Genomic DNA, 144,179 nt, shown 5'->3' with positions numbered 1-144,179 from the left:
ATGCCATTTAGAGAACTCACCATTTTGTACTTCACAGATTTCCTACCCAATGAATTGGAATGGGAAATGTCGATGACACTTATTAAACTACTTATTGAAATTGAGCGGACAGTACTGTGACCAACCAAAGCCTAAATGAGTCGCAGACATAACCAAAATTAACCCACAGACCTTTACAACTTGCTACAAATTTCTCCTTTCTACGTCTCATTCTTGATATTAACTTAGTCTTAGATATTAGATATGTTCTGGCTGAACACATTCAAATATTAAAGTGATCAATTTCCGTTCTTGCCTACATCAAGCATTTTTCCATACATCTCAAACACCACACTTTTGAACAGGACTACACATACCATACACACATTATCCCCAGCTTTAGTATTGAATATTTCATTTAATTTACCAAATGAAAAGTGGGTCATTGCACTTTCAAGCATCATTTTTTTGCTCTGAAATTCATCACGGAAACAAAATGACTAATTGAATAGAGCTGGTAATGCATCTCGTCTCAGGGTATTTTGCACTAAAATATATGTCGCCTTCGCTACCAAATGATGCAGCTATCGAGGGAAAATCAGCCATCTCACTTCTATTCAAGTTAAACCTAATTTTCTAAAAATTATTCAGGTTTTATACAAGTGGGAAATATCTTAGAAGACAATAATTTTTCACTTTTGAAACGTTACAGAGTATGGGTTTAAAGCCTTTTCGTACTTTCAACTAATGAGACTGTCATCAAGCATTGTACTGTATCTATGAAGTAGGGCAATAATGGGAAATCGTCAACGAACCATCGATTTCAAATAACTTCCTTCAAATATGGTGCTGCACTTTTTCCATAATACAATGATGACAATCACTCCCCAGAAAGGCATAGATTTTGAATCTTATCACCCTGGACAAGCACATTATGCACAGTCACACATACCTAGTATAATATGATCCCTATCAGGTTTGTAAAATATTTCCTGTAAAAAACCACAGTAGCGAGCCAATAATAGTGCCACATTTCAACTGACACATGATTGGAATTAGGGAGTCCGGTTCGAGTTTCAACTAAAATGTGGAACCTGCAAAATGTGCAAAAATTATGGCCGATTTTTGAAGCGAGCATATCATGACTTTTTTTTTGTTACATTTAAATCAAAATGACGGGATGCTTTCTCGTAAATTCATTTTCAGGATTACAACAAAAGCACCGACTATAGACACACTCTGCTTTTTTTTTCTTCAAGAAGACGTTAAAAAATGAAGAAAATCTGGTCTATCCTTCATGTAATTATTTTGTGTAAGCCTAATTAATCCTAATCCAAACCCTAATTTTGTGTAAAATTACATGATGGAATAACCGAAAATTACTTTCTTTCTCCGTCTCTCATGAGATTTCAGAATGATTTCCAAAATCTAAACTAAATTTGAAGCATTTACGATAATATTTGCGAGTGGGATTTTAACCCATCTACATAATGCTAAATTTTGAGATGGATTTTAAACGGTCATGCCACTATAATACTCCGTATAAATACTCCGTATAAATACTCTGTATAAATATCAGGATATCCTAAGGTGTTAAAAGGAGCACATTGAAACTCAGCCAAAAGAATTTGCTTATATAAATGATTCAACTTAAGGATTATCGGTTCATCTCCGGGTCAAATTCATAAATGGATTACTTAATATTAACATCTCTCAATAAAAGCAAAATGTTGTTTGTCTGCCCCAACTGTAACTTGCAAAGTGCGCTGAACTGGTGCTTAAGAATATAACATTTTCCAGCAGAATTCGGATTCCTATCCAGCATATTGAGAGCCTGATCAATATCTTGGCTAGGCTGATCATATTTTGCTTATTTTGAGTGTCGTACCTTCATATTTTGACGGATAATATCATGAAGTGTGAAATATTTGCATGCTATTAACTTTCATTTTTACCAGAGGTGGAAACTCAGGGATTCCGATGCAATTTCTCCCATAGTCTTTATATTGTACAGCAATCATCATATTCTCACATTCGATTTACAATGTAGTTTTATTTTTCTAAATGTCATCAAAATATTGTTTTTCTTCATCACATGACGCTTACCAAAATACCTGTAGGGTCTAAATAAAAATATAAAGTCAGAGTATCTAAACGAGGACAGCATTTACATCAATTAAGCTACAAATTCTCTTTAAACATTATGAATAAAACAATTTAACACTAACAGTTATAATTCTACCAATTACAAACTAATTGCGGAGTAAATTGCAAACATGTACAAAAATTCTTCCACATATCCTGTTTCTCTTGCCACCATACTTTATTTCATCAATGTATGCCCTTTGATCTTTCCATTTCAATCAGTTGAATATATTTATTCTTTTAATTACCTTCCATTTTTTTTCATAAAACAAAACAAGGAAAATTACTCATGAGTAGAATTTTTAAGTAATACTACATGTACTCGCATATATTTTGTTTCTTCTGCAATTCAAACTATGTCAACTCCATGCTGAGGACTCCATTTATGTTCACAGAATCAGACCCACATATTTTCTGTTACTTTCAATTAAGTTGTTAACTAATATATGAGTGCTTTTAGCTCTACTTCAATTGGCATTGTTTGTACATCTAATGGAGATAATATTGCCTACATAATGGAGTACAATCAAGACCAATGGTAAGGGAAATGGCCAATACTGCACACTGATCAATCAAACCTAGCTTGCTTACAGTCATTCCATGATATTGTCTGAGAGTCTATGCATCACTGCCTTCACATAAACACTACGCATGTCCACACCGAGGACTTTTTGCTTAAGCAACACGGTTCTCAATTAAAAACTTGGGGAAATCCGCTGTGTGAACAGTCTCGAAGATTCCAATCCCTAAGTTTGCCCCAAATTTATCCCAAGAAATTTAGAGGATATCACAGTTTCCCCAAGTTTCTACTGCCATGTGAACGATACATTATGCAATTCTTGAGTGCTGAGCTTAATAACCTATGACCTTGGTTTAATTTAAAAATTAAAATACGGTTCAATTTGGTGCAATACTAGATAGGTCACTGACAGTAAGCTTCGGGTTGTAATTCCAAAGATGACGACAACAGGCATCGCAAAACTTGAGGATTCCTGGTTTCAATGGAGTACTCGGTGATTGACTTTATAGGAATCACAATATTCGAGCACGCCGATCCTCAAGAATTCTATGACCGTCTGAACACGACTTACTACAACTCTCATAAACTGACAATATTAGAGATTTACCTAATACACCGAATCACAAACCTGGCTCTAGGGGGCTCTGAACGTGGCACTGCAATTCTGCAAATCCTGCCTGCTAGATGACCAGCCCTCGTCACCTAAAATAACTACCATGACTACTCATATGAACTGCCAATAGGTATTTATCCAACACACCAGCCAAAATCATTCAAATTTGAAACACAAATCTGGCTCAAGGGTGCAATGAAAGTGCTCCAGAACTCGGTCACTAAACAAGTTTTCGCCAACGAGAATTGTTAATTGACTATGACTTGGCAATGATATTACACAAATCATTGACTTCACTTCTACCTATAATCTTATTCAAAGTTTCCCTTCCCTTTAAACAGTACTGAATATGATGAATGACTGAATTCAAAAATATTGCACATCAAAATTAAAGGGTGTTTTCTCCGTCCATTTCCAAAAGACAAGCAATACATTATACTGATTTAAAGGGAAGGAAAACTTGAGTTATATTATCCGCAATGGCGCATGTACACACTTGGTGAAGTAAGGCAAGTACATGTGAAAAATGAGTTTCCACATAAACCATATCAGAAACAAGATATAGTTTGACAGTTCTGATACATGCAAGAATTAGCACTGGGGTATTTCATTTGAAACCCCTACACCCCCTAACCTAATCTTTCACACAGGGGTGTAGATTTCAAATAGAGTCAGCCATCCAGGTAACTCCATTTTATATTGTGTGGAAGATTAAGGTCGTGTCTTCCATAGAGGGTGTATGGATTTCAACTGGAATAACCCATATGAACCAAAATGGTCTCATTCAAATAGCACAGTTCAATAACCCCTATCATAGCTCATAATTTAACCTCAAAGTTGTGGGGTATGAGTTTTTGTACCCAACACATTCAAAGTTCATTCAATGAATGCACACACATATTGGGTTTAAAGAACTTTGTCCTAGAAAATGAGGCCGTTTGAAATCCTAGTGTCGTATGCTAACAAGATTGCACAAACTATCGCTATATAACATGTACAGAGCACCCTACTATACTGTTTCAAAACACACACCGAGAAATTGATTGAATGATCTCATATTCCTATGTTAACTAGTGAAAATGTCCATGCCAACCAAGGCAATCAGAGGATCTTGTGTAACATAGATCTATGCTAAGCACTCTGTTTCAATTATCATAGGTGATTTTTGAAATTCAGTTGCCAGTACTTCTGCACATATTGCATAGTTTTTGCACATATTGCATGGTTATATTTTGTCACTCCAATAATCAAATGCATTGTGCTTTAAAAACAAATGTCCTTACGCTGATCTTCATGTCTTCACCTCCTAATAAATGTTAAAGGAGATTCACTGGTAGTGAGTGTTCCTGGATTTACAATGATTTATGGGCAACAACGAGATGCCAACTTAGGACTTGAAACCATTGCCCTAGTTCCAATATTATACTATTTGCATAAGGCATGATGAAAAAAGTGCGGAAAAAAAGAAACTGAAATTTTAAATTGTCTAGGCTTGACTCCCGGGCTTGACTCCCGGGCTTGACTTCCGGGCTTGACTCCCGGGCTTGACTCCCGGCTTGACTTCAGTTGAACTAAATCAATTGGTTGGAGTGGCTTGCATATCATATAATTAATAGCTCATTTTGCCAATCACCTGATTAACAAAATAACAAGGCATTCCAACCAAAAAGTAGGGGCAATTTTTAAGCTTGAATCAACAAAATCTGAATTGAATTTGGCCCAAAAGGGAGCAAATTTAAAATTAACCTGGTTCTTTTAATAGTTGCATATTCTCTCAAACGTGTCAAGGTGAACCCAAGGATGGGTTGTAATTTAAGATATTTCATTCAATTTTCCAACCTGATTAGACTGCTTCCAAAGATGTAACATATGATCAAATTCACTTAATTTAAAAATATAGACAGTCTTCGGGGAATCTAAAACTACCGGTATTTCCACATCCATAAAAAAACCAAGATATATACTAATATACTTGTAACTAAGTGCAAGTGTAAGTAAAATATATAATTGCCAAGTGTGCTTGCAAATAAAATAATCTGTGAAACCTACATGTGTGTGTTGCAACCATGTTGTTTTTGTTGTACTGTCTCGCGGGCTTTCATTTCTAATGTACTAAACCATCTTTCAGTAGAATTTGGTTTCAAACTAAATTGCACGGCCGACAATGATGACTTGAGAGAATATGACGACGATAGATGTCATACCCAGATCTAGTGTCTATCTCCCAATGGGAACCTCTCGAATCATTTTTGTGTGTGTGAAATTACCTGGCGACAGAATCCCGCAAACTGAAATGTGTTGTGGCAATTCATTTTCCATACTCTGCAAGTTGATCAAAATTTGCCATATTTTTTCAAATTAAATTAGGTCCTAGGTAACCCTTATCAAAATAGCATAACAGATTTAATTTTTCTTACACTGCAGATTGGATTTTCGGAAGGAAATGTTTAGCTCATGTTTTGCAAATTGAATGTGCCGGAAACAACTAATCACCAATCAGCTTTCCTATTACTTCACATTGATTCATAACCAGCAAAGGGATATTCCATTTGAAATCCATACACCCCTTATTAAAGACATGACCTTAGTCTTCCTCACAGGGAGTGTGAATTTCAAATGGGGTTACCTGAATGGTGACTCCATTTGAAAACACTACCCCCTGTGTGGAAGATTCAACTTGAATAGCTCAAATAGTGCTTAACTGCTAGTCGGTGACATCATTACTGTACACTTCAAAATTGCTGCAGTGTTTTAAGTCTGAAATCTTGTGGTATGTGAGCATAAAGCTAGTAATAAGTGCTTTTAAATGCTGGCCTGGTAATACAATTCAGATAATTTCTGCTCTCCTCATAGTACATTAAGAATGGTCAATTGAACCATGGGAATGCTCAGTCTTTTAGAGCGTGTGAGCTATTTAGAGCTCATTAGAGCACAACTGTAAATAAGTCAGTGACGTGGAAGTCTGAAAGCCAAGTGCTTGAGCACATAGTCCATTTAGAATGGTCATTATTGAACCATAGGAATGCTCAGTCTTTTGGAGAGGGTGAGCCATCAGATCATGGAGGTAGTAGAGAAGGAGAAAGCTCGCACGCATTCTATTGTACAATCATAATTGCCGCCCTTTGAGGTTTCCAGATCAACGTTTTGATTATGTAACACGATTATCACTTATAATCTTTTGTGTTGTATACATGCATGGTCGCACACTTGTGTGCGCTATAAATATGACGAAACAGCATAAGTCATTCTAACTTGATGAAAATGATCGCATTATGCTTCACATCTCTTTCATTGGCTAGTTTAAAAGAGGGCCCAGGGCGCGGTTTATTTTGAAACCGCGGGGGAGGAACAATTGTTAAAATGTTGGGTAAACAAATAAAATCGGAACAACCCGGGCAGTACCGGGCAACACTGAGATACATCTCATTTGATGGGAGAATTCCTCAACTTAACAATGCGCAATTTATTTAAATAAGATCTGCGTATTTTTAAAACAGTGGTTAAAACAATTTTACCCGTCCTTAAAATGTGTGTGAACTGCACCATTCCATAATAAACTATTTAGAAACATTTTGGAACAACATGTTTCAACATATTAATCGTAAAAGAACATCAAGTATTAAATGAAATATGAATATTCAAGTTCAACAGCTATGTAAATGTATGCGCATCCATAATACATGTTTTGCGCATACGTGATTTACTTGTTACTAAATATGAACCCCCATGAGACAGAGTCATTCCAGAAATTATCGGCGATGATCATTAGATCAAAGGTATATCTGTCTCTATTGTGTATACAATAGGATTTACGTAATGAGCTTAACGCGAGCTCACTCCTTCTCTACTACCTTCATGATCAGATAGAGAGAGTACATAGCTTGTATTCAAGTTTCTGAAAGGGCATCTCAGTAAAAACTCTTGACATAAGAATTTGTTCCAATCACCTACATTTCATCTGATGTGAGAATATCAAATTTGGGACGTTTACAGTAACAAACTAATATCCTGCAAGTGTGAATTCCTCATTAGATTTGGAAGCCAATCAGTCCCAGTCATGACCATGCATTATTTGCATAAACTTATGCCCTGCCAACATAGGACTGCTGGCGATATCTTCACCATATATATTTTGCTTAATTTTTTTATTAACAACTGGCCAACATATATTGGGCATAGCCTCAAGAATTCATCTTACAATACAACTGCATGACCATACTTTCCACAGCCTTCCATCTACCTTTTAATCTAATTAATCCCCCAGTAACGTTTACGAAACATTTATTCATCTTCACAATACAGGCTTTCTTCTATTTATTTAATAAATATTATTGCAAAACCAAGCAAGTAATTGTTTCTAGGGGCACTCGCCAGACGTCAGAATAAACACGAACACCACCTCATGGTGCCATATCATTTTTATGATCCCACAATTCCTTCTCAGTCACGAGCCCCCACGGATGACAAAAGCGTTGATGAATTTTCTGCTGCCAATGGTAATTGGGACGTTACAACCCTTCCAACAAAATTGCAATAAAAAAGATTTACAATATATCAATGCACTTGTACACCCCAGGCCCTGTCTGTTATACAGTGGATAAAATTTATTATCGCCTTCTCTTCATGCCCATGCTTCCTTTCAGAAAAATGGATATTTCATTTTTGTGCGCATTTTAACGTTTGTTTTTTATCCCGCTATCATGCCAGAAGCGGATGCTGACCTTTTAAAAGGTGTCTCCAATAATGCCTTTGAGGTGCAAAAAAATGGTTTCAAAAATTGCCATTAAAAATTCTGCAGAGTGCAGCATTATTATTATCTAAATTAAATCTTTGTAAAGGCAGAGAGGAGAGAGTATCATGATAATAGCCATAGGGTCACGGTTTCACAAATGGTACTCAATTTATTACTGTTACTCACTCGCACGTTTTAATACATACCATCTCGCAAATGTATGTCGGTTAATTTTCTCAATTACTTTTACACAGTAATAGATAAGTATCTGAAGTTAATGCACTTCACACACGACTGAAAGTGCTCTACATACCATCACATACACAGGTTTAACCTTAAGAACCACAACCCAGCCATTGGTCACACTTAGAACAGGATCCTCTAACCCTAACACTACTACATGATCTGATTGTGCAATGCTCCATAACTACATACGCACAAAATCATTGGCCAAGCAATGGTCATGTGTGGCTTGCTATCCCTGGTATGGTGTTTGGAACCAGACGGATTGGTGGTTCAAAACCAGGGTGAGGAAAACCTTCTTTCAGTGTATCCTTCGTGTAAGAGAATATCAAACAAATCCCAACTCTAATCCTAATCCTAACCTTTACCCCAACCCTAACTCTAATCCTATAAGTATTTCGTCCTTTCTTACACTAAGGATTTCCTTGCCCTAAGGCAAAAACCAGAAAGGGAGTTAGGGTTCAAACCAGTTTCTAAACGAGGAATCAGAGCTTTTTCTCCTCTTCTTTTAATTTGTGTTCTATTCCAGTACCTGAATGTTGACCTCATGGTGCATTATGCAAGTTTGGTACACATTCATTAAGATCCATGTTAAAATGTGGAAGACATTTGTGTCCCTTCAACTGCAAACCAGTGTCGACACAAAAATTTAAGACTAGTACTAATATCATACCTATCACAAAGACCATGTGAATCTCTGAGTAAATCCTGATCTGAATGAAAACAAAATAACATTTTGACTAGTATCAGGTACTAGATATTTTAGTCCCTACTTTGAACTAAACTTGACTGAAAGTTGAAAACTCTGCCTTGCAACTTACATACTGAAAAAGCATTGAAACTGAAAACAGCAGCAAACCGCATTTCAAGAGTACGATGAATTAGTCTCGGGAACAACATTCAAACAAAGATTTCCACTCAAATATTGTGTGAACAGCTCGGTATAGAACGAGCAAAAATTCAGTGACCCATATTAACATGATGAGCATTGATGCAGACAGTGAAATAAATGCAACACTGACAATGCCCCACACAAGGGTAAATTAGAGAAAAGCTTGCCTAGGCATGATTGCCTGCTTGCAAGCTGGTTGGTTGGCCGACTATACCTGTATATCATAGTACATGTAAGTTGTTATATTGTAAGAATATCCCCAACCCACTCTCACAAGATATATTTTCAAATTTGGATGGTATTGTACTAGATCGTGACTTCTGGTCATCTTGGGAAGCAGCAGCTTGGGGGTAAACAACTAACTGCACAAATTCACACAAGTGACCAGTAATATTCTCTAACAATCAGTGGTGACACCAGAATATTTGTCACAGGAAGCATAGGGGAAACCTGGGGGTGGAGAAACAAGAGTTCAATTTAGTGCAAATCTGGGGATTTGACCTATATTCTGTCAATGATCCCAATTAATAACGTAATTTTCAATGATTTCTTCCCGGTTTGCAAGCAACTTGGTTGTTTTTTGGTTTTTTGAAGGTTTTCTTGGGGGGGGGGGGAGATTCTTATGGCCCCTTATGCCTACCATGTTGCCTTCCCTCCTTTACATTCCACTTAATATTTCAATTGCTTCTGCAAGGCTTTCTTTCCAGCACCCATTCCCTGAACACAATTTCAAAATGCACCAATCGATTTCCTTTTACTATGTATCTTTACATTACACAATTGACCAGTACCTAAAGTACTATAGCCTCAGGGATAATTGGCTAATGAGTATTTCAAACTTCATGACAGTCCATTAACTACATTAGACAAATATACAACTAATAAGGCAACCATGCATCATTTACATCCATGTTGTTTAGAGGACCAGGTCATTTCGTAAAGTACATTTTTTACCATGGACCCCATTTATAGCCAGCAACCTCAAGCTGAATAACATACTTGCACTGTAAGCATGCAACTCACCCAGATTTCCGCCCTACTGACTAAAATCTTCATTTGTATCTTGGTGTAAATTAGTCATCCAGTAGTTCAAAACATTATTTTGTAAAGTACACCATCATCAATCAGATGTCTGATGGTTTCAAACGCAATGTAGCAAAGTGAGTTGCAAAATTTTAGTTCCAGTATTAGATTTAATTTACAAAATAAAATCTTCAGAAGGTTCAGAAGGTAGTACTCAACTTTGTCCAAAAGCAGTGCTGGAAATAAGGGCACAATCACTACATTGTATGTGCCTACATAAAATGTCATCTGAGGGGCATAGAAAGGCTCTAAAATGTTGACACTCACATCACAAAGACACACATCCTTTAGAAGTGAGTTACAATTTTTGGATTTTATACTCATTGAATCCCATGGCAAAGAAGCCCAAAGGTGTCATTTTGAATGATTATTTTAAGCAACAAAAAAAAATTTATTGTCCATAGATCCCCTCCAAGGTGAGGGGGTCGGTCGGGTTTTTTTTAACAATTTGTTTTAAAGGTCATACCCAAAACATATATTGCCCAAATAGGTGTGAATTGGGACCTCTCTACTGTATCACTTCATTTATTTAGAAGTGTGAAGAAATTGTTTAAAAACTTTTCAGGATGTTCACAAAAAACTTTTCCTGGAATTTCCAAAATTAGAGTCCATATTCTGTTGTATGTAAAAACTTTCAAGATTTGCCCGATTGCTGGTCGTTCGGATGAGGGCATTCAACTCTGGGTGTAAACATTCAAATAATAATGATAATTGAATGGGCTCTCACACTTAATCTGTATACAGCACTACATGCATGATGAAATATTGGGTGTGGTATAATGCAAGTTCTGAAGGCGAAATCATAATCAGCTCATTCAATATTAGGATGCCTCTTCAACTTTAAGAAAGACTTCATTCTGTAACCAACACTGATGTAGTCATGCATATTGCCACACAAAACTAACACTTATTCCAATGGGAAATTACATATAAATAATGATATAAAGGAAGTTTATTGTGAAATATTATTCAACCAATTAGCTATTCATTTTGTGGAGAAGACTGAGTGCAAAAAAAATAGATTTATAGCGTGTGGATGACCAGGGATTGTGTAGCTTGTACTACAGACCATGTACCTATGGGAGAGAAACTACTGCGTACCACACGCTATACTCGCCTTGAATATTGCAGCACTTCACCATCAGCTCCTCCCCGAATCAGGAGTAGTCTTTGACAAAGACTAGGATTGCAGAATCATTGCTCCCCTCCTTTATGACATCGGATTAGGCTGATTGTCTGATTGTGAGTGCTATATTCCATTTGGTTTCACTGAACCAGTATCATCCAAGTGTGATCCGAGTGTGATACAATCAATCAAATCTGTAGCATCTACACTGTACAGATTACACCACCTTTGATAACTTGTGTATCACACTCGGACCCTACTGTCTCAAGGAAGCCAAATGGACTAACAGATGAAAATGTAGGCCTATAATTTCCAATATATTTTGTGTTGTGAACTTTGACAAACAGAGGAATACAATAAATGTTATACCTATTTATATTTAGGGCTGTGCAATAATTATGTGCAGAGGGTGAATTCTCATAATTGTCTACCAAAATCTAGTGCAATTGAAATTAAATCAAGAACTAGAATTATGTGGTTAAGTAATTAAGGCCCCCCCATCAAAAATATTAGAACTTATTTCTTTCCATGACTAATTTAGCTCTGATTCCATTTTATTTACCTCTGCACATGAAAGCTATACCAGAAACTCTCAGGAATGTAACTGCTGCTAATGTTATATCAATTCCAATAGGATTATGAATCTGGTTGAAAAATCAGCCCATCTGAACTCTTTCACCCCATTTCACAAGAGTTACAAAATTCACATAATTTCTCCAACTTCTCTCACACAGTTGAGAATATAAAATAACCAACCACAAAGAATTTTGTGAAGTGCACTCAACATTGAAGATTACACAACAAGGTCCACTGCCTTTTTTCTTTGAATAATCCAAACTATCTTTACTTGCATAAATCTTTGGTAGATTTTCCCATAGCACTGCATGCATGGCTACCTCTCAGTATGGCTGACTGTGTGAAACCTGCCTGCACTCCCTGGGTTGGATGGATGGCGTGTCGGAACTTTGAGCGACCTCATTTCCATGCCATAGTTCATTAACCTCTATTTAACAATCATAGCAAAATTTAAACTTTTAAGCTATGGGGTATCATGAATATTTTTACCCAGGTGCCGTGAATGAATACACATATTGGAGTAAACTGAGTTAAAGAACTGTGTCCTGACAGATGAGGATATTTGAGATCCTAGTGTGTGTAAAGGTCATTCTATTGAGTGTGCAATCATATTGGGGTTAAAGAACTGTGTCCTGAAAGATGAGGATGTTTGAGATCCTAGTGTGTGTAAAGGTCATTCTATGAGTGTGCAATCATATTGGGGTTAAAGAACTGTGTCCTGAAAGATGAGGATCCTAAGGCCAAGAAAAAAAATTGTTTGCTTGCCCTCAATTGAATTTTAACAATTGGGTCGGTCGGTCGGGATTTCTTTTTCTTTCTTTTTTTTTTTTTTTTTTTTTTTGATTACTAGGAAACTCTAATGTTTGTATTAATTACTAGTGCACCTGCGGCTATGAGAGCCCAGATGCTGTGAGAGCACTGGCATGATAGCGATACTGTTTGACCCCAGATGACCTTTGAACTTGGATGACCTTGGTGCAATTTTTTCATGCTCCCCTCAGTCATCTGAAGGATTCCACCTATCAAGTTTAAGCCCAATAGGGCAAAGTTTAAATGTAGCCCCTACATGACCTTTGACCTCGGTTGACCTCAATTTTGTTTTGCGCATATATTTCCCTCGTAGCAAGGATTGCACCCACCAAGTTTGAACCCGATAGGACAAAGTTTGAAATCCATGACCTTTGACCTTTGACCTTGGATGACCTCCATATAATGTTTTTCATGCTCCCCTCATATGAAGGTTTCGACCCACCAAGTTTGAACCCGATCGGACAAAGTTTGCAATTTGACCCCTCTGTAATGACCTTTGACCTCGGTTGACCTCGCTTTTATTTTGGACATATATTTCCCTCCTATCAAGGATCCCACCCACCAAGTTTGGGCCCGATCGGACAAAGTTTGAAATCTGTGACCTTTGACCTTGACCTCCGATGACCTTCAAAACTACCCGGTAAACAGCGCACGCCCGGTACCCATCTTTGTCCGAAATATCGGAATGATGCGTCGAAGCGCGGAGAAACGCATTGCCATCGAACACACAGAGCTCATTATTTTCTTAATGCTAGTGCACCTGTAGCTTTGCAGCAATGCATTCTGGGTAGACCTTACAGTGCATTTCAAATTGGGCAGACAGCCAAAAGCTGAATGAAACTTGTCCATAGTTGCCCATTACACATCTTTGTATCCACTTGCTGCTGCTTTTGCTATCCAGTTGGGGTATTTTCCCCTAGATGACCTTTGACCTCGAGGGGCCCTTCGAAAACCACCGGTTAACTTGCTTTTCCGTCACCTATCCATATCCGAAATTTCGCTCGATCGTCGAAGCGGCGGAACGCATAGCCGGACAGACAGACAGATACACAGATAGAGACCGCTTATTATTTTATTAGTACTAGTGCACCTGTAGCTTTGCAGCAATGCATTCTGGGTAGACATTACAGTGCATTTCAATTTGGGCAAACAGCCAAAAGCTGAATGAAACTTGTCCAGAGTTGCCCATTACACATCTTTGTATCCACTTGCTGCTGCTTTTGCTATCCAGTTGGGGTATTTTCCCCCCTAGATGACCTTTGACCTCGAGGGGGCCCTTAGAAAACCACCCGGTGAACATGCTTTTCCCGTCACCTATCCATATCCGAAATTTCGCCTCGATGCGTCGAGGCGGCGAAAACGCATAGCTGGACAGACAGATAGATAGATAGACAGACAGATAGAGACCGCTTATTATTTTATTAGTACTAGTGCACCTGCAGCTGTAATGGCCCTGTAGCTATTAGGTGACCTTTGACCTCGGTGGACCTCGATTTGATTTTGCGCATTATATTCCCCCCGTATCAAGGATTCCACCCACCAAGTTAGAGCCCCATCGGACAAAGTTTGAAATTTGACCCCTCCGTAATGACCTTTGACCTTGGTTGACCTCGATTTTATTTTGCTCATATATTCCCCTCGTATCAAGGATCCCACCCGCCAAGTTTGGGCCCGATCGGACAAAGTTTGAAAATTTGACCTTTGACCTTGACCTCCGATGACCTTCAAAACCACACGGTCAACATGCTTTTCCCGGCACCTACCCATGTCCCAAATATCGGATCGATGCGTGCAGCGCGGCGGAACGCATAGCCGGACAGACAGAGACCGGCTATTATTTTAGTAGTATAGATAGAAGGCTCAACATATGAAAAATCAGACAATTTTGGTGTCAAAATGAATCAACTAATATTAGAAAACAACTAAAATGTTGAACACAAGCTCTAAAATACATTTTTTTTACATCTTCAGAATGCAAAAATTTGAAAAGAAAAAAAAGACTTTTTCTGTAATTTCCAAAAATAGGGTCGGTATTCTTTTGTACAGTAAATAGAAAAAAAAACTTTTTCTGATTTCCAAAATTAGGGTTCGGTCGGTTGAGGGCAAGCAAACAACTTTTTTTTTTTGGCCTAATTGCAGCTGGGTAGTCTAGGTAGTCCCTACAGGTAATATGTATGGCATTGCACTTGGGACTTTTTGTTTCCACTTGTTTGAGTTCAAGGTGAAGGCCACTACCATGTGGAACTATTTTAAGCTCATACAGAAATAAAAATTCCCTTTAAAAAGGAAAGCCAGCCTCAATGTAGAAGAAGTCTTGTATAAAATTAGTTTGGGTCACCGTTGCATGAAAAGCTTGATCTATACTCCACTTCATGCCTGCAATTTTGCCAGCCCTGAAGAAATTTGAGTTGAACTGTTACCACTTATGCAAAGGAATTTCCTTTGCAGAGCAAGTTTCTTCACTTCGCGTTGGATTTGGTTCAACTTTTTTGGGGGTAGGCCAGCAAAGTTTCTATCAGAAAGCACATACTTTGATGGAAGTATACATCAATGCTCCCAGTTTTATGATTTTGCTGTGCAGACCATCAAAACAACCAAGTTCTCCCAATTAATTCTCCCGTGAGCAGAGCCCTAGACCACTTGCTTTAACATTGCATTACAAAGACATTAATGTCCGTACCTTCCACCTGTGGACACATCTTGTACCATCTTCACAAGGATCAGAAACAATACCTTACAGAATTCAGGATAAAGAATAATCCTCATGAAAACTGACTGTCAGAAAGTGTCTTAGACTTTTGACACCCTAACCCAGTTTTATGCCAACTTCAAGTGGCATCTGATGGCTACTGGGCAACTCCACACCAGAGCATGATCCCTATCAAATCAATGCAGATCAATGCATACGCCTGGAATCCACATCAATAATAATCGGATCCACATTCAGGAAATGAACATGTAGGGGGAGAGAGAGTTTCTTGTGAAAGCGTTACAGTGACAGTGCGACTGTATGCACGGAGGGCACTCATGATATTGTATGTGTAGGCGCTCATGGTGAGATGCCGTCTGTGCGCATTGCTGTGCACAAGATCACTTTGATCTGCATCCCTGGAGTGTGCATAGAATTAGATGCTGATCCCCCTTCCTATGTTGAGTTGCCACTGTTATACTGTATACAAAACTGACAAAACATGAAATGGTTGTGTAAAATTTAGTTTGGATGGCTAATCTACTTAGTTCTTAATCAGATTAGACAGAATAATACTAAGTTGCTTGTGCCAAGTCTAGTAATTTATCAAATTTTTATGATGAAGAGAAAATGCACAAGAAACAAATGAGTAAGTAGATTAGTCCCATAGCGCTGGTCCTAGTGTGCTGACTGACCCTCCCTGATTACACTCCTTGCCCTGACACAATTAGCAGCCATGCACATCTGAGCCAATTCTAGTCCTGTAAAGATATAGAATTAGGTCTCTTGAAAATTAATATTCTTGCATGAATGATAGTTTAAGATTCAAATTTGGTGTGTGGACAAACATAAAGGGTGAAATTTCCTTCAACTCAAAAATATTAAAATGAAAAGCTATTATTAGGAATTCCGATTTGTACAACTTGCTCTTTGGCCTCAAAAATAAACATATGCAAGAGATGAGATCGCAGCCGCAAGATGATGAAATTGGATCCTCGCACTTAGTGTGTGTGACTCTTAGGCAAACACAAACACACTGGAGCTTTAACTCTCATTTCCTGGCTTGTACAGAGAAAATCACCTCCCAGGACTCGCTGCAGTTCAAAAGGAATCATTCCTCCAATAGATATGGCATCAGGTTAATCACTGGTTAGCTCATACAAGCTGCTGATGGGATTACCTAGCAAACACAAAACCTAAGTATACAGTAAAAAGTTAATGTTAGGATTAATGGATTATATTATAAAGGGTAATACAAAAAGGTACAAAATGTTTTTATTAGCATTCAAAACATTTTAGAAAACTTGCTGCAAAACATAAAAGTGTTGACAAAAATGTTTAAAAATTCAACATTTTGAATTGTTGTTAGAGCTTTCTTCATATAAAACATTCTTAAAATGTGTTCATGACTTATAACCTGAATATTGAATGTTATTAAAACTTTTTGACCAAAACCAAAAATGTGTAATACTGTATAATGGTTTTACAACATTATTTGGTTGCTGGATACATATCTTTTAAAAGAAAAAGGTATTTGAAACTTGCACAACTTCCTTTTTTCCTTTTTACAATTCAATCTTAAATAATAAAATTGCAGGTAAAGTATAAAGTCCACGTACGTATTCACAATAAAATTTAAGTCTGCCAATAAAACGTAAAATAAATGCAATGACTCTATAGAATGGCTATCATTTACGCCTATACATTCATGGCTTTTTTCTCATACATACGTATACATACATAAAGATATTTATATAGCGCCTTTAAAATTTATCAAAGCGCTGAACTACAACATCTACTATCTCACATTAACTTTACATGGAGGAATGAATAGTAAATTGGCAAGACATTTTGACATAATTTCAATTCACTGAACACAAATTTAATTTGGTCTTTTCATTACAACCAATTCATCCAGTGTTCAGAGTACTGTAACCTGCATATCACCAGCAAACTTTTTAGCATTTCTATTTTTGTGTATCATTATGTCTGGAGAACACATTAATTTTGGGTCTCTATATATCTGAGCATGATTTTCCAACATACTACAAAGAAAACAGGTTCCACTTGAAGGCACTAATTACTTCACTGTTTGGGCAATGAAATTATCATACAAAAATCCATCAAAAATTAAACTTGGGATTCATCACATGATCATGAGAGCAGGGTGTCTGCATTGCGATTATAAAGCATATTACCATCATTCATGACCTACAACACTCAGGGAAATGGCATGTCAAGAGTTTTGAAGGCATAATTTCTCCTTCAGTAGGCTACATAATTGTGTTAATGGAGTTGGTCCATATTTTTGTTCTCTTTCAATTTTCAGGTATAAATTTCAATATTGAAGCTCCAGACATTGGTTTTATTTTTGCAGTAAGCTTAAATATTTTTTTCCAAAAATGTGTCGTAAATGGATAACTAATTCTGCTAATGCCAATTTCGTTGATTTTGTTTATGAGATCAATCTCATCACTTTTCAAACACCTCTGGACGAGAACCAAAAATTTAATTTTATGTGGACTTACCTTTACTTACAAATGATCCAAGATATAATTTTCATAAGAATTTGAAAAAATAATTATGTTAAAAATACTTCAAACATTTCTAAAACTGCCTTTGTCTCAAATGCTTTATATACACCACAAACTGTAATGTATTGGAACAGGCAAGGTGGGGAGCCTCATGACCACTGACGTACAACATAGGCCCCCAAATATCATTCACAAGGTAGCTGAAGAAGGCCCCTTGCATCCTTCCGACGCAAGGTTGCTCAAGGTGGCCCCTAAATATCATTCACAAGTTAGCTGAAGGAGGCCCCCTGCATCCTTCCAACGCAAGGTTGCTCAAGGAGTAAATCTTACTTGTCACTAAATCTAATAATAATTACAATATCAGTCTGTCTGTTTATGTGAGCATGCACTAGTAAAGGGCATCTCAATAATCAGAGAATATACATTGTAAGACAGGATTCTTATTATTGGAGGATCATGGAACATGGCTCTGTGTAATTCTTGGCAATATGGTATGATGGATGTCAAATTACTCCAAAATCAAATCAACATCAAACAGTAAGATGTCAGGTCAAGGAGTCTAAAAATTTGCCTGCATCACTGATATGCATTTCTTTTTATTTTCTCTTCTGTCATTGATTCCCCATTATATTATGCTGACGGTCAAATGGGGGCAAGGACCCAAATAAGTCCCTGTTAGAATCTTGCATTTGCCCTTCAAATATGCGCATTTCTTTTTTTCCTCTGTTGTTCCCTTTGTGCTGACCAATTTGATCTACATTCAGTGGTGAGGGGGGGGGGGACAAAGGCCCATGAAAGGTGCCCCCTGGAAAATCCTAGCTATTACACTAGATGTATACTTCCAATGCAGATGTTGATGCGCGAGTACTATTAATGTGAGGAATCATGCATCAAGTTTTACATGCACATAGGTGATAAAGACACCAAAACATGAACTAAGACAGTCATGAAATGAAGTGCAAATCTGCATGAATATTGTATTCTGCCTGTGTACTCATAACCCTGCCAATACTGTATAACTAAGGTCTGATGAATCAAAATGAAACATGCAAGTTCCCCCTTCATATGTTGATAATGACCATATTGTAAACAGATGTTGTGTGATGAAGAGTTTTCCTATCAACATTTAATATTGTCCTCAGTGTTTTTAAATTCAATGAAGACATTTGCATGAATTGGGTCTTTTTGCTGAATTGGTACAAGGGCTGGTCTAGTTTACAGAAGAGCAATCACTATGGACCACAATAGCCTCATCCCAATGGCATAGTCTAATAACCTCAATTACATAATCATAGTACAAAATTTGACCTCAAGTTGCAGAGTATGAGGTTTTTGTACCCAAATTTTCAAATGTCATTCAATGAATGTACAAATGTATTGGGATTTAAGAACTGTGCCCCTGATAATAGATGAGCATGTTGTGGATCCTAGTGAATGATCATTGGAATTTCTACTGTGAAACCTTGCAAATCTGAATGTGAATCAAATATTATTTCAGTACTCCACACATACAGGTATACCATAATAATTATCGTACACATACAACTGTAGATATCCCGAATGTCACCTTTTCACTTAGTAATGTCACCCATCCATCAGCCTCCCTACTGTTATCACAGAAGTCTCCAGCAATAACAACCAATCCCCTGGACTGAACTAGCGCTGCTGGAAATTAGTCCGCAACATCAACCCTATCAGTCTCTGCTTCAGATCACTGGATCACTCCATGCCAGGTATTAGCCAGAGACATAGACCCACCCACCAGTAATTTAGATGGGTAATCAAAAAGATTGACAGATAAAACAACATTCAAACATTTCTTTTTTCATAATTGTTTGCCCAATTGCTCCACAAATTTCAAATCAATAAGCATGCAGTGATAACTTTTTATGAATTTATAGGACAAGACAAGTAATTCCTAGTACTAGCTATCACCAAACGACCAAATGTTTTCTCTATAAAAATGACCAGAATTTCAAAGTAAAAGCTCTCACCAAAATCTATTTAATCAATTTACACTACCTTTTTAAAATGTTTTTATTTCAAAATGTGCAACTTTTCTTGCCTTTTTGTGCAATGTTTCGGCCATAAATTGTGCAGGTATCACTGAAATGATCCCCATTTATAAAGGTCTCACTCAATGATGCCCTTTTTGCTCATTCATAAAGATAAAATATTCCAAGAAAATAACATAACATCATCAAAATACCTGTTAAAATGTGAAATTATGTTACCAAATAAAAATCCTTATTGTTGCCTCCCAACCTTTTTGCAGTCAATTGTACATTTCAGTTTCCAGTCCACTTTGCACCTATTTGGTATCGACATCAAGCATTCCATAGCATAAGTATTGAAGTATGGGGTCATTTGCACACCTGGGGATCAATATTGCACTCTACAACTGACTACTAGAATTCACATTATGCAGTAACAGTGAAGCATGGCAAAGGCATATTTTGTTCCAATATGATCATAATTTCAACGATGGAGGTATGATTCAACCAAAGTATACTAACTTTAACTGCTGCTTCACAGTGCAAGCTCATCTATAGTTTCTTTTTATAGAAATCAATACTACCTGGTAGTCCTGTATCATCAGTCTGGTCGACTGATATGCACCATAAACTGTTCCCCCTCGGACAGCCAATCATTATTTTCAGTTGAAACCCCTCTAAATTATTAGCAGCATATTATCCAAAGATTCAGTATCTAGCCAAAATCATTAGACAATGACCTGCAAGAGGAATATATGCCAATTCTACACCTTCGAGGCTCTGTGTGGGGGGAAAACGAGGACACACACATACATAAATGGCATTAAACACAAACCACAACCCAGTTGGAGGGGCAGTCCCTGCTTGGATTGTGAAAAATTTTCAGAATCGACACCACTGCTAAAATAAACATGCAGTGATTTATATTAAAACCCACAAGCCTCAGCACACTTTGCAGAAAGGCCAACTGCGGACAATCCTTTTAAAAAGGATGCTCCTCTTGCCATTTGATTGATGGCCGGCCACAAATAGTGTATCATAAAGTAATATAGAAGAGTCGGGTAGCATTCAATCATATCATGTCTTCCCTGCAGGGCACATAGGACTTTATCATTACATCACTCAGTGAGCATGTAAGCCATTGGGGAATTCTAAATTTTGGATTCATTTGTCCATGATGACACTTATTGTTTTCGGGAAAACTTTACATGGATTTCATTTTCATCACTGGTTAATGACAATTTGTGTGATTTCTGTAAGAGATAGGCAGACCAGCTTCTTGCTATCTTGATGTCACACGTACCTGTCCTAATTAGCACCCATGACACATGAAAAGCATGAGGCATTTTGTAAATACTATGAGTTTTTCGTTCTTTTGTTATACGATTGTATCATGAAAACAAGTCTAGATTGCAATTCCTATATGGTATCCCATATGGTATATATTTGGAACTGTTTGGAACTCGCTTCCAAACAGCCTCCGTAACACACATTCGCTTACGCAGTTCAAAAAGCAACTTAAAACTCATCTTTTTTCTTCGTGCTTTTCCGGATTCACATATGTAACTTGTTTGTCTTTATTGTTTGTGCGCCTTGAGTTCTTTTGAAGATTGTGCGCCTACTAAGAACCCTCCATTATTATTATTATTTATTATATATTGTAGAATACCATTTTGAAACAAATGAGTGGTTTTAGTATAGTATGAAAGAAGTGGACAGACACCCACAAAACATATGGTGGTCTTACAATAATACATTTTTGTACAGCCACCTGCACCTGTATAAGTAATGTAGTTGCTCAAACTTCAAATAATGTTTTTATGGTGGGTGTATTTGGATGTGTGTTTTTTTATCTGCCTTTCTTTTGTCAAAAAAAGCACTCATGCTTGTTGTACATAATTCTACAGAATATTCTTTTGAATGATCATGGCAAAATGACTTGTTTTACTTGATCACATTAGAATGTACCAGGCTTCCCGTTAGTGTGCGTCATTGCGTCCAGACGCGTATTTTACACATTTGGACGCAAGTTCACATGGCTAATCAAGTATTTTGCGTCCATGTCACATGAATGTGGACGCAGACAAAACTTCGAAATTTTATCATTAATTGATGATAAAAATAAGAAATTTTATTCTTTTATATTTTTAAGATAATAAAAGCCCCAAAATTTTGACCCACCTGCTGAGAATTGAAGTAAATTCTGCAATATTTGTAAATGCAACGTCAGGAAATCGTGCACTTTTTGCATGCTTTCCGGACGATCGCTGTTTGTTTGATGGCTGGGGAAGTCCCGATTGATTTGTTTACAAGTAAGCACATGCCGCTAACGTTTATTTAATTATTTATCACAACCTGACAATATTCAATTTTTAATATTTTAAGTTTATTTTCTCATAAATAATCTAGGTTTCCTTTATAGGTATTATTGTTACGATGAATAAAAGCAATTTTAAAGAAAAAATCGAAATGATAACCCTTTTTCGTATTATTTGTGGCAGCGCGTGTTTTAGTTTTTGTAGCATCAACACCACGTTAATTTAAAAAAGAATGCGAAGTGAAAGTCTGAACGAAAATTGCTCAAGATTGACAGACTTTGCTCATGTTTTTGCACCTGTTTTTGACCACGTTTCGGACCAAAACTGACACAGAAATGAGAAAAATTATCATAGCGAATGGAGATGGAATATCACGGCGAAAATGCACTTTTATTTTTTTGATGAGGTGTAGACCCGGGGTACGTGTGTATCGTCATAATCGTGAATTTCAGATGGACACACAAAAATCTGTCTGGACGCAAGTTTTTGCAACCTCGTCAGCAAACTTGCGTCATTACGGACGCACATTTTTAAAACCTTAACGGGAACCCTGGAATGTACAACACTCACCTTTCTCCCCAGGACAATTACAACTTCTCAGACTTCAAGAAATATATATGATATCTCATACTGCAGAATTTTAAAAGCCTTTTAAAGTGAAGGTTGTATTACAAGAATTTATTTATTTATTTATTTATTTATTTTATTTATTTTTTATTTATTTATTTTTATTTTTATTTTATTTTTATTTTATTTTTATTTTATTTTTTATTTTATTTTTATTTTATTTATTTAATGACATCTTTAACGAGGGTAAACCCTGATCAGTGCAAGCACTGCTTTCCACAGGGGCCCTCGATACAATAAACAAATGATTTACAAAGAAATAATACACTTAGAAAGTCATTGCACCAATTGAAAATACAAGATATAAAACAAATAAATATTATAAAATTACAAACTACATAATATATACAGAGTAATACCATAATATATTTAAAATACTAAAACACATGAGACTATAAACAGAATAGACTAGTTAATAGGCTTGTAAAATGTGCTCCTTGAGCGACTTTTTAAAATTGATAATATTGCTAATTTGTTTTAAATTGTCAGGGAGATTATTCCATGCTGTTGTTCCAGAGTACCTGAAGGAACGTTTACCAGTTTCAGTATGAACAGAAGAATGGAAAACATTTTTATTTGTAACAAATCTAGTGTTGTATGAGTGAATGTTTATTTGTGAGTGAATGTTGTCCCTCAGGTACTCAGGAGCCACATTATTAATACATTTATATACATAAGAATAATTCTAAAATAATCAGCCCGCTGATTTACCTTCATCCAATTGAGTTGTTTGTACAAATCCTTCACATGTAAATCCCTACCTTTACACCCAAGAGTCAGTCTGGCTGCTCTGTTCTGTAAGACTTGAATCTGATTAATATATTTATTTGCGGCAGTTGACCAAATTGTACAACAGTAGTCGATGTGAGACAAGATGATAGCATTACATAAAATATTACGAGTGTATTGATCAATATACCAACTTAACCTTTTTAAAACACCAAGTTTTTGTGATATTTTGCTAGCCATTTTTTCAATATGCTTATCCCATTTAAGTTGCGGGTCAAACCATATACCAAGATATTTAAACTCATTCACATTCTCAAGAATTTCATTATTGATTTTTATTTCCAAGTCACCCATTTTTCTTGTTCTTTGGTGTGTTCCAAAAGTCATAACCTTTGTTTTAGAGGCATTAAGTGTTAATTTGTTGGTGTTCATCCATTTAGAAATATGGTCTAGATCCTGGTTTAAAACATGCTCAATTTCAGACTTATTGTTTGAACTAAACAAAACTGCAGTGTCGTCAGCATATAGGACAACCTTACTTTTGTTGATTGCGTTGGGAAGATCGTTTATGAATAAAATAAAAAGAAGGGGCCCCAATATTGAGCCTTGAGGCACACCGACTGTTACTGGTTGCAGATCAGATTGCACACCATCCATTAGAGTTGTTTGCTCACGACCTTTCAAATAATTTGAAAACCATCCCAACTCAGTGTCTTTGATTCCATACCAGGACAGTTTGCGAAGGAGAACAGTATGAGACACCGTATCGAATGCTTTTTTAAATCTAAAAATACAGCCCCAGAATCACTCCATATTTAATACCAATTTAAAGAAAAGTTTTGCCACTATGAGTTATTCAAACTACACAGAAAACCGAGAATGCAGTTTGAAAATATTTCTACCTGTAACAAATCTTTTGTAAACCACTCTGCTCTTTTCACAATTTAAAAACTAATAGATGTGAAACAACTTGTTTTTTTTTTGTTGAATTTCAAAAGTTTTGTAAAAAGTTTTACAGCATAAAAAAATGAATGGATTACAATTAATTACAACTAATTGCTTTCTGCACAATGAAAGTACAGTACAGGGTTATAGTAACAAAAATTCCTTTAAAAAGGAAATGGGCGTACAAAGCAAAAGTGCCCATGATACAAGCTTCAAATTGTTACAATTACTTTCTCTGTATAAAGTTTTGTACCTTGACTGAAGTTGTGCAAAAAATATAACTTCTACTTTGAAGGCTGAATGCTTTAGGAACAGGACAGAGAGCCAGGTGCAACAAGACAGCAAATGATGCAAGCAAATATGCAAGGACAGCAAGTCTTTATTGAATACACTTGACCATGAAGTCCTCATTTAGCCACATAAGTTCCTGGGTATGTATTTCTGCCTTATTAGCAGCCTAGCCAGCCAGTCAGCTAGCATAGCTAGCCAATAATCTTGACAATAACACTGCTAGACAGGATCACCATGCACCTGTTCAATGCCCAGGTATACAAAAACATCAATATGAGGGATATCATCTAGGAAGCTGGACGACTTCCTAGAGATTTTATGCAAGGCAATTTTGCTGGTGATAGTGGCATACCACTTTATCGACTTTGTATGTTTGTTGCTTGCTATGGGGCTGTTAAATATTTACGCCAAGGAAAGGAGTTTTGACAAAATAAATGATAAAAAATTGTGTGTTAACCTTGTGTCCACTCCAACTTTTGGATTCCCCCTTGTTTTCCCTTTTCTCAATTTAAAACTTAGCATTCCCCACCCCATGGTTCAAGTAAACAATTCAGATTCCCCCTCAAGACAAAAAAAAAAAAAAAATTGGATTGCCCAATCCCCCTGCATATATTGAATGGTCCCTATGCAAATTTGTGGTCGGCCTAGTGCCTATGAGTATGACATTTTAGCTGATCAAGTGCATACACCCTATATGTACCCTCCTCCTCCTAGGACCCCACACCAAACACTTTGGAACCCTGTTTTGGCCTAGAGATATCTTAGGCACATGTTACAATACTTTCTATAGTTGCTGATGTTTAGTAAGCAACATTTTTTAAAGTGATGTTTCTAAATTAATTTTTGTGTAATTTGTTACCCACTATTTACCTAAGTAGGGCATAAATCTTCATGGCGTATCCAGACATTTTGGATAGTGAGGTTTCACTTATAAACCAGATCTTCATTTGGGGTTATATAAACCAAGGTTCCTATCAGCTAAGGTTAAAATCTATTAATAGCGAGGCAAACTGGCGGCCTCGCATCTCGCCCTTCGGCCTCATTGTTCGAACATGCTCGGCTTTGCCGAGCCCCCCCCACATAGCCGAGGTCATTCTCGAAGGACTATTCCCATGCGTACAACAGCAGGCAAACAGCGTGTTTATACTGAGCATACGGCTTTTTGACCCGCTATTTTCCGGGCACAAAATACCGATCACAATTCGGCCACCGTTACCAGCTTGTTTCTACTGAGACCAGAAAGCCGTGTCTCGCACGATGCACAGCATTTTTTTCCTGTAAACCGGAAGTACGGAAAACAGATTTGACGGTTGTAGGCCTATCCTAAATTTAAATGTCTACGCATGGCAGCTCATGGCATATGACCTACAATCACAATTTAGTGTTTTCGTAAAATACAAATTGCATTAATTCACCAGTGGATCTAGTAATTGGCTATTATGATAATTAATTTACAGCCAAAATATAACCAATTTATTAACTATAAAGAAGTAGGCCTAGACTAAGTAAAGTCATATCCATTTTACTTCATCAAGTTCATGCGAGTCACACATCATGCCAGTGTATATAATATCAGAAAGAAGGAACCTACTACATTATAGGCCTAGGCTAGACTATACAAGTAGAATATAAATCGCGTTATTTTTGCAACACGAATGACCTCGACCCGGCAACCGATCACACGGCTCGTTTCTACTGCGCGGATTACACGCTTTGACACGGCATGATCCACCTCAAGAGGTGGATCACGAAAGGCGAGCACATGGGCCGGCATGACACGGCAACCGATTACCCAGATCGTTTCTACTGGGCTTGTTACCCGGTATGACCCGGCACGGCACGGCATGGCACGGAATTTGGCCCTCAGTAGAAACACGCAGATACACACACCTTCTCCCTTGCATAATATTGTTGCTGGTGTAGACTGGGATTATTGCAGTATTGGAACAAATAATCCCTTGCCCATGTATCAAACCAATCTATCATCATTATTGCTTTTCAAGTTGAACTATTCACTGCACAATAAGTGTAATTGTGATTACTTCCAAATTCTGAATGGAACCATAACAAATATACTGTCATAAATTATTACCATTCATATCAAGGCTCTGCACACAGGTCAAAGTAACTTTCTTTTGGTACTGTGAAAATTCCTGTTTAATCACTTGTCACCACTCCTTCAAATTTTTAAAGAAGTTTTAAATCAGGAACTTGTCATAGAACTGGCCCGGTTCCCTTCGATCACAATGTATAAATTGCGAGCGCACAGCACAAACAGCAAGCTAGCGCGTAGCGCGAGCAATGAGCGCGTCAGCATGAAACCTACTCTACTTGACTACCCTAACTACTTGCATGAGAATGGCTTTTTTGAAAACTGCCTGCGAGTGAAATTTGGACAACAACACTGCCTAAAATTCAGGTAAAAGCCTGAAAATTCTCATGCCTGACATTGGCTATTGATACCCCATGATTGATACGTGTACCTTCATGGTTTTTACCATGGCTCTAAACAAGAGCTAGGCATGTAGCAAATACCTGGTGCTCTCTGTCAGTCCAAAAACTGCTTTGCTCACAATATTTTGAGGGGCCTAGCAATAAGCAAAAAAAGAGAGAATTGTGTCAACGGGCCACGTGCGTACGTTTTTACATTTTAGCATGAGAGAAATTTGGATTGTGAAGTGGCCCAAAAATGCTATAAAAGAAGATGAGCATTTTACATAGCTAACCGCTTAGCAATTTTCCCCCATTTGCTTCTGACACAAAAAAGATTTTTTTTCTTTTGTATTGGTTTTTTTTTGTCCAAGACTTGCAATGCCTCTCTCTACCAGCAACAATGACAATAACACACAACACTACAACCGTATTGCACTCTACATGTACAGGCAAAATAAGACACCATTGAAGGCCCCCACCATCTTCAACACCTCACACTAATTTAGTCTAGGTTTTTAATCATTATGATGGGACATGCAAGGTTTGCTCTACAGTGCTATCTCTTCTACATACTAGTAATGTACATGTATATAACTGTATCCAATACTGATGGACTTGGATAAATATCCATTTTAAACATCAGTTGCATCCTACCCAATGACCAAATAGTCCACTAATAATTCTCTAAAAATCAAGTCAATATTTGGGTAATATATCACTGTTTCTGCCCCATTAAGTGATTTTCAGGTCATCTCCATGGATGACTTTTTCCATATTTATGACACATGTCACTGGTTTTGCATAATTATTAGCAGTTTTGTTCAACCTGCCTTTTTGACACCGGTCTAATATGTCTAATATGCTATAAAGCCAGGACAATAGGGCAGAAAACCCGGGCAGAAATATAGGAACTAAGGAAATTCATGCACTGGGTACTAAAAGGAATGTACCCTAATTTGAGATATTACTTGTACCATATTATAGCAAGGCACAGGAAGTTAAAGTGGGACTTTATTGCATCAAATTTGTGAAATTGAGCAAAAACTATCAACTGGAGTGAGTATCCAAATGACTCATTCAAGTTTTAATCCTCACTAGGAAACATCGGAGGTCTGACGATTTGTGCATTGACACCATCTTTGTCCGACACCTTGACTACATGTACAGCATTCACAACCCAATTAGTGCCCCTTCCCTCACAACTGTCTAAGCACCCCCCCCCCCTTTTTAATGCCACAATATTCCATTAAAAGGTCTGAATAAAATTACCTTCTACACCTTCCGGCTTATGATTATGGTGATTTTAACTTCAGATAAACTGCATTTTTAATGTTCATATGGGTAAATTTATCAAAGCACCTCCTGAAAGTGACCGACTTACAGGGCATGGGCGCTAACTAGGAACATATTGCAAAGGGTGTGACCATAGTATACAAATCTTGTTTGATATCTGTGTATTCTGCTTTCTTGAATGTGTACTGAAACTGAACAAATTTCACTAAAAATACCAAAATGGGCAGATTTTTCTGAGATAAAAATAGATAATCTGCATAATTTACTCAATGTAATTATGATTCATACTACAATTTCCAGTCAGCTTTTCCCCTGGCATCAGTCCAATGTCCACACATCCATTTACTTACGACCTTGGTAAACTTAATGTTGTCCAATCAGCCATAGCGTAATGATTTCACTATTTTCAAGTATTCCATCTCAACAATGCTCTTGAGTACTAATGGGCAGGCGCTCTCACAGATAGATGCAAGGGGAAAACAATCTCAACTGACTGACCACCCTTGAACTACAAGTTACAGAATCACTTTGATTAAAGGGATGTTGACCATGCCGCTCTATGCTATTTATTATGGGGTTTTTTAATATTTTGGGTGTGTCTTCAAGAAATCAATTCTGTGGGGGGCAAGGTGTCTTCACATTTTTTTGTACGGGTATGTGTGACACAGACTTTTGGATGCCAATTTTTCACACAAAAAAAAACCCTAAATTTGCCCTACTTGCACACTTTCAAGGGCTATTTTGCCCGAATACTTGGTCTCCGCTGATAAGGCCCTTGAAACTCGATTTCCTGTTTCAAGTCACCCGCACATGTTTTTTTCACTGAGAGATTCTGGAACTAGGAAGAAAGAAAAATGTGTTACATTTCAAATGAATTAGGACAAAACAGGGGCAAAGAATGCTACCATGACTAAACCAACTAATATATAAAAACCCACAAGAAACTCAACACAACGCAGTCTAAAATGGAGAAAAAAGTCCCGGTATTATTTCTTTTGAAGACCTCTCTGGATCACATGCCATATATAGACCTAATCAAGATGCAAAACCTCCCACTGGAAATCAAAATCTTGTATGTTGAGTTAAGCCTCTTACAACGCTAAATACCATTAAATGGCACAAATGCATGATTTCATCAAGCAACCACATGATGCAATCAATCACCAAACCATCACATTTTCATTAATACTTTCAATTAACGGTAGAGTACCACTGTGCAATTCTTGTAACTAAGGGACAGTCATTTAATACTTGGATACTTAGATCAGGGACATAGGTAGCTGTTGAAACGGTGCAAGCGAAGTGAGCAAGCCGAACGTTTGATCGGAGCACCATCTTTTTTATGAATCGGGGAATAGGCTATGATGGTATCACCCCCTCTTTTTTTTATGAAATATCATCATCCAAATACTGGAAATCGGTAAACAAAACAGAAAATTTACATCTGTTTTTCCTTTTCTAGTTCTAAATTTTGAGAGGACGCTTTTGCATACTAATACAAGTTTTTGCATCAATAATATGCCCCATTTGCCGAAATGCTTTGTTTTTCCATATTTATTCATTCTGCACTGTTTTTTGTAAATTATCATACAAATTCACACCTTAGGGAAAGCGACTGACCTGACTTAGACTAGTTTCATCTGTTGATGACCTTTGATATTTCTTGAGACAAAATGCCAGAGCTAATCACACAATTTACTTCTTATGTAGTGATATAGAGTAACAGATTCATTTTACTCAAAATCAACCTGGTCTGTCTGACGCTTACAACAGCGATGAAAACAATTGCTGTAATTTTGGCAATATTTATAAAAATTTGCCATTTTCACAAACATCAATGATGTCATTTTATGAGCTGCACTGCTTACGATCTGCCTTATTTGAATTGGAGACAAACTGGCACTAGAAAAAAAATCATTATATGTTTTATTTCGCCGTCAGATCCGCTGTTGTGGCGTGTGGTGGTGAACTCAATGACATGTAATTGTGAGTACACGCTGGTTCAAATCCAAACGGTTCTGATTTTTTTCTCCTTTATTATAGTGCCAGTTTATCTGAGCTCCAATTCTTTATCTATTATATATTTCTTAGGCATGTATCTTCTGGATCCTCGCATTTAATATTGTTAAAATAAAATGTCCCACATTGACTGATGTCCGCAAGGCCACAGCAGATGCAGATAGGCCGCCCCCTGTCTAAATTAATTTCAATGGCTGTGAGACATTTCCGAGAGAAAAAAATAGTAATGTTGAATTCGCCAGCAGATCCACCATGACCTGTTGTGGCGTGTGGTGGTGAACTCAACGACATGTAATCGTGAGTGCGCGCTGGTTCGAATCCGAACGGTTCTGATTTTTTCTCTCCTTTATTTATAGTTAACCAGTTTGTTTGAGCTCCAAATGGCAATTCTTATTTATTATATATTTTCTTAGGCATGTATTCTCGGGATCCTCGAATGTCCTGCTAGGACACAGCAGATAGGCTGCCCTCTTTCTTTATATAATTAATTTCAATGACCGTGAGGCATTTCCGAGAGAAAAAAATCATTTCGTTTAATTCGCTAGCAGATCCGCCATGAGCTGTTGTGGCGTGTGGTGGTGAACTCGGGGGTGAACTCATTCAACTCAACATCATGTAATGTGCTTTTATGGCTATTTTGGAATTACAATGCATTCCGAAGAGTCATTTCCGAATATTTCCGAACTAGGGTGTCATTTTATTCGCATCCCACGTTGATCATTGGGTTGGATCGCTAGATATTAAGTGTTTGAAAAATGACTTTTTGCAGATAAAAAATAGCAAATTTTCACTAAACCCAGTTCCTGCAAGCCGATGTATAGACAAATCCAATTTCACACATTCCTACACCTCAATGGCAGCCATAGCTGGGTCCCCCCTTAGGTCTATTCCACCTAAAATGTGAAATGATATGAAACTGCATTCCATCACCTGTGTTACACATGGACAAAAGAATGATGAAAGTTTACAACACAATACAATTCAACATCGATTTTTAAGCAGATTTAATCCACCCAATTGGGCAGTAACAACACCAGTTTGGTGCAGACGGGACCCAGTAATAGCCGACTGAATTCTGACCATCACTTGGCGAGTTGGATTCGTCTATACCCAAAAGGTGTTTTTTTTCGGGGAATGGGGATTTTTTAAGGAAGATAAAACTTAATTTCTACTAGTGATTTATTATATTCAGGGTCAGAAATTCGGCGAGAATCCATTCTCGCAAAGATTCTCGTCAACAAGATTGCAAGAATCTTAATAGATTCTCTTAAATATTTCAGTTTATCATACAAAGTTATATGGCGAGAATCCATGGATTCTTGCAAAATTCCACTTAAATGGAGAATCCAAAAGGATTCTCGCACTTTGTTGCGAATTTCTGACCCTGATATTATGGACAGCTCATGGGCTCATTGTACTTTTAAGTTTTGATATGTTGCTTGAAAGCTGCAAAACCACTGATGACGGACATTTGACGCACCCAGGTAAAGTGATTGACAATGACGCACCTTTGTCTTTATATGTTGTGACTGACCAGTGGCTTTCTTGACTGTACCCTGCGTCAACAATTTGACGGTAAATGACCCACCCATGGCCATGACACACCTTTCCCGAGGGTCGTATTAGTGCTTCATACAAATGACAGGTGCATTAGTCTAAATGTTGCTATTTAAAATATTAATTTATGCAACAAACAGAGAGATTGTCGGCCGATGTCGGGCTAGTTGCTTCAAATTAAAATAAAATGTTTACTGTCATTTTAAATCATCATAATGTAAGGGGCAGTACTTTTTGTCCTTCCGTACTTTCAAAAGTAACGTTTTGTTGATGCCAGAACATTATGTTAAGGGATCTAAAATGAGCGTTTATTATGTTTATTACAGTATTTTTGTGGGACATGAGAGCACCTCAGACCTGTCGATTGCATTCTGAATACTGAAGCATGTCTTTCTGATATCAAATAATTTTCATTTTTGAAAATCACAATATAATACAAATTTTATGACAAATTATAAAAATTTGATATTTTTCAAATTTTGATATATAACAGTCCTCGAGTAAATTATATAAATCTAATGACATATTCTTAAAGTGTAAGTAGCAGGGAGGAAAAGCCGACGGTAAATTGAAAATTTTGACCTTTCATATTGAAGATATGGATTTTTTCCCAAAAAAGACCTAATTTTTTTGGTGTTTTGGAAAAAAATCCATATCTTCAATAATGAAAAGGTCAAAATTTTCAATTGATCGTCGGCTTTTCATCCCACCTACATACACCTTACGTATAAATCATCAGATTTATAAAGTTTACTTCAAGTACTGTTAAATATCAAAAATATCAATTTTTAATGATTTGCCATAAAATGTGTATTAAATTGAGAATTTCAAAAAATCAAAATTATTTGATATCAGAATGACATTCTTCGTATTCAGAATGCAATTCGATATGTCTGATGTGCTTTAATGTCCCACAATAAATACTGTCCAAACGTTCATACCCCAGCCCTTAATACATCCACCACAAAATTACAAACAAAATGTTATCATTTGATTTTATTCATTATATTCATAACAATAATAAGCAAAGAAAAGTTTAAGGAAACATTGATTACTTGAAAAAATTAAGGGGGTACTACACCCCTGCCAAATTTTGTGCCTATTTTTGCATTTTTTTCAAAAATTACAGTGCATTGGCGACAAGTAAGATATGTATATTATAGGGGCAAGGACTACAACTACTGCACTGGAATTTTTATTTCAGCACAGACAACAGTTGTGTAGTTACAGTCAAAAATGAGGGAAAACCAATATTTGATCAATAAATCAATAACTACTTGCCCTGAGTTGCTGAATTTTCAGTGCAGTAGTTGTAGTCCTTGCCCCTATAATTTACATATCTTACTTGTCACCAATGTACTATAATTTTTGAGAAAAATGCAAAAATAGGCACAAAATTGGTTAGGGGTGTAGTACCCCCTTAACTTAAAACATTCAAATATAAATTCTTTCAAGTTGTGATAAATAATTAAAACATTAACCGCATGGCAGCAGTCTGGCACGCCTTACTTACAAGATTTCATGACATTCCATTTACAAATATCGCAGAATTTACATCAATTCTTAGCAGCTTGGTTAATATTTTGGGGCTTTAATTACCGGTACTTTTAAAATACAAAATGAAGGGAAATTTCTTATTTTATCAAATGATTAAATTTTAGAAGCTTTTGCAAAATACTCTATCGGACCAGTTGTAGTACTACATGTAGCAACTACAAAATTCGAACGTTTGAGGACTTGTTCTCAAGTTGTAACAGGTGCCATAGGGTGTCCTCAGTGTAATTGTTTTCATTATAAATGTCGCAAAATATTAATATTGACAATAATTAACAACCTGTTTGATATTCAATATTCATACATTGCTCACCTGCTATGTTATTTTATGGTGAAAAATTATTATTATGTGTAATTTGCAATAATTTTTGGAGCAACGATTTCTTCATACCGACGTCTCTAAGTATGCATGTGAATGAACATTAAACACCTTACATATAAACACATACACAGCACAAGTTGGAACTCCCGGTCGGAGCCGGGAGTTTCAATTATTGGAACTGCTAGTGCTATCGGACATCTGAAAATTGTGTTCGAATACCGTAAACGTTCGCCTAATGGCGCCCCTGGGCTCCTTTGCCTTGGGGTAAATTTCATGTACAAATAGAGAGCTCCCTCCTCTAAAAATCCCAACAAGAATTAAGTGCACGTGTCCTTATTTGCTGGTGGGATTTTTATGGGAGGGCACTTTTACCACACTGTAAGTATGTTAATTTTCCATTTGTAATTGCTAACCGTGTATTTTGAATGGGGCTGTCAGCCCTGTATCTTCGCCAGACTCAGACGTCACGTGTTGCGCTTCCCCTCGCCGCCTGTAAATTCCACTTAAATGTCAAGAGACATTAGCGCCATTAGGCGAACGTTTACGGTATTATATACAATGATTTGGCTGCATCTGTACTACACCGCAACGGCCAATACTGCGTGTAGTGACTGACTGCACGGCACAGTATTATTCAGATTTCCTTTTACAAATTAACCATCGCGTATACGGACGGACGGCTAGCAGTACGCTGAATTTGTAAAAGGAAATCTGAATAATACTTAACACCGGTCACCGCCTTTGACTGATTGCACATGCATCACATCATGACTTTCATCATGTGACATGTGATATTATACGTCGAACAACTGAATACATGCACAACGTACGGACCAATATATTTTTGTAAACATTTTAGGCCTATAACAAAATGTATATTTTCGTACAATTGTACAACTATCGTTTCTACCCTATGACCTATAAAAGTTACCTGTTATCAAAGTGTCCGCAAAAAACTGGTCATCGCAAGTATCTTTGATGCTGAAAAGTCACGATATTCACGCAGGGACAGGCCGAAAACCTTACCTCGATCGTAAAATCCAGCCCATGCATGTCATAAATAATTCATTATTGTATTGTGTAAATGTCACTGAGTGTGTCGACGTATTGTTATTGCACCTGTTACAGCAGAAGTCATGCTGAATTTATACTCAATCGCTGGATCACCATGTGAATTCGCTTATTAAAAAAAAAAAAAAACCTCTACGACCAGGTTGTTAAGCATCGAGCACGCTGACTGGCTTAGCAAATATCCAATTATTTTTTTAAACCAATCAGGTTAGACGTACTTTACTGGCGGGTCACATTAATTCATACCGTAAAAGGCCGTCGCCTTCATTGATTGGCTAACGATTATGATGAATGGTGTTTGCAACCAATCACAAAACGGGTTACAAATAAATAAAGGCGCCCATCGGAAATTTTGTGTGACGTCATGCCACGAGGTAGCCGGAGGCTTCGCTTTTCTGCTAGCTTTAAAAGCGGCGAGTGGTATAAAGTCAGTTTCACAGCTGTGATTTATGGAGCATATCATAAAATCTCTGAGCACATACACAGCGGATTTGACAGATAAAATGACATTTGCAATTCTGAGCAACGGATTCCATGAAATTGAAGATTATGCAAGTTATTCTACAGGATCGGTAATAATTAACAGCTGGTCTGCAGTATTTGAAGTGCATATTGAAGTTTGTAAGTTTGTGACTTTATGCGTTATGTGCAATAGATATTACAGGAAGCTTAAATTGGCACGCTTTCCTGCAATTTGTCTGTCGCTTACGAAAGTTATTGGGAGTTCAGGGCACGTCACACCGAGTGTGACGTGACCTCGCTGGGCATAATGTGATATGTGGACGATACGGTCTTCTTGACTTGATGAGGAAGCAAATGGATTACTACACCATGTAAATGTTGTAATTTTGTTAACCATGCAGTAATTAATGATTTCATACCTTCCTTCATTCATGACTATAGGCCTAATCGCTACATGAATGTATACTTTCATGTCGAGCTGCGCAATCATTAGTACAAGGAACTTATACGATGTCCTCATTCACAAACTGATACTATCTGTCCATCGTATAAGACTGTTACCGCACAGCAACTGGTTGAAGGAATATTACACAGTCAAGAATAGGCTCCATCATTTTTTTGTTCTGAATCTTCCCAGTCTCCAAAAACATCAAAACATCAAAAGCGTTGCACTTATGCTTACTTAAGACTGTCCTTTTTCATATAACGCAGACAAAGTAGGGCCAACTTGCCTAGAAATGGTCAAATTTTGGCAAGAAATATCTCTGTGTAATCCAATGTAAGTCCCATATCACATCGTTATCGGCGATCGAGTTTTTTTTTTCCTGAAGTTTGGTTGGTACCCACCAGCGTCATGCATGTGACGTGACACAGCTAAAATAAGCGATCGGGGATCGTTAAAACGTCAACAAATTTCAAAACACAGAAAGCAGTAAACTTATTGGCGAGCGGTCCGAATTTTGAGCCATAAGTTTACGTGGTGAACTACGCAATCATGCAATTGCATTGAAATGTACAACATGTGTACAATGGATATGGATATGGGGGTAAACAACAAAAACGTGCTCCACTGCTGGCAACAATGTGATGACATTCTGAGTTAATTAGGTATTTACAGGCAATCATACAAACAAAGTAGATTGTTACTTGTATGAGTATCTTACTCAAATACATAAATTATTAAAATACACTTGTTTAAATTATGCAAAATAATGATAAAAATTCCAAACTTACCTGCGTTTTGACAATCAGTCACTCAGCGACGATGTCAATCAAGTGTTGCCGATTTGTTTCTGATTCCGAAACAAGAGTCCCTGGGAACACGATGAGAAAATCCCTTCCATGTTGGTGAACGGGCTAGCTGCCCCCCCCCCAAAACTTTGTATTTCTTTGCATTTATCATTATCAATATATCAATATCAAGTATCTACGTGTTTTTTATATTTCCGCCAAGTCTTTAAAAGTATTATCAGTGGTCCCATCGAGATTTTAGAATAAAATATAGAAATGAATACGGTAGCTTAAAAAAGTAGCTAAAAGTGATTATCCGCATTCCAAAATCATTTTTTTATCATTTTATTTATATAGTTCAATTGCTTTTTTTAAACCTCCCGGACGGCCCCTTGAAACTCACAGTGTCCACTCCAGTTCAGAATGACGATTTTCCCCCGGCTGATAGGTTGGGTTGTTTTTTTATTTTTGTTTTTCCAGGGAGTTATGGATGATGTTGGCCCAGGCATACTCTTTCTGATTTGGCGTATCATCATAATTGCTGGCTTGCAGCTGATAGTGTCTTGACACTAGTATCAGCCACAATTAACACTACGCTAAATTAGAAAGTCTAAACATAATCAAAATCAGCTTTTTAATTGCATTCAAGATGTGCGTGCAACAAAAAATTCCTATTTTAGGCTATGTTACCCCAAAATGAGGTGAATTTTGGTATCTGATGGGTCAGGCAGTGTACATGAAGCGTGGAAAAATAGGGCAATATTTCAGTTACCCTATTTTTGCCAAAAACTGTGTTGTTTTTCATGCTAAAAAAGGAAGATAGGCAAATATTGCGCATCAGTTCTCAGTTTAGTAAGATTTTAAGGGGGACGTCTTCCATGTAAAGACTACAGTAGGGTCGTACCTCCCCCCCCCCCACACACACACACCACGTGCTTCAGCCGCCTATATGTTCATACCACTGTTTATATGATCAAGTTGAACTAACAGTACCCCCCCCATTATTTTTAGTAATAGGTTTTTAAAACATCCAATATGGCAACAATATCGTAAAATGGCAGGTGCACTTCGGCCTGGTCATAAGATGGCGCTATTTTCTATGAATTTGTTTTCCAGTGCATGCAGGAAGGAACTATAAGAATGATTTAAGGGATCTAAAATGAGCGTTTATTGCGTTTCGACAGTATTTTTTGTGGGACATGAGAGCACCTCAGACCTATCGAATTGCATTCTGAATACGAAGCATGTCTTTCTGATATCAAATAATTTTCATTTTTTGAAAATCACAATATAATACAAATTTTATGACAAATTATAAAATTTGATATTTTTCAAATTTTGATATCAGTCCTCGAAATATATTTTATAAATCTAATGATATATTTTAAAGTGTATGTAGCTGGGAGGAAAAGCCGACGGTCAATTGAAAATTTTGACCTTTCATATTGAAGATATGGATTTTTTCCCAAAAATACCTAATTTTTTTTGGTATTTTGGGAAAAAATCCATATCTTCAATACGAAAGGTCAAAATTTTCAATTGATCGTCGGCTTTTCATCCCACCTACATACACTTTAAGTATAAATCATCAGATTTATAAAGTTTACTTAAGTACTGTTAAATATCAAAAATATCAATTTTTAATGATTTGCCATAAAATGTGTATTAAATTGCGAATTTCGATATTTATTTATTTATTTATTTATTGGAACATACACTTTTGTATCAGTGGCACACGCCTAACCAGCGGTGCGTTCAAAAACAACAAATATACATTATATATAAATAAGAAACAGAATTATAATACAATGGAATATAGGCCTACATGCAAAATTATGGCCGTAGTACAAAAATTAAAGGAAAAGAAATTGCCTGTCTGAACCCAAGTTGACTTGAAATGGGTCCTTAGCAGGAAAAATAAAACATAATATAGAATAATGAAAAAAATACAATTATATTATATACTGGTATGACATAACAATTAATGGACATTAAATATCTTTCAAGACAGAGGATCTCAAGGACCATGCACGTTTTAAGTAACTTTTACAAAACATATCAAAACAATTGTTGACTTGTACATTCTCACGGTCCCATGAGGTTCCCAACATAAGGCACAGTTTCACATCTAAGTCCCCCGCCATAAAGATTTGCCAGAACATTTCTAAGTTCTGTTCCGAAAGAGTACGCTGAGCTCGGAGAATTCTTCCGAACGAATAGCATTCAAGGGGTGCATGTAAAGAGGAAATGGCGAATATCTTCTTTATCATTTTTGCACATGGGACAATTTTCGTCCATACCTACATTCCAGGAATGAATTCTACCATTTAGGGGTAGAGTGTTAGACCGTGCCTTAAATTTGAAACTTGCTCCTCGGAAATCAGTTTTTCCAAAAGATACTTCTCCAGTCTCAATTCTTTCTTATACAAAACATAGTCATTAAGAGAAGATTTAGCTTTAGCGTTATCATACCAAGTGCACTCGTACATTTGTTTGTTAGCTTCTTTAAAACACGTTTTTTGATATCAGAATGACATTCTTCGTATTCAGAATGCAATTCGATATGTCTGATGTGCTCTAATGTCCCACAATAAATACTGTCCAAACGTTCATACCCCAGCCCTTAAATTGACTTTTTATGTTTCCCACTCTTTTTTCCTGTGACCCAAACCAGAAGCAGTGGTGATGAGAGACAAAGGCCCAAATTCCACTTTAATGAGGTATATCTCATTTTTCTTTCTTTTTTAATTATGTATTGTCCTCATTGTATTTCAGTTCTTCCTGAGTTTTACTTTGTTTTCCATCAGTCTTTGACATACAATTTGCACACTTATACCAGAGGATCATCTCATTCTCTGTTCATACAAACCATCCGACCACTAGGCCTACTTTCCCTATCAAATGAAGAATGAGACGAAAAAGAAATAAGCCTAGTTTAAGGTTAAAGATTAATTCACAATTAATTTATTTTAAAAATGCTGCTTGTTAATTTCCTCAGCAATTTGGCATTCAATTTACACTTCATTTTAATTAAGGCAAGGAAAGCCTGAAAACTGGGCGGCGCGGCCTGGGATGGGAGTTGAAGTGAAATCTGCACCCCGGGATCTGCACCTATAGGCCCTAACATTTTAGGCAAATGAAGTGACAAGTAGGCCTAATATATTTATCGTGCTCAGATTAATCCATAATAACAAACATCTTGACAAATTTAGAAAAGAAACTATTATCAGTCACATCATTGATATAGGCTAACAAAGATCTACATTTCACATGTCCTAGCAATCTGGAAAATCATCACAAAAGTGGCACTTTGGAGAATCCCGAGGAGACTATCGGTGTTAATAGCTTGTTGAAATAGATTTTAAAAAGCTCTCAATTGAGTTTTGGGTGGTAAAAGTTAGGCCTATCGGATGCCATACAAAAATTCTCTTAGCGGAATAAAATTTATTCTGTGTTGAAATATTTTCTGTTGTAGGATGAGGTAGGCCACTAGGCCTACACTGCATATTTAGTTGAAACTTTAATCTGTTCTAAAAAAATGTATGAAGGTTCTCTTATGAGAAACGTTTATTTTCAATTTCTGAAATGAACCAAGTTCCTATAAAAGGAAATAGGTCCATTTTCGATTTTCGAAGTTGGACTGAATCACTAGAGTGGACATAAAACAGGTCATTGTGTGCTTTTGTTTATTTTGACACCTTTTGTCAAACCTTTTGGAAAAACCCCTTGCTGTCTACTGAAGATATCAGATAAAATAATAAGCATTAATTGTTTTCCTCCAATTTCTAGAATCAAAACTGATAAAATGGTCTTTTGGTGTGAGGGAAATGTGGTTGTCGGGGGGTGAATAAAGAAAGTTTATTTTGGTATTTTCATTTTTGGAAACCTCTAAGGGCTGTTTTAAGAGGCTTGCCATCTTTTCAAGATTGCAAAAGGTTAAATAAAAAAGGCATGATCAAAAAAGTTTATTTCAGTATTTTCATATCTTTTATCAAATGCAACCTATTGAAATAAAAAAAACCCTGCCTGTTGTCTACTGAAGATAGTAGAAAAATAATTAGTATGATTATTGACAATAATCGGCGTAGATCCCGCGGGGATAAATCCCCCCCCCCCATATTTTGCCAGGGGGATGGTCCATACAATCATCCCCCAATGTTGACGCCTGATAATGGATTTCTGACCAAATTAACCTCATATTTGCCCATTTTAGCACCAAAAGTGAACATTTCGCGGGCGCTTCGCACGCATTTATTCTACTTTTACACCATATTTCATCAGTTTAGCTTCAAAATAGAAAAATTAGATAGCTTTGATCGGTTTCCTCCCATTTCTTGAATTAGAACCAAAAAGGGGAAATGTGTGTGTACGTGTGGGAGAGGGGGTTGCATAGGCATAGATCCTGGGGGATGGGGACAAATCCAAAAAAGATTTTGCTAGAGGGGATGGACCATACAATCATCCCCCAATGTTATTGCCTGTACAGTATATGGGTTTCTGAACAAATTAATCTCACATTTGGCCATTTGATCAGTTCAGCTTCAATATGGCAAAATTTTCCGTGCACGGTGCTATAAACCCTTTTCTGCCACCAAGGTACTAGATTTACTGTACTTCAAGAATTTTTTCCAACCCCATCCCCCAATATCAAAAAGAAATCTATGCCACTGCTTATAGGTGTGTCTGGGGTGTGTTTTTGTGTGTATGAGAGTCAGCCCGTGAGTGCAACATTTTAGTTCCAGTATTATATAGATTCAATTTACAAAATAAAGTAAGTCTAACTATGATTGGGTTTTCAGCAAAATATAGCTCTCAAATGCAATGAAATTGGAAACTGAATTATGATTTTGATTGGCATCATACTCATTTAGCTTGATCGCATTATGCGACATGCCATGTCAAAAGGAGGCACGTTTGGGCAGGTTTTTACATATCTTAAATATAGAGATATTTTGCTCCACAACACTGTTTTCCCCAATGAAATCGGACATTCCTTAGCGAAGATATTGAGTTGTTAAGTTAATGTATTATAAAATTGGAAATTGAGATATCAGCCTTTAAAAATATTATTGACATGAGAGTAGAAATTACTTTGAAAAATGTCTCAAAAAATACAAGATGCCAGTTATATTCCAGTCTGAAACTATCAGGCAATATTTTAAACATTAATAACATCACAAATTTGCAACAAACCCAAATTTTTGGCTATTTCTCTATTCATGATCCTGCCCAAAAGTGTCTCCTTTTGACATGGCACATCACATATAAATTGATAGAAAAAAAATAAGAAGAAAAGTAAAGATGGAATGGTATGACAACAAAACATCCTATTACATGGGCATTAGGAAAACACCTCAAGGTACTTTAATAAAAAAAAAATAGTACATATTACTATACTTTAAAAAACTACAATATATTACAAGACATTTTTTTAAATACTTAAAATATATATTAGACATTTACCCTGAGAAAAGATCTAGCCTCTATATACAGTAAGCCAAAAAATTAAGGTACCAGTTGTGTTCACCCCTGTATATCCCAAATAAAGACAAATATATCCAAATTAAAACAAGCAGCTAATACCTGAACTCTTTAGCTCTGATCCAAGACCATATTAAATTTGTTGAAATTGGTGGAGAATTAAAGAAACGGTGATTCTAAAACCTATTGAAGAGACGAAATCAAAAGTTGCACTTTTGTGTTCTAATCAATGAAAGCAATGAAAGCTAGTTTTAACGTAATCAATGGCGCTAGTTTCCTTGTTCACGAACGCTTTGTGTACATATCAATAGCGCATGCAATGGGGGAAACTGCAACTTTTAAATTGGCACCTTCTTTGGGGTTTTGGATGGTCGTGTCTTTATTTCTTGAACAATTTCAACGAATGAGGTCTTAAATTTGATCTAAAAGATGCAGCTATTGGCAGCTGGTTCCAATTATGACATATCTGTCTTTGTTTCTAGGATACATAGGGGGTAAACATAACTGGTACCTTAATTTTTTGGCTTAATGTATACAAGCAATACAAGCAATGCATATACAAGCAATGAAAAGTGCAATATAAAACTTCTAACCATGCGGGGATTCAATGTCGCTAGCTCAATCAGGAGGGTGCCAATTCTGGACACAAGCAAAATGGGCTATTCCATTTGAAATTCACACTACCCCTGTGGAAGATTTAGCTAAAGTCTTCCACAGAGGGAGTATGGGTATCAAACAGAATAGACAATTTGGTAACTTCCATTTGAAATACTCACTTCACTTATGGAAGATATAGGTTAAACCATAATACAGGGGGAGTATGGGGTTTCAAAATGATTAACACTGACCAATTACATTTGAAAAACATACTCCCCCAGTAGAAGATATTTCCAAAATCTTCCACAGGAGTGGTGTGGATTTCAACTGGAATAACCCAATACAACCACAAAATGACATTACTGGATGACATCGAATCCTCAGCAGAAAAATAGTTACATTTCAAAATAGATCTACACAATGCTCATGAATATCAGGACAAGGGCTGAGCAGCTCCGTTTGAACCATGTTTTTAATATTTTTCATGATGTTTGCCCAAGCTATATGAAAGAAAACTTTGTCAAATTATCTCATCTTCATCGTTATAACACTAGGGGTAGCAATTTAACTTCCAAGTTCCAAAATCAAAACAGCAGATTCTGCTTCCTTTTTTACAATGCAATCCATGATTGGAACAAACTTCCTGAAAATGTCAAATTGTGCAATATAAAATCAAGGTTTAAAAAGATGCTAAAATTATCCTCTTAGACCACATGGTTATATAGTTTTAAATATTGTAATTTAGGTGTTTCATGTTTTAAATAGTTGTAATATATATATTTTTTCATTGTTAGTTATAAGGACCCTTTGGAAATAAGTCGCTGACTTTAAGGGATATCCTTGGCATATTATCGTGTCAATTTTATGTTTTAATTTGTATTTTATAATAATTATGTTTTTGTATATATGTTCTGTGCAATATGTTATTTGACTCTTACGATGATATGCTTAATAAACTCAAATCAAATCAAATCATAAATTATGGCAAGATCAAGAACAAGTTCTCAATTGTCTGGCAAGTCGAAGAGTTGTTTCTTTAGCACCAATTAAATTTTGAAAGTGAGTCTGTAGCGCAAATGTTTGATGGCAACTTATTCCATAACTTGGGTGCTGTGGGTGTGAATGCACAGTCTCCATATGTCTTGATGGTTCTGATGGATGGAGGCTTAAGCAAGTTTATACCAGTAACTATCATCAGTTCCAATTAGGTATGCCTCATTACTGAGTAATTTGATACTGAGCAGTGTAGGTAGTCCATATACCTTCCTCGAGTTAGTAAACTAAAATCAAATTTTGTGATTTTCTCAAAAACTGTTAATTTTTGCAGGAATTTGTTATGCTTGTTGGATTCCTTGCGTCATTTTCTTTCTGAAAATGTATACTTTTGTATACTTCTCATTATTACATTTAGAGATACAAAAAAACACAATATCTAAATTACTGACTCGAGGAAGGTATACAGACTATAGAACACAAGTGACTCACAACAAGTGTAGTGCATATTATATGCAGGACACACACAACTTGCCAAAATTGCACACACAAGCCCAGTTTACTTTTGCATGATTATAGGTCCTGTAAGTTGGACTATAAATTTCATGTTACATAATAATAAAAAGTGTTTCTAGAATTGGACCAGTGCAATTTGAAATTTACACTATAGAATAGTCCTACATGGATCATTTTAGAAATGTGTCAAATGCGCCCCACATTTCATTGACCATTGTCTTATTGCTGTAGTCCAGGCAATCCATATGCCACATACCCACTCCATGCAGCTTCTTGTCTTTGGCATATTTCATTTTGTAGTTGAGACTTTCGGGATCATCATACCACATCTGATGCTGATAGCCAGTTGCATTCTGTATGAGTACAAAAGGTAACATGAACATTAAAGAATTGTCAACATTTTCTTCAACTATGATACAACAAACACATAAGTACACCTACATACTTCCTACCCCCGGTAACTCTATAATACATGATGTAGTTCGAAACGTTTTGCTAACAAATCGCAGACAAATTACCCTTTTTCTTGAAAATCTGTTTTCTATAAACCCCAATATGTGTCCAATATTAGCCTGGCCTTTACGCTTTAACATGGCCCCTCGTCACTTACTTTAAAATTGAAATAAGGTGCCTTGTAGCTGTCATTCCATATCCTTCCTGATGTAGCATTATTGCGCATGATCTCCTTTATCATTTGGTATTCTATTTCTTTGCCTGCTGCATCACTACAAAACACATAAACTTTTCTTATGCTGCACACATCTTTCTGAAAATAAATACACACATAATTGGAAAAGATCACATGTGTTGTGATAATAATTCAGCTTTGCATAATTGAATATTAATTATATAGTACTGCAAGCCATGATACACGTCCATCGAGTGCAAGCTGTATTATCTGTGCATCAATTTCACGCCATGGAGAGATGTATTTTCTATGATAAGGATAATGAACTGAGTGCAATGCATTAGTCAAGATAATCGCACGCGCCGTGGAGTTATTGCATTTAGCTCGAGAGCCGATAGGCTTCGAGAGCTAAATGCAATAACTCCATGGCAAGTGCGATTATCTTGACGAATGCATTTGCACGAGTACATTATCCGTCATATACTTTGAGTGTATTAAAACAATAGGCAATATTAATTGCTGCATTCATTATATTAGTTTGAATATTAGGTAAAATATTTTAAATTTTAAAAACACTGTCAGGTCATTGACCAGGTAGCATTTACTAGTAACTGGTCAAGAAAATCAATCACTGTATAAGTTAGCTATCAATGGTATCGATTAGCCATACGTCATACTTTAGTAACTTATTCACACATGGTTTGTAACCAATTGACTTTATGTTGTGATCATTTAATATCGTGGTTCCGAACACAGAGAGCACTGAAGCAGTTGACCTGGAAACAATCGATTTTGACGTCCCACTACATGTAGTACCACGGTCAATGGAAATGAGAGAATAAACATATACGAGGGGGTATCCAAAAGTTTTTGACATCACCCAGAAGGAAAAGAGCTATATTGATGAAATTTTGGCAGTGTAATCACTGATCCTTATGTACATTATGGTCCAAAAATGGTCTCATAAGTATGTTTACTTTTTTACAGGTGGCGCTATGATGGGCAGTAGGCGCATAACCTTTTCATGATAAGATCCTCCACTTTCTTGAGTTTCTTCACTGTGGCCGCATCATCCGTAAATGATTGACGTCCACTTCTTGGCTCTCTGTGAGGGACATGTGACCAGTTTGGAAATTCCTTTTTCAAAAAGCAACAGTGCCATATGATGGGCAATCATCACCGTAGATAGCTTTCATTTCATCATAGATTTTCTGAGCATTGTAGGCCTAACCCTCCAAATGTAGGAACTTAATCACGATGCGTGCCTCAATTTTCACCATTTTGCAGGTTATGCGCCTACTGCCCATCTAGCGCCACCTGTAAAGAAATTAAACATACTTAGGAGACCATTTTTGGACCATAATGTACATAAGGACCAGTGATTATACTGACAAAATTTCATCAATATAGCTCTTTTCCTTCTGGGTGTTGTCAAAAACTTTTGGATACCCCCTCGTATATCAATATCAACTGGACTTTATAGTTCTACAATTTGAACTTTAAAATCTACTAATATTGTTAAAACACACGACAGTGGAATTTTTCAATTTGTTCAGTATTATAAAGCATGAACATGATGTTATACGCTAGTGTGTGTTTCCCGGGCGTGTTTATGTTATCTTAGATATAGGTTAGGCCTACATGTAATTCAGTGCCGTACTATTACGCTGACTTTCCTATTCGGCGAGGAGGACGATTTCGCTTGTCCAAATACTCAAGTATCAAAAGGATGGTCCACAATAGAGTGATTCACGCAACATGAATAGGGGATTAAAAACTGTGAAGTAGGACCATGTGCTTCTTTTGTCCACTTTGCCATCAAGATTTCGAATAGAAACAGTTCAGACCCAGAACAGGATCATGTCAGAAATTAATATTTTGTTCTGGGTCTGATTATTCGGACTACATGTAATTCATTTGTAAAATGCTGAATATTTTGTAATGGTGTCATCTTGTATAATTATGGTCCACCTGTTTTTAGCCCTTTTTAATTAATAGAAGCTCGATTATTCTCATTTGATGTTTGATTTATTTGAGTTCATTAATCATAATTTATGGCAATGATAGTTGCAAAATAGAACAGTTTGTAACTTATGATTTACAAAGTACGCATGAAAAAAATACCATACCCTATAACTATTTTAACACCACAGAATGTATATTCGTACTTTTTTGGTGGTATATATATCGAACATAGTTATATAAGTTATATAGTAATGTGAAAGTAGTATTTCTAGTATTTGAGCGTGCACGTAATGTATTATCTAAAATCTATTGTTTAGCGTGTGGGTTTTAGATAATGTATTATTTAGCGTGCAGATTTTAATAAACCTGCACGCGAAGTAGTTTGCGAAAATAATGCACGGGAGAAGACTACATAACGATGAATAGAAACGGGCACTAGAAGTATATGTTTAGATAACTCCAAATCCAGTATCGCTCTCTGGCTTTCCTTTGAGTAATCCCCTTGGTTAGCTTTATAACATATGTGACACACTCTGACAAAAATCACATTTTTGACATTTTATGATTTGAATAAAAATGTAAGCACTAGACAATAAGCTTTAAAATGATACCAACATTTATAACAACATCAATACTTATCAACAACAACATATGGATAATTTTGTAAATGATACCTTGATATTTTTGCTATTCTGTGTAATGGTCCAATTAGTTTCCTGCCTTTCACAAGATTGTCATAGTTCAGCTGTTAATTATTAATAAACCTCTTTTTAATAAGTACTTTCAAGGATTTGAAAGTCCACTCAGTCCCATTTATATGAATGTCATCTTTAAAGGCCTATATCAAAAGGCCTATCTTTAAAGGCCTATCTTTAAAGGCCTATGTTAAATATCAAGCGTGTGGATCGGATTCCAAATGAAACCATCTACCACCTGACCAACACCACTCCACTGGTTGCCAGAGTCAAGTTACATCAACTCAAATTTCTCGGCCATATACTGCGTCTTGAAGATGGCGAGCCTGCGAAAGAATATGCTCTTTATATCCCACCACATGGGAAGAGGAAACCGGGACGACCGCGCACACTATACTTACAGTATGTCCAGCACCTACTAGGAGATACTGAAGGGATGCTGCAGCCAAACAAAATTGTCTCGCTTGCCCTAGATCGCAACAGTTGGAGAAAGCTTGTAGTCTCCTGCTCCGCAGCCGACTGATGATGATGATGATGAAAGGCCTATAACTCAAAAACATGTCTGGCGACTTGTTCCGGGATTTGTTGGAGCTGGTCACATATGTTATCTGGCTGCAATCAACTGCTTACATGTGGAATGGTCACACACACACAAAATTAGAAAGGAAAGTAACCTTTTAATAGTTTAAAGGAGTATTTCGTGATCCTAGCATCCTCTTTTTATGACATTTTTCAGTACATATCCACGAAAAAAGCATATTCCCAAAATTTCAGTTTATTCCGATTTTGTGTTTGCGAGTTATGCATGATTATGTGTATTACACTGCTCCATAGACAATACGTTGTAATTTCGTTCTGGTGCACCAGAACAAAATTCAAATTTCTCGATATCTTTGCTAAACGAATTAATCTGCAAGAAATATTTTGTACATAAACATTATGTAGCCAGAGTATTCCAGTGATATAAAAATCTCAACTTTTTTGAGAAAAGTGGGGGATGAGGCTGTGGATCACGAAATGCCCTTTTAAATGCAGAGAGTCAAGTTTAAAATATGACATTTTTGCCTAAATTAAATGGCAAAAGTTTTGCAAGTTAAAGTTTTCCTGATAAACACCCACCTTAAGACTGAGACAGGGGTAGTCGTAGCCATACCATGGAACTCCAAGTACAAGTTTATCAGGATCAATACCAAGATCTAAAAACAATTGAATACCTGGAAGATAGAAAAGAGATTGGTAGATGCCATCATTAAACAAAATATGAACCTATTCAATACTTGCAGGTAACAATATCAGATTAATATTGATGCAACTGAATCCCATTATGGAGCTACCTAATGTGCTAATTCCATTTGAAATTCATACTCCCCCTGTGGCAGATATTTCCAAAATCTTCCACAGGGGTAGTGTGGATTTTAAATGGAACAGCCCAATGACTCACCTTTTACCGTCTTTTCATAAGGAGCATTTGCTTTAGCAATGCAATCCCCACACATGTGGCTCTGTTCATCATATGACATAATAAACACAAAGTCTGTTGCCTCTGCAATTTCTTTGTACTCATAGCACCTTCCACCAGGGCATTCACAGCATTTCTCAACACACCTGGATGACCATGCTACATCATATGTAACCTATAATAAGGAAATATAAAAATAATAATAATAATAATAATAAAGCACTGCACATTGTACGTGCCCATGAATATATACACATTTTGGAAGCACACTACTTTATCAACTATCTACTGCTGATAGCACACTACTTCATCAACTATCTACTGCTGGAAGCATACTACTTCATCAACTGTGTGAGGGCACGGTGGCTCAGTGGTTACGACCTTGGACTCATAATCTGAGAGCTTGCTCGGCGTGTGGGTTCGATTCCCCGTCCCACCACCGTGTTGCGCCCTTGGGCAAGGCGCTTTGCCTCGCTTGCCTCACCCCACCCAGGTGCAATGGGAAGCTGTTAGGGTAGTCACAGTCGTTGTACTGATGGACCCTGCGCCACTTGTAGGCTGCAAACGTGGTTCCGACATATTCTAATGACGGCGGAATAAATGTAAAGCGCTTAGAGGCTGTTTACGGCATAAAGCGCTATATAAATGTCTACATTTATTTTTTTCTACATTTATCAACTATCTACTGCTGGAAGCATACTACTTCATCAACTATCTACTGCTGGTAGCACACTACTTCATCAACTATCTACTGCTGATAACACACTACTTCATCAACTATCTACTGCTGGAAGCATACTACTTCATCAACTATCTACTGCTGGAAGCCTACTACTTCATCAACTATCTACTGCTGGTAGCACACTACTTCATCAACTATCTACTGCTGATAACACACTACTTCATCAACTATCTACTGCTGATAGCACACTACTTCATCAACTATCTACTGCTGATAGCACACTACTTCATCAACTATCTATTCAACTATCTATTACTGATAGCACACTACTTATCGTCAACTATCTACTGCTGATAACACACTACTTCATCAACTATCTATTACTGATAGCACACTACTTCATCAACTATCTATTACTGATAGCACACTACTTCATCAACTATATCTACTGCTGATAGCACACTACTTCATCGACTATCTATTACTGATAGCACACTACTTCATCAACTATCTATTACTGATAGCACACTACTTCATCAACTATCTATTACTGATAGCACACTACTTCATCATCTATCTACTGCTGATAGCAAGCTACTTCATCAATTATCTACTGCTGGTAGCACACTACTTCATCAACTATCTATTCAACTATCTATTACTGATAGCACACTACTTCGTCAACTATCTACTGCTGATAACACACTACTTCATCAACTATCTATTACTGATAGCACACTACTTCATCAACTATCTATTACTGATAGCACACTACTTCATCAACTATATCTACTGCTGATAGCACACTACTTCGTCAACTATCTATTACTGATAGCACACTACTTCATCAACTATCTATTACTGATAGCACACTACTTCATCAACTATCTATTACTGATAGCACACTACTTCATCAACTATCTATTACTGATAGCACACTACTTCATCATCTATCTACTGCTGATAGCAAGCTACTTCATCAAGTATCTACTGCTGGTAGCACACTACTTCATCAACTATCTACTGCGGATAACACACTACTTCATCAACTATCTGCTGCTAATACAACACTTCATCATCAACCATCTGCTGCTGATACCACACTTCTTCAACTATCTACTGCTGATAGCATACAACTTCATCAACTATCTACTACTGATAGCACACTACTTCAACTATCTACTGCTGAAAGCAGACTACTTCATCAACTATCTACTGCTGATAACACACTACTTTATCAACTATCTATTGCTGATAGCACACTACTTCAACTATCTATTTCTGATAGCACACTACTTCATCAACTATCTATTACTCATAGCACACTACTTCATCAACTATATCTACTGCGGATAACACACTACTTCGTCAACTATCTATTGCTGATAGCACACTACTTCAACTATCTATTTCTGATAGCACACTACTTCATCAAGTATCTACTGCTGATAGCACACTACTTCATCAACTATCTACTGCTGATAGCACACTACTTCATCAACTATCTACTGCTGGAAGCATACTACTTCATCAACTATCTACTGCTGATAACACACTACTTCATCAACTTTCTACTGCTGATAGCATACTACTTCATCAACTATCTACTGCTGATAGCACACTACTTCATCAACTATCTACTGCTGATAGCACACTACTTCATCAAGTATCTACTGCTGATAGCATACTACTTCATCAACTATCTACTGCTGATAACATGCTACTTCATCAAATATCTACTGCTGATAACACACTACTTCATCGACTATCTACTGCTGATAGCACACTACTTCAGCAACTATTTACTACTGATAGCATATTACTTCATCAACTATCTACTACTGATAGCACACTACTTCAACTATCTACTGCTGGAAGCATACTACTTCATCAACTATCTACTGCTGATAGCACATTACTTCATCAACTATCTACTGCTGATAGCACACTACTTCGTCAACTATCTACTGCTGATAGCACACTACTTCAACTATTTACTGCTGATAGCATACTACTTCATCAACTATCTACTGCTGATAGCACACTACTTCATCAACTATCTACTGCTGGAAGCATACTTCTTCATCAACTATCTACTGCTGATAACACACTACTTCATCAACTATCTACTGCTGATAGCATACTACTTCATCAACTATCTACTGCTGATAGCACACTACTTCATCAACTATCTACTGCTGATAGCACACTACTTCATCAACTATCTACTGCTGATAGCATACTACTTCATCAACTATCTACTGCTGATAGCATACTACTTCATCAACTATCTACTGCTGATAACACACTACTTCATCAAATATCTACTGCTGATAACACACTACTTCATCAAATATCTACTGCTGATAGCACACTACTACAGCAACTATTTACTACTGATAGCATATTACTTCATCAACTATCTACTACTGATAGCACACTACTTCAACTATATACTGCTGGAAGCATACTACTTCATCAACTATCTACTGCTGATAGCACATTACTTCATCAACTATCTACTGCTGATAGCACACTACTTCGTCAACTATCTACTGCTGATTGCACACTACTTCGTCAACTATCTACTGCTGATAGCACACTACTTCAACAATTCACTGCTGATAGCATACTACTTCATCATCTATCTACTGCTGATAACACACTACTTCATCAACTATTTACTGCTGATAGCATACTACTTCATCATCTATCTACTGCTGATAGCACACTACTTCATCAACTATCTACTGCTGATAGCGCATTATTTCATCAGTTATACTGCTGATAGCATACTACTTCATCAACTGTCTACTGCTGATAGCACACTACTTCATCAACTATCTACAGCTGATAGCACATTATTTCATAAATTTTCTACTGCTGATAGTACACTACTGCATCGACTAGTAATGGATCTCCATTTAAGGGTGAAAATAGTAATTAAAATGGATAGCTTGCTTTTAAATGAAAGAAAAAAGATCATTTTCATACCTGTGAGTTTGGGATTGAATCGTGGAATGCTTTTGTGGTCTCTCGAACAAGCTCTGTCAATAGCGGTGCTAATGACTTACTAAGGGGGAATTCTATGTCAAGGTTGATGCCATCCATGTGTTGGTCAATTGCCTGTTTCACATGGTCCATTATCCATTTCTTTTGAGCCACCTTGTCAAAAAGTAGTGTGATGTTGCAATCACCTGTAAATTTGTGAAAAAAATAATTACCTTTTGCATAACAGGTGATGTTTTCGTCTACTTTAGAGTCTGGTGCATTGGTGTTAACTTTATTACCTAAACAATTCAAATTATTCATAATTCATGATACATATTTGACAGATTTGAAGAAAAACACTGCACTGTTTCATCACAGTTGAAGATGATCACAAGACTGTGCATGATTGTATACGAAAGCGCAATCACCGCAAAGTTCAAAATATCTGAAATTTTCTTACAGATACTTGAAAATAGATATCATTAACCCTAACACCAGTTTACACAACAAAATACCACAATAATAACCACTGCGCATGCATGGATCCAATGTGATGCCATGATGTAATAACCTTAAGTCCTATGCACACCGAATTACCAAGCAAACATAAAAATCATCCAAGATTGTCAAGCCCTAATGATAAATCATCAGAGCCAAAACATCCAGCTGAGGACGCAGTTGATACTGAGAAAGCGCACCGTGGCGGTCAATTTTAAGTAGTGTTGAAGTTTTAAAATTCTTCTAATTTAGTATTTAATATACCACTACGTATGAATATTCAATTTTAAATCATAAAAAAAAATGCATTTTGGTTTTTGCCAGGTTAATAAAGGTCATGAAAACAATTTGAACGTGTTTATGTGAAAAAACACTACAGCAACATGTTTAAGATGTTGTCTTGTCAAAATGTTATTGCAAAATATTTTTTGGCCAAATGTTTTTCAAAATATTTTGTCAACACTTACTTATATTATGTTTTGTATGAAGTTTTCAAGAATGTTTTCTGAATGTTATTAAAATCGTTTTATACCCTTTATATAACCTGACATTAAAATGCTTTCTGTAAAACATTTTGTGTTTGCTGGGTTACCTGTAACTCACATATAATATATGCATTATATTGACCAAACATGGCAATACAGTAACTTTATTCCAGTCAAATAGGCTATTCCAGTTGAAATCCACACTACCCCTGTGGAAGATTTTGGAAATATCTTACATAGGGGGAGTATGTTTTTCAACTGTAATTGGTCAAAGTTAATTATTTTGAAACTTATGGCTTTACCTATATCTTCCACAACTGGAGTAGGTATTTCAAATGGAAGTTACCAATTGTATATTCTATTCAAAACATAAACTCCCTCTGTGGAAGACTTTAGCTAAATCTTCCACAGGGGTAGTGTGGATTTTAAATGGAATAGCCCAATGCTTACCTGTAATTACAACTCTGACTCCTTGTGAGTGTGCATAACACATAAGTTCAGCATTATATTGGCCAAAGGTAGCAATAGTAGTAACTCTTGACCAGTCATACTTCTTCCAATCTGGTCCACCAACACTAAATGCAAAAACCTAAATAAATAATGATACATAATTTATTTTGATAGTGTAGACTAGGCCTATTACTGGACCAATGTAGTCTTCTTCTGTATTGTTCTGAGTATGTTGCCCAGGCCACATTAAACAACGTAACCCATATCAGGCACGTGTTAATTGTCTGATTTTAATGCTGCAATCATGACAGTGATTGTATTACTTAAAGAACATTTTCATCTCTGTGTTTTTAAAAATATTTATTTTCCTTAAATGTCTTTTTTCAACTACAGCCCCTTTTCAGGGACCATTAGAAAGTAAAAGCAGCAACAACCGTGGTACCAAGGGGCATAACCAGGTTTTGTGGTGGGGGTTTATGTTCAGATATAAATTTTTGGGACAAAGATGAAAAATTGTCCGTTGCATCGTTTTGACCTGGAATTATCTGCGAGATAGGCCCTATATAGAGGTTTTTTAAAGGGACTGTACAAGTAAAAGTCTTCGAGCTTCCAAAAAATGAATTTATTTGGACAATGTGCGCGCAATCCGCGCATACTGCATTGTCCTCAAAAATTTGGTATTTTACGTTATTGTGGCCCATGATCGGTGTAAACTTTGGTGCAAACAGGCACTTCTTGCCCCTTTTCTTTTCCTTCCCAATTTTCTTTCATTTTTCGTCAGGTGGGCACTTTCTCGTTCATATTTTTTCAGGCGGGCACTCTGCCCCACCCCACCCTGCTGGCTACACTATTGATGTACCACATGATCACTAGTAATTGACTGGTAAACTTAAAGCCTTAATGTACGATCTTTTTAAATTTTTAGATTTTTTTTTTTTTCTTCCAAAATGATAATATGCAATCATTATGAAAGTTCCCAATACATTTGGACGCAAAAAACATTGGGAATTTGCAAAGAAACAACATCATAAACTTCACCTCTATCACTCGAAACATCTCGCACTATTTGGATTAGGACAGCGAGTGCGGCCTCAGAGTTAGTCTCCTACCCGGCCAATTTGGTTACGCTCCCTCCACATGTGGCCCGGGAGCGTAACCAAACTAGTTTTGTAGGAGACTACGGTTTGCGATCGTGGCCGACATAAAATCATAATCTAAAAAATTATGATTTTATGTCGGACCAACAGAAAATCATCCCGTTTTACTACAAATAGGGCAAATTTGACAGTTTGCTCATAGATTTAAAGGGGCATTTTGTGATCCACAGCCTCATCCCCGACTTTTCTAAAAAAGTTGAGATTTTTATATCACTGGAAACCTCTGGCTACATAATGTTTATGTACAAAATATTTCTTGCAGATTAATTTGTTTAGCAAAGATATCGTGAAATTTGAATTTCGTTCTGGTGCACCAGAACGAAATTACAATGCATTGTCTATGGAGCAGTGTAATACACATAATCATGCATAACTCGCGAACGCAAAATCGGAATCAACTGAAATTTTAGGAATAGGATTTTTTCGTGGATATCTAATGAAAAATGACATAAATTGAGGATGCTAGGATCACGAAATACTCCTTTAAGTTAGAACATACATACAAATATGCCAAAAAATCGGGTTTGAAAAAAATAAAGGTAAATTCTGAAAAAAGATCGTACATTAAGGCTTTAATATAAACGATTGCCACGATTCCCCGACAGGCCCGTATACTGCGGCGTGCAGGTACCCGATACCGATAGTACCAAACTATTAAAGTAGATACATTTCAATTCATTCACAGGGATATGCTTACCTCTTTTCTTGGCGGTGTTGTTATTGTGTTGCACCAACTGACATTCGAACACGGACAAGATGATGTGTTGTTTTGAGTTTTAGTTGAAGTTAAGCTTACAAAGTCATGCAAATTATCATCAGACTCAGAGATTGTACAGTTTGTGACTGCCACAGAGCCACAAAATAACAAAAACGCAAGTTTGGATGTCATGTTGTTAGTTATTCAAAAACACAGTAGCAGGACCGGGTCCCAATTCCAATAATTTAAAGGTCTTTGTCCTGAAATTTGTTTTTATCAAGTTTTGTTTACAAATACTGAACCCACGTGATGCACACGAGCTCTCGTGTTGGAACATACGAGCTGTCGCCACTTCGTTTCCGGGTTTGTTCCGTACAAAATCGTACTCAAATTGTTGCTAATATCTCGATGTTTTGTTCAAAATTGTCAAATAAATATCAACTTAACATATTATCAGTGCGTTTGGCAACTTATAGAACTTCTCAGGGAATATCATGGAAACACAAAAAGAGGCAAAATGCAAAGACAAAAAGTGTACAGAATGTCAGTGTAATACTAATAATGACTGCGGAATTCGGCACCCCAACGTTTCTGAAAAATGTTGCGATGCAGAAAAGATTGGCAATCCCTCGTCGACCAGTCGAATACAAATTACAGAACAGACCAGAGGTGACGAAATTTCATTAGGTGAAAGTAAAGAAGCTGCAAATACTGGAGTTGGTGATGACGATGACTTTTTAGATGCAATAGTTATGGCAGAAGAAGAGTAAGTCGCTGTAAGATTCATACATGTAGATTCACTAGATTGGTTTAATCATGAAATTTTGAAGTTGCTTTGATTTCTTCTTAATCCTAATAATAACTTCTACTTCTTCTGTTCTATTTCTAGCAGGCCCTTGCAACTTATACATTTGATTTTGTCATACCACCACAATACAAAAAGGTGTGAACAGGGGCAACCTCCCCCTTGTATTACTAGGGCGTCTCCTTGCTCCGAAGTTGCTCGAGAAGTCTAGCCAAGAATTTGCTCACCGATAGCTTCACATTCTAGGCTAGAGACCATTGCATTCAAAATCTAGTCGGATCACTGAAGCATGATACCGTGTAAAGCAATGGAAGTTCAGAAGTAAACACAGCCGATCATGACAGGCGATCACATCAAAAATGTTGCTAAAATTACACTTCAGCAAACTCATCCAAATAACTTTCATCCAAATTTCAACATTAAAAGAATAAACAACCTGCGGTTCAAGAAATTGCACCAGCACCACTGTCCGACGGAAAAACGATAGCAATGCACTCTAGCATCGAATACGTAACTATCATGTGCAAATTCAAAGCAAGAGTTCTCGAGTAAGCGTTGCCGTCAAATAATGTTTTGAACTACTGGATGAATAAAGGCTTTCTATAGATTTTGAAGGCTTCAAATACTAAAAAAAGTGGTTTTACAATTTTGCAGAACACATTTTCTTGCTGGTTTAGTTGCAATTTGAACAATAATTCAATTATTTTCAGATTTTGCTAACATAACAAGGGCGGGGATGATAAACTCGGCATTGAGTTTCGAGGGCCATATATACAGCTCTCATTTAAAAGTCACTTTTCGAGATTAAATTAGTTTGGACATAATTATTCTTTCCCTTTTTACTTTCAGATTTCAAGACTTTGGCTTCAAGAAAGGTTTCATTCTGGGAGAGAGATCTGGATTTGAACAGGGCCGGCAGACAGGACATATCAAAGGTCGTGAGGTCGGGGCAGAAATTGGGTTTTACTCAGGATTTGCTACAATGTGGAAAAGTCTTTTAGAAAAACAACAGGATAAACCAAGACCAAGGTATACAAAAATCTAGGCTAGTAGTTGTACTGGCTGTTACTCAGTAGACGTTTCTATAGTATTATGATGGCATGTAAAATGTAGGGAAAAAAGGTTTTTTTCATTTTTTGCAATTAATTATCTTTTTCATAATTTTTCTATCTTCGTTCATCCTGTATTTTTTTCTGAACATGAGGCAAACTCAGGCAAATTTGCCGAATTGAATGAAATATTACACAATCCACATATAAAAATGAACTGTGCTGTGTGTTATGCAATGATACAAGGCTTGGTAACTTACTAGTGGTGTAACCAAGTTTTTGAAATGGGGGGAGGGGGCTGAAACATGCGATTGTACCATCAAAAAACATGATTTCACCGATGAGTGTTTCAGATTAATTTGGACTGATCAATAGAGCCCAAAAGGAAGAAGCAAATCACAGATTTTAATTAATATTTTGTGAAACATGTATTGACACACAGCGCATGGTTGTGTAACAATGATATGTGATGTACGGTACATGATGTATCATGACACTTAGTTACAATGCCACATTGGGCAAAAGGTTGCATGTCTACATGTGTATGTAAGCTTCAATGTGCATAGTTGGCAGTGGTGATACAAATCCACCCTTTTTATTTCAAACCCACCCTTTTTATTTTATACCTTTTATACCAAAACTCCGAAACCCACCCTTTCTAAGCGCGGTTACTGATCATAGATAAGTGGTTATGGTGGTCCAGGAGAATTACATGTTGAAGTTTTATGACCAAACAGAATGGAATTTCAATATTTTTTGTGTTTCATTTTGTGTCATTCAATCAGAAATTAGAGTAAGCTTTGAGATTGCAATTGTCAACTTCTAAACCCACCTTTTTTATCAGTGACCACGCTTTATATTTGGACACACATTTTAACCAGAAATTTTTCAAACCCACCCTTTTAGGCATTTTGTGGACCCTTCAAACCCACCCTTTCTAAAGCGTGGGTTACCAACTATGAAGTAAGGTGGGCCCTTGGCCAAATGCCCTTGAATTATGAAAGAGCCCCTGAATATTTTTGAGGGCCTCATCTTTTTGTACTCACATGCTCAACAACTTCATAAGAAAGACCCAGAGGGCCTGCAAATGGGCTATTCCAGTTGAAATACATGTACACTCTCAATTAAAGACATGACTTTAATCTTCCACACAGGGTGTATGTAATGTACATTGTAGAATTCAGGTAACCCCATTTGAAATCAATGTGTGGAAGATTAATGTCATGTCTTCCATAGGGGTTTTATGGATTTCATCTGGGATAGCCCTAAATGTTACCTTGGCATATTTCAAGACCTATGTACATGTCATTTTTGAATACAGAGTGAAGAAAGCATTGGAGCTGCTAAATGTTATGATCCAAGAGTTTCCTTTGGACAGCCCAAGTCATGAAGGATTCTGGGAAGATTTGAAAAAGATAAGAGCTAAATTCAAACAGGTCAGTACAAAATGTTGATTGTTGATTCATACAATAATAGCAGTAAATGCTCACTGAAATTTGGTTTGGGTGCAGTACATGTTTGTATGATTTTAACAAAGATATCTGCAAGCACAGCATCAGAAAAATGGGAAGTCTCTCAGAATTACAATTTGAACCTTAATGCAAGTGGATGACCCAATTGACCTTTTCGATAAATCCCATAAGCCTTTGTGAGTACACTTGAGAACTTGTCATTTTACGTCATGCCGATCTGTGCCAATGCGCACATCGTTTATCGAACATCGTTAAATGCGCATTGCAAGTTGCCGTGACGTAAAATGACAAGTACTCAGGTGTACTCACAAAGTCTTATGGGATTTACCGAAAAGCTCAATTGACAGCCTTATCCCCACTTCATTAAAATGCACGATTTTGGTATCAGGTGAAAGTTCATATTTGTTTCATAACTGAAATTTTAGGCCTGAAATATGTTTCGCTTCAGTGGTATGAACAAAAATATAGTAGTTTGGTGGTACACCACCCCAGAAGTCATCATGTATTTCTATGGGCTACTGGGATGTACATTTGTTATTTCTAGAATCCAACCCACACACCTTTAATCAGCTAACAAATAAGGCCAAAAAAAAAAAAGGTTTGTCTCACGAACCCGCGCGCATAAGTATGTGAAAGCGATACAGCGCGTTTTTCTACGCGCTGACCGCCTTTTTAAAGGTTTTTTTTTTTTTTTTCCCCGATTTTTCCGGTTCCCGATAGTTCGACCAACGTAGTAAAAATGAATTCCTCAATGTCAGAAAACCATCGAAAATGTCAGGCAGCGCGTATGCCATTAGTGTTGCAGATAGCCCGTAACCCACACCGTAGCCTCAGTCTCGCTAGTTTCACGCCATCCTTGCAACGGCACGGAGCGTAAAGCCGACGAAGCAAAGTGGATGCAATATAAAAGGACTTAACCTACGGAGAACCCTGCGATCGAGTGAAGCCATGTTGTTTTCATAAATTTTTGTATTTTTTGTAGCTGTTTTTTAACGAATTTTTTACCGTTTATTTCAACATGATTGTTCGTATTCATATAGTTAAAACAGGGGGGACTGTGCTGAGGAATTGGGCACTGCATCGGTGCGCCGATTCGGTTACTCTGAATGCCCTAAAAATGAGTTGGTGTCGGGCGAAGCTGTAACCCGTATTTTCGGCATCGTAACTTTGTATTTTGCACTGATTTTTAATAGTGATCAGCTCTAGGAAGGCAAATAAAATACAGTTACAGAATATTAACATTGTAAATTTGTTGCTTCTCTTTCATTGTAAGACCACTTGTAGTTTTCCAATACCTGTCTTGTGATTTTCATTTGTCTCAGGCTAAAAAAAAACAAATACAAAACAAAAAACGCATTAGCATAGCTTCTAAACCAAAAAAAAAAAAAAAAAAAGCATAGCACTTAGCTTTTTTGGCAAATGTTCGTGAGACAAACCTTTTTTTTTTTTTTGGCCTAAACCGATGATGTATAATTTCTGCCAGTGTTGATTTCATCAATATGTGATGATAAATTGATGAGTGGTTATTTGTTCCATTTAATCCCAGGTAGCATCTCTACTGAATGTAACAATTGATGCCAGTGATGGAAACACCAAACCAGCAATGTCCTTTTGACCTTTAACCTGACCAACAAAGAGGTCAAGAAAGTTCCTGAGACAAAGATCTGCCATCATTTGATGATTATTAATACCAGCTTAGGTTAGTATTATTTATAAATTTCTAGGCTTTCAATACAGATATGCTACTTTGTCATATTTAGCAGATTTCAAGGTTTGATTTTTGACAAAACCAGAAAATTACACCTTTTTTTTTTAACAATTAGTTTTGAAAAGAAACAAAATGAAAGAAAAGTGAACACAACATTTTAAAAGTAGACACCGTAATCACCGAACTGTCTTTATTTTGACATACATGTATCCTATGGTAAAACATACTGACAGTACAATGTAAATGTACACTTTTTGAATGCTGTGTCCACTTTTTTTTCATAATTTCAAATGTTTTAAAAGGGTCCAGTCTTTGTTATCAACAATTGTTGAATTGTTTTGGAACTCAAATAGTTACACAGCCGTTCCATTCTGCCCCCTCCCCCATCGGGGCGCTGCCCCAACATTTTTGAAAAAAAAAAAAAAAAATATATTTCTTTACTGTATCGCTTCATTTATGTTTTAAAACATTTAATCAGGATGTCAAACATTTTTAAAAGGAAAACAAACCTTTTCTGCAATTTCTAAAATTCCAAAGCATCTGTATACTTTCTTTAATTTTGTACAGTAGAAATTTATTTCCAGATTTTCCAAATTAGGGTCAGTCAAATGAGGGCATTCAGTCGAACGAGGACAATCAAACAATTTGTTTTGGCCTAAGCAGGACATGAAGGCTTCCCATCATCATATTCTCCCATTTCTTTTGTACTAAATCTCAATTGTATTTATCCTTTCATTTTCAGGTAGAGGAATGCAGCAATGTTGGTTGGAATTTGGCCTTCCTTGCTTCCTTTCAAATGGCAGCCTTCACTAATATTATTGCATTGTGGTTGTAGGCATTTACAAACAGGAGATGATTGCAACCAATAATTGCTGTAGATGTTCCAGTGTACAATGTGCGAGTCAATATTGATCCTGGAAGAAGTTAGCTGCATGTGGATTTAAAAGAATTACTACTTGCATAAACAACTACAACTGTTTCAGTGAATTATGCAGGGAATGCATTTCATTTGCAATACCATTTATTAAAATGATTTCACTTATAAAGTGCCTAAAAAGGTACTAAGGGACATATGTGACACGATCCTGTCCATGGGGGCCAAAGGAGGCATTTTTGAAAATTGAGTTACTGTAATTATTACATTATACATACAATTTATACATTTACTGAAAACACCAGGTCTAGCATACTTGGTTCTAAAGTTATGAAGTTTTTTGACGTCTATTTTCTTATGTATTTTATTGTTTTTTTACTCCATATTTTTACCTTTATTTCAGTTTCAAATTTGCCGTCTTTGGCCCCCATGGACCAGATCATGTCACATATTGAGTGTACCAACACTTATTTTACTATCACACTACCCCTGTGGAATCTTCCACAGGGGAAGTGTGAATTTCAAATGGAATGAACACATTAGGCAGCTCCATTTGAATATTTCATACACCTTCTGACAAAGATTCAACCCGAATCTTCTACAGAGGGAGAGTGAGTTTCAAATGGAGTTACGTAATGTGTTCATTCCATTTGAAATTCCTACTCTCTCTGTGGAAGATATTTCCACAATCTTCCACAAGGGTAGTGTGGATTTTAAATGGAATAGCCCAATTGCCTTAAATGACATGTAAAGTTGTAAATATGCTAGAAATCTAATTTGCCTGTAATTTACTTATGAAGGGTGGTTCACTTTTTGAGGGGCTCAAAGTGCCTCAATTACCGTAACCACCCGGGTATAAGCCCACCTTCAGGTATAAGCCCACCCCCTATTTTTCAAAACATTCTGGGAACAAGGGTGCACTCGGCTATAAGCCCAGTACTAAATTGTGGCTAAGTTCTTAAATCCAATCAATGCTTTTCTCTCAGTTATATCAGTTGATAATAAACATTCCACGCTTAGAATTTTAAGAAATTGACATAGATGATAGAAATTATTTACTGGTACATTGGGCATACTAGCCCCTCCCCGGTTATTTTTTGAAGTGAAATCTGCCATCTAGGGGGGTGGGCTTATACCCGAGTGGTTACGGTACATGTAAAATTGTAAATATGCTATAAAGACTATCTAATTTGCCTGTAATTTACTTATGAAGGGTGGTTCACTTTTTGAAGGGCTCAAAGTGCCTCAACTACATGTAAAATGGTAGATATGCTAGAAAGACATCTTATTTGCTTGTAATCTTACTTATGAAAGGGGTTCACTTATTGAGGGGCTCAAAGTGCCTCAACTACATGTTCAAACATGTAAAACTGTAGATATGCTATAAAGACATCTTATTTGCCTGTAATCTTACTTATGAAGGGTGGTTCACCTATTGAGGGGCTCAAAGTGCCTCAACTACATGTACAAACATGTAAAACTGTAGATATGCTATAAAGACATCTTATTTGCCTGTAATCTTACTTATGAAGGGTGGTTCACCTATTGAGGGGCTCAAAGTGCCTCAACTACATGTTCAAACATGTAAAACTGTAGATATGCTATAAAGACATCTTATTTGCTTGTAATCTTACTTATGAAGGGTGGTTCACCTATTGAGGGGCTCAAAGTGCCTCAACTACATGTACAAACATGTAAAACTGTAGATATGCTATAAAGACATCTTATTTGCCTGTAATCTTACTTATGAAGGGTGGTTCACCTATTGAGGGGCTCAAAGTGCCTCAACTACATGTACAAACATGTAAAACTGTAGATATGCTAAAAAGACATCTTATTTGCCTGTAATCTTACTTATGAAGGGTGGTTCACCTATTGAGGGGCTCAAAGTGCCTCAACTACATGTACAAACATGTAAAACTGTAAATATGCTAGAAAGACATCTTATTTGCCTGTAATCTTACTTATGAAGGGTGGTTCACCTATTGAGGGGCTCAAAGTGCCTCAACTACATGTACAAACATGTAAAACTGTAGATATGCTATAAAGACATCTTATTTGCCTGTAATCTTTCTTATGAAGGGTGGTTCACCTATTGAGGGGCTCAAAGTGCCTCAACTACATGTTCAAACATGTAAAACTGTAAATATGCTAGAAAGACATCTTATTTGCCTGTAATCTTACTTATGAAGGGTGGTTCACCTATTGAGGGGCTCAAAGTGCCTCAACTACATGTACAAACATGTAAAACTGTAGATATGCTATAAAGACATCTTATTTGCCTGTAATCTTTCTTATGAAGGGTGGTTCACCTATTGAGGGGCTCAAAGTGCCTCAACTACATGTTCAAACATGTAAAACTGTAAATATGCTAGAAAGACATCTTATTTGCCTGTAATCTTACTTATGAAGGGGGTTCACTTATTCATTGGCTCAAAGTGCCTTAACTACATGTACAAACATGTAAAGTTGTAAATATGCTAGAAAGACATCCTATTTGCATGTAATCTTACTTATGAAGGGGGTTCATTTATTCAGGGGAGCAAAGTGCCTCAACTACATGTTCAAACATGGAAAGTTATAAATATGCTAGAAAGACATCTTATTTGCTTGTAATCTTACTTATGAAGGGGGTTCACTTATTCATTGGCTCAAAGTGCCTTAACTACATGTTCAAACATGTAACATTGTAAATATGCTAGAATGACATCCTATTTGCATGTAATCTTACTTATGAAGGGGGTTCATTTATTCAGGGGCGCAAAGTGCCTCAACTACATGTTCAAACATGTAACATTGTAAATATGCTAGAATGACATCCTATTTGCCTGTATAAATCTTATGAAGAATGGTTCGCATATTGATGGGTAGTAACCTGGAGCGATAAAGATGTTGACAGACATAACCAAGCGATGCTTAAATCTTCCAAGTATAGAAATTGCCATCCTTGCTCTTAAAATCAATGGGCATAGTCAAACCAGAATAGTACCATACAAATCTAAACAAATTGGTAAAACAGTGATTCAATTGAAACTATGCTTAGCGGTTGATACAAGAGTAATGCTTAACATCAAATCCAGATGTAGCCAGTGGTCATTGCAATGGGAGTCAATGATGCAAACAATCAGCCAAGTGATGTGTATGTCCAATTTGACACTGCAAAGTGTGGTGCAAACGCAAGATGAGAAACTTCTTTGCCAAGTGAATATGCTAACATCAAGAAAGCATAGAAAATGAATATGGCCATTAAACTAGAATAGCATGCAACATCAACTGAAATTAGTTTGGGTAGTCACTACACAAAGTTCAAGGTCAAACAACAGATCAAGAGGTAATCCCCTTGAAAAGAACAAAAGCATGCATGGCGCAATTAGTCATGTCACACACCTCACTGGCCTCTTTCTCACAGGCTGTGATCATGTTAGTTACTTCACAAAGTTCAAGGATCAAACAACAGATCAAAGGGTAATTCACTTGACATTATGTTTTGTTACCTGGAGAGATTTGATCATGTCTCACCTCCTTTTTCAACCAAATCGACGGTTAATAACTTGTAGTGAGTGATCAACATTTAACCACAAATTGCCTCAGGAAAAACTCACTTCCTGGGAATCAAATACCACACAAGGTCATTTTTATGTAACTCATTGACCCATTTGTGTTATATACTGCCTCTAGCTATAATGACATCCTTGTGATCTGGTCAACTCATTGACAGATACGAACCCGAGGAGGGAATTCAATTTTTGATCAATTCTCTCCAGGTAGTGAATCGTAATGAAAGGAACAAGAGCATGCATGGCATATATGTATGTGTATATGTATATAGCAATTAGTTGTGTCACATGCCTTACTCATCTCTTTCTCTCAGGCTATGATTCAAAGAGAATCTTCTATGATGAAACAGTTCAGCAACACTTTCAGTTGTACAAAAGGAGTACTAAGGACTAATGTGACATGATCTGATCACTAGGCCATAGGAGGCAATTATGGCAATATGAGTTTATATCTTCATCTAAAGAAGATTTATACCACAATACACCATGGAACTGGTTCCCATTGAACATCTCCACAAATGACTTTACAGCAGCAACAATTCCTTTTGACATTGAGGCGTGCAAAAACTGTAATTTACTGCATACTTTACTTTGTACTTCAAAGTAGACAAATTGTAGCTGAATGGTACATGTACCTTATTTATTTACGCACCATATTCTTTGCAGAAGTGAGGAAGTGCTGGAGTAGAGCCAAACATGAATATAATATATATATATGAATATAAAGGCCAGACAAAGATTCATACAAAAATATTTATTTTATTTAAACACATGTAACAAAATAATTATGAATTGAAATAAAAAGTTACAAATTGATACAAACTTATGATGTAGCATTCAATTGCAGTAAATCACTTTTAATATTAGTTATTGCTAAACTGCTCTCTTTTGGTAGAAGATTTAAAACCCTAAAAACACAGCTGGCAATGTTTGGCTTCTCCACACCCTACTTGTGTTTTGTTGTTCTTACAGGAGTTTGAATCAAGTCTTTTGGTGCTATAGTACTTTTGGCCTAGGTGATGTCCAAGCATCAACTCAAGGCAGCTATTTCACATGTGGTTATGCAGTGTCTTTACGTGCGTGTATATCAGTGCATTGAGTGAACATTTGCTGTTGCTGCCCTAATCAAATTCATACAGACATCACTGGTCAAAAGTACATGACTGAACCAATTAGTTGTGTGGAAAATGGCAAATACTATCTCTGAACATTGTTGTCAAAAGAGATAATGTATTGGGTAAGAATGATAAAATCAAGCTCTACAGATAATGATTGTGTAACAATTCATTTACAAGTGGCATGGTTGTGGTTAGTGGTATTTCAGATTGAATTCTGATTTTATGCCATTTCAGAGGTTTGTGTTGGTTCCAATTTCACAATTCAAGATATAATGAAAGCACTGTTGCAATCAAATTTCAGCATGTTGGTTTTGTCAGATACCAAGTACCGTATCAAGGAGCATGTAGAAAAGAGCATGTAGAAAAGAGCATATTTGTCAGATACCAAGTATCTGACCAAGTTCGTCTGACCAAGTATCACAGAATACGCACAAAATCACAGCAAAGTGCCTATGTATATACTATACCTAGATGTACATGTATGGCTATGTTTACTGGTCTCAGTCTAGTCAGGTCATACATACAGTTATCTTTTAATTTATACACCTGTAACAAAAATAATTAGGAATTGAAATTACCAATTGATATGCGTTTATGATGTAGCATGTAAATCTGCATCTATTGCTATAAATCACTAGATAGTAATTGCTTGTGGTGGTACATGTAGGTGGCACTTATCTTAAGCATTACCTCATTTGTATATATTATAAGGATTGAATTGTGATCTTTAATCTGTTCATTAAGGAAAGAAAATTGATATATATATAAAAATATGTGACACAATCTGGTCCATGGGGGCCAAAGGAGGCATTTTTGAAAATTGAGTTACTATAACTATTACCTTATATAAACATTAGGCTATCATATACTGAAAACATCAAAGGTCTAGCATACTTGGTTCTGAAGTTCTGAAGTTTATTGACATATATTTTGTTATGCATTTTATTGTTTTTTCACTCCATATTTTTTGTCGATTTCAAATTTGCCGCCTTCGGCTCCCATGGACCAGATCGTGTCACATATATATCCAAGTTGCTATTTATCGTACAATTGAGGTCCTAAGGAGAAAGGCTTTTCATGCCAACAACGGATGGAAATACTGAGGAATGAACTAATAGCAGATGTATCATGTATGGGTGGACGTAGAAGATATGAGTAAAATTGGGAGGAATATCTCACAGGTGTTGGCCCTGATCATTTGTTCGTATATCCGCCATTTTGGATTTTTGCCATTTTATGCATTTTGAAACCAAAGACCAATTTTTTCTTCATTTTTTAAAGTCCCCAATTAATCTGTATGCAATTACCTATCATGTGAGACATGTTAATGGCTTGGCTTCGATTTAGTTTTCTTCTTCTGACAATTTTCACTTTACGGCCGCCATCTTGGATTTTGGGCTGAATTTGCATAAATTTTCAAGTTTTACCGGATTTTTTAGCCGAAGGCCAATTTTTTCTTCTTTTTTTGAAGTCGCCAAGTAATCCTTGTACAATTATCGTTCATATAGTACATGCAAATTGGTTGGCTTCGACTTAGTTATCTTTTTTTGAACTTTTTTGAACAAGTGATCAAGCGGTCTATGTACATCAACCCCTGTGATCTATTTACCATTACCTCATTTGTATATCATGATTGGATTGTGATATTTATGCTCTTTATTAAGGAAAGAAAATCGATCCAAGTTGCTGGGGAAAAAGAGCAAATTAATGTCCTAGGTCATGTGATAATATCGTATAACTGAGGTCCCAAGAAGTAAGGCTTTTCATGCCAACAACGGATGGAAATACTGAGTGATGAACTAATAGCAGATGTATCATGTATGGGTGGACGTAGAAGATATGAGTAAAATTGGGAGGAATATCTATTTATTTATTTTTTAATCCTGACATCGATGGTCCTCACTGTTCATAAGTTTGTACTGGCCTTCCAATTTGTAAATTTTTATCATGGATACTCTTGTTGTCTTCAAAATTCTGTATTCTGGACTTTTCAATATATGTGCCCATCCACCACAAACTGGTCGTAAAGTCGGCATTTTCCATTTGAGATACAATCAAAAACGGTATTGGATTTCTATGTAAAGTATATTAGGAATTTGACCTTTGATGAACCATAACTTCACTTCTAGATGTCCGATGATTCTGGTTGAGGTGTCATTGTAAAGCTGAAAGTGCATTCTTTCAAAATCTGGAATAAAAAGAAAATGATCTAGAGCTGACTTTACTACCACTTCGTGGTGGATGGTCACATACTCACATATGTGATATGATCAAGTAAAATCAGTCGGAAGTCAGATGTATTGATTTTCAGATATAGCCAAACAAAGACAATAGTTTCTTTTGTTGCATATTGTTTTGGAAATATTTCAACTGGTCATATAGTTTCTTTTGTTGCATATTGTTTTGGAAATATTTCCAACTGTACATATCTTTAGAACTAAATGTTAAATTTCAATTGGGTTTTCTGCAAAATGTAGCTTTGCAAATGCATTATACAATCATTGAAAAAAAAATGAAAATTGAGTATGCCCAACTTCTGGCTGATTTTGCTTGATCACACCACATATAACTAGACTATACCATATTCACCCTGATGTGGCAGTGACGTTGGTGCGCATTTCTTTCGGCACAGCCTCAAAATGCTAGCATTCGCTAAAAGCACTAGTATAATACAGGCGCCACATAGTTACACAAGCGAAACATCTGCTTCAAGGCATTGACGTCACTTCCACATCAGTGAAAAATGGTATACCAAGTATCACATAATAAACAGGACTGTAGCAAAGCGTCTATGTATTTATATACAGTCATGTTTACTGATATACGCTGGCTAAGTTATGTAAAAATCGGATTAACAACCATAGCAATAGATGAAAACAATTTTTGAATACATCGTGCTGCACTACAAGCAGGTGTATGTCTGCAATCAGATTGAATACAATACCGGCCTTTTCAAAGATACTAATCTCGCAGGTGCGAGTGATCAGCATGGTATGGTTCAATGCATAGGTACCAGTACAGTGTGATATATTCAAAAATTGTTTTCACCTATTGCTGTGGTAGTTAAATCTTGTTATTACATCACTTCACCATCGTATTGGATCTACAATCCCCGAAATATGTCCATGAAACGCTTTAGGCATCTTGAATGAAATCAAAAGTGTATTTTTAATGTGGATAAAAATGTTCAATATTTGGAATTAGAAGAAAGCTGGGCCATCAATTAACACTTGTCCCTTCCCCACCCCCATGATACAATGTTGCGTCACTTTGGAGACACGCTGAACACATTTGCACGTATCAACATTGCACGGGGGAGTGGGGGACTTATTTTCCCTAAAGACGCTTTTAATGTTTCAAGACATATTTCGGGATTGTATGAGGCAATCGCTAAAATTAACATCTGATTTTAAACTTTTGGCTGTAACTTTAAAACTACTTGATAGAATTACTCCAAATTTTCAATGAATATTAGTTAATGCATAAGCTATGATGTGGATATAAAATAAAACAACTTATTGTATCAATTTTGACTATATCGCCCTGCACTACAAGCAGGTTGCACCCATCACCTGTGTATGTCTACAATCATAGATTGAATACAATAGCGCTCTTTTCAAACATTACTAATCTTACAGATGTGAGTGATCAGCATGATATAGTTCAGTGGATATGTATCGCGTGAACGCTGCAGTGCAGGGCAATATAGTCAAAAAAACGACCATTAATCACCATTTTCAAAAAAAAAAAAAAAGCAAAAAAAAAAAAAAACAAAAAAAACGAACCAATAAAAAATTCGCATTAGTACGCTCATGAAGTAGGCCTACTCATGCAGAAATATCTTTAAAATTGATCATTTTATTTGCGTGAAATGGTAAAGTGCGATTGTAAATCGTCCCATTGAATCACATAGTGATTTGACGGTTTACCATAGTCTAATACTGAATATTAATACAAGGAGTTTCTTTAATTTAGAAATGGTAAACCGTTGACAAAATTCATAATTTAGGCCGATTTGGTGTCAACTTTTATTTGGAAAGTGTTTTGTTTGAAAGCTTGTTCAAAACTACATCTAATTTTACTATTTTACGTTTTGTTAGCTCTAACATTATTTACATTTTACTGATTTTAGCAAATGTAAATCGTTTGTCGAGATTTACCATTTTCATAATCACGAGAATGCAATGCGCACCCATATATCACAGAATCCCGTAATTATTTCAACATGACAGCGTGGTGTAATGGACAGTACTTCAGACGGTGAAACGAAAGGCTAGTGGTTCGAGCCCCAACAGTTTCACTTTTTTTTCTTTTTTTTGTGTGTGACTTATTCAAACCAGTAAACTTTTCTTCTATATTCATGACAATTGACATTGTGAAACACGAAAATAAGTTTTAAAACCCTAATTTATCTATGGCATGATAATTGATTGTTTTTTAATTGTAATAAAGACACACATAGATCCGGACATCTTTAAATGTCATGAATATGGGCAATATAGCAATTGTCAGGAGTTCGTGATCACAGTCTTTATTTAACACGCCACGCCGGTAGATGTCGTTGTTAAGCAGTGTTTGAGTTGTTGGTGGTGGTGGGGGGGGGGGTAATAGACAGTCGATAACCGACAATCAATGATCAATTAATTGTCAATATTCAATTAAATTCTAAAACCTAACACGGAAATGATGATCACAGACTGTCATGTTCAATCGCAGTCGCTAAGGATGATTAGGGGGTTATATTTGTGTGGTTGAGGGTGGTGGAGGAAAATCGATAATCGATTATCGTGTAACCCCCCCCTCCCCCCACACACTCCCACGTTCAAGTTTCATACGTTTTCATAAGTATTTACTTATAGAGTGCTTGCACATAAGGTCATTAGTTCAAATCATCTCCTCTATAGGCACGCTCCAGAAGATATGCAAATGGATGCAGTACAAAAGAATTATTTGACCACTATCTAAATAAAAGATTAGTTGTTTTATTTTGTGCCCACATCATAGCCTATCTATTAATAAATAGTCATGGAAATTTTTTCCCGCGGTACCTATGCATTGAACTATATCATGCTGATCACTCACATCTGTAAGATTAGTATGTATGAAAAGAGCGCTATTGTATTCAATCTATGATTGTAGACATACACAGGTGATGGGTGCAACCTGCTTGTAGTGCAGGGCGATATAGTCAAAATTGATACAATTAGTTGTTTTATTTTATATTCACATCATAGCTTATGCACTAACTAATATTCATTGAAAATTTGGAGTGATTCTTTCAAGTAGTTTTAAAGTTATAGCCAAAAGATTAAAATCAGATGTTAATTTTAGCGATTGCCTCGGACAATCCCCGAAAAATGTCCTTGAAACGCTTTAGGCATCTTGAATGAAATCAAAAGTGTATTTTAATGTGGATAAAATGTTCAATATTTGGAATTAGAAGAAAGCTGGGCCATCAATTAACACTTGTCCCTTCCCCACCCCCCATCATTCAATGTTGCGACACTTTGGAGACACGCTGAACACATTTGCACGCTTCAACATTGCACGGGGGAGTGGGGGGACTTATTTTCCCTAAAGACGCTTCAATGTTTCAAGACATATTTCGGGGATTGTAGTCATGTAAAATATCTTTTAATTCAAACACATAAATGAGCAAGTAACTATGAATTGTAATAAAAAATTACTCAGTAATACGAATTTTTGATGTAGCATGTTAACTCCGCAATACACGCCACTATATACCCTAGAAAATGCATTAGCTGGCTTCTCCCCTCATTTTCAGAGGTTTGTGTTGCTTCCAATGTCACTTTGTAACAAAAGCACTGCTGCAATAAAAATTCAGCATGTTGGACTCTTCATACGAAATGTTATATCACAGAATACACACACATTGTAACTATAGCAAAGTATATTTAGTAATGTAAAATACTTATCTTTTTATTTAAACACATGTAACAAAAATAATTATGAGTGAAAATAAAATGTTTACAAATGAATACAAATTTATGATGTACCACATGAACTCTTAATCACTTTAAGGTGGGTTGGATGGGAGATGACCTTGCAGTGTTTCCACTCAAATATTAAGACATATAAAGCTGACACACAAGAGGAATGGTATGGGTTCTATAGTCTATATACGGTATCTACCTCGAGTCAACGGCACTAGCTTTGAAGTTCAGCGTGTGCTGTGTTGGCTTAGCGTGGTTTCTTACATGTACATGCAGCATGTTGATCGCGTGCATAGATTTAGGTACACGCACCAAGTAACGCTAAGCTAACGCAGAACACATTGAACTTCAAAGCTACATGTTGTGCCGGTGACTTGAGGTAGGACTATATGAAGGAAATCCCAAAGCTTGATAAAAGGGGATGTCATTTCTGCCCCATGTGCATGGTTTTTCTTTTGAGGGGTAAAACACTCAAACTTGTGTTTTGATTGGTCTTAACTTTAAAACTGTAGGACCTATGAATAGAAAGTATAAATCGAGGGTTGACAAACAGAAGACCTTAAATCACTTTTGGCCATCTTGAGATTTTGGTACCAAACTAATCTGTAATACCCACAGATTCTTAAAATCATAAAGCCTTAACTCAATTCAACTTCCTATTGCATCTATAACACAATAATACTTGGTCACATCTCAATGCAAAATATTATTTTACTGATATTTCACAAAAAGGCACTTTTTGAGTTAAGGCCTTCTGTTTGTCAACCCTCGAAATGTGATTATTGGCTTTCTCTATTATGAAGTACACTGCAGTTTTTTAATTAAAAGTAATGGCTAAAACTGGAAAAACATGGCTCCTGCCATCCGAACTGCCTTAAAAGTAATTGATAAACTTAACACTTTGTAGAAAGAAAAAAAACATTTAAACCCTGAAAAACAGCTGACAATGTTTGGCTTCTCTGCAGTCTGCACCCTACTCATGTTTTGTTGTTCTTTCAGGAGTTATGTCATAAGGTCTTTTATGCTGTGCTATAGTAGTTTTGCCTACATGTAGTGCTGTCAGTGATGTCTATGCCTCAAGGCAGCTATTTCGCATGCGGTTATGCAGCGTCTTTACAGCAACGTGTGTGTATTTCAGTGCATTGAGTGAACGTTTGCTATTGCTGCACCCAATCAAATTCATGCTGATATCACTGCACATGGTCCAAAGTACTAGAGCAGTTGCTTCCAATCATCAGGGCTTTATACATTTTCAGTCATCGGGGCTTTATTATACAACTATTAAATGTTTATGAGTACGATGGTAAGAATATTTTCATGAGGTGAAATATAGACTGTTCCATTCAACAAGGCTTTGCCGAGTTGAATGGAACAGTTCATATTTCACCGAATGAAAATATTCTTTCCAATGAACGAATAAAAGCATTCAATATTTGTTTTATATAACTCATATGAAATTCTTTATCCACTTTTTATAAATCACCAGAAAAACAAAATAAAATTACAAACTGTATTTATTTTAGAAGCGTCACCCACACCTATAATAGGCAAGTCGAGGTGGTCACCGCTCGCGATATACGCCCGTGTCTGTCAGCGTTGCCATGGTAGCTGTGCACCAGTGCAATGGAAAATGGACTAGTGCACTAGCGCGGAGTGCAATAGTCTTTCTATAAATAGCAAAAATATTCAATAGTAATTGACTAATCAAATGATAAGAATCTTTGTATGAGTTATATAAAACATTTTCACACACTAAAAATTGCAAGAGAAATTAAATCATCTGGGGAATTGTAACTAAAAAATTTGGCTTTTTCATCATGGTGTTAGCAGACTGGACGACAGTTAGGATTTGATAATAAATTAGACACTTTTGGCAGCATGCAATTGAATTATCTTTTTCAGTATTGGAAACAGACAAAGCTCACATAAATTAAAACACCCCCTCTTGTAAATGCTGGCAAGTGTGGAGGTGTGTGTATATTCCAACTGGAGAGATTCACACACCCACATTCAAACTGGGGAGATTTTTTTACACAAATCTCACAGCAACCGCCATACTGTGGAGGTTGCTCTAATCAGAAAATGACAGGTGGTATACCCCCCTCTATGGCTCAAAAAACCCATTTTTGAGGTTATCTTCAACTATGGAGCTCCACGGTTGTTAGCAGACTCCACAGTGTGAATGTGACAAAACACACACACCTCCACAGTTTACGAACCATTTACAAACGCTAGGACATATTTGTCAGTGTAAACGCTGTAAAAGTTTACATATTGTATTCACAAAGGTTGATTTTTGTGAATTTTTGAAATAGTTATAGTGAACATAATTGGACAATACAGTCCAGCCTCCCTTGTTCGGACCTCTTTTATATGGATCTCTCTATTATCCGGACATGTGATCTTCATAGAAAAAACATGTTTTTAATGCTTAGAGAGCTTGATTTCATACACTGTTGCATTTAGAATAACACAACTATAGCATTTAGCACTCAAATACCATCTTTCAGTGTTATTACTCCATTTTGAGTAAGCTTTTGGTGTCTCAATGTTAGCACTTCTGACATTCAATGCAGAATTACATATAATTCACTTATTCCCATCATGGCCGGATAAAAGAGGTTGGACTGTACTGTAAATATTTTTTGTAACAAACAAATTATAAAACTAGAAATCTGCAACAAATTCTTCATGTGAAAATATAGCAGTATATAGTGCATCATAGACCATCAAAATATATGTTTCGATGCAGGCCCGTGCACGCAGGATTTTTGTTGGGGTGCTGATTTTGAAAAAGTGGACCTTTTTTTTTTTCCAAGGGGGCAATTTTGAGAAAAGTGGACTTTCTTCCCAAAATTTGGACCTTTTTTACGCCTTTTGTTTTTGCTCGCTACGCTCGCAAATTGTGATATTTTGTGACTTTTTTAGACTTTTGCAAATTTGGGACGCACCCCCCCCCCTGTGTACGGGCCTGTTTCGATGGTCTATGAGTGCATACAATATTGAATTTACATTGTTGTCTTCTTTGTAGCACCTTTTTATAATCTGAAGTCCGATTCTGTGCCCATCAACAACCAAAATACTTGTGTCAGAGTTTACGCCACAACCATTTTCATTAAGAATTGCGGTTTTGGGACGGAAGCAGTTTTTGTTTTGAATTTGTTTGCAATAGGTATAGATGGGCTGGCACCAGAGTATTGATTACTAAAAAAAAGCTACAAAGTAGAGCATTGAATGGACTATTCCATTTAAATCCACACTCACCCTCCAGAACATTTAGTGAAAGTGTTCCACAGAGGGAGTATGGATTTCAAATAGAATAGATAATTGGGAAACTTACATTTTAAATACTCAAAAGGATATAGGTAAAGCCTTACATGGGTAGTATGGGTATCAAAATAATTAATCCGAGTAAATTCCATTTGAAAAACATACACCCTTGTGAAAGACTTTTCTTAAATCTTCCAGAGGAATATGGTAGATTTGAAATGGATTAGACCAATAGTTTTTATGGCATCCAATGCCAAGGACTGGGACTGTCATCGATGGCAGGTGAGAGTGATACACCATCTGTATAACTTGTAGACTCAAGAGTTAATGGAGGCAAGATAGGTGGCTCCCAATAATAGCTGTTATAACTTGATGGTCTTCGTCTGGGCATTCTAGCCAAGTCACAGATATCAGCACCAGGAGGTAATTTGAAACCATCTGGTGGATAAGATGACATTCCAACAGGATAATTCATGGGATGATGATGGTATGGATTCAATCCTGATCTTGATAACATAGTCTGATTGGCAAGTTGGATCAAAGCAGGTGATGAGTATGGAAAACGCGATTGGATCGTCGTCGCTATCTGAGATCTACGGCGTGATTCAGCTGCAAAGTCTGGTGTGTGTGGTGGTGGTTGTACTTGTACTGGTGATGGGGTCGAAGGTTGATGGGTGTATTCATAGCCGGATGGTACCATACCATATGGAGGTGTGAATGGTGAATTGGATGGTACCATACCATATTGAGGTGTGAGTGATGGTACACTAGGGAATGCTGATGATGCATTGCTGCTCTCAGCAGGTAAAGCAGCTGTCTCTGTCACCAACTGATGATCTTTCTTTCCCACTGTGACAGGTTGAGCGATTGTGACATGTTGAGAGACAGGTTGAGCGATTGTGACATGTTGAGAGACAGGTTGGGTGATTGGTTGAGTGACTTTGACAGGTTGAGCAACTGTGACAGGCCCGGTGACAGGTTGAGTGACTACGGCAGGTTGCATGACTTTGACAGATTGAGTGACTGCAGCAGGTTGAGCGACTGTGACAGTTTGATTAACTGTAGTATGTTGAACGACTGCAGCAGCTTTGTTATCTTGGGCACGTGATTGACGATGACGACGATTGGCAAACCATACCTAGACAAAGAGAAAAATAAAATGACAAGTATTAAATCAGCTAGTTTAATCGAAAATGATTGTCTTTGTTTGTCTAAAAGTTGTTAGGTATATGTGTAGTGTGTAATGTTGCTATCTACTGTAGATAGCATGATAACATTACAGAGCTGATATCTGGGACATGCGAGAATTAAGGTATTGTTTAACTGCTTTTCATCTATTTTCTCATATATAACATGGGCAACATCATTATTTTAAGTAGAAGAAGAATGCAAAATGTTTTCAAAAAAGCTTTCCTCTTTTTGCTTTAAATGTCATTATTTAAATTGCAGTTTTAATCTTACTTCTTTTTAATTTGGGGTGATGTCCTTAAATTCCTGCATTAAACATCAAGTACACAATGAATACCTTACCTTTATTCTATGTTCTGGTACATCTAACTGAATGGATAACCTTTCTGTTATCATAGGATCTGGGTATGGTTCTGTCTTGTACACCGCATCCAGAAATGCCAACTCATCTTCCTTAAATCGTCTTGACCGGGATGGTTTGTCTGTTGTCTTGGCAACATCATCTGAGGCAGCCTTTGATGGAGCTTTATGTGTAGACGGGACAACAGCTGTGGTAGAGGGTTCGAGTCCAGGCGATTTGGGTTTGGTGAATGACCGAGTTGATGACAATTTTCGTCTCCGTGATAAACAGTTTCCTGTGAAAGTTTGAAAGTGATTTTGATTATAAATGTACAGGTTTGCTGAACATGAGAGTAAGAACTTCATTTTTCATATTGCTCTTTTATTTCCAGCTCAGAATGATTCCTGACAAAAGATGTCACTTTTTTTAGGGGGGGGTGTTTGTTTTTTGTTAATTTTCACCAGAAAGTTACACTTTGTCAAAATCAGATGGTAATGCAGGACTGGTGAAGTTGGTCAAAATTTAAAATCAATATTTAAAATGAGTTCTGAGATCTTAATATCTAGTCTTACTGAAGAATTGTTTTGTTATGTTGTCCAAAAATGTTTGGATCAAAATTGTGCTTTATTTTGTAACGTTCTCCAAAACTAAGCAATTTAACAGATCTGACGACACGGTTGGGTTCATCAAAGTTTTAGACCAACATTTTAGCAGAAATGAGGCCTAAATGTTTCCATAATTCCAGGGCATATACCATACAACAATCAACAAATCTATACTGCTGCAACCCTTACCTTCGCTAGTACTGCTCCGATTCCTCTTTCTTGTTTTCCTAGACGTCACCTCATCCTCCCGATTGCCATCATCATCACTTACATCATCTACCTCTATCATATGTTTCCTACTCGTTGATGGTCGCTTGGACTGCAATGACTGCTTTTCTTTGTTAGCTTTCAGCTCAGTACACATAGTATCACGTTGCTGCTGATGTTGGCTGTTGGTTACATCAACCAAAGTAGAAGTCATACTGGTTTGAGCGGCACAAAGTGCAGAGAAATCATACGAGAATACAGTCGAAACAGGTGGCAAGGCAACAGTGGTGTCAGGTGGTGGAGATGTGACGCTACTACCAGGTGATGATGCTGTTGCCGAGGAAGAGGACTCATCAGATGATGATGTCCTGTTTTCAGATGAGATGTCAGCTTCAGGTTTATTGCCACTATTCTTGCGTAATCTGTTAATTTCATCCACCTTATTAATGTCAGCAGAGATGACTTCCAATAAATAAGCCACAGCTGCCGGTGACATGACTTCTAAATTGAGAGATTCTCCTGAGGTCGTCATGTTACGTTTGTGGTATTTTAATTTTGCCAGGTGTTAAATATTAGACCTGAAATATAAAAAGAAACAAAGTAAAACGAAATGACATTTTATATCCATTGACCACAGGCTCAATTATTAAACATAAACTGAGCTCAAAAAGAAACTTATAATTTTTCACAAGGTCATATCTTGAAATCCTGTCCATCAAATTGAACCAAAATTACACACAGGTTTACTTCAATACTACTATTAACACGTGTCAGTAACCAAGCAGTTATCAACTGACACAACAGCAAAATGCACTGACATGGAACAGCTTCCTGGACCACATTCACAGCCCAGCCCTGTTTCATGAAAAAAGTGTATGAAAAGCAGAAAGCAGCACCGTTTTATTATCTGTGCAAGGATCTTGTGTGTATTCTCACAGATTTTTTGTGCTGTGTGTCAAATGTTGGGCTGTGAAAGTGGAGGAAGTCCAGGAAGCTGTCCCATGACAGTGTATTTTGCTGTTGTGTCAGTTGGACAACTGCTTGGTTACTGACATGTGTTTTGAGTAGAGTATTAAAGTAATCCTGTGTGTAATTTTGGTTCATTTTGATTGACAGTATTTTACGATATGACCTTGTGATTCACAAGTTGTAAAAAATATAAGTTTCTTTTTGAGCTCAGTTTAGTTTACTCGAGGTGATTAACCAAAGACTTCATAAAAACGTATAACTACCCCCTTTTTGACAAGTGTGTGTCAAATTGGTGGCATTTACTTCACATAAAAATATTATTTTTTCAATGATTTTTAACCTGAACATTGGCAGCCATTTTGAATATTTCAATGGTAAATGGTGAGACATTGACTGAAGTTAATCTGTTTGTATATTTTACTCATATATTTTAGGTGAAAATGGTGGCATTTACTTCACATAATGTGACATAAAGATGTCAAAACATTATTTTTTCAATACCTTTTAACCTGTACAGTGCAAATGGCAGCCATTTTGAATATCTTTATGTCAAAAGATGAGACATTGACTGAAATTAATCAATTTATATATTTTGCTTGTATCTGGATACATTTTAGGAGAAATGGTGGCATTTATTTCACATGAAGATGTCAAAACATGGTATTTTAATGATTTGTTGTAGGCCTACACGAACGGTGATTTTCGGCGCCATTTTAGATTTGGGGGAAAATTGGAGGTGGCTCATGGGCTTTTTTTATCCTATATTAACCCAAGCAACATATGTGCCAAGTGTGGTTCTGGAGGAAAATTGTTAGTTTTTTTCTTGGGCAAGTGGACTTGCTTATATATGACCATAATTTCCAAGGAATACAAGGGATAGCGACTTCATTTTGATATAATATAGTTCCATTTTTTAACAAAATTTTAAAATTGTTCAAATTCTATCCGCACCTTATATCGTTGGCCTATGGATTCTCTCTTTCTCTTTCTTTTCCCCTTTTTCCATCTCTCTTCACTCCTTTATTATTTTGCCCTGCGCAAGGGGGGGGGGCCCAAATGGGGCAGGGGCCCAAATAGGCATTGCCAGGGGGGCAATTTCCCCTGCTACCCCCGGCAGCTACGCCACTGTATCCCAGCAAACGTTTAAATGTCGGGTTATATTAAAAGATATTAAACATTTTCATAACATTCAAAAACATTCTCTTTTCCCCTCTGAAAACATCCTGACTACGCCACTGCTTGCACCCAATTTTCAATAGAATAATAAATAGCACCTTCTTAAGTTTCCCTGTACCTGCTCACAGTATAAACAGCATGCACGGTCTGTTTTGTATTGTAAATTAAAGAACAACATAATAAATTATTCAGCAATATATTTAAAATACCTTCCCCTAAAATATATTTAACTTCTGGTACAAACAAGCAACAAACAAATACTACATAACAATCAAAGTAGACCAGGGTATGATGAAGAAAGTTAAACAGTTACTCGAAGCAAAATTTGCTCATCTGAGAGCTTTCGGAATGTATCACTATTCCTAAGACAACAAAAGGTGACTAGTGCATATAATCATACAAAATAAGTCTGCACTATGCTGTCGAATGTAGATTTATAATATTGGTTTGTGTGTCTAAATCTTCCTGTTTAATATATGACATAAATGCGATGTCTTCGTGAGCTCTGAGTTTGAGGAACTCTTTTCTACATAACTGCGATGTCTTGGTGAGCTCTGAGGAACTCTTTTCTACATAAACTGCGGTGTCTTGGCGAGCTCTGAAGTACTCTTTTCTACATAACTGTAATGTCTTGGTGAGCTGTGAGGGACCCTTTTCTGCAACTGCGAGGAACCCTTTTCTTCATAACCAGGATGTCTTGGTGAGCTCTGCGGAACTACTGAGCTCTTTTCTACATAACTGTGATGTCTTGTGACCTCTTTTCTACATAATTGCAATGTCTTGGTGAGCTCAGAGGAACTGTCATCTGTCTTTCAAGCCCGGCCTTCCAAGTCTTCCATAACTTGATGTCTTGACGAGCTCTGAGGAATTCTTTTCATCAGCAGTGTAGACCAGAGCTATACCAGGTATTTTAAGGATCTGGAGCTAGCAAAGCCTTAATTAATCAAGTTTTTAAGGTACACTTTCCTGGCGTTGGATATCCGCACAAAAGGAATTATTTATAGTGATACACTAATCAACGGTAAGGTTGAATTATACAGGGTGTCCCTGAAAGAACTGTATCGTCGGTAACTGATTTTTTTTTGGGGGGGCAGGGCCGGATTTACCATAGGGCCAGTGGGCCCAGGGCCCCCAAAATTGCCCTGTGCATCTTCCATTTTAGCTGAAAAACACCATGTTTTGTGCCAAAGATCATCGATTGATATTTGAATCCGTGGAAAGGCTTGAAAATTTCGTAAAATTCTTATATTTCAAGAACGGTATGGTCAATTGTCAAAATTCAAAAAGTATGTGAAAGCTGATATATTCCTTAACCACGCCAAGTATATACTTATGTTTAGTTGTGGCGTTAAAATACCCAAACAATTAAGTTTCCGACGATACAGTTCTTTCAGGGACACCCTGTATCTATTGTAACAAAATTTGGGCCGAGTAATTAAGACAAAAATTAGGGTATTTTTCGCACGGAATTTTGACGGTTAATTTAGATAACGAATTAAAGGAACTGCATGAGTGTGACTGCAGTATGATTTTTAAAGAGGACTAGCCTGTGTTTAGGGAGAAGTATGCTCCGCCAATCATTAAACTTGGTCATTTTCTGTGTGATCTGCCTGAAAAATCTTATGATCTCTCCCGCAAAATTAATAGGGCTGCTAAAGGACATGTCTTGAGCTTTCCAAATTTCCTTGTTTATTTATCTTTTCGTATGGTGTCAAATCCATCATTTCTGCAATCGTGTAAAACCCTGTATTGTTAACGATCAGCTGTTTCTAGATGTGTATTATTTTTATGTTATTATAGTGTTATGTGCCCTGAAAAGTTTTTGGTAGTATGCGCCCTTACTGTAAATTCGTAAGGTCATCAACTTTGGTCACTAATTAATATTATTTTGTTTGGCTGGAATCTGTTCTGTTTAGGTGTCACCAAAATGAGCCTTGTTTATGATTGTTTTTGGTTGAGGATCATTAAAAATATTGATCTAATTGTGTACAGAACCAATTTATTTAATTAATAGCAATCAGCAGAATTTGATTATGCATTGTTTTGTTTTTGATATTTTGAAAGTTTATTAGTTTTGTTGTTTGGATAGTCATTTTGAAAGACATGATTATGGTAGGACTTAAAAATGTTCTGCAGTGTGACAACATTTCTAAATTTCGAAACTTGTTATTAGGGTCATCACCTGATCTTAATTTATCTATTATTTTGTGTTATCTTATTAATTAAGGTATACTTCCTCATAAAAATGTGTTGGAAGTGACAAATGTTGTTCTCATTTTGGAAGTTTACTTGTATTGCAAATTATTTGTGTTTCTTTCCTCAAAAATGCATGAGTTGTTCCAAGTTCAGTCAAATTAAGGTTTGTTTACATCAATTTGACCCCAGTCATGCTTTAAGACATGTGCCCATCTCATGTTCTCTGCCTGGAAACTGATTATGTAATGTGAGTTGACCTTTCCACTTTCCAGTCTAATGTTTGCTCTTATTTGCATAGGTCACCCATCTCTTTAACAAGGTCAATGCCACTCAGGGCCTATGGTTATTATATGTTTTGGTGATAATAAAATTTGTAGTAGAGATTTAATAATTAGCATAATGCTCCCTTTGTTTTTGACCTGGTATGTTTGTCAGTCTAGCTCTGGTCTCCAACATGCCAGCTCCTTGCTAGACCACCTCCACCACTTTGCATTTGAGGACTTTTCATATAAAATAAATATCTTGTTGTCAACAAATAGCTCTGTGTCATCTGTATTATTCTTCATTTTATCACCAAGTAGTATCGTTTTATATCAACATCAGTTTTTGCAATGGAGACTTTATTAAAGAGATTACAGCAACTGGAAAGCAAAGTTAAAGAACTGGAAAATAAACTTGTGCATCAGCAGCCTTGCAAATGCAAGAATCCAAAGACAGTGAATGTTTCTTCGACTTCAAATGTTTCTACCTCACCTGATAATACACCTGTACCAATAATTGCAACAAATGTTGAGGGAACTGTGAAATGGTTTAACGTGACAAAAGGGTATGGATTTGTTACCAGAACAGACAATGCAGAAGACATTTTTATTCATAAATCAGGAATTGCTAAACCGAACCCTAGACACAAGCGTGCCAGTGTTGGACAAGGTGAAATTATCGTCTTTGACATCATCAGGGTCAGTCCATGTCAAAACAGACTGAGTGTACACCCACCCTCTTGGATTATGCTCTCCTTTGGCTCAGGGGTACCTTTCATGGACCCCTAGGTGAGGTCACAAGAAAAATTCAAATTCAATTTCGTTTCCGAATGGCGGGCCATCTAAGTTTGGCGACCTTGACCAAAATTGGGAATTTAAGGTGTCCAAATGACAAAGCGCTCTCTTTGAGAGGCATTTTCTTCTTAATTAAATCAGTTGTGACCCTCTTTTTGAATGTGGTCACTCACTGGCTGTGTCTGAAATGCCTAATGCCAAAAAAGATTGATTTCGGAATTTCGTTGGGATTTCAGAGGGGGTCAAAATCAGCACTTCATACTGTTCAATCAAATTATCTTTGATTTTGAAGGACCCATGATAATGCCACAGTGCACTTATAGGTCCTAATTATGTTCAGAATGGATTAACCATGTGCCAATGTCTATGAGCAATTCAAAAAAGAGAAATTTCTAGACCCCTACAGAATTTTAGGCCCCCTAAAGTGGTTCAGCCACAAATGGCGCTTAAAATCGGCAAATTTTGACACCTAATAACTTTAGGTGTACACCAGATATGAATTTCTAGTCTTTTGCATCTGAAAGAATGTAGTCTAATGTTACTAGGAACATAAGATTTGTTTTGTATTGTTTGTGTTTTGATACTTTCAAAAAGGTCGTTGACCTATGAACATTTTTCGTCATAGCGCCCTCCTGAAAGGTCTGACACATAACAAACTATACATTTTTGGTATCCTCATGACCATACGAGTAATTTGATATATTACTTGACATAATTGGGAGCATTCTGAAAATTTGACCCCCATAACCTGTACTTTGCATGTGCATCGTTGCCAGGAAGTGCATTTTTGACCCCCTTAAAAATTCATACAGAGGATTAGAAAGTAGTTTTTTCTTATTACTTGACTCAAGAGCAACTTGAAATATCAGGATAAATAATACAAATGGCTATAAAGTGATCAAAAATATAAAAAAATATCATGCTAAAATTGGCATTTTGTACCGTATCCTGTATGCATGGTATGTTAGGCAAAAATGACTATTTTTGAAAGCGTCAACTTAATACTAAAACACAAAAAAATACAAAACAAATCTTATGTTCCTAGTAACATTAAACTACATTCTTTCAGATGCAAAAGACGAGAAATTCATATCTGGTGTACACCTAAAGTTATTAGGGATTAAAATTTGCCGACTTTAAGTGCCATTTGTGGCTGAACCACTTTAGGGGTGGCCTAAAATTCTGTAGGGGTCTAGAAATTCCTCTTTTTTTGAATTGCTCATAGACATTGGCATATGGTTAATCCATTCTGAACATAATTAGGACCTATAAGTGCACTGTGACATTATCATGGGTCCTTCAAAATCAAGATAATTTGATTGAACAGTACGAAGTGCTGATTTTGACCCCTCTGAAATCCCAACGAAATTCCGAAATCTATCTTTTTGGCATTAGGTATTTCAGACACAGCCAGTGAGTGACCACATTCAAAAGAGGATCACAACTGATTCAATTAAGAAGAAAGTGCCCCTCAAAGAGAGCACTTTGTCATTTGGACCCCTTAAATTCACAATTTTGGTCGAGGTCGCCAAACTTTGATTGCCCGCCATTCGCAAACGAAGTGGAATTTGAATTTTTTTCTTGTGACCTCACCTAGGGATCCATGAAAGGTACCCCTGAGCCAAAGGAGAGCAAAATCCAAGAGGGTGGGTGTACACTCAATCTGTTTCGACATGGACTGACCCATCAGTGTTTCAGGAAGGACTTCAGAAGCAGTAAATATAACTGGGCGTGATGGCAACTGTGTCACTGGTAGTAAATTACCCACTAAACATGCTAAAACAATTCCTTCAAATGGATCATCAATGTTCAGAACTACACAACTTTCAATGTCAAGTTCACCAGTACAAGTCACTTCATCCACCCCAGCTGTTGACAAGTGTACAGGTAGGACCATGAATTCATCACAACCACGGAGTTTGGACATTTCAACTCCACCATCTGGGATGCCCATCTCTTCTCGTACTCCGTGCAATTATATTTCTTCTAAGGCAACTGACTATCATCGTGAACCTGAACCACCACGCGTATCATCAGAATCTGAAAACTCTATTCCGGTCTGGAGGACATTTGTTTCACGATTTTCATCTTCGCCACTATAAATATATGCCAGAGACCAGTTTTAATAACATGCTGAACTATAAAATATACAGAATTCATTTTTATACTGACTTTTGACTGAAAAATCGGACTATAAATTGCTTTTATTTGTGATATGAACTTGTGATATATACTTTTGTCTTGTTTGTGGGAAGAAAAGGTTTGTTTTGTTTGTTTATCAGGTTCAAAATATGTTTGCACCTTTGAAGTGATACAAATTTTTACTTCAGATGACACTGTGTGCATTTTAAATTTATCTTTGTTTATTTGTCTATGTGCACGAAAATGTTTTGGTGTAAAACCACTCTAAAACTAGCCAATTTATAGAGGGACTTAAAAATCCCGGCCCACGCCTCCTTATTTTTTCGGACCCTAATTCTTTTACACTATCATTGACTTCACTTCCGTCGGCACATTTACAAGTTGTTCCCCCCCCCCTCGTTCCAAAATCCCGGCTACGCCAATTTGCAATACATAATTGAATACATTGGTATGCAAGTCAACTTTGTTTTAAATTTGTTTAAATATCTCAGAAGATCTCATCTTCTCTGGTTTTAAGTTGTGATATTCCGGTTGCTGATTCCCTGCCATCAGAAGTGGCAGGAACATTGATACACTGAGTGAGAGGCCACACAGTCATAACCTCCCTGTGATTAATGGAAGAATACCTTAAAACATCCAAGCCCAGGCAAAAGAAGGACGTGCAAGAGTGTTGGTTTCTGGCCCTCCGGCGGGCTTTCCATATACCACCATCAATCTGTGGAATGATCTTCATCCATCCCTCCTTCCAGCTCCGTCCGTAGAAGCATTTCGGCATGCATCCAGCTAGCTTTCATTATTGTCTCAGTTATTGCTGATGCTATTTGAACTCGCAAGAAGCACTGTAAACTTGCTGCACGTTAATCATAGAACTTTTGTTCGCCTCGCCATGGTATTATTTCAACTTGCAGCAATACTCATCTTTGAGGGATGCATTATCAGAGAAGATGATTTAATGAAGAATGAAGATGTAACTGTATACTTACCCCTTTCTCAGACTCGTTCTTTCTGTGCAAGTGAACATTTATATCTTCGCCGTATAGTTAAGAACAATTTGACAACGATACACTCCGTGGTTTCAAAGATATTGAGGCATAAAAATTGGATATCCCGCATCAATATACGTCGTACTTGTGCAACAACGACTTCACCTCTGAAAATAATTTTAAGGATGTGATGCAACGCTACCAAACTGAGCTATAAAGAACAGATTTCAATTGTATTGAGTGACAATGACCGAAAGTGAGAAGTGTCATTTATATAAGCATCATAAACACTTTTGAAATCTTCCAAGAAATAAGAAGCCGCGAATTGCAGCGATTAAGATTAACAATTGGATTAGCGGTGGATCCTTTGTTAATGAAGTGCTTCATGGGAAGTAAACTTCTATCAATGGTAATAATATTTGTTGGTTTTGTATCAAAGAATATCTTCACTGTTTTGGACAAGAGAAGCAAGTAAAAATAAAGAAATAAAAAACAGGCAGGAACACTGAGACACATGGTTAATAAAACAATAAAGTTTCATTGAAAGCTGAATCTGTATGAGAAGGTATACAAAGCAGTTCAGCTCTAAGCGGCCACGTGTTTGGGTGAGGGGTGTATGGGTGTATGTTCGGGTGGGGTGTGTGCTGTGTGTGTGGGGAGGGGTGAGGCGTGTATGATCCCTGATGTGTGTAAGCAAACAAACAAGCAAACAAATAATCAGAATCAAGTCAATATAATACAAAACGAAACAAAATGTAAAAAACAACAACAAAAAAACCAAACAAAAACAAAAACAAACAAAAAACCAAAACAAAAAAACAAACAAACAAACAAAACCAAAAAATAAACCAAAAACAAAAGCAACTGAAATGAAATGAAAGAGAAGAAAAAGAAGACAAAATGATGGTGACATGACGACACGACGCCGACGACGGAGGTGATTATGATGTTGATATTGATGATGATGATAATGATGACGATGATGATGACGACGTCCAGATGATGTTGTTGATGATGATGATATTGATGATGATGATGATGATGATGATGATGATGATGATAATGATAATGCTGACGATCCCAATGATAAAGATGATTATGTTGTTTATGGTGAAGATGATGTTGTTGATGATGATGATGACGATGATGAAGATGCATGGTGTTTTTGATGACGTAGATGATAATGGAAATGGTGACGACGATGATGACAAGGATGATGATGATGATGATTTTTTGATGATGAGACAGTGATGATGTAGATGATAAAGATAGTAATGTTATTATTGATGATGATTTTTGATGATAATAAGGATGATGACGACGATGGTGATGACGACGATGATGGTGGTGACGATAATGAAGATGATTATTTTGTTGATGAATACAATAATGGTGATGCAGAAGATTATGTTGCTGTTGATGATATATTATTTATAATGATATAACAATTATATGTTGTTGAATGGTTGGTGATGATGTATATGGTGACGGAGTAGATGATGATGATGTAGGCCTAGATGAATGTGCAGGGAGACGACGACGATGTTGATGATGATGATGATGATGATGATGATGATGATGATGATGATGAATCCAAACCTATCCAAACCAATTATATTTTTCATTTTAGTAACATTTATAATATCGCTACAAAAATACAAAGGTTTCTACCGGGGTTTCTACTTCTACCATAATTTGTATTAATAAAATCGTTCTTTAGCTTTCATTTTCATAAATTGTTGATTGATTGATTGATTTTAATTGATTCCTGATTTTAACGCGTATGCGCGCTTCCGAATTCCGTTATCCTGCGTTCGCGTTCTGGAAAAGTGTGAATTTCTGTCAATTTCACCGATTTTAACGTGACGTTTGGTTCCTGTCAAGAGTCTTTGAAAATGACCGTCAACCAAAGTAAACTTTTCAACCAATCAGCGACTCAAAGAGGGACACGGTCTGTGAATATTGCAATAGACAGCTCATGTCACTCCTATGACCTCGATTGACCCAAAAATAAATATTTGATGAAGTTCTTCAAGGACACACTTTGCTGTGGAAATCATGCCTGCAAATAACTAAAAATAGGAACGGGTTCTGAGGATAAAACATACATCTTCTTCATGTCAAGTGGTCATTTAATACCGGTAGTTAGCTAGTAACATCAATGAATGGTTTTATCTCGACAATGCAGTATGCATGTAAATTGAAAATTCGTCTGTTGAGTGTTGCAATGTACACACATGCACATGTTCATGTGTGTAGGCCAGTGCAGTGGAAGTGATGGAAGAAGTACGAACATGAGTTGAAACTTTGAACTGCAGTTTGCAGTATACTCAGTTATGTCAGTGTGACTGTGCTTTGATATTGGTACTGGACTACTCACTGCAGGTACAGACCCGGGGCGGCAGGGTTATGCAGGTAAGCAGGGAGGGGTCATTTTGACCATAAATAATGCCAGAAAATCTTTGCCCCCCCTTGATGTGCCAAAAACCTTCCCCCTTTTGAATTTAAAACCTTAAATTGTCTTATCATATATAAATGCGAGCACAGCAAGCAGGAAATTTTGCATGCGTTCCTAATGTTTTCCTTATACCGGTAACCAATTTAGGGCATAAATATATAGAAACGGGTTGGGGGTCGGTGCCCAAACTATCTTTGCCAAAAATCGCTTGCCCCCCCCCCTTATGACCTGCCAAAAATCGCTTGACACCCCCTTTCGACCTGCCAAAAAAAATGCTTCTCCCCTTTTGCCCCCTATAATTCACCACCCTGAGGTTACCGTAGTGGGGATTATGCACTTTCAGTTTCCCACGCGTTTGAACGGGAATTGGATTGTCTAGTGAGCAAATTTCTTCAATATTTTGAGAAAATGGTGTCAAATTTTCTATTCTATATTGTTTGGTAATAATGTCTTTTGCCAATAGTATGTTTAAAGTTGTAATTTTGTGTTTTTGATCGCAAAGATCGGATATTTTCGTTCGAATCGAATTCTGAACCCTTCGCAAGGGTGCCGATTTCGCAGAACTTTGACGATAATTTTGCCTTTTGGACACTAAAATGCATCCGATCCTTAATTTTGTTTCAACCGAGTCTTAAATTAGCAAGCACAATAAGGTTGGTACCACTTTTATAATATACATTGATGAAATTTTAAAGATTTTTTTTCAAGTTTATAACCGGCGCAAATCGTTAAGGGGTGGTGCAATAATTATGTGTACCCCGGGGTGAATTATAGGGGGCAAAGATTTTTGGCAGGCCAAAGGGGGGCAAGCATTTTTGGCAGGTTGAAAGGGGGGTCAAGCGATTTTGGCAGGTCGAAGGGGGGGCAAGCAATTTTTGGCACAGATATTTTGGGCACCGTTTCTATATTACGCCCTAAAAGACGTGGAAAAGCGTTACAAACACGTTCAAATATGCAAAATTTCCTGCTCAAGCTTCTTTCGCATTATATATGTTAAGACAATTTAAGGTTTTAAATTGGTTCCCAAAATCTTGCATGTGTAAGGGGGGGGGCAAAGATTTTTGGCACGCCAAAAGGGGGGGCAAAGGTTTTTGGCACATCGAAGGGGGGCAAAGGTTTTTGGCACGGCCAAAGGGGGGCAAGCAATTTTGGCAGACCATTTTGAGAATTCACCCCGGGGTACACATAATTATTGCACCACCCCTAAGTGTGTATTTCCCATTGACATCCAAAATGGCGTAAGCCAGTCCTCAATATACATAGGTACGGCGTATATAGGACTGGCAAGCGAGTCTAGGTTACCGTTGTAAGTTACAGTCCAGTACACATAATTATTGCACCACCCCTATCAGGGTTAGCGCTGGGTCAAAATTTACGGGGTCCATTGGACCCCTTCAACCCCAATTTCAAACATTTCGGGTCCGGGGTAATTTTTTCGGGTCCCAAAGTTTGTTCAGAATTTTTGGGTAATGTGATATATGAACACATTAAGAGTACCGTACTGAAGACGAACAATAAAGAATTGAAGAAACAAGGAGATATTTTGTGACTGATCATGTTTTGAAGAATTTTGCGACAATAATTACCACATGGCCCCCCATGCATGGAAAATTGTAACATTTGTTAAGCTTATTACTGGGTAATTTTGTCATTTGGAAGGACTGAATTTACTAGATGATGTGAAACAGTCAAACTTTACTATCTGCGCCGGTAGAGGCAACGTTATGCAATTGCATGTTGCAGTGTTGCAGGCCGAATGTGGTTCAAAATTCGGCACCCTAACTTCTTAAGCTGATTATTCATGTGTCCTTTCTAACACAAATTTTCCTTCAGTAATCAAGAGAAGTTCTACATTTTTGAGTAGAGGAAACTCACAAATTTACTAGCTGAAGCATTAAAATAATGTGAGGAATCTATGAAATCCTGAAAATCTTGTATAATTTTGGAAGATTGTCACGCAGAGCAGGACACACGATATTTTCGTCTCACCACTGAACTATACACCCATATAAACATTGCTACTTCTATGACGTCATAGTTGTCTGGCATTAATTTTGGAGTATGAGATCCATGAACTCACGTAATTTGCATAATATAATTTGCATATAATGGAGAATACTGTATTTAGTTTGATGATCAATTGGCGAATTTCAGGGATCTTTCTTGCATTCTGAAGACTGACATTAAAATTTATTGCGTCCGGTCGGACGCAGAAGGTTTGATAATTTCAAAATTAATGCGTCCGGCGCTCAAAAAAAGCGTCATGGACGCGAAGACGCGATCTGGCGCGAACCCTGACCCCTATAAATATAGAATCTGTGCCCAAGTATCTGTGACAAAAATCGCTTCCCCCCTTCGACCTGCCAAGAAACGCTTGACCCCCGCCCACTTTTCGACCTGCCAAAAATCTTTGCCCCCCTATAATTCACTACCCGGGGTATTTATTTTATTTATTTTATTTATTTACACCTAATTATTGCACAACCCTAAAGCAGGGATTGTATTTTGAAAATAATGTACATGTAATGGAATCATGATACCAATTATTATTCAGCCCATTCCTGGTCTCTTACATACAAGGCAGATTTACATGGGAAAGATCAATGACCTATTATTTTAAAGTGACCACCAAATGGTCACATTCCTGACAATAGGCCTAGTAAATTTCTGTGTACAGACATCAGTTTGAGCTTTCAAAAAGGCAAAGTTTTTATCAACCATTTTATAGATCATCAGCTGTGTATTCAATAATTGAAGAAAATACAATTTAAACTCATAAGAACTCATGATAACAATCAATACATGCATGGAAATGATGGAATATATTTTTCAGACATCATATTCTACAGAAAAAAAATCAATTAGGTACATATTTACAATAAAAGTGGTTTACACTAGTGTATAAAAGTACTAGTAGTGTTACCATAAAAGTAAAAAAATGTTAAATTTCAGTACTCTGTCAATTTTAAACTGTTAGCAAGTTTTTAGATTCACTATTCATTGAATTCAAAGCTAAAGTTTCCTATCATGTGTTGTTATTTTCATGGTACATGTAGCAGCTTGGAACATGAAAAGCTAAAAAAAATAAATATAGCAAGAAAATGTCCACTTTTAATCCAAAGATGTAAATCAGGCCAAAAGGGGGGGCAAGCATTTTTGGCAGGTTGAAAGGGGGGTCAAGCGATTTTTGGCAGGTCGAAAGGGGGGCAAGCAATTTTTGGCACAGATATTTTGGGCACCGTTTCTATATTACGTCCTAAAAAGACGTAGGAAAACGTTACAAACACGTTCAAATATATGCAAAATTTCCTACTCGCTGCGCTCGCATTATATATGTTAAGACAATTTAAGGTTTTAAATTGGGTTCCCCAAAATCTTGCATGTGTAAGGGGGGCAAAGATTTTTGGCACGTCAAAAGGGGGGGCAAAGGTTTTTGGCACATCGAAGGGGGGGCAAAGGTTTTTGGCACGGCCAAAGGGGGGGCAAGCAATTTTGGCAGACCATTTTGAGAATTCACCCCGGGTACACATAATTATTGCACCACCCCTAAGTGTGTATTTCCCATTGACATCCAAAATGGCGTAAGCCAGTCCTCAATATACATAGGTACGGCGTATATAGGACTGGCAAGCGAGTCTAGGTTACCGTTGTAAGTTACAGTCCAGTACACATAATTATTGCACCACCCCTATAAATATAGAATCTGTGCCCAAGTATCTGTGACAAAAATCGCTTCCCCCCTTTCGACCTGCCAAGAAACGCTTGACCCCCACGCCCACTTTCGACCTGCCAAAAATCTTTGCCCCCCCTATAATTCACTACCCGGGGTATTTATTTTATTTATTTTATTTATTTACACCTAATTATTGCACAACCCTAAAGCAGGGATTGTATTTTGAAAATAATGTACATGTAATGGAATCATGATACCAATTATTATTCAGCCCATTCCTGGTCTCTTACATACAAGGCAGATTTACATGGGAAAGATCAATGACCTATTATTTTAAAGTGACCACCAAATGGTCACATTCCTGACAATAGGCCTAGTAAATTTCTGTGTACAGACATCAGTTTGAGCTTTCAAAAAGGCAAAGTTTTTATCAACCATTTTATAGATCATCAGCTGTGTATTCAATAATTGAAGAAAATACAATTTAAACTCATAAGAACTCATGATAACAATCAATACATGCATGGAAATGATGGAATATATTTTTCAGACATCATATTCTACAGAAAAAAATCAATTAGGTACATATTTACAATAAAAGTGGTTTACACTAGTGTATAAAAGTACTAGTAGTGTTACCATAAAAGTAAAAAAAATGTTAAATTTCGTACTCTGTCAATTTTAAACTGTTAGCAAGTTTTTAGATTCACTATTCATTGAATTCAAAGCTAAAGTTTCCTATCATGTGTTGTTATTTTCATGGTACATGTAGCAGCTTGGAACATGAAAAGCTAAAAAAAAAAAAATATAGCAAGAAAATGTCCACTTTTAATCCAAAGATGTAAATCATCCAGTCCACTCACTGGAGTTAATTTTCTTAATTTAATTTAGATCCTAGCTAAATCATATAACAGGGTCAAGGAGTGTGGGAACAAGCACAATACTCACATTTTGATTATGAACAACAATTTCTACAAAATATTGAATTGTCATTGAGATGTTGTAGCTTTGGTTTTAGCATGACCATTTTAGCATGGTTTTATGAATGAAAGTGTAAATGAAAGAGTGAATGAAAGAGTGAATGAAAGAGGCAATTTATGTAGCAGGTGAGAATGCAATTTTGGCTCAATGAAAATAAGATTTGTCACAAGAGAAAATGTTTTCTATGACAAATAGTATGATATATTTGCCAAAAATTAGCTACCTTCAAAAACAAAAATGTAATGTGCAGTAAAATGCACCACATCAGAATTCACTATCTACATGCAGCATGAACGGATGACACTTGCAGCCTTGCAGGTTCAGTTTTGTCTGTCACAACTGTTCTGTAAAAAAATAAAGTAATAATTATTTGTCATATATAAAGAACAACAAAATCATATAGTCATTAACCACTAATTAAAAGGGCATTTCGTGATCCACAGCATCATCCCCCCACTTTTTTCAAAAAAAGTTAAGATTTTTATACCACTGAAACCTTGGCTACATTGTTTATGTACCAAAGATTTTATGCAGATTAATTCGTTTAGCAAAAATATCTTCAGATTTGAATTTCGTTGTGGTATACCAGAACAAATTTAACCACACTGGCCTATCTATGGAGAAGTGTAATACACATAACCAATTAACCATGCATAACTCGCAAACGCAAAATCGGAATCAACTGAAATTTTGGGAATAAGGTTTTTTGTGAATATCTACTGATAAATGTCATAAAAAGAATATGCTAGGATCACAAAATCCTCCTTTAAGACCCCAAAACAAGCTAATGGCAATTGCCAACTGGAAAAAAAAAATGTGTAACATGGCAAAGCAATTAAATTGTGGTCAGCCGGTCGTGTTTTCATTGTTTTTTGTTTTTACTGACTTATTTCTAGAACTCTGATTCTGTATAAAGGATATTCTCCTCCTCAAAAGAAAGTCACAATTAAGAATCCGCCAAAAAAATTGTGCACAGTATAAAAATGCAAAGAAATTCACACAATATGCATCATATCAGTATAAGTGGATTTCAAAAAAATACTAAAAATTGAAATATCTTATTCCTGTTTTCTTTAAAAAAATAAATTTGGGTCGAGGACAAAATATATATTTTTTTGGAAAAGTAAGAAGCAGGTGTGAGTCGGCCTCTTTGTGTGTGTTTTTTTTTTTCTTTCTTTCTTTCTTCCTTTTTTTTTTTTTTAGGTTCGGTCATGTGTATACGCCAACCAAGAAATTTCTTTATTTAATCCAAGAATATTTTGCTTGAATTGTTTTCTAGGAGGTCATGGATAATGGAAAGGTTTCAGACAATTTGGATGCTTTTGACAAGATGGCAGCTTGGTTTGGTCTTAGTACAACAGGGTAAGTAATAAAGTAAACTTATTATAAAATGCACAGAGTTTGTCTTATTTCTTTTTTTCAAATTGACAAGATTATTTCTTATATTTATAGCCATTGTGGAGTACTTTTTGTTGCTTGAACTATTTTATGGAAGAAACCAAATGCAGTAGTATCAACTACCTTTTGATCTATCTGAAAAGGAAAACTTCTAATGCTGAATTCACTGCAGGGTTGTTGATTTACCGTATTTCGTCAAATAGTCGCCCCCCCCCTCAAATAAACGCCCCCACCACTTTTTTCAACCAAGATGTTTCAAAAATTCCGATATTTCCATGCTATCTTGTGTAGTAAGCTTACCAAGTTGCTCACATGGTCAATAATAGCAGCAATAAATGGCGAAAATCTGCATCCGAACCCGGAAGTGAACCAAAAGTCAGTGTCAAAAGGTCATAGTTCGTCATTTTTGCGTGACTTTTAAGCTTACCTAATGATTTTAACGGGAATTTTCAGGGCAAAAAAAAAAAACCTTCGCCGCCCTCGCCGCGAAATAAAAGCACCGACTTCAACTTCCAGTCCCCCTTACAATAGCAGATAGCGCCCTCACGATCATCAACACGACTTTCTGCTTTGCTCCGAGGAAAAAGATCAAGAAATCTACTTTTTGACATATGTATGAACTTTTACAGACTTGATGTGATTTAATCTGTTATATGTGAGTACTTCTGGATTTCATCGCTGAAAAATTTGCTGATATTTCTTTTGTGCGTTGATAAATTTGGAAGTTTTACGTTCGTAGAACCTGGTCTTATATTGATACTGTACTGTGCATATAAACACACCATAATGCTCATCAAAATCCTCGGACTTTAATTCCGATTGATTGATCGATTCTTGTTTATGTAACATCAATTTGTGACTTTGTGTTTTTGCATCATTGACTTCAATCTATATCATTGACTCGATTCTCCTATTACAAGAAGTGTGATAAACACCTTTCACTGTGATCTTTGTAAAAGCACAAGTTCCAAACATGCCTATTAAATACCGAAGTTGCTACGACTGTAAACAGAATAAAGGGAAAGAAGTGAGCATCAGACAGTGTGATGAACTCTTATGCGATGCATGTGACGATATTAGACACGGCAAAATTCCCGCTACTAATAAACAAAATGTAAACAAAAACACTGAAGAAAATGGTCTTGCCAAATATGTTGCCTCCATCACCTCTCAGGCTTCAGACATCCGTAATGACTCCCCTAAAAATGGGTCGGCTACCCCCATCCAAACTGATCACTGCTCAAGTCCACAATGTAGTATTGATAATTCAGACAAACCTATATGCACTTGTTCCATTTGCTCTTAAAAAATTACCCGCAAAGTCAACCAAGTGGGTCTGTATGGTGTGTAAGGACTTTCATTCTCTAATGAAAACTTTGCAAACTTCAGTTGGTGATCTGCAACGACAAGTAAATCTAATGCGCTCTGAGCAAAAATTAATGCAAAAGAAACAAGAAACATTATGCAAAGAAAACAACAGCCTGAAACAGCAAGTTGCAAACCTGAGTCAAAATCTATCTGAGCTAAAAGAATCTCAAAGCAAGAATGAACACATTGGTCAAGAGTGTCAAGATCCTCCGCTGAATGATGAGTCTTCCAAAACGCTAATAATTGGCGACTCGATGGTGAGGGATTTTGACAAAGAAACTTTCGAGAATGCTAAAATTCAATCTATTAGTGGTGCTAAAGCTCTTGATGTGTTCAAGGAATTAAATTGTCGCCAAGACTTAAACACTTTCAGTGATATCATTATCCACTGTGGTACTAATGATGTGTCCAGCAGATCACCGGTCAACGATGTTGTGTCAACTCTAGAAGCTGCAGTTACTTTCATTCAGGTTGAGGCGCCGACAACTATCGTGCATATTTCCGCCGTGTGCCCCCGTGACAAGCTGGAGCTGAACCCTGATATCCAAGAGTTGAACGATAATCTGAAGGAACTCTCAACACGCTTGGATTGTGGCTTTATAGACGCCGGTTTGAAGATGACATATAGAGATGGTTCTGCAGATACATCGTACATGTAGCTGATTGATGGCCTACATCTCAACCAGCGTGGTTTTGAGACTCTCTCACAAACATTCGCTGAGTCTATCCCAGGACTCACTATAGCCAAAGAGAAATGGTCAACTATCACCAGAAAGAACAAGAAGAATGACCCTAAGAAAAACAGAGATCATTCGAGGTCCGTTACCTCGCACTCCTTCTCTTCGTCAAATAATGACAGGCGCAAAAGGTTCCAAGTAACAACCCGTGGCCAGAACTCTACGCGTCGGTATTTACGTAATGAAACGCCACAATCGCGTTCTCACTCGGGTGGGAATCATGACAGTAACCGCGAACGGCAATACTCCGGTTGTTACAACTGTGGACTTTCAAATCACAATCAGAAAACATGTTACCACAGGGAACGAGTGAGATGTCACAACTGTAATGTTCTCGGTCACAAGTCTCGTCATTGCAGAAATACAAATTGGGACTGAGTTAATGGCCATGATAAGCGAGCAGAAAAGTTGCTTTCTAGTTCTGATGAAATTATTTCATCTAATGATCAATTCGCTCGTGCCTATGACTCTTATCATGCTTATATGCAAGTAAATGAATGCATTAATGATAATAATGTTGTTGATGATAATAATGTTGTTAATAATAATGTTGCTATGGATGTTGTGATAATAATGTTGTTGATAATCATGTTACTGATAATAGTGTTGTTGATAATAATGTTTTTTATAATAAAGTTGTTGATAATCATGTTGATAATAATCATGTTGATAATAATAATGTTGTTGATAATCATGTTGGTGATAAGCTTGTTGATGATAATAATGTTGATGAAAATGATGTTGATGATAATTATGTTGTTCATAATCATGTTGATGATAATCATGCTATTAATAATGATGTTGTTGATAATTATGTTGTTGATAATCATGTTAATCGTAATAATGTTGTTGATGATCATGTTGATCATAATAATGATGTTGATAATAGTGTTGTTAATGATGAAGTTGATCATAGCAATGTTGTTGATAATTATGTTGTTGATAACCATATTGTTGATAATAATGTTGTTGATAATCATGTAGATCATAATAATGCTGTTGATAATACTGTTGCTGGTAATAATGTTGATCATAATAATGTTGTTTTACCCAGCACTGAACCACCGTGTACTCATGTAAATGAAGATGAAAATGTCACTGATAAGACTGATTTTGTTTCAAACCATGCAGACTACTTGCAACTTCAGGATGGCAAAGTTCCCCATTTAAAAACCAAGGGTATAAAATTTGCGCATATTAATGTCCATAGTCTTATTGGTAAAATTGACGAGTTCAGATATTTATGTGGTAATACTTTTGATGTAATCTGCGTCAATGAAACTATATGTGATCATACAATCAATGATGATGAATTGAAGTTAGATGGGTACAATATTTTGAGATGTGATCGCAACAGAGGCGGAGGAGGTGTCGCTGTTTTTATCAATGATAGATTTAATTGTAAAAGACGGATGATTTATGTGATAATACAGTTGAATGTATTTGGGTAGAAGTTACCCCTCCACACATGAGTTCAATATTTATTTGTGCAGTGTATAATCCAGATGGCAAAAATAATGTTTTTCCTAACAAGCTGTCAACTATGTTATCAAATGCGTCTGTTGAGAAGAAAGAACTTGTATTACTTGGTGATTTTAATTGTGATTTTTCAATTGGTATTGATAGTAGTAAACAAACCAAAGATTAAAAATTTGTTTGTGATATGTTCCAACTACAACAGTTCATTACTGTTCCAACTCGAGTGACGCCTACTAGTAAAACAATTATTGATTTATTTTTTACATCGAAATGTGAATTGTACGGAGAAAGCGGTGTTATACAAACTGCCATAAGTGATCACTTTATGATCTATGCGATTCAAATGCAAGGCCTATCAAGGGTGGCCATAAGACAGTTGATTATCGCTGTTTTAAAGATTTTAATGAACAAACGTTTGTGAATGATCTCCATAAAATACCATGGTGTAATATTGCTAATTAAGATGATGTTGATGTTGCATTGAAAAATTGGGACACCATGTTCTTTGATGTAATAAACCGCCATTTACCAAAGAAAAGTAAGCGTGTTAAGACCTCCCCAGCTCCTTGGTTAAGTGGAGAGATTAAGAAGAAAATGTTACAAAGAGATTCTCTTCACCGCTCGGCAGTTCGTACAAATAATGTTTTTGACTGGGAGGCATATAAAAGAGCACGTAATGATGTAACATGTATGATAAGATCTTCTAAGAGTGAGTATTACAAGAACTTAATCAGTCAAAATAGTAAAAACTCCAGTAAACTATGGCAATCTCTTAAAAGGTCCTTCCATCTAAGAAATCTTCAAATCCATCATCCATTGTTTATGATGGTAATGTTTTAACATCTGACGATGATATTTCAAATGGCCTTAACAAACATTTTGCAAATGTTGCAACAAAGTTAATTGGCAGTTGTAATATTAATTGTACTGGTAATGTTAAGGGTGAAAGTGTAAAGTTGAGTAAAGTTAGCCCTCTCCTTGATTTACCTCTCATAACTCCTGAGTTTGTTGACAAGGAAATTCGTGCAATGAGTGCTAATAAGGCCACTGGTCTTGATGATTTAAGTTGTAGAGTGCTCAAATTAGCTTGTCCTGCTATTGTAGACAGCTTGACATACATTTTAAACTTATCCTTGTCAAAGGGTATTTTTCCAACTGCATGGAAAGAGGCTAAGGTTACACCCTTGCATAAAGGTGGTAATCTCGACGACACTAATAATTACAGGCCTATTTCAATTCTGCCTGTGGTAAGTAAGATAATTGAAAGGGCAGTGCTTAATCATGTATATTCTTATGTAACACAGCATGGCATTTTAAATGAGCACCAGTCAGGTTTTCGCCAGGGCATTCTACTGATACCGCTCTTATAGACATGGTGGACGACTGGCTCTCAAATATTAATTCAGGTAAAATGACCGGCGTGGCCTTTATCGACTTACGTAAGGCATTCGATACTGTAAACCATGCTATCTTGATTAATAAATTGTGTGATATTGGGGCATCTAGTAACACTATAAAATGGTTTAGGTCATATCTGACTGGAAGAATGCAAAGAGTTTTATTTAATGGTATTGTTTCTGATGCACTTCCCGTGAAAACGGGAGTTCCACAAGGCAGTATCCTTGGGCCACTGTTGTTTCTTATTTTTATTAATGATATGCCAATGGTAATTAAACATGGAAAGATCTCAATGTACGCTGATGATACCACACTATATGTTAGTGGAAGTGATGTTAATGTAATATCCAAGAAGCTTACCGATGATATGGAAGAAATTACTAAGTGGCTTCGTAATAACATGCTTTTCCTCAATACTGACAAAACAAATGTTATGCTATTGGGCAGTAGTTCAAAATTACGCAATGTTCATGATGATTCGTTTTCAGTTATGGTAAATGGTTGTAAACTTGACAGGGTAAATAAGGCTAAATGTTTGGGTGTGATAATTGATGATGAGTTGCTGTGGCACAAACAAGTAAATGGTGTTACACAGAAAGTTTTCTGTAAGATAGCTCTTTTAAGGCGTCTTAGCACATTTCTTGATGCCAATATTTTAAATATTCTGTATAAGTCATTGATTCAGCCCCAGTTTGACTACTGCAGTGCTGTATGGTTTGGTAGATATAACGAGGATGTCCATAAACTCAGTGTATTACAAAAACGTTGTGCCAGAATTATATTAAGTGTTAATTATCTAACTTCATCTGATATTATGTTTCCAATGTTAGGATGGAAGTCACTTCAAGACCGTTGTAACTATTTTAAGGCTTTACTGATGTATAAATCTCTAAATGGTTTGGCTCCATCATATCTCTCTTCAAAATTCAATTATATTTCAGATAGACATTGTGTTAATACGAGACAAGCAAGATCTGATCTGCTGGCGCTACCACCATGTTCCAATGGCAATGATACTGATTACTTCAAGTCCTCATTTTCCTATAGTGGTGTTCAAGTATGGAACAAAATTAATCTTGACATCAGAAAGTCACCAAGTATTCAATGTTTTAAGCGCATGTACAATTTATGATCAAATGGTATATTTCCATGTAGTTTATTATGTACTTTTTGATGAACATAAAATATTTAATATTTTACATGTATATCATGTTAAACAGTATCTTCATTTTATGTTTGTATATAATTATGTGGGTGTGTGTGTGGGGGGGGGTGTGGGGGGTGAGTGTATAGGGTTTGAGTTTTTACGACAAGGGGTGAAATAGTGTGGGATGTGTATGTGTTTGTACGGTAGTGGGGATATGAGGACGATAATGTTGCGCGGGGAGTAGTGCAGTGGTGGATATTTGAGGGTGATAGGAGAATATATGAGTTCAATATGAGTTTGCTTTTGATTCGGATTTGTGCAATATATTTGCTTATAATTTTGTGCCATGTTGAGTTTCCAATATTAGTACTAGGCATACTTTGTAATGATTTGTTCTTAACATTGTATTAGTTTAAGTACTTGAAAATTGGTCTATTTAAATTGTGATTTATATGTTTATGCTTTATTATAATACTCATGTATCTGTATGTTTTTTAATGTTATGCAGGGCCCGTGTAAGAACAGCATTTTAGCTGATCGGGCCACCCTGGGTAAATATGATGCAATAAATAAATAAATAATACAAATCCAAAATAAAACCTAACACTTTCATTCCCTTTTCAAATAATCGCACTCTAAAGTTTACACTTACACACATCAAAGTGTTATAAACACTAACGATATAAAAGATTTCTTAAATGCCATGTTTAAATTTTAAACATTGTTAGTGTTTAGAGGGACCTTCATGTCCCTGTACTTCGAGGGCAAAAAAACACACCACCGCCAACAACACCCCCCCCCCACATAAAAAAAGAAAAAAACTTCGACGCGAAATAAAAGCTCCGACCTCAACTTCCAGCCCCATGGATTATCCGTAACATTATAAAATTAATTATCGGATAGGCCTACTGATCATGCTGATCGATATTCAAGCATGCCAAAATACCGCCAGATGAAACAATATACAGCTTGTAATGAAAGCCAAATAAAATTATACAGAAAATAGACCTACTGTGGCTTTTATCATTATTAAACATGCCCAAAGCAAACAATTAAAAAATAAACAGATTCATAGGCCTAAATGCATTGATACAGAATGTAGCAATAGTTGCCCAAATAACAAATTATAGGCCTACGTAGGACCTACTCCCCATTCTACATTCTACACTCTACACTGGCATCTCCATCTTTGGATGGAGATGGTTGTGTACCTTTGCATTTATGAGATTATTAGTGTAATTTTTATTATCTTGCTGTATATTGATGTATTGATGATGTCAGTGTGAGGTGCACCGACAGTCCCCCCTTGGGGATTTTGTCGGTGGGCCTCTCACTGGTGTTACTGTTACTCTTGCCATTCTGCATGTTCTAAAGTTGTTTGCTTGCAGCTGGTCTGCTATTTTTATGCATAGTAATAGTATTGTTTGTATAATTCTTAAGTTAAAATCATATATTGTATACGGTATTAAGTTTGGTAGTTTTAAATCTGTAAAGCGCATTGAGGAATCTGAGATTCACAATGCGCTATATAAATGCTGTTTTATTATTATTATTATTATTTATATTCCAGAAAAATACAGAACTAATTTTTTGGATTAAAAATGTATTATCCAGTTTTGCCAAATGAAACATGGCTTAATATCCTAATCCTTTAGGTTATAGTCCTAACTGGCAATGAAGGTCAAATTTTAATATTTGGTCAATTTTTGGAAATAAGGGCCAAAAACATGTGTTTTTAGGGTGTTTTTCGACCTTTTTCGTATTCTGTGACAGTCAGGCCCAAAGACTTGAACAAAGACTTATTTCAAGTTTATGCATTCTAATATTTGGAAAACACATTTTCCAATCTTTTTAATATCCAATTAGCAAAAATGACATGTGATATTAAAATTATGAGCTAACCCTTAGCCTATACTCAAGATTTTGAATGCTTAGACTTGTGCCAAGTCTTACAATTTTGTCACTACAATTGTAAGAAAACATGCAATTTTTTGGGACAATTTTACCTCAAATTGACCAAATATTGAAATTTGACTCTTATTGCCAGTTAGGACTAGCTACAGGATTAGGATTGAGCTATGTTTCATTTGGCAAAACATGACAATATTATTTTTATTCAAAAAAACTAGTTCTGTATTTTTCTGGAATAGGGAGTAAGCCACTGAAAACGTAGTATAAAAATATAAAGAAGAAAAAATGTTATAAAAGCAGTAACATGTTTAACTTCCCTTTTTTACCTAAATTGAGCGTGGAAAGAAAGGTCCAAATAATTAAAAGTATACGGGTCTAATAAATGAAGCCTAAAATAAGCATTTTCCAAAGTGCAGGCAAAAACATCTCTTGCATAATAAGTACAACTTAGCCAACAATTTTACCTGCCCGTTATGATCTTGCCCTACTTTTCACAGATTGCATTGTAAATTTATGTTTAAGGGCTCGGATAGCGACGTTTTCACGTATTTTTTGTGGGACCTGAGAGCACACCAGACACATCGAATTGCAATTTGAATATGAGGAATGTCCTTAATTTAGATTTTTTTTTAAATTCGCGATATAATACACATTTTATGGCAAATTATTAAAAATTTATAGTTTTGAAATTTAAAAGTCCTCAAAGTAATTGTATAAATCTAACGATATGCACTTAAAGAGTATGAAGTTTGGGTGAACAGCATACGTCCATCATATTAAAATTTTGACCTTCATTATTGAAGATAATAGCTCAAAACACTAAACAAAATGTAGGTCTTTTTGGAAAAATGTTTATGTTCAATATGCAAAATTTTCAATTGATGGTCGGCTTTTCATCCCAGCTACATACAGTTTAATTAAATGTCATTAGATTCATAAAGTTAACTTCAAGGATGTGTATTACTAGTATCGCGAATTTCACAAAATCAAAATTATTTGATATCAGAAGGACATTCCTTATATACAGCATGCAATTCGATGTGCTTTCAGGTCCCATAACAATACTATGCAAATGTTGCTATCCGCTTCCTTAATTTATTGTATTAATGAAAATCATTGTCTAATTGTTGTTTTCGCGAATTTCACAAAATCAAAATTATTTGATATCATAAGGACATTCCTTATATATACAGCATGCAATTTGATGTGCTTTCAGGTCCCATAACAATACTATGCAAATGTTGCTATCCGCTTCCTTAATTTATTGTATTAATGAAAATCATTGTCTTGTTGTTTTTCGTATCATATTGTTTTGCATGAATGAAGTGATGATAACAATACTGCACTTTTCGCAAATACTTGCTTTTCGAAAGTGCAATTGTTATTAACACTACATTCGTAAATGCCAGTACTCTTTCCTGAAAAGTATTTGGTCTCAGAAAAAGAAAAGGCATTTACGAATGGCGTGTTATTGTAATCATCGCTCCATTCATGGAAAATAATGGAGCGGTAAAACAATAGCGTGACGTCATAGGTGTGTATTAAGAGGATTGAATTTATATGCTGTTTCACAGGTTTGTGTTGGCCTCCAATTTCACAATTTGAGATTATGGTGCACAGTGACATCGCCCCGATATCTTCATAGTAGAAATCGCCATGGTAGGTTGAATCCACAGCCACCCATGGCCATTTTATTCGGACCTTATGAGATGCATATTATTAGCGAAGTGACCTGACTAAGGCTACTGACAATAGACGGGTAATTGATTTCTCGCTGTGTGAGCAAGCTTGTATACGACATTGCGGTCAATGGTTATACTGTCTCCTCTTGAGTGAGTGCCGCTATAGCCTGCTGCGCGCTGTAGTCCATACATGACCAACGCAATATAAAATTGAGAGTTTTGGTCAAATTTTGAGTTCAAAGCGCACAGCCAATTTTCAAAGCGCATGCTAACGACTATAATATCTGTTCAACACATATTTTCAAGTGTATGAGACCACATCTGGTTTCTTGAGAAAAATTCATTTACGGGAGATATTCATCATTTTCTAACCCAGTATCCGAAGATTTTCGTCTGATATCAAAATCGTGCATAGCAATTCATGTGTATCGATCCCGTGTATTCATTTTAATGTCTCTGCTGCACCAAATAATTATTAGCCAGGCGATGTTGGTGTGTGGTGTTGCAATCAAAATTGAGTATGTTGGATTTTTCAGACATTTTACATAAATGACCAAGCAAAGTATCTATATGTACTATGGACGTGTTTACTTTTTTTTTACTATTAATTAGTAATTTTGTATCATTCTGTATAACTAGATCCAAGCCAGGGAGAAAGAGTGATGAAGAAGAACGTCAGTTGAGTGACATGGATATATCAGATGAAGATGATGATGTTGACGACATTGACGATGATGATGACAGTCGGAGGTGTAGTTCCAGTGACAGTTATGGTAGCTTTGGACGGTGTGGTGCTATTTCACCATTAGAAAGTGAATCGGCTAAAAAGGAACAACTTGATGCAACATTGAAGAAAATCAAATATTTAGAGGAACAGCAGCAAATGCAGGTAATTGTCATTATTGTTTGTAATGTTATCAAGCAACATGAATCGTTTTTTGGAAAAATAAATTTTGCCTAATGATGAAATGGAGAAATCTCAACTATTGGAGAGTTTTGATAGCAATCTTGAGTTCCTCCTGATTCCAGAAAATACAACATTATTTTGGTATTTTGTTATCAAAAAGATATCCTGTTTTACCACAGGGTCGCTGCGTTTTGAACTCGACTTCAGAAGTCAACTTCAAATGATGACCGGAGCAACATTTGTTGAATTCAAAGTCATGACTGGCAACTGACCACTGTGTTCCCTCACTAGTATTAATACATGTAGGCAACACATAGAGTAAACAACATAAAAATAAATTCTTTTTGCTAAAAGCAGCTGATTTTTCATGCGTACAGCTATTTACGTCTAACTCAATCCACTTTGATTAAAAAAATAGCCGGTTATAAATGCATAGAGCAAAGTTTTTAAAAATCGGTTGGTGGGATCCATTTTGTCTTTAGTCACCTTGGTGGTATTTTTTTTTTAATTTGAACTTCCAAGCAGTTTTGCATTTTCTTGTATTAACTTTGCGGGGTTTTGTACAAAATGACCGGGATCACCCAGAGTTGATTCGTACCTACGATCAAACAATCGAATTCACTTTTTTTTTTAAAGTCAACTATATTCTCTGATTAGTGTAAACACCCTGTCAGAAAATAATGTATGCTAATCCTTGGTTCCAGTGTATGAGGTTAGACTGGAATTCTGATATGTTTACATGTTGCTAATGAACTGGAAAATTGTCTATCCATACCAAATCAAGGAGGTCTTCCACCTGACCCCTTCTGATTTGCTTTATATTTTATTTAGTCAAATGTTGCACCTTTAAACCTGCAAGTTTGAGCACAGCGGGAAAAAGTGGGCAATATGGGAAGCTCCTTGCCGGGAAATTCGTACATCTCGCGGGAAACAAGAGCTATGGGAAAAAAAAAAAAAATGGAAAAAAAATCAAGGAAAAGTTGTCTAAATATTTCTTTAAATATACCCTTTTTTAACCACTGTAGTGTAGCACTGGACGCCCAGTTTATATGCCCGACAGTCGCTCCCCAAATCCGTCCCGTCACTCACAAGGTTATCCACCATCAACACAATATAGCGGTAGCTCACACAGAAAGTACTGTACGACATCTGTACAAGCACGATGCATGCGCAATCACTGCAATGCAGTCAAACTTTCCGTAAACAAACTAGCGCGAGCGGTGCTGCTAGTACCTCACGTATTGCGCCCAATGTGCAGCCTAGTGTGCCGATATTTTTTTTTACCGATTGCTGATTATTAAAAATGTAACGGTTTGACGTAAATTGGGCGGGATGATGACATAAATTAGGCGGGTTGATATGAATCTTCTTTTGATAACACTGAATTCACGCAACGCAATGCAAGTGTTACAATAGTGGATCTGATTGAGATAAAACCAAAATCAACAGAAATCTAAAATGGCTCCTAAACCGTTAGTCTACCGAGATCTAAGCAGATGAAAATAACTAAATCAGATAATACGATGTCTAAAATTGCATAGGGAATCCCCGACTACGTCATAGGGATGTCCCAAAAACATAAACATTCACCCTGCTATTTAGATAGGAAACCCCAACGGTTGGGGTTTCCTATCTAAATAGCAGGGTTTGAACGGTTTGTCAACAAACGTGTGCTACCTACAGACAACACAATAATAGCGGTAGCTCACACAGAAAGTACTGTACAAGTTTATTTGTTTCTATTTTTATCATCGCGAACCATGTACGGTGCCAATCCTCTCTTTGCTCCAATGTATGTACTGCAAAACTATTCACGATGAAAAAACGGGGGCCACCGCGCCCGCGATTGCTACCAGGCCATGTGCTCGCTAATTGCTAGCCTACTCAACTGGCTCACGTAAATATTCTGTTTGTTTACATCAATTGCAATGGGCATGGATAATGATGGATTTTTATAAAGTATTTAATATCAGACTGATTTGAAATATTCATAATCGTATTTTGTCAAGGTAACTATTAAGAACCTAAAATAACTGACACATGCACACACCATGATCAGAAGTGTTTTACATCTGATATTTATTAGCTTTGATGCGGGCTTTGATGATCGACATATTTACAGAATGTCCACTCAAACGCAGTAGGATGATAATAAACACATTACACGTATACACATTACATGCATAAACAACAAGTTTCTGAACGCTTTCAAGTCGCCAAAAAAGTGTCAAAAAGTATGCACCAAATCGCGCCATTTACAGTCTCATTTTTCAAAAATCTTCATCTTCTTTTTTTTCAGGCCGTGAGTTTGAGGTTCGTAGCTCTTACATATTTTTGGTGGCAGCCATTTAAATTAGAGAGGGGGTCTAAATTTGAACCCAAAAGCTGCCCTTTAAATAAATTTCATTCTATGGAGACTGTACCTTTCTTATAAAGAGAAAGATATAGGTCTGAAACCGTGTATACACACTAATTGCATACTCAATTTGTCAACAAGAATTTGTCTTTAAAAAGACAAAGTTCACGGATCAGGTGTATAGTAGGCCTACTCTTTGGTCTAACTTTCAGTATTATTATACTAACCCACAGATAATAACCTACTCTGCACAGATTTAACAATACAAGAGTGATTTGAGCCATAAATGATACTTGCATCTTGACTCTGGAAATTAATTTTCACAAAACCTCATTTTGCATAAATTAGGTTTTTAAGCCACCTACAGGAAACAAACTTACATCAAAATGTCCACTGTATAGACTGTATCAAAAGATTGGTATACTGCTTTGATGTTCATTGAAACCCCCGTTCTACTTCTTCCAATTGCAACATTGGATCTACTAAAAACAACCAGAATGTATGGTTTGATGACCTCTTATGACATTAATCAGTAGATTAGGTCGATCTTATGTTACATTTTGGGATTGCAGTCTTGTCCATAATCACTGAAAACTGATGGGTACCAATTATTTTGATACACCCTGTATCAGCCCATTAGATGCTATTTCCCATTCGACACCCCATTCCTTTTTAAAAGAAGTATTATTTGGAAGCAAATCGCCTAATGTGTTTCAGGAACACTGCATGTTGGTAACATCTCAAATTATTTTGTTGAATAGTTTCCTATACAGGAAGGTTGGTGTTGGAAGTTATCTAAATGACGAAGAGACCAAGGAGAGCAATCAAATTAGGACAACAAAATAAAAAAATAAAAAACCCTACACCATAGGACTGTATGGTAAAACATACAATGTACCAGCAGGCTACTTTTTAGTCACCCCACCTTTGTAGGACTACACAACAAAAAAGCCCTCCACCATAGGACTTTACGGTAAAATATTTAGAGGACTAGGCCAATTAAACATTGAATCCAAAACCATTATGTAAATAAGATAATGGCCATTAAAATGGGCTCACAGACATGAGTTCATTATTATGTAAATGAGATGTTCAATGTTTGCATGTGATCTCAAAAAAGGACATGTTGACATAAATAAATAGACTGTGAGGTTGACAAATAAATCCGGTGTGTGAATTGTTGATTCGGTGACCGACTATCAGTGGGCACGGTAAATTAATCTGTTTACACCCTAGTGGTACCTTGCGCCCAACGTTACGTAAAAACTGGCAATCATGCTTAACAAACAAAGAAATGAAAATAATCTGTTGCAACTTTCGGATTTGCATACAAGTAATTCTAGTTCTACAACAACAGGTTTTATTATTTCTTTTAATACAAACACATTGCTGCCTAAAATTACTTTATAGCACTGATTAGATATCAAAATGAAGTAATAATTACAAATTTTCATGAACACTATCGCCTCTGTAATTTCCCGAGTATATAGACAGCACGAATATTTTCTGCAACGCTGTGACCAATATGTATGTCAAAACCCAGCGCAAAGGCTAAAAAGGCTAAAAATTTCCTACTCTGAGCAGTCTCACTGAAGATTAATTGTGCTAAATTGTCCTTGGCATGGGGAGCAGGATTAGATAAAGGCATACAAACGAGGAGGAATTATTTCCTAGTCTCTTAACCACAGGGTTGGTGGGTTACAATAGCTATTCAAGACACATGGTGTGTAAGGGATAAACTGTGCATATGAGATGTGGGTGCAAATGGTTTCAATGTTCACTGGCGTGAACAAAAAGGTTTTATTTTTAATTGTCTGCATCATGTCACAGGGTCATTTGACATACAATTTCTTTGCATATTTAAAAATATGCAAAAAAATTGTAATGTTTTGTAAACTGGCAAGTTTATCCCGCCCCCTAAATTCACATTCCTTGTCAGATTACCGTACTGACCTGAGTATAGTCCCACCCCGTTTTTGGGTGAACATTTTTCAAAATTGGGGGGTGGGACTATACTCAAATTTCAACACTTTGGTTTTTTTTTCTGGTCTTGGAGAGTGTCCCTGGACTGGACTATTTTTGAATAAATTTGCACTCATGCCATACTCTATTAATGATTTCAAAATGGATACAAATTCAATGCATTTTGAAATCATTAATAGAGTATGACAGGAGTACAAATTTATTCGAAACATATAGGCCTACAATTTTTTTTTCGATAATCTTAAATCATCAATTTTACACACACCCTGTTCTGATTCTAAGCCCTCAAATTGGTCTATGCTCCAAAACAAACACTTAGTATTGTGACGTTGTCACATCCTATACTATGGAAACTTGCCAAGAGATTACCAATAATAATGGACTCTGTGTTTACCATTCCAATATTTATATCAAATTCTAGTGACTCATGGATTGTTGTCCTCACGTCACAGTTTCCAAGCATTTTAGGCAGTACTAACAAATGTCATATCATTACAGTTCATTTCCATCTTCTGAATTAAAGCTAATATAGTAGCATTGCTGTTAATACTGAACGCCAGTAAGTGTCTGAAACCAGTCATGCTCCTGAATGTTCAGTGTGTTGAGCTTGAGACCCCATATTTTATTTGTAGCTTTTTGACTAAAAATACTTTACAATGTCACATCATCAAGAAGCAGTGATTGTAACTACTACGGACCCAGCACAAGTTGGTGTTGGTCATGTCCATGTTCAGTGCGATGTTGAAGATCAAAATAATGGCAGATATCGGAACAAGATTGGCCGGATCCTTGGAATCATTCAAGTCTGCCTGGGTGTTATATCTGTGCTGTGTGGACTCGTTACGATTTTCATCTTCTGGAATGAATTGGGCTTGGCTGTTCACAACTCATTATGGTGGGGAGGGGTGAGTATTTTTCTCAAGGTATATTTTGTATATATTAATAGGGGGAAAACTCATTCAGAAGCATATGTGACACGATCAAGGGAAATGAGTCGGATGTCGCTAATATTGATTTTGAGATATTGGCAAAGGAAGTGTTTAAATTCTTTTGTTTTATATTGTTTTCTGCGATTGATAAATTGATGTAATTTCGCAAAAAAAGTTGTATCAACATGGGGTTTTCAGTTTCTGAAAGCTCTAAATGTCCTCTTAAGAAACATGTATGTAAAACTCATTTTCAACCAGGGTCGACATGTGACTCATTCCCCTTGATCATGTCACATATATGCTTGTCGATGTGATTCTACAGCATTTCGGCTGCAATTTGGAATGAAGCATAGTACATGTAGTAAAGTCACCGCATAGATAAGATCTGTGTAAAATTTAGCATTTACGATGAAGTATTTTGAGCAGTGGCAGCATAAGGCATTAATTGGGGTATCAAGTATCAGAAAATAGTGGGACTCCAGATAGTGGGGCTGGGGAGGCAATCATGTTCCAAGGGAAAGCCCCCCTGCCCCCCCCAAAAAAAAAAACCCTCCAAAACAAACAAAAAAACCCACCTTGAATAAAATACTTAACATTTTCGAAGTGTGATAATGCTCAATTTTCAAGACAGGTTGCCTGTTTATACGACCCAGGAGCAAGCCCACAATATACTGTGATACATACATGATATATCTGAGGTCCCCCATATTAATAAGAAAAATTATCAGCCACGGGGGAGGGGGGATGTCAAAATTACAAAAATTTCACATTTTACAGCATTTTTGTGCAAAATTTGTTGTTGTTGTTTTTGCCCCCCCTGAAATTCACTGAAATGCTTCCTCCCAAAAAAATTCCTGGCACCGCCACTGAAAATTATGCACCAAATAATAACACAGTTTTAGGCAGATGTGATATGGTGATATGTACACAAATGTGGTCCAAAGTTTAGCGTTTATTTTGCTTTTCAGATCAAAATAAACACTTTGGTATAAGTGGAAGATGAGGTGCACATATCAGATATGCTGCTTTCTTTTACAGAAGCAGATGCATACTGTAAAATTAAATATTTGGAAAATTGAACCTATTTTATAATAATATAAGAATAGGTAAAAAACCAATCAAATCTATTTCCTCTTTGCTGTTCACACTGATGGCTACCTATCACAACTTCAGAATATGAAAAACAAGCTTTGAGACTTTTTGCCGTAAAGCGGAGATGGTTTTTAATATCTGCCTTCAAGGAGCCTATAAAAGGGTTACATTTGGCAGGATATTTGTTACTCTTTACTTCAAAATGTAAACATATTTGTTTATAGCATGTTCAAAAATAATGGTGGCAATTTTGGGTCATTCTGTCTTTGGAATAAGATACTATTACTAAGGTTAATTATATCACTCCATTCAACATTGACCTACTTTGGTTTTGCTAATTTCAGGTATACATTACTGCTGGTGTCTTTGGGATGAATTCTCCCACTCGCCAAACCCGTGCTGTAAGTTGATTATTATTATTATTAAAGCACATTTCTATAGCGCTCTACAAATAACACAGCACTTTTGCTCCAAAAAAAACATGACAAAATACATATGGAAAACAACAACAATAAATTACACATTTGGAAAAAGGTTTTTCTTCATGTAGTAAATTATGTTTTTGCCAAAGATAAAACCCAAAGAGACCTGACTCCACCATATTGATTTGTAACAAACTGACACCAAAAATGTATCAGGCATTTATCGTCTGAAATCGAACAATAATTTGGGTCTTTATGCTTGAATGTTACAAAGGTCCTATGTCGTTTTTAGATGGGGGTGATTCAATATCAATTGCCCCCCCCCATTTTGACAATTTTAATCATAAAGTCACAAACACATGTTTGATTATAATATGTATATAAATAATGGCTTCAATTGGGACATCATTTTTTAAACAATTCAACTTCTCAGGGGGCACATCTCCCTCAGACACCTCCAGTGTCTTGTGAGTCTTTGTGAGGCACGTCCCCCTCAGACACCAAACTCAACTGTTACAAAAGTATTTGCCCCCCCCCCTCCATTTCAGAATGGATTGATGTCCTATCTGTTATTGAAAGCTATATATAGAAAAATGTAATTATTTCAAGTCACCAATTAGGGAATAGTGTATAAGCCTTTGGAAATCAGTGTTTTAGCATTGAAGGGGCTACCCTGCCTAAAGAAAGAATAAATAAATATATATTAATGTTGATCTGTATACTATACCATATTTTGAATCAAATAGCATTAGTTTAATTTTTTTTTTCATCAGATAGTGAAGTGCATGGTCATGTCAATCATTGCAGCAACTGGGGCTCCATTTCATGTTGGCCAACAAGCATATGCATTCAGTCAAGTTAATCGCTCAGGCTACAATGGGGTATGTATTTTGCAAATAAGATGAGGTTTCTGGCGGCAGCAGGCACAGACTTTGCTCTTCCTTTGATTGGACCCCGGCTCACCATTCCACTATCTACAGTCAGTCTACTCTGAAGTACAAAGTACAGACCCGGATGCACACATTGTGCCGACTTTGAAGGCACACATAATTGCAGCACTACGCGCTGTATACACGCGCGTTGTCACTTTGTACTACAGAGTGGACAAACTCTAGAAAGAGAACTGTGAACTTTACATTTGGCTATTTCTGCACCACGTGAGCATGGGCTCATCAGTAGCATAGCCAGAATTTTAGTGCGAGGGGCAACGGCTCACAAAGCCACATTTTCATCCCCATTTGTCAATTTTTTGTCCCATTTTTAGTCATGATAAGGACACTTTACTCTTTGCTGTCCCCATTTTATCCAAAAAAATTTTCTGCGATGGCAGTCCCCTGGCTACGCCCCTGAATGGGCTTCTGATAGCTATCATGGAATCAATGTCTGTGTCTGTATTAAAAAAATGCCTAAAACCCCACCTTTTTTTTCATCAGGCTAGATTTGGCTTATTTCCTTTTTCACTGGTATTAGTGTTGTTTTTGCTATGATTCTTGTTTTTCTTGTTTATGGTGCTATGTGCTTCGTAGAGCGCCACAAATAATAATAATTAATACCGTATTCATTCCAATAAGCGCCCAGGGCGCTTAACAAAGTCATTTTGGGTGGGCGCTTATTTTTTACATTGTTTGCCTATTTTTTTTGTAAGGGGCGTTTATTAGAGACAATGTACGCTATTAAAGGGTCCTGAGACGTTCTAGTTACTTTTCTGATACAGAAAATGTATTACAAGTTTACACAGGACTTTGAATCTCCCAGCTATTTCACATAGGTACCCTTAAACAAATTGAAAATACCCAGGGTGGGCGCTCATTGGGGCATGGGCACTTATTGGAACGAATACGGTAATAATAAACACAACATCTTGAATAATGATGTCTCATTATGTCATATATCATATTGTGTTATGTAAGATATCAGGGAGAAGACATTGAAGATATTTGATTGAAATATGCAAATAACTCCAGCTATATGGGGCGGGGGTACTCAGTACAAATGACCATACGGGACGTGCATAAACATGGGTAGCATTTTACGGCCTTCTGGTATATCAATGACCCCTTTTTCAAAGCCTATTTTGGTATATGAATGGGTCCTTTTTTCAAAATTTTCTCAATTTTTTTTTTTTTTACAGCCAAATTTTTCCTTAATCTAGCCAAAATTTTCTAAATTTTCCCAAAATTTTGGGAAAATTCGTAAAAATTAAGGCAATTTTGGTTAAATTCGGCCGAAAATTTCGACTTTGGGTATATCAATGGGTCCAAATTTCTTGAAAAATTGGTATATTTATGGGTCCACTTTCAAAATCTCAGCGGCACGTCCCTACCAAAAGCAAACTTGAGTACCCCAGTATATGGGCTTCACCTCCGGGCTTCACCTACAGGATCTTGTCAATCTGTAGGCAAATGCCATGCACATAGTTATCTCAGTGAATGCAAGAAGTAGTTGCATGTACAGAGGACATCGATTCCATTTTGTTCTGTTTGTTAGTTGAAATTACTTCAAATGGTTCTTTTTGCCTGTAAACATTTGTTTCTCTATTTCCTACAGACCATCTGGCCTTGGTTCTTTTTTATCATCGCTGGCTCAGCTGGGTTTGTAGAGTTTTTCATATCCATAGCATCTGCTGCCACCTGCTGTAAAGGTGCTTACTGCTGTAAGTGTTGCTGGTCTTGTTGTTGTGATTGTTGCTGTGGACCAGCTGCTGTCCAACACACAGTAAGTTAGTTACCTGTTCACTATGGACCACAATGGCCTCGATCCCAATGGCATAGTCCAATAACCTCAATTAAACAATCATAGTGCAAAATTTGACCTCAAGTACAGAGTATGAGTTTTTGTACCCAAATTTTTAAAGGTCATTCAATGAATGTGCCATGATAGATGCGCATGTTGTGGATCCTATACTATGATCAGCTCTTAATAGGCGGGAATTATTTGGTTTTTGTTACTGCGCGAGTCAATAAAGTTCCAACTTACGCACACGTAAATTCACAAAAGCGCACGTCATTCACGCAAAACACAGTTCATGTAGGTGCTGCGCCTAGCTGTGTGTACCCCATTCTGTTATCAATCCACGATGTTATGAGTCCCGCCTATTACGAGCTGATCAGAGGATAGTGGTTTTAGATATTGTCATGATTACTGCAATACTTATGGATAGCAATCATTTTGTGTCTGCATCCCAGGACGGTGAGAGTTTGTAAGGGCAATATCGGGACCCCAGGTCACGCCACTGTACAACTTGAATAGCACAAGAGGTTTTTTTTTAAAACTTTTTCTCTATTTTTGGAAACAATACTCTTTCCTTAGAAAAAGTGCCATTTCTTTATTCCATCAGGGATTTAATTTTCAGCCCGTTCTGGGGCTTTTTAGCCCGAATTTACGCGCTTTCCCCCCGATTTTCAGGTTTTTTCTTCAGGCTTACTTACATCCCTGTTCCATACATTCCTCGAATTTGCTGTAAGGGATCTCTAAACAATTTCTGATACATTAAAAAAAACATAATTTTGGATACTTTTGAGCAATTATTGATATTAAAAGAGTTTAAGGCATGTTTGATCAATTTTTAAATACAATAAAGATGATGTCATAATACTTAAAACTTCAACAACAGTGAGTGGTTTTCCAAAGAATAGTTTGTAAAGTACTATACTTGTATTTAGTAATTGGGAATCTGGAACATTTTAACAAATCAATGTTTTTCTATACATACCGGTATTGCAACTCATGAATAATATTAGAGAGAGAGTGCCTGGGTAATCGTGACGTCAGTCACCCTTCCCTTATTTTATCAAACTTCCCTGCTGCATCCCTCTGTATTATTCTGACAATGTTGAATTCATCCGTGTATGCGATGCTCACAACAACTATCTGTTTATCAGGGTCTGCTGTTTGTAGGGAGGTGGTGTTTACTTGCTGAAAAATACAAGGAAATTGTTATATTTCCTTGCTGAATCTTTTACTTAAAACCTTTGTTCGCATCCCTTTATATCCACCAATAATATAACTTCTAATAATTTCCTTGTATTTTTTCGTCTTTTCCGCTACCATTTAGGTGCAGTATGGACACCAACCAAATCTTAACACTGAGTCCAACCACATCTACCAGTCCAATACGCCATATGAAAACCAACCAAGTACACCATACTACAATCAAGGATTCAAGTGATATAGAAACAAGCAATTTTACTGTGCAATGACAAAGTCACACAAATACGTTGCGCAAATACGTCAAATTCCTCAAATTACAAATACGACATACTGGGCTTGCACAGTATAGGTGATCGGCAAATACATCGTTATGCGATACACATTTCAAATACAACATAAATTAATTAATTAATATCGTACTAATTAAGCTACTTTGAGGCATGGTTTTTGGTGCATATATATAGAGTAGAACATAACAAACTAATATACCAATTTTCTCAAAAATGTTTAAAATGTCGAATACGTCAGTATGTGATGCGGCCGCCGGCCAATATATCCCAACTTAACATGCTTAAATGGAATCAGCCAAATGTGTTCACTTTTGTACAGGCTCCTGCGGTCCATGAAAGTCCTTGAATTTGAAAACTCCTTTTCAAGGCCTTGAAAGCCCTGGAAATTGGAATTTTACCTAAAGTATAATTTTGACTAAATTTGGGGAGTGGAGAGGAGCTGTCACTTTTGTTAATATGTGCCGCATGGAGAGCCGCATCATGATTTGTGTGTTGTGGTAACCGTTCTGACTCTAAGAATATATATAATATTTCTTACTTTCTAAGTTGTTTTTTTAAACATGGTTTTTAAACATGAAACTTGATGCGCAGAACTGACTCTAAACATATAGGCCCTAAATAATATTTTAATACTTTCTACCATTTAATAATATTAAATCATAACAATTCATGAGATGATTAAAACGTGCGCCGAAAATCCGTCCGTGGATTCTCTGCGAACGTGCGCAGAATTACTCCACCGAACTATATACGGAGGGGATTTTCAGCGCACATGCGCCAAAAATCCATCAGTGGATTCCCTGCGACCGTGCGCAGAATTACTCCACCAGAACTATATACGGAGGGGATTTTCAGCGCACATGCGCAGAAAATCCGACTGTGGATTCCTTGCGTCCACCGTGCGCAGATAATCCACTATCGGAAGTTCTGCGTAGGGTCACAGAAGCTCCACTGGTGGATCATGTGTACATACATGCCTATATCGCAAATTAAGGAAAATGGATATATAGTTTTTTTATATCTGAACTTTTGAAATATCAAATGTAAGATACATGATGATGAGGCATACTCTGTTATTTTCTTGCCAACACACCTTGTCTTTTAAAATATCCAGGAGTGCTACAAATCACACTGCTCAAACCATTTAGGAGTGCTGTCAGAGTGCTAAAAATCACAATCCTCAACACATTAACACATTTGTTTAGGAGTGCGATTGACTTGGGATCATTTAAGGAGTGCGGTGGAGTGTGATCGCACCCACACTCCTCAAAAGACAAGGCCTGTGCCAAACTGTATATATTGCAAATATGAATTCCACCAATTGTATTGTGAATACTTGATTTATAATTACTTGTGTGTAATTATGATATTATTGTATTATCTACATCTACAACAATACTTAGTAAAGTTGCCATAAAGGCAATATCTGACTAAAAACGTCATGTTATGTTTTGTTTTGAGTTTGTGTGCCATACTTGATTTGTACATATGAAAAGTAGATCTATAGCAATATTTAATTTTGTATCATAAAATAAAAATAACTATTAATGACTAATACTTGATTTCCTTGTAATGTATTGCTCTACCTTGTATCTACAAGCTTTTTAGAACAATTTTATATGATGGTTCTTTAAGAATAAGAGTTCCCTCTGAAGTATATTGTTTAAGACATAAACTATGACACTAAACCCTTACTACTATTATACTCCTGCACATGTTGGCAGTTTTTTAGTTTCATAGGCTGTGACACAGACTACTCTGGAGACCTGAAGTGATGAACCAAGGCTCTTGTCACACCAAATCCCCCCATGGGATGCTGGCCATCCTGATATTTAAGCTTTTAGGCCTTTTTTGTACTTTTTAGACCATATTTCTTTACCATTTTGGTCAAAGTTTTCCCCTTAAAATTGGCTTGCCCCCCTCTGAAAAAAGTGCTGGCTGTGCCACTGACCAAATGTTAAAAATGGACCATTTTGACAATTGTATGAGAGTCCATTATAAGGTCTGGTGCTAAAGGATAATAGATCCTATTTTGGATAACCTGTAACCTGCTGATGCCTGGGGGGAGTGGCGACACTACATCGTAACATGCTATGATGTCATACTGTCAATCACATGACGTCATCAGTGAGGGATATCCCAATTGTAGACAAGATATCATTACAGCATCACCATCTGCTGAAGATGCTGTCGAATTAGTGAAAACGTTCCAGGTGAGCAAAAATAATGTAGTGTCAAATTTTTAAGAGTTTAAAACTTTTGATTCATTTATCTACCACTACATATGAATATACTCGTATAAGATATATAAATTGCATCTCATTTTGATCATGATCAACAATCTCCCATATGTCAGTGGCGGATGCAAGCAGGGGTACTACCGGCCCGTGCCTACTTTCATGGCCACTGAACATTCGCATCGCATAATAATAGTGTAAAAATGGTCCACAAAATGGTTTCAATTCAGCCTTTATTTTTGAAGTGCCCGCTTTGGCTTCTGTTGTGGAGGCCTGTACACTTCTTGTTTTAAGCAATGATAGCAACATTAGTGTCAAAATGGTATTTTCACTAAATTTGTCCTTTTCTGTATGAATGTTAATTATGTTATTATTATGAAAAATATAAACTGGTCCTTCTTTAGCATACATACTATATATATACCCTGCAATTGTCAATAGACAGACAAAGTGCCTACAAAAAAGCTAAAACATGGGAACGAATATGAGGAATTCAATGGACAAGCGATTTTTGACACACATTCACAGGGTGCCTTTTAAATAAAATGCTCTAAAAAGACTTAGGAAAATAGTACGGAAACGCTTAAATATAAAAATTTTCCTGCTCGCTGCGCTCGCAACATGTATCTCCATTTTAAGTTTGCAAATTGGGATCCAAAAAATTTGCCATGTATAAAGGGAGGGGAGCAAAGATTTTGGGCAGACCAAAGGGGGGAGGCAAGTGATTTTTGATGGGCCGAGGGGGGAAGCAATTTTTGGCAAGCCGTTTGGAAGGGCTCATAATTATTGCACAACCCCTCATATGCGACTATACAACAAAAATTAGAGAATCATTGAGTTTGAGTTTCTGATTCTTCATAATAAAAACCTTTTCCGTAAAGTTAAATCATCAATTTTACACAGACCCTGTTCTGGTTCTACGCCCTCAGATTGATCTGCGCTCCTAAACAAACACTAGTATTGTGATGTTGTCACATCCTAACTATGGAAACTTGCCAAGAGATTACCGATAATAATGGACTTTGTGTTTACCATTCCAATATTTATATCAAATTCTAGTGACTCATAGCTTGTTGTCCTCACGTCACAGTTTCCAAGCATTTTAGGCAGTACTAACATACGTCGTATCATTAGAGTTCATCAATATAGTAGCATTGTTGTTAATAGGCAACAAGTGTCTGAAATCGGTCATACTCCTGAATGTTATGTTGTGCTTGAGACCCCTTATTTTATTTGTAGCTTTTTGACAATATTGTACAATGTCAGATGACCAAGAAGCAGTGATTGTAACTAGTGCTATGGACCCAGCATCAGTTGGTGTTGGTAATGTCCATGTTCAGCGCGATGTTGAAGATCAAAATAATGGGAGATACCGGAACAAGCTTGGCCGGATCCTTGGAATCGTTCAAGTCTGCCTGGGTGCTATATCAGTGCTGTGTGGACTCATTACACTTTTCATCTTCTGGAATGAATTGGGCTGGGCTGTTCACAACTCATTGTGGTGGGGATGTGTGAGTATTTTTCTTAAGGTATATTTTGTATGTATACAGTAACAGTAATAATGGCATTTGTAATAAACCCAACAACACTGTCCTTCCATTCCCGACAGGGTCGGTCAAATTTTTTTTATTTATTGTTGCTAAGTTGACTGTATTTACATGTATTTTTATAGGTGTGCTAAAAAAATGACTCAATTAAAGTACTCTAACTTTAAACTTGATTTTCTCCGCCTATTTCTTTTACATGTACATATCAAAATAATGATCATTTTATGTTATGTAAATGTTGTATTGATCCCTGGGCCTCAAGGAAGAACAGATGATTAATTGTGTTTTCAACTCGGATTGAGTGTCCCAGGTTAAAGAAGAAATAAAACAAAAAAACAAACTAAACAAATTTAATTTACTGGTTCAATTTCAATGCATTATTTGATCACCATCAAGCCCAACATATCTGAGGTCCCTCATATTAATAAGGAAAATTGTGCAGCCAAATAATTACACCATTTTAGGCAGATATGATATGGTGATATATACACAAATGTGGTCCAAAGTTAAGCTTTTATTTTGCTTTTCAGATCAAAATAAACAATTTAGTATAAGTGGCGGAATGAGGTGCACATATCATCATATATGCTTTTTCTTTTACAAATAGAAGCAGATGCAAACTGTAAAATTAAATATTTGAAAAATTGAACATATTTTATTAAAAATATAAAAATAAATAAATAAATAAATAAATAAATAAATAAATAAATAAATAAATAAATAAATAAATAAATAAATAAATAAATAAATAAATAAATAAATAAATAAATAAATAAATAAATAAATAAATAAATAAATAAGAAACAGACAAACAAATCTACTTCTCTTTGCTCTGGGGCACTCACATAAATGGTCTGTATGCATGCATGACAAAAAAAATGATGCATTTAGGGTCTAAAAACACTGATTTTCAAGAATAAGGGTAGCTTTCTGAAACTGAACAACTTGTTTAAGTACCTTTTCAAATGTTTGGTAATTACGAGTCCAAAAAGGGTACATTTTTTTCATTTTTGTTAGCCAAAAACTCATTAGGAGGTAATTTCTATATTAAATTACCTTATTAAGGGGCTAAATTTGCTGGTCGGGTAAAACTCGTTTAGGGGTGTTTCAAAAAAAATTTGGTCACGTCACGCATGCGCATACACTATCATACTTGAGTGGTCCCATCATGGGTCTTTGCTGTTCACACTGATGGTCACCTATCACAACTTCAGAATATATGAAAAACAAGCTTTGAGACTTTTTGCCATAAAGCTGATGAGAACCAATTGGTTTCTAAAATGCTGCAATGGTGGAATGCCTTCAAGGGAGCCTTTTAAAAGGGCCAGGTTTGGCAGGACATTTCTTACATTGTACTCTTTACTTCAAAATGTAAATATATCTGTGTAGCATGTTCAAAAATAATGTGGGCAATATTGGGTCGTTCTGTCTTTGGAATAAGATACTAAGGTTAATTATATCACTCCATTCAACATTGACATACTTTGATTTTGCTCACATATTTCAGGTATACATTGCTGCTGGTGTCGTTGGGATTGTTTCTTGGATTCGTCAAAACTGTGCTGTAAGTTAATGTAGTAAATTATGTTTTTGGCAAAGATAAAACCTAAAGCGACTTGAGCGTAATCCACCATATTGATTTATCACAAACTGACACCAAAATAATGTACCTCCGGTATTATTGTCTGAAATGGAAGAGTACATAATTTGCGCCTTTAACATGTTTAAGGGTTGAATTTTGGAAACTTTCGGGCCTCTTAACTGCTAAATTATTGGTCCAAAGAATATAAAAATTCCATTTTTAGAATGGCAATGACCTGATGAATTCATTTGTGAGGTCAAATTTGGGCCAAAATGCTCAATTTTGGAGAAACAATCCCCCAAAACATTTTTTTTAGATTAATTTTTAAAAACTAGATAAAAGATCTAGGACCTGTTTTGTTTTGTTTTTGAATTTTGATCAACTTTGAGAAATTTGCACCAAAAATGGTCAAAAAATGCTAAATTTTCAAAAAAAAATCATGATTTTTGCCCAAATTTCAAATATTTTTGTCGTTTTTAGATGAGGGCGATACAATATCAGTTGTCTCCCCCACATTTTGACAACTTTAATACTAAAGTCACAACAAGCACATGTTGTTTGATTATAATAATGGCTTCAATTGGGACATCATTTTGTAAACAATTCAACTTCTCACTGAGGACTCCTCTACTATAAATAGTTATGGGGTAAAACATTGCACCAAATGGCTTCAATTGGGGTTATAATTTTTGAAAAAAATTGGAACTTCTCGGGGGCACATCCCCCACAGACACCCTCTCTGCCGTGAGCGATCGTGGTGCTCAATTCAACTGTTTTTATTGCCCCCCCCTTTCAGAACAGATTGATGCCCTATCTGTTATGGAAGGCAATTTATAAAGAATAATATAATTATTTCTCCAATTATGAAATAGTGTATTTAAGCCTATTCTTCTCTCTGACCATGAAATTAATATGTTGATCTGTAAACTACCATATCGTTGTTGGACAGGAAAAACTTCCTTTGTGTCATTGGCCCCTGAACATGTTGAAAGCAAAAAACCCCATGTAACCGGTTGGCAGTTTTGTTTTAAACATGTTCAGGGGCCACAAACACATAGGAGGTTAAAAATAGCATTAGTTTTTTTAAATTTTTCTCTCTACAGATTGTGGGGTACATGGTAATGTCAATCATTGCAGCAATTGTGGCTCCAATTCATGTTGGCCAACAAGCATATATATTCAGTCAAATTAATCAACACAATTATAATGGGGTATGTATTTTGCAAACAAGATGAGGTTTCTGGCAGGAACAGGCACAGACTAATTCATTTGCTAGCACCCGGCTCACCATTCCACAATCTAGAAAGAGAGCTGGAAACTCTTCATTTGGCTATTTCTGGACCACATAATTTGAAATGGGCATGGGCTCAGTAGCATAGCCAGGATTTCAGTGTGAGGGGGCAAAGCCACATTTGTCAATTTTTTGTCCCATTTTTAGTCATTTTATAGACACTTTACTCTTTGCCGTCCCCATTTTATCCTCCAAAATTTTCTCCAGTGGCAGCCCCTCCCCCCCGCTCCCCCTGGCTACCGGCCTGACTATGCCCCTAAATGGGCTTCCGGTAGCTATCAGGGAATCAATGTCTGTGTCCTCGGTTCCAAAGCACAATGTTTAGATATTTCACAATAGGTTTAGCCACTTTGAAAGTGACTTTGTCACTATCTGGCTATCCCTGCCAGGGGTTCTCTTGTCCTTTGTTTAAATTGTTCCTGGTTAAGGCATGCCATCTCTCTATTTTCTCCAACATGGGTCAATTCAATTTCAATTTCTTGCTTTATGACCTTCCATGGCTTACATTTTTATATCTTTGCATGTGTAATTTATATATTTATGTGTAATTTTGATATTGTGCAATATTTTATATGTATATGTGTCTTTTTGCTGGCAAATAAAATGATATGATATGATATGATATGATAATACCCTCAAAACAACAGATGCGCAGTCATTAACCTCTAAACACAACATCATGAATAATGATGTCTCATTATGTCATATATCATAATAGTGTTATGTAAGTTATCAAGGAGAAGACATTGAAGAAATTTGATTGAAATGTGCATTGCAGAATAACTCCAGCTAGAACCAATGGGTGCTTCGCCTACAGGATCTCATCAATCTGTAGACAAATGCCATGCACATAGTTATTCCACACACCGTCTTCACTAAGTAAATAATTATTTTGTATAGGCAGGAAACGATCGAACCGGTCTATAATGCTCCGCCAGTTGCAGAGAGTCACAAAATAACTCAGCGCGGTAAGCGATTGGTATTGGTATCTCATTGGCTAAAACCCCTGCTAAAAACTATCGCTATTATAGCTTAGCGATCATGTTATTAATCTAGCTGTTTGAGTTGTCCTTCAAAATATCCATGGAAGATTGATTATTCAGTTGTAGAATGTCGGACAATAAAGCTTGTATTTACACAGTCTCTATAGAATTGATATCTCAATGAATTGTCCAAATCGACTCGCATTTCTGAAGCACCTATAATTGGATTGATATGAATTGTGTGACCAAACCACGCTCCTGTGCTTTAGGCCTGTGCTTCAAACCACGATCCTGTGCTTTAGGCCTATGCTAGCTGGTGTGTTTACTATTGATATGATAAAATCTCAAATCCTTGAATATATTTTGTTATTTTTTTCATTTGAACAAGACTTTTTAAAGGCTTGCATATGTGTTGAAACAATCTGATAACCTGTACTCTGCATATTGAATTTCTTGCTTGCGTCTTGAAATCATAAACTGGCAAAAAAATTAAATTTGCTTGAGTTAGAAACGTGAAAAGGGTAATGAGCATGTATGCAGATCGCAGCAGAGCATGCGTATATGTGTAGTGGAAAAGAAAAGTTATGTATCTATTGTACCAGTGGTGTTCATACAGGTACAGATGGTGTGTTATACTTTGCCTGGAGTGCTTGACCTTTTATCTCGAAACTATTCAACCACGGCGGAACAAAATCGTCATACCGTGCTGTTGAATAAACTAGTGGTTCGCCCTACTATCATGGCGATTTCTGACACGAAGGTATAGGGATGGTGACACTGTCCCAGTGAGTGGTTGCATTTACAGTGGACATTCATCCGATTTTGTTCCGTTCCTTTGAAATTACTTGGTTCTTTTTGCCTGTAAACATTTTTTTCTCTATTTCCTACAGGCCATCTGGCCTTGGTTCTTTTTTATCATCGCTGGCTCAGCTGGGCTTATAGAGTTTATCATAGCCATATCATCTGCTGCATACTGCTGTAAAGGTGCTTACTGCTGTAAGTGTTGCTGGTCTTGTTGTTGTGATTGTTGCTGTGGACCAGCTGCTGTCCAAGACACAATGACAGTAAGTTAGTTACTGCAATACGCTGGCAAGTGATGTAATAATCAGATTAACTACCATAGTAATAGGTGAAAACAATTTTTGAATACATTGCGCTGCACTACAAGTAAACTGAGCTCAAAAAGAAACTTATAATTTTTTACAACTTGTGAATAACAAGGTCATATCTTAAAATACTGTCAATCAAAATGAACCAAACTTACACACAGGATTACCTTAATACTCTACTCAAAACACATGTCAGTAACCAAGCAGTTGTCCAACTGACACAACAGCAAAATGCACTGTCATGGGACACCTTCCTGGACTTCCTTCACTTTCACAGCCCAACAGTTGGCACCCAGGACAAAAAAAATCTGTGAGAATGCACACGTAAGATCCTTGCACAGATGATAAAACGGTGCTGCTTTCTGCTTTTCATACATTTTTTTCATGAAACAGGGCTGGGCTGTGAATGTGGTCCAGGAAGCTGTCCCATGTCAGTGCATTTTGCTGGTGTGTCAGTTGGATAACTGCTTGGTTACTGACATGTGTTAAGAGTAGAGTATTGAAGTAAATCTGTGTGTAATTTTGGTTCAATTTGATGGACAGGATTTCAAGATATGACCTTGTGAAAAATTATAAGTTTCTTTTTGAGCTCAGTTTATGTTGCAATCATCACATGTGTATGTCTGCAATCATAGATTGAATACAATACCGGTCTTTTCAAAGATACTACATGTAATCTTACAGGTGCGAGTGATCAGCATTATAGGGTTCAATGCAGAGGTACAGCGTGAACGTACCAGTGCAGCGGTATATTCAAAAATTGTTTTCACCTATTGCTATGCTAGTTAATCTGATTATTACATCACTTCGCCAGCGTAGACTTATGGATAGCAATCAGCCCTGCCCAAGTCATATATACTAAGGAAACCGCCGTGGGTACAGGGCATTGATCTTGTTTACTTGTCACCTATGTTCTCATTCCTTTCTATCTCCAATAATATATATTCTAATAATATCCTTGTCTTTTCCCCTACCATTTAGGTGCAGTATGGACACCAATCAAATCCTAACACTGAGTCCAACCACATCTACCAGTCCAATACGCCATATGAAAACCAACCAAGTACACCATACTATCAAGGATTCAAGTAATATAGAATAGAAACACAGGGGAGGGTCCCAATAGAAAGGGTGGTGTGGGAATTCAAATAATATAGAAACACAGGGGAGGGGTCCCAATAGAAAGGATGGTGTGGGGATTCAAGTATTAGAAACACATGGAAGGGGTCCCAATAGAATGGGTGGTGTGGGGATTCAAGTAATATAGAAACACAGGGGAGGGGTCCCAATAGAAAGGGTGGTGTGGGGATTCAAGTAATATAGAAACACAGGGGAGGGGTCCCAATAGAATGGGTGGTGTGGGGATTCAAGGAATATAGAAACACAGGGGAGGGGTCCCAATAGAAAGGATGGTGTGGGGATTCAAGGAATATAGAAACACAGGGGATGGGTCCCAATAGAATGGGTGGTGTGGGGATTCAAGTAATATAGAAACACAGGGGAGGGGTCCCAATAGAATGGGTGGTGTGGGGATTCAAGTATTAGAAACACATGGAAGGGGTCCCAATAGAATGGGTGGTGTGGGGATTCAAGTATTAGAAACACAGGGAAGGGGTCCCAATAGAATGGGTGGTGTGGGGATTCAAGTAATATAGAAACACAGGGGAGGGGTCCCAATAGAAAGGGTGGTGTGGGGATTCAAGTAATATAGAAACACCGGGGAGGGGTCCCAATAGAATGGGTGGTGTGGGGATTCAAGGAATATAGAAACACAGGGGAGGGGTCCCATTAGAAAGGATGGTGTGGGATTCAAGTAATATAGAAACACAGGGGAGGGGTCCCAATAGAATGGGTGGTGTGGGGATTCAAGTAATATAGAAACACAGGGGAGGGGTCCCAATAGAATGGGTGGTGTGGGGATTCAAGGAATATAGAAACACAGGGGAGGGGTCCCAATAGAATGGGTGGTGTGGGGATTCAAGTAATATAGAAACACATGGAAGTGGTCCCAATAGAATGGGTGGTGTGGGGATTCAAGGAATATAGAAACACAGGGGAGGGGTCCCAATAGAAAGGGTGGTGTGGGGATTCAAGGAATATAGAAACACAGGGGAGGGTCCCAATAGAATGGGTGGTGTGGGGATTCAAGGAATATAGAAACATAGGGGATGGGTCCCAATAGAAAGGGTGGTGTGGGGATTCAAGTAATATAGAAACACAGGGAGGGGTCCCAATAGAAAGGGTGGTGTGGGGATTCAAGGAATATAGAAACACAGGGGAGGGGTCCCAATAGAAAGGATGGTGTGGGGATTCAAGTATTAGAAACACATGGAAGGGGTCCCAATAGAATGGGTGGTGTGGGGATTCAAGTAATATAGAAACACAGGGGAGGGGTCCAAATAGAATGGGTGGTGTGGGGATTCAAGTATTAGAAACACATGGAAGGGGTCCCAATAGAATGGGTGGTGTGGGGATTCAAGTAATATAGAAACACAGGGGAGGGGTCCCAATAGAATGGGTGGTGTGGGGATTCAAGTATTAGAAACAGATGGAAGGGGTCCCAATAGAATGGGTGGTGTGGGGATTCAAGTAATATAGAAACACAGGGGAGGGGTCCCAATAGAATGGGTGGTGTGGGGATTCAAGTATTAGAAACACATGGAAGGGGTCCCAATAGAATGGGTGGTGTGGGGATTCAAGTATTAGAAACACATGGAAGGGGTCCCAATAGAATGGGTGGTGTGGGGATTCAAGTAATATAGAAACACTGGGAGGGGTCCCAATAGAATGGGTGGTGTGGGGATTCAAGTATTAGAAACACATGGAAGGGGTCCCAATAGAATGGGTGGTGTGGGGATTCAAGTAATATAGAAACACTGGGGAGGGGTCCCAATAGAATGGGTGGTGTGGGGATTCAAGTATTAGAAACACATGGAAGGGGTCCCAATAGAATGGGTGGTGTGGGGATTCAAGTATTAGAAACACATGGAAGGGGTCCCAATAGAATGGGTGGTGTGGGATTCAAGTATTAGAAACACATGGAAGGGGTCCCAATAGAATGGGTGGTGTGGGGATTCAAGTATTAGAAACACATGGAAGGGGTCCCAATAGAATGGGTGGTGTGGGGATTCAAGTATTAGAAACACATGGAAGGGGTCCCAATAGAATGGGTGGTGTGGGGATTCAAGTATTAGAAACACAGGGAAGGGGTCCCAATAGAAAGGGTGGTGTGGGGATTCAAGTATTAGAAACACAGGGAAGGGGTCCCAATAGAAAGGGTGGTGTGGGGATTCAAGTATTAGAAACACAGGGAAGGGGTCCCAATAGAAAGGGTGGTGTGGGGATTCAAGTAATATAGAAACACAGGGAGGGGTCCCAATAGAATGGGTGGTGTGGGATTCAAGTATTAGAAACACATGGAAGGGGTCCCAATAGAAAGGATGGTGTGGGGATTCAAGTAATATAGAAACACAGGGAAGGGGTCCCAATAGAATGGGTGGTGTGGGGATTCAAGTAATATAGAAACACAGGGAAGGGGTCCCAATAGAATGGGTGGTGTGGGAATTCAAGTAATATAGAAACACAGGGGAGGGTCCCAATAGAATGGGTGGTGTGGGGATTCAAGTAATATAGAAAGACAGGGGAGGGGTCCCAATAGAAAGGGTGGTGTGGGGATTCAAGTAATATAGAAACACAGGGGAGGGGTCCCAATAGAAAGGGTGGTGTGGGATGTGTGGCTAAGAAGAGAGGGTAGCATTTTCTTTCTCTAAGGCAATAAAAAAAAAGTCTGTCTCAGACACCCACACGCATTGCTATGTGAACTTCAATTAACGATTAGCACTATGCATTGGCCATAAAATTCTGGGTTTTTTTTCCATATGTTCAATTATTTTTTGATATTTTCAGTGTCATATCATATCATTGTGTATTATATTTCTGTTGTTGAATATAACAAAGAATATAAACATTGTGCCTTGACTGTAAAAAAAAAATCGTATAGGACTACTTAACTCATTAAAAAAAACCATGGCACCAAATGTGTTTGAGACAGTCTTCCCTTTTTTTTTAGGGGCCTAACCTGATTTGTTTGCTATATTTGCAATGTTAACATATATCGCAACTTAACATGCTTAAATTGAATCAGCCAAATGTGTTCACATTTGTAGGTCAACAGCAATTTTGACAAAGCAATGAGGACATTAAGTCCCAGCCAAAATACTAGTATCCAGTTCAGGGTTTTCTTTAACGCACAAAACACGCCAGTATTTACGCGTTCAGGCACTTTTCTGACTCCTTCAAATCCCTAGTTCCAAAGTCCAATGCGTATAAAATCTTGAAAACGTACGCGTTCAGATATTGCAAGAATTGAATAGAGAAACACCTGATATTGTGTATTTATTCTCGGCTTTTGGCATTTAGGACCTATAGGCCTACTCCCGATATGTAGGACAACGAAAGGCTTTATGGACCGGCATTTCACAATTTTCAGCTTTTCAACTGTTCATATTTAAATTTTACACAGTAATAGTGCCAAAATGGTCCACCAAATCGCTTCAATTAGGTCTTCATTTTGCAAAATTTTCCAAGTTCTAAGGGGGTTACATCTCCCTTCGTAGTTGATAAACAAATGGCCACTTTCACTTCTGCTAGCTTCTGCTTTCGACATTTGCCAATTTATGTTTAACACAATTTATAGGCCTACCATAATAGGGAAAACTTGTCATCCACGAAAGACTCCATGGACTGCTCATTTCACAAATGTTCGGCTTTTTTAAACTAAAATTTTACACATTAATATTGCCAAAATGATCCACCAAATTGCTTCAATTAGGTCTTCATTTGGCAAAAGTTTCTTACTTCTCAGGGGGAATCTTTAAATGTTATTATTTTCTTCTAAAATTTCCCCCACCCCTTCTGACTGCTCTAGATCCGCCACTTCTCCAAACAGTGGCGTAGATTTCTTTTTGACTCGGGGGGGGGGGGGTGGCTTGAAGTATAGTGAAACCAGCACCTTTTGGAGAAAGAATAAGTTTATGGTACAACAAATTTTGCCATTTTGAAGCTTAACTGTTGAAATATGGTGCAAAAGTGGAATAAATTATGCAGAAGCGCAAAAAATATGCACTTTTGGGGCTAAAATGGCCAAATATGAGGTTAATTTGGTCAGAAACCCACATACAGGCGTCAACATTGGGGGATGATTGTATGGACCATCTCCCTGGCAAAATATTGGGGAGATTCCCCCCCACCATCCCAATCCGGATCTACGCCTATGGCTCCAAAAAACACACATATTGTTAAAAATGTCTTCAAAAATAATATTATAAAAATACCCCTTGGGCAATATTTTGACTCCTTCAGAGGAAAAATTCACAATTGAAAGGGTCAACAAAATTTGAAAATACCCTTCAGCAAAATGCTTAAAGAAACCCCTGATCCAGTTGGATGTGTCACTTTGAGGGGAAATATAATGTAGAATGTACCATGGTCCAAATTAGAAAAATAAACAAAGGGACCACTTATATTAGGGGTATACATGTGTGAAACAGTTATAATATTAACATTCAAAATATGTTTCAAACTTGCTGCAAAGCTGTATAAGAGAAATTTTCTCAAAATGTGAAGTTGTTGATATTTTGCATTGAAGCTCAAAATCTCATTTGACAATTTCTGGGCTCATTTGTGTTGGATGGCCACAATGTTCGTTAAAATTATGTTCAAACTTCAATTTCTTGTATATAATGTTCAGTTACATTTTCCTATGTATCCTTTAATTTGTATTTGAATTATACTATTTTGGATGAGAACCATACTAGATCATTAAATGTAAAAACATATTTGCATCTTTTGAATACAGGATCATATAATTATGATCATGAAATTTCAAAAGCTTATAAACGCTATTATCAAACTTTTTGTGTTAATGCTACCAACATCTGTCCTAAAAATGCGAGACTTTAATTGACACCTTAATTAAGTGAATGCCGAGCAACTCTCACCTCAAGCTTAGTAAAGTATTTTTTGAAACAATGATCAAAAGTAACACATTTTCTTGCCAACATATTCTTTTATCATTTCTTTATATTTGACCAGATATTTTGGCCTATATCGCAAATTAAGAAAAATGGATATAGTTTTTGTATCTGAACTCTTGAAATATCAATTGTAAGATACATGATGATGAGGCTCACTCTGTTATTTTCTTGCCAACAGGCCTTGTCTTTTGAAATATCCAGGAGTGCTACAAATCACACTCCTCAAACCATTTGGGAGTGCTGTCGGAGTGCTAAAAATCACAATCCTCAACACATTAACACATTTTTTTTAGGAGTGCGATTGACTTGGGGTCATTTAAGGAGTGCGGAGGAGTGTGATCGCACCCACACTCCTCAAAAGACAAGGCCTGTGCCAAACTGTATATATTGCAAATATGAATTCCACCAATTGTATTGTAAATACTTGATTTATAATTACTTGCTTGTAATTGTGATATCATTATTGTATTACGTTTTGAGTTTGTGTGCCATACTTGATTTGTAAACTCTTATAGTGTTTTGTACATATGAAAAGTAGATCTATTGCAATATTTAATTTTGTATCATCAAATAAAAAGAACTGTTAATGACTAATATGTGTTTTCCTTGTGTAATGTATGGCTGTACCTTGTATCTACAAGCTTTTTAGAACCATTTTATATGATGGTTCTTTAAGAATAAGAATTCCCTCTGAAATATATTGTTTAAGACATAAACTATTAAACTCAACCCTTACTACTATTATACTCCTGCATATGTTGGCAGTTTGTTAGTTTCATAGGCTGTGACACAGACTACTCTGGAGACCTGAAGTGATGAACCAAGGCTCTTGTCACACCAAATGCAGTGGCATTGCCAGGGGGTGCAGTTGCCCCCCATGAGAAGTCTTGTCCCCTCCTCCTCCCCCTGATGCTGGCCATCCTGATGTTTAAGATTTTAGGCCTTTTTTGTACTTTTTAGCTCATTTTCTTTACCATTTTGGTCAAAGTTTTCCCCCCGTAAAAATTGGTTTGTCCCCCCCCCCTCTGAAAAAACCAAATGTTAAAAAAATGGACCATTTTGACAATTGTATGAGAGAAATCACAAACAGTTGTAAATTAATATGCGACTATTATATTCAAGCTTGATACACCAGGCAAGAATCCAGGCATGGGCACATTGCCCCCCCCCCTTTTCAAGGGTTTTTTGCAATTTTGTTGGGAAAAAAATAAACCTTCTTTGTTTTGCTTTTCATTTTAAGACCCCCGCCCCCCACCTCTCTCTCTCTTTATTAGGAAGGTACAAAATCTATAAGAGCTACAGACAGATCTCAAGCTTGACGGTTAATATTTCTACAGGTGCAACATTTGAGTAAAATATAAAGCAAATCTAAGGTGGTCAGGTGGGAGACCTCCTTGATTTGGTATGGATAGACCCTAGATTGTTTTTCTTTGATGCTATATAATGTACATGTACATATATAGTGCATGCTAAATGATAATCTGTATTTGTTTTGTCTTTCTTAGTGCAACTGTCTGCTTTGTGGAGAGTTAGGCAAAGCTAGCATGTAGTGGGATGTATATTCTTTAGCACATGAATATGTTTTCCCTGCGATTGCTCTCAAGAGATTCCATCAGTTATTTTAGGCACAAAATAGACTTCTCCGTAGTCCACTTGCCCATTGTGCATGCTCTGGCATAAAACTCTTATTCAGTTGTATTAATTTGTGTACAATTGTATATTTTCACATCTGATCTTTTCAGTCTGTTTGTTAGCTTCCCATGTGGACTACTGACTTTGGATTGCAGTTAACATGCTTTTAAACAGTTGGCTATGGAAAGATTGTCAAATTTCTGGCCTAAAATTGGCCATGATGTAATGCATCTATGATAAATGGACCTGGCTTGTGATTGGTCGCCCAGATCTCATTACGGTTTAAATCCTCCGGGCACATGCCATTACCATTAACTACATCGTACACAACTATCTGTGGAATTTGATATATAGGTAAATCAATATACAGGGGGAGTATCCGAGTATGGGTTTCAAAATAATTAACCCTAGCCAATCACATTTGAAAAACATACTCCCTCTGTGGAAGATGTTTTTTTAATCTTCCACAGGGGTATGGCAGATTTTAAATGAAATGCTTTGATTGTTATTTTCAGGATCATCAGATGAAGATGTTGGAGTGTGTGATGTTGATGAAGAAGAGAAAAGTAGACGATGACAAGATGATCAGTGAGCCACCATTGAAACAACAGAGAACACAGGTCAGTTGGACATCTTCATAACCTGAATATTTCTTTAAAAAAATATAATCTTGAATAAATTCATCAGTGGTATGCTTTACTAAACTTTATGCATCATCTTAAAGGAAGTGTCCGGCAATCACAACATTATGTCTTATATTTTAGAAAAATAATTATCAATAATTATTTAAAACAAACTCATATTAACCATAAAAACGAACAAAAACAGCAATCTCTCAACACACGATATTCAAAATCCCCGCGCCGACATTTTCTAGAGCAATGACGTCATGGTTATTTGTGCTCATTTGTCGTTAGGCTTCATTGAATTATTAGGACGTCATTGCTCTAGACAATTTCGGCGTGGGAATTTTGAATATCGTGTGAGTTTCTAACATATAAGACATAGTATTGTGATTGCCGGACACTTCCTTTAAGTTTCAAAATCCATTGGATACGATGCATCAAAATTCAATTTCACAAAGGACATGGGGGAGTATATAACTTCACTTTACAATGATTTACATGTACTTAGTGAAATTGGTCTGTGGTCTGTAATGCACTATTACAATTCTTGGCGCAGTCCTTGAGCTTGCTGATGGGTTCCTCTTATCTTATTTAGCCATGTGTGAAAAGAATCCAGTTACACCAGGGTCACACAATAGGTTATTACAGGTGAAATACATACACCCCCTATGGAAGACATAACCTTCATCTTCCACACAGGGAGTGGAAATTCCAAATGGGGTTACCTAAACGGAATACTCCATTTGAAATCTACACCCCTATGTGGGATACTAAGGTCTCATAGAGGATGTACTCCTATGCATTTCAACTGGAATAGCCCAATGGATTTTTTTTTCTGGCCAGTGAACGAGGTGCAGATAATTTCATGACCTGATTCACTTTAATAGACAATCAGGACCCACTTCAGTATGTACAATGTATGTACAAGTTGCATGGGTAAAACAGAGTGAAACAATTCTCAAGGTGTATAATAAAAGTTAGAGATAGTAAGCTACATGTAGTTGTAAGAGACCAGAAATGGGTTGAATATTAATTGGTAACATGATTCCATTGTTTTAGGAATCATGATACTAATTACCAATGAAGAACCAAATCATAAACAGATTAAGAGTCATGAATAATTGATAGCTTGCTAGGTAGCACCAACATTCTACAAACAAAGAAGGCCAGTAGTGCTAACCACTTCATTATCATATGAATGATCATTTAAGATCAGTCTAAACAACCAGTTGTGATTCCTCATGATATGAGCAAAGAGGTAGTCAGACCTCCCAAAACATTCATAGAAATAGGCCCAGCAATCATAATAGTGTGTTTACCAACAATCATCTTAAGTGGCCTCTTATCATATTAATGAGAGAATGATCATTATGCTTTAGAAACTTAGTTTGGAAATGCCCAGAGAGTTGGGGCTGCCTGGAAGATCTAGTGGGCAGTCGATCTTTGATCTCAGCACTGAACACACTCATACCAATGAGCCTCTCTATTAACCGATATATATTAACAAGATCATTAAAAGACATTAACAGGTGAATCAAATATATATTGTGTCGCCTTTCATCATTGTCTCAACATTACATTACTATGGACCCATGCATGTTGAAGGAAATCAGCCTTCAACATATAGTTTGCATCTGACATCACCTGTCAATCAAACTCATAAACAGTTGGTTTATGATTTGTTGTGAGGATTGAAATTTTAGAATGCAACAATAAAACAGCATGCCCTATGGTAAGTTTTTCACCTTCAAACTTTCTTTCTTGAAGGCATCATGTCAACAATGTTTAGTAAAGTTGCTTTTTGGCTTGTAGAAATACCGACCGACATCTTTCACTATTTTCTGTGATTCTGTTTGTCAGATTAAGGCACCAGATGACTCATCCTCCCTTTTACATGCTACTACAGTTTGATCAGCTCGTAATATGAGGGAATTGTTAGGCTTTAACCACTCCCGCCAAAAAAGTAGACCCACGTTAAGAGTGATGCAGTTGGCTTGTCTGGTCTGTATTGTGCGTATTAAATGAAGTAGACAAAGTATAGGACATGAATTAAAATTTGTGATATTTCTGGTGAGTTTTCACAAGACACTTCTCGAAATGAAAATAGTTGATATTAATCTGCGATGTTATAAGACCCGCCTATTACGAGCTGATCAATCACAGGCTGTGGGGAGTTCGATTTACAGGATGATGGTCAGACACAACTTAGGTCGTGTTCTCACTACAGACATGGGGTCTCGTACCTAGGTCCGAGTCTACATACAAGTGGACTCAGTCCACATTGATTTCGCGTTCTCACTAGCACCAAAATCACACCAAAATGCTGATGTAGGATCGACTCCACTTACCCGGATGTTATAATATCAAGCACGTCGAGGCATGGCCATGACGTCACAAATTCTGTTGCAATGCATGTTTTGAGCCGAACTCACAGCACAAATCAAACTTTACGATAGTAGACTATCAATTTTAGCGAATTTTGAAAGATCATGTTTTATTTACAGGCCCCTGATATATTTCTTCAATCTATGAATATGTTATTTTGTTATATGTATTTGGAAAGATCTGAAATAAACAGCTAGTCTAAAAACTGTTATTTTATATTGGGCCTATACGTGTAAAATGAGAGAAATACATCGGGTTGTTTAACTGATTTTGGTCAAGCACGCCGATTCACACGCAACACAAATTTTTGATTGGTAATTTTAACTCAGTCTAGCAAAATGTACACCTCAAAAACGATTCATATTAAACCTGAATATCCTTTTGTACTATCCAATAAAGCCCAATGTCTTTTTGTTTAATTCTGAAACTGGATAAAATCTGTATCTTGCAGCGATGCCGTTGTTTTCACAATGCACAAGAAGCATGCTGCTCATCAAACTACGGCAAGCATCTCGAACGAACGCCGTGTATTTTCCCCTTGACATTCCGCCGAAAAAATAAATGTTGTAAATTACATGAAATAAAGCCTGTATAAATTTGTTCTATAATACCAGCTATGAATTTTTAAGTTGAAAATGCATGTTTAAATTTTATCATGGAAAATTATATAATGTAGACATGTATAGGCCTATAGTACAACGACGGCCGTCAAGGTTGTGCATTTCCGGTATAAGTGGATCGAGTCCACTTGTAAACGAAGTTCTCACTATGCTGTTTGATACCACGCCCCAGGTACGAGATCTACCTCAATGAGGTGGTCTCGATGCTACATCCTGGATGTAGGATCGAAACCACTTATTTCGCGTTCTCACTATGCTTGGAAGTGGACTCGATGTAGGATCGAGTCCACGTCCTGGTATCAAACAGGCATAGTGAGAACGCGCCCTTAGTTTCTTTATCTCATAACCCATTCAGCACACAATCATTTACTGTGTCTATATCGGCATGCTGGTCCAGGGCAAATTTGATGTGATCAGCCAATGTTGAAGTGATTACTGTGTTGTGTTTTTGTTTACATGTTTACTTTTGTTGTTTGCAGAAAACATTTGAAGCAACCAACCCATCTAAACAGGCAGCAAAAGAAGCAGAGCTACATAGAATCATGGACCAATCTCAAAACATGCACCACATGATGGTACCCAATTATGAACAAGGCATTCAACATCATCCTTGTCAACAGCCCTACCCAAGCATTACTGAGCCACGGTGGAATCACATCACACCAGGGACAGCCATGATAACTCAAAATATGCTGTATACTCCACCGCAAAATGTATCAGGGCAGTTTGCACCCCCTCAACAAATAAATGATTATCGTGGGCCACCTCAAAATGCATACGGACAGTGTGCACTACCTCAAAATGTGTCAGGACATTTTGCACCACCTCAAACTGTACATGAACCATGTATCCCACCTCAAAATATACAGGGACAGTGTGCACCATCTCAGCATATACAGAGACAGTGTGCACCACCACAACATACACAGGGACAGTTTGTACCACCACAACATATACAGGGACAGTGTGCACCACCTCAAAATGTACCAGGTCAGCATGCACCACCTCCAAATGTATCAGGACAGTTCACACCAACTCAAAATGTACAAGGACAGAGTGCACCACCTGTTAATGTACCAAGACAGTTTGCTCAACCTCAAACTGTACATGGACAGTGTGCACCACCTCAAAATATGCTTGGACAGTATGCACCATTTCAAAATGGACAGTATGCTTCACCTCAAAATATACATGGACCATGTACCCCTGCTCAAAATATTCAGGGACAGTGTGTACCACCTCAAAATGTACAAGGACAGTGTGCACCCCCTCTAAATATGCAGCGACAGTGTACGCCACCTCAAAATGTACCAGGTCGGCATGCACCACCTGCAAATGTATCAGGACAGTATGCACCACCTCAAAATATGCATGGACCATGTACACCAGCTCAACATATGCAGGGACAGTGTGCACCATCTCAACCTATACAGGAACAGTGTGCACCACAACATTATGCACCCGGTCAATTTGCACCCCCTCAAAATGTACAAGGACAGCATGCACCCCCTCAAAATATGCAGGGACAGTGTGCACCACCTCAAAATATGCAGGGACAGTGTGCACCAACTCAAAATATGCAGGGACAGTGTGCACCAACTCAAAATATGCAGGGACAGTGTGTACCACCTCAAAATATGCAGGGACAGTGTGCACCAACTCAAAATATGCAGGGACAGTGTGCACCAACTCAAAATATACAGGGACAGTGTGCACCCCCACAAAATGTACAAGGACCGCAAAATGTACGAGGACAGCATGCATCCCTCAAAATGTACAAGGACAGCGTGCACCCCCTCAAAATGTGTATGGACAGTGTGAAACATCTCAAAATGTACCAGCACAGTTTGTCCCACCAGCTCAAGGTTTGTATGAACAGTCTTTGACACAGGTGCCCCCTCAATCATCTGGACCAATGTCATCAATACAGCATCAACAGCAGGGTAATCAGCAGTATTGTCAGCAACAGTTTCAGTATCCACTGCCTCAGCATCAGCTGTATCATAGGGACAATCAACAGCAACCACCACCTCAATCTCTTTATAATCAGCAATACTATCAGCAACAATGTCCACCTCAACATCAACATCAGGGACTACAGCAGGAAATGCGACCATCAGCCCCACATTGTCCATATCCACATCATTCTCCACCACCCTTTCTTCCAGGACCATCACTGCCACCTCAAGCACCCCCACTACCCCCCTCACCAGTAGACACAAAGCCACCATTACCCTTATCCCCTTGTGCTCAACACTCATCAGGATTCAGTCTGGATGACATTTCTGGGCATGTAAACTCCAGTACTAAAGGTAAGTCATTGGCTATTTCAGTTGAAATCCACACACCCTCTATGGAAGACATGACCTTCATTTTCCACACAGGGTGTGTGAATTTCAAATGAGAGATTCCATTTTGAACACCCCTATGTGGGAGAGAGTAAGGTCATGTCTTGCATAAGGGTCATGTGGATTTCAACTGAAATAGCCTATTATAAAATGTATTATAAAACTAATATTATTTGTGAAAGTAAAATTTTACATAAAACTTTATTCTGTTTATTGTAGCAAACTCACATTGTGATGACAGACAAGCTTAAGTTTAGAATTCAAGCTGCTATTCAGCTAGCCAGGTCTTCATCAGGTCAACAGCCTAGCTTTGTTTGTAAAGATATTTCTGTTGGTGATACTAAAAGTTCTGTTTCTGTAGACAGGTGTTTGGGTTTTAAAGCCATTCTTTAATTGATTGCTATGAATAGAAAAGATGGAAGATATAATTTGGTTCCCTAGAGTTTGGTAGCGACGTATGTGCGTATTTCTCTTGCAGCAGTTAGACGGGCAGAGCGTACACGCACACATAGAAGGGTTGTTTGTCGGCACGCTTGCGGTGCAAACACAAAAAAGGTTTACGCCACTACCAAACCTGAGGTGAACCAAAATATAGCCACCTCCTAGTACAACCAACAGCAAAGGAAAGAATATATTCTTTGGCATGATATACAAGATTTACAGGGATGTGAGAGTTACGCGTTTTCGTGAATTTCAGCGTTTTTAGCTTGCCTGCGTCACGTTTTTATTTTTCCGAAACTAAAAATCCGCGTTTTGCTTTTCCCCAATGATTTATACATTATATGTTGTCCGTCCGTCTGTCTTCCATTAATTTAATGTATGAGACTAACTTACGTTGCGTGTATTAAACCTGCATATGAGACTAATTTGCGAAAGATGACCGCATGTATAGAGATCTGTGGTAGGATGTGTAGCATTGTGTAGTATCATATCATATGGCAGCGGTCATCGGACGTTGCCGTTTGGATCGATGTTTTATTTACGACGCCATTGCAGAATTGTTTCATGTGGGTTGTCGAATTGTACCATTTTCAATCGTAACCATCCATCTAAAGTGTGACAACATGTTTACTAAAAAGCACAAGGAATTAAGAGAGGATATATCATGGCTACCAGGATTGTAATTTTGTCGCCAATACTCACATATGTGCAATGAAATATAGCTTTTAATCTTCTAATATTTATGATGAAATACGCACAAATACGGATGGTAGTAGGTAAGCTTTCTATGCGTGCTTCGAACACACTAACGGATACTTGTTTTTTTCCGCATTTTTGGAAAGCTCCACTCGCACCCTGGATTTATCAGTGGCATATTGACCTGGGTATAACTTACTCCTAGCAGAGTACATGTAGCTACAGGGGTGTGATGATGTCATTGATCAAACCTTGTATAAAAAAACTTAAAGAATTGACAAATGTCTAATAAAATTAATCAATTTGAGAACTTTAAGGCAAATATTTGGTCATTTTAGGATAAAAATGCTTAATTTGGTACATCCAAATTTAAAGAGAGTAAACACTGGTAGTAGGGCTTAGCAATATTGCCCCCTTACAATGCTGATAAGTCTTACATGTTCTGGAAACCGGTTTTAATTAGTTATTCACAATTTGTTTTGTTGGTCCATCTTTAGCAATCAAAATGGAGAAGAATGTTGAAACCGGATCAGATATAAAGCCTTCTGTGGAAGAGATTGAGTGTTATATCAAGCAAGAGAAACTAGAGACTACTACTCAAAGTCCTGTAAGAAGACAAGGCAGCAGGGATGCACCACAAGGTAGGGAGAAATTTTGTTGTTGGGCAGGAAAAACCTCCTATGTGCCTGTGGCCCCTGAACATCTTTAAAACAAAAGTGCCAAGAGGTTACATAGGAGGTTTTGCCATGTTCAGGGCCAGTGAGCACATAGGGGTGTTTTTCCCACCCAACAAACATTGGTTTCTGAAAAGCAACAGGTGGCAATGATTGGGAAGTTAATTGAAGTGATGACTGGATCAAAAGCTGATTACTACATTAATCTCTTGGCAACAAAATCCAGATATTGCAGAGATTTGACACTCCTACTCATGTTTTAGCCCAATCCTTATTCAGTTTGGTTCAGGCTTGCCATGTTGTCCTGGCATGTTGCTAATCTTTTATATATCAAACAAATAGTTTGATGTCCGATCATAGTTTATAATACAATATAATAAGCTGCACTGATACAAATTTGACTTGTTTGTCAAAACTTATTCATTTACATCAATGCTGTGTTTGAAATATTACACAGTGTGTTCCACATTATCAAGTTGATACACTGGGATAGCAAAGTGTGATGAATGCTATTTGTTACATTCAAGAAATTGTAAATTTTAAGATTTCAAAGCTGTCTCTGTGTACTTTATCATAAGTGTATTAATATTGTTGGTATATAATTGTACTGCAATTTTTATTATACAGATGCAAGAAAGAAGACAGCAGATGTTGCTCATTCTGCAATAAAGGAAGCAGATAAAACAACAAATGAGCAGAAGAAAAGTACTAGTGAACATCAAGGAAATACCACTGAAGAACATGCTAGGAAAGTTAATTCACCTTACTTTATAGATGACAATAAAATTCAAGGAAGCATTGATACATCAAACCATATGACCATAGCTGATGAAATTGTTGACAGAGCAACTGAGAAAACTCAAACATCTGCTGATCAGCAGAAGGACGGTTGTGAAGAAAATCAACAGGACACTAAAGAACATGGTAAGGAAATTGAAACACTGTGTCCTAAAGTCGCGAATAACATTCAGGGAAATGTTGATACATCCAAACATAATTCTGCAGCTGTTACAATTACTCACAAGGAACCACAGATACATCTGGAAAAAGTTGGTTCTAAAGAATATCATCAAGACACCAAGGACAAGGCCGAGCAAATCAATGCTTTGTGTCCAAAAGATGTCAATAAAATGCAGGAAAATGTTGAGTCAATCAAACGTATTCCTGAAAGTGATACAATGACTCATAAGAAATCACAGAAAGCTATGCAACAGGAGAAAACTGGTTTAAAAGGACATCAGCAGGACTCCAAAGACAGTGCCAAGGCAATCAGTGCTTCATGTCCTAAAGATGTGAATAAAACTCGGGAAAATCTTCATCCGTCCAAACATATTTCTTTAACTGATAACATGACTCAAAAAAAACCGCAGAAAGCTATGCAACAGAAGAAAAGTGTTTCTGAAGGACATCAGCAGGACACCAAAGACAGTGCCAAGGCAATCAATGCTTCATGTCCTAAAGATATTAATAAAATTCAGGGAAATGTTGATCCGTCCAAGCATATTTCTTATACTGATAACATGACTCAAAAGAAAGTGCAGAAAGCTATGCAACCAGAGAAAGATGGTTCTAAAGGACATCAGCAGGACAACAAAGACAGTGCCAAGGAAATCAATGCTCCATATCCTAAAGATGTGAATAAAACTCACGGAAGTGTTGATCCGTCCAAACATATTTCTTATACTGATAACATGACTCAAAAGAAACTGCAGAAAACTATGCAACAGAAGAAGGGTGGTTCTAAAGGACCTCAGCAGGACACCAAAGACAGTGCCAAGGAAATCAATGCTCCATGTCCTAAAGATGTGAATAAAACTGTAGGAAATATTGATCCGTCCAAACATATTTCTTTAACTGATTACATGACTCAAAAGAAACAGCAGAAAGCTATGCAACAGAAGAAGGGTGCTAAAGGACATCAGCAGGACACCAAAGACAGCGCCAAGGAAATCAATGCTTCATGTCCGAATGATATGAATAAAACTCGGGGAAATGTTGATCCGTCCAAACATATTTCATTAACTGATAACATGACTCAAAAGAAAACACAGAAAGCTATGCAACAGAAGGGTAGTTCTAAAGGACATCAGCAGGACCCCAAAGACAATACTGAGAATATCAATGCTTTGTGTCCGAAAGATATGTATAAAACTCAAGGTAGAGATGATCCGCCCAAACATATTTCTGAAAACACGACTCAAAAGAAAGCGCAGAAAGCTATGCAACAAAATAAGGATGGTTCTGAAGATAAAGATGTGGATACAGCACAGGGTAATGTTGCTGTATCTAAACATATTTCTGCAGATGATATAAGTATTCACAAGGAACCAAAGAAAGCTAACCATCAGCACAAGGATGGATCTAAAGAATATCATCAAAGCACTAAAGAACATAGAAAGAAAATCAAAGCACCTTATCCTAAACATGTTTATGAAACTCAGGCAAGTGTTGATCTATCCACTAATATTTCTACAGCAGACACAAGAATTCATAAGAAAACACAGAATGATATGCATCAGCAGAAGGCTGGTTATAAAGAAAATCTACAGGACACCAATGCCAAGAAAATCAATGCGTCATGTCCTAAAGATGTGAGTAAAGCTCAGGGAAGCGTAAATACATCCAAACATGTTTCCACAGCTGACAAAAGCTCTCACAAGGAACCAAAGAAAGCTAACAATCGGCACAAGGATGGCTCCAACGAAAATCACAAAATCACAAAAGAACAGGCAAAGAAAATCAGTGCAACTTGTGCTAAACGTGTAAATAAAAGTGTTGATCCATCCACTAATATTTCTGCAACAGACACAAGAATTCACAAGAAAACAAAGAAAGCTATGCATTTGAAGACGAATGATTGTGAAGACAGTCTACAGGACACCAGAGACAATGCCAAGAAGGTATGTGTACCTTGTCCTAAACATGCGACTAAAACTCAGGGTAGTGTTGATCCATCCAAACATAATTCTGCAGCTGAAGAAATTACACGCAAGAAACAACAGAAAGATATGCATCAGAAGGAGGGAGGTCCTGAAGAACATCAACAAAACACTAAAGACAATGCCCAGGAAACCACTGCATGT

The 144,179-nt window shown here is 36.9% G+C and overlaps 6 protein-coding genes across 24 annotated transcripts in view; 3 read left to right on the top strand and 3 right to left on the bottom strand.

Moving 5' to 3' along the window:
* The window catches only part of LOC140138118 (CUGBP Elav-like family member 2), a 229,497-nt gene extending 192,653 nt beyond the window's left edge, over nt 1-36,844 (bottom strand). For all 19 annotated transcript variants that reach the window (XM_072160020.1, XM_072160040.1, XM_072160019.1 and 16 more), the window contains exon 1: nt 36,791-36,844. The gene's annotated coding sequence lies outside the window, so the exon portion shown is untranslated. The remainder of the gene's footprint in view (nt 1-36,790) is intronic.
* Nucleotides 36,845-44,043: 7,199 nt separating this feature from the next.
* LOC140138117 (di-N-acetylchitobiase-like) lies at nt 44,044-56,325 on the bottom strand. Its single transcript, XM_072160018.1, has 7 exons — nt 56,082-56,325; nt 54,228-54,366; nt 52,798-53,000; nt 49,104-49,296; nt 48,782-48,876; nt 44,985-45,140; nt 44,044-44,727 (listed from the first exon to the last, which is right to left on the bottom strand). Exons 1-7 carry the CDS (start codon nt 56,271-56,273, stop codon nt 44,545-44,547), a joined length of 1,161 nt encoding a protein of 386 aa, XP_072016119.1. The 5' UTR covers nt 56,274-56,325; the 3' UTR covers nt 44,044-44,544.
* Nucleotides 56,326-56,438: 113 nt separating this feature from the next.
* On the top strand, nt 56,439-61,089 carry LOC140138116 (protein LTO1 homolog). The gene is made up of 4 exons (XM_072160017.1): nt 56,439-56,847; nt 57,736-57,915; nt 59,257-59,371; nt 60,954-61,089. The coding sequence occupies exons 1-4, from the start codon at nt 56,576-56,578 to the stop codon at nt 61,020-61,022; spliced, it is 636 nt and encodes a 211-aa protein (XP_072016118.1). The 5' UTR covers nt 56,439-56,575; the 3' UTR covers nt 61,023-61,089.
* Nucleotides 61,090-75,544: 14,455 nt separating this feature from the next.
* LOC140138486 (uncharacterized) lies at nt 75,545-86,945 on the bottom strand. The gene is made up of 4 exons (XM_072160370.1): nt 86,750-86,945; nt 78,211-78,806; nt 77,419-77,711; nt 75,545-77,026 (listed from the first exon to the last, which is right to left on the bottom strand). Exons 2-4 carry the CDS (start codon nt 78,758-78,760, stop codon nt 76,127-76,129), a joined length of 1,743 nt encoding a protein of 580 aa, XP_072016471.1. The 5' UTR covers nt 78,761-78,806; nt 86,750-86,945; the 3' UTR covers nt 75,545-76,126.
* A 1,093-nt stretch (nt 86,946-88,038) lies between these two features.
* Nucleotides 88,039-138,823, top strand: LOC140137340 (uncharacterized). The gene is made up of 5 exons (XM_072158982.1): nt 88,039-88,158; nt 95,141-95,223; nt 105,621-105,870; nt 133,822-133,926; nt 137,417-138,823. Exons 1-5 carry the CDS (start codon nt 88,039-88,041, stop codon nt 138,821-138,823), a joined length of 1,965 nt encoding a protein of 654 aa, XP_072015083.1.
* LOC140138485 (uncharacterized) lies at nt 113,450-116,868 on the top strand. Its single transcript, XM_072160369.1, has 3 exons — nt 113,450-113,551; nt 115,218-115,385; nt 116,725-116,868. Exons 1-3 carry the CDS (start codon nt 113,456-113,458, stop codon nt 116,836-116,838), a joined length of 378 nt encoding a protein of 125 aa, XP_072016470.1. The 5' UTR covers nt 113,450-113,455; the 3' UTR covers nt 116,839-116,868.
* Nucleotides 138,824-144,179: the final 5,356 nt, after the last annotated feature.

Source organism: Amphiura filiformis, chromosome 17 (genome assembly GCF_039555335.1).
Source record: "Amphiura filiformis chromosome 17, Afil_fr2py, whole genome shotgun sequence".
NCBI lineage: Eukaryota > Metazoa > Echinodermata > Ophiuroidea > Amphilepidida > Amphiuridae > Amphiura > Amphiura filiformis.
The sequence above is the reverse complement of the archived record's forward strand: the minus strand, read 5'-3'. Positions and strand labels throughout refer to the sequence as shown.

Coding starts and splice junctions, on each gene's coding strand:
- LOC140138486 (XM_072160370.1), bottom strand. CDS start 78,760: ATGACGACCTCAGGAGAATCTCTCAATTTAGAAGTCATGTCACCGGCA. Junction 77,712..78,210: donor TCGGAGCAGTACTAGCGAAG/GTAAGGGTTGCA, acceptor AAACTTTCACAG/GAAACTGTTTATCACGGAGA. Junction 77,027..77,418: donor TACCAGAACATAGAATAAAG/GTAAGGTATTCA, acceptor CTCTTTGTCTAG/GTATGGTTTGCCAATCGTCG.
- LOC140138485 (XM_072160369.1), top strand. CDS start 113,456: ATGGTCATGTCAATCATTGCAGCAACTGGGGCTCCATTTCATGTTGGC. Junction 113,552..115,217: donor ATCGCTCAGGCTACAATGGG/GTATGTATTTTG, acceptor TATTTCCTACAG/ACCATCTGGCCTTGGTTCTT. Junction 115,386..116,724: donor CAGCTGCTGTCCAACACACA/GTAAGTTAGTTA, acceptor GCTACCATTTAG/GTGCAGTATGGACACCAACC.
- LOC140138117 (XM_072160018.1), bottom strand. CDS start 56,273: ATGACATCCAAACTTGCGTTTTTGTTATTTTGTGGCTCTGTGGCAGTC. Junction 54,367..56,081: donor CAACACCGCCAAGAAAAGAG/GTAAGCATATCC, acceptor TTATTTATTTAG/GTTTTTGCATTTAGTGTTGG. Junction 44,728..44,984: donor CACCTTATTTCAATTTTAAA/GTAAGTGACGAG, acceptor GTACTCATACAG/AATGCAACTGGCTATCAGCA.
- LOC140138116 (XM_072160017.1), top strand. CDS start 56,576: ATGGAAACACAAAAAGAGGCAAAATGCAAAGACAAAAAGTGTACAGAA. Junction 56,848..57,735: donor ATAGTTATGGCAGAAGAAGA/GTAAGTCGCTGT, acceptor TTTTACTTTCAG/ATTTCAAGACTTTGGCTTCA. Junction 59,372..60,953: donor TAAGAGCTAAATTCAAACAG/GTCAGTACAAAA, acceptor ATTTAATCCCAG/GTAGCATCTCTACTGAATGT.
- LOC140137340 (XM_072158982.1), top strand. CDS start 88,039: ATGATTTTTGATGATAATAAGGATGATGACGACGATGGTGATGACGAC. Junction 88,159..95,140: donor ATGGTGATGCAGAAGATTAT/GTTGCTGTTGAT, acceptor ATTGTTTTCTAG/GAGGTCATGGATAATGGAAA. Junction 105,871..133,821: donor AGGAACAGCAGCAAATGCAG/GTAATTGTCATT, acceptor TGTTATTTTCAG/GATCATCAGATGAAGATGTT.